Source organism: Somniosus microcephalus, chromosome 2 (genome assembly GCF_052327205.1).
Source record: "Somniosus microcephalus isolate GS21.2 chromosome 2, FLI_Smic_1.0, whole genome shotgun sequence".
Lineage (NCBI taxonomy): Eukaryota > Metazoa > Chordata > Chondrichthyes > Squaliformes > Somniosidae > Somniosus > Somniosus microcephalus.
Window position 1 is genome coordinate 235,721,341 of NC_140988.1, and position 121,896 is coordinate 235,843,236.

The 121,896-nt window shown below is 46.8% G+C and overlaps 2 protein-coding genes across 3 annotated transcripts in view; both read right to left on the reverse strand.

The window, feature by feature from the left end:
* The window catches only part of LOC147123288 (phosducin-like protein 2), an 84,112-nt gene extending 71,444 nt beyond the window's left edge, over positions 1–12,668 (reverse strand). For both annotated transcript variants that reach the window (XM_086004274.1, XM_086004270.1), the window contains exons 1-2: positions 12,589–12,668; positions 12,413–12,439 (exon numbers count right to left, since the gene is read on the reverse strand). In XM_086004274.1, the coding sequence (XP_085860400.1) occupies positions 12,413–12,418 (6 nt within the window). In that variant the 5' untranslated portion in view covers positions 12,419–12,439; positions 12,589–12,668. The remainder of the gene's footprint in view (positions 1–12,412; positions 12,440–12,588) is intronic.
* Positions 12,669–36,201: 23,533 nt separating this feature from the next.
* nmu (neuromedin U) lies at positions 36,202–121,481 on the reverse strand. Its single transcript, XM_086004288.1, has 10 exons — positions 121,265–121,481; positions 112,272–112,330; positions 110,978–111,025; positions 110,827–110,883; positions 68,219–68,248; positions 68,064–68,114; positions 54,611–54,685; positions 48,688–48,741; positions 48,157–48,195; positions 36,202–36,593 (listed from the first exon to the last, which is right to left on the reverse strand). Exons 1-9 carry the CDS (start codon positions 121,419–121,421, stop codon positions 48,160–48,162), a joined length of 567 nt encoding a protein of 188 aa, XP_085860414.1. The 5' UTR covers positions 121,422–121,481; the 3' UTR covers positions 36,202–36,593; positions 48,157–48,159.
* Between the last annotated feature and the right edge of the window lie 415 nt (positions 121,482–121,896).

The following is a 121,896-nucleotide window of genomic DNA, read 5'->3' on the forward strand; positions in this document are numbered from 1 at the left end:
AACACTTCAATGCAGCACTGAGGAAGTGCTACAGTGTTGTAAGTGTGATCTTTTGGATGAGCTGTTCAACCAAGATGCCATGAAGATTTGAAGAAGAGCAGGAGAGGTGCCCAAACCAACATTTATTCCTGAAACAACGCCAGAACAAAGGAACTGATCATTTATCTCATTTGCTATTTGTCAGATCTGGCTATGCAAATTGGCTGCTCCAATCGCCTGCATAACAACAATGACTACACTTTTCAAAATTGTTGCCAGTTTATCCTTGGCCCCCTCCTATTTCTCATCTACGTGTTGCCCCTTGGTGACATCATCCGAAAACACAGCGTCAGTTTCCACATGTACGCTGACGACACCCAGCTTCACCTCACTACTTCTTCTCTCGACCGCTCCACGGTCTCTAAATTGTCAGACTGCTTGTCCGACATCCATTACTGGATGAGCAGAAATTTTCTCGAATTAAATATTGGGGAAGACCGAAGCCATTGTTTTCGGTCCCCGCCACAAACTCCGTTCCCTCGCCACTGACTCCATCCCTCTCCCTAACATTTGTCTGAGGCTAAACCACACTGTTCGCAATCTTGGTGTCATATTTGACCCTGAAATGAGCTTCCAACCACGTATCTACAGCATAACAAAGACCGCCTATTTCCACCTCCATAACATCGCCCATCTCCGCCCTTGCCCCCAGCTCATCTGCTGCTGAAACCCTCATCCATGCCTTTGTTACCTCTAAACTTGACTATTCCAACACACTCCTGGCTGGCCTCCCACATTCTACCCTACGTAAACTTGAGGTCATCCAAAATTCAGCTGCCTGTGTCCTAACTCGAACCAAGTCCCGTTCGCCCATCTCCCCTGTGCTCGCTGACCTACATTGGCTCCCGGTTAAGCAACGCCTCGATTTCAAAATTCTCATCCTTGTTTTCAAATCCCTCCATGGCCTCATCCCTTCATATCTCTCCAATCTCCTTCAGCCCCACAACCCCCCGAGATATCTGCGCTCCTCTAATTCTGCCCTCTTGAGAATCCCTGATTATAATTGCTCAACCATTGGTGGCCATGCCTTCTGTTGCCTAGGCCCTAAGCTCTGGAATTCCCTGCCTAAACCGCTCCACCTCGCTACCTCTCTTTCCTCTTTTAAGACGCTCCTTAAAACCTACCTCTTTGACCAAGCTTTTGGTCACCTGCCCTAATTTCTCCTTAGTTGGATCGTGTCAAATTTTTTGTCTTATAATACTCCTGTGCAGCGCCTTGGGACGTTTACTACGTTAAAGGTGCTATATAAATACAAGATGTTGTTGTTGTTGTTTAGGGTAACTATTCCAGCCCTTCACCGGGTGGCATAGAAACCTACTGCTTTGAACCCTATAGCTGTGGTCAAAAGTGATTAAATGGCGGTGAAGTCCTGAGGATATGAAAGGTACTCTAAATTTAAGTATTTTCTTTCTATAATATAAGGGAACAGACCTGAACTGTAGAGGGCTCAGAAATGTCAGGCCTTTAACTTTCTTGGTGGACTTGACACCCTTGATATTCTTGCAAATAAGAGCATGGACGGTGTTGTGTATGTACCTTTAAGAGAATAACTGGTCTCAGACTGCAGTACCGGCAGTGACCACCCCTGTATAAAAGGCGCTAGTGAGCCTCTGTTGTTTTCAGTTTCACTATTGACTTCCATCAGTAAAGACGTGTTTTGTTCAACTCCTGCTGTCCGTGTCTCAATCATTCACGGACGTAGTACTGGCGACGAGGATGGGGTACGAACCTACCTACAGTCTGCACCACCTCCTGGGATCCATTCCTACAGCGAAGTGAGCAGAGGTCGAGGCCAGAAAGAAAAGGAATCGATAGAGAAATCGAAGAGATGACCAAGAGCTGTGTAGGATGCCAGAAGGTCCAAAATGCCCCACCACAAGCTCCTCTGCATCCATGGGAGTGGCCCTCATCTCCATGGCAAAGGGTACACATTGATTTTGCTGGTCCCTTCATGGACTCGATGTTTTTAATTGCGGTGGATGCACATTCAAAGTGGCCAGAGGTAATAAAAATGTCCTCAACCACCACGGAAAAAACTATCACAGTTTTACGAACCATATTCGCCAGGAATGGGCTGCCTGAACAGATTTGCTCTGACAATGGACCACAGTTTGTGTCTGAAGAGTTCCGGAGGTTCTTAAAGAACAATGGTGTTAAGCATTACACATCTGCCCCATATCATCCAGCCACTAATGGATTGGCCGAGAGGTTTGCCCAAAAATTCAAGAAAGCTATCAAGGCAACGTGTAATGAAGATATACCCCTACAACACAAGGTGGACAACTTCTTGTTTGCCTACCGGAATGCGACACATGCGGTTACCAACCAAACTCCAGCCATGATGTTCTTCAATCGAAGACTACGATGCCGCTTGGATTTGGTTAAGCCAAACGTCCGAAGAGATGTGGAGAACCGGCAGTTTCAGAATATGAATGAAAGGCCGACCAGGAGTTTTAAGATAGGTCAACCAGTTTTGGCCCGGGACTACCGCACAGAGAAATGGCAGCCAGGAACGATTTGTACACGACAAGGACCTCTCATGTATACCGTGGACGTTGGGGAGAGCATTGTAAGACGCCATCCTGACCAGATTCTAGAGTCACTGGAAAACGTCAACTCCACACCACGATCTGATACACCTGATAATGAAATCGACGTTCCAATTGCAGCTACCGCAGAACCGGTAATATTGGAAGCAGATGAACCAAACAACGACATTGATCCTGACTCAACATTGCCAGAAGAACCTGATACCCCAAAGAGGCGTTATCCAGACAGAATCAGGAAGCCTCCTCAAAGACTGAACTTATAATTGCTTAAACTTAACCAATGTATCTAGCAACCGTAATTGTGATTGTAATTAGTTATCATTTAGTTGTTAAATGAATGTTATGTACTGTTCATCTAAAAGGGGAGGAATTGTTGTGTATGTACCTTTAAGAGAATAACTGGTCTCAGACTGCAGTACCGGCAGTGACCACCCCTGTATAAAAGGCGCTAGTGAGCCTCTGTTGTTTTCAGTTTCACTATTGACTTCCATCAGTAAAGACGTGTTTTGTTCAACTCCTGCTGTCCGTGTCTCAATCATTCACGGACGTAATAGATGGAATAGAGGAAGGTAAATCTAAAGGCCTTCATAAAGCTGAGGAGGCTAGTATCATCTTATTGGGCCATATTTTCCGATCGGAGGCTTCCTGCGTGCGGAGGCCTCTGATCTGGAAAAAATCTACGGACTTACCTGAGGGCTCCCGAGGTCCGGACACTTCCGTTCCTGGGCCTCTCCAACTCCAAATGTGCAGGGCCCATGTATCCCAGAGGCGCATGCGGTTTGCCAGCATCCCTGGGATCACGTGGGCCATGGGGAGCCAACAGAAGAAGGGAATCTCCCTTCATACTTTTGACAGATAGACCTGTCAAAAGTATGAATGGAGATCACCCCAAAAACACGGCAAAACATTAAAAAAAAAATTTTAATCACATTTTTAAAATTAGTTGAAATTATAATAAATATTTTAAACAAAAATTTTATTTTTTGAAAAAAATAGTTAAGTTTTTTACGGGGCTAAAAATAAACTTACCTTTTTTAAAGTATTTTTAAATGATAAATGAGTGAAAAATTTTTTTTTTTTACTTTTTTCAAATCTTATGCTGGTAAAAGCAGGCCTTACGCGTAAGATTTCTAAGAGTTTCTGCGGGCAGAGGTTCTCTAGAAAGCGGAACTATCCGCCCGCAGAGGCCCTTCTCCAGGGCAGGCATCCGATCTGTCAAGAGCATTCTTGACAGATCGGAAATGCCGGCTTTCAGCACATTCCTGAAACCGGCATTTCCGATGTCCCTATGGGTGTGTACACGTAGGGATCGGAATATATGCGGCCCATTATGGCTTGTCCTCTCTTCCCATGTGTAGGCATTGGAGGGGGCTTTAAGGCAGCAGGTTAAATGTCACTCTCTAGGGAGACAGTGGTATCTCTGCCCACTCCTTGCAGCCCACTGGTGCTGGGGATGGGCTCAAAGGAACAGACGCCAGGGTGTTCTACAGGATGTAGAAAACCTCCTGCAATGTGCTGCAGATACGAATAGAGGACTCCTCTCATCTCAATTAAGTAATTTGTCCATCATCTCAACCAAATGTGTGGAAATTGTCTCCACATCTTACATGTGTGATCGATGCTCCGTATTCAACTTTCGGATGAGATGTTAAACTCTCTCAGGTGGATGTAAAAGACCCATGCACTATTTCGAGGGAGAGCAGGGGAGTTACTCCCGGTGTCCTGGCCAATATTTATCCCTCAATCAACATCACAAAAACAGATTATCTGGTCATTATCACATTGCTGTTTGTGGGAGCTTGCTGTGTGTAAATTGTCTGCCACAACAACAGTGCTCCCTCTAATGCCTACACATGGGAAGGGAGACAACAGTACAACAGTGACTACACTTCAAAAGTGTTGTGAAAGGCGCTATATAAATGCAAGTCTTTTTTTCTTTTATTCATAGCTCTTTCAAAGACTGGACCTCTGGCCCTGAGGCTTCTCAGCCGAGGGTAGTTGTTTCTCCACCCTCCATGGAAGAATGACACTATCTCTCTCTCCCACTCCACCTCCTCATTCTGGCTAGTTCTCAGTATTTCACCATTCTGACTTAATAGCTACATCCCCCTCAATGAGTGTCTCTGTGCTGGTGTTTGCGCAAGTAAGATGCCATGACACAGTTGATGAGGAAGTGGGAGCAGTTCAAACTGTAGTTCTGACAGCTAATTCCCCAATAGAAGTGCTTGTAATCATCATGGCTGGCTTCTACCTGCAAGCTGCCCCTATGATTTGAAGCAGAGAAGAGCTTGGCAGTTCCTGTTGAAGAAATAGTTGCTGAGTAGTAGAGCATTGCAATACTTTGAGAAAGAACATACAGCTCAGCCTACCTATGATAAGCATATCTCACCTTTTACCAACCTTCAGTTGCTACCTCATCTGAAACCTTGCCCTCTCCCACAGGTTCTCTTACTTGCCCATCCATGATTTGCATTCCCCCACACTTCATGTATGGTCAAGGTTTTCAGATGTTTCGCTCCAGTTGTATTTCTTTGGTGCTGGCTATAGGTTATCTTTTCCATTGGAGGGAGCAAAGACAATTAAATACATGTGAGTGGCATAGACACTTTCCTCTAGACAATAAAGGCATCAAGGGGTATGGGGAGAGAGCGGGAATATGGTATTGAGATAGAGGATCAGCCATGATCATATTGAATGGTGGCGCAGGCTCGAAGGGCCAAATGGCCTACTCCTGCTCCTATTTTTCTATGAGACTGCATGCTTCCCACGATGATGAGACATGGAGGTGCATTGTTCCTTAAATCAATTCTCCTTGAAGACTAGACTTAACCCTTGGGGCAGGCAATGGGAATTGTCAGAGGAAAGAAGCTGCTTGAGTGTTTGCGGATGTTGTCCTTTACAGAAGTGAGTTCCCCATATATGCAAATGCTGAGAGAGAAAGAATATGAGCAGTAAGGAGGGTATAAGCAAGTGTGCCAAGACTTACCTTAGCTACCTTTGTGAGGTCATTGAACATCTGGCACTACATAGAAACATAGAAACTAGGAGCAGGAGTAGGCCATTCGGCCCTTCGAGCCTGCTCCGCCATTCAACGAGATCATGGCTGATCATCCAAACCCTAGCACCCGGTCCCTACACTGACAGCCATCCCACCCAAGCCCTATCCCCGTAACCCCGTAACCCCACGTATTTAATCCCCCCTAACACTAAGGGCCAATTTTTATCATGGCCAATCAACCTAACCCGCAACTCTTTGGACTGTGGGAGGAAACCGGAGCACCCGGAGGAAACCCACGCAAACACGGGGAGAATGTGCAAACTCCACACAGACAGTCACCCGAGGCCGATTTGAACCCGGGTCCCTGGCGCTGTGAGGCAACAGTGCTAACCACTATGCCACCGTGCTACACTGCAGATCTTGGAATGGAGTAGGTCGCACTGATTTCCTCTGTCACCTCACTCCATACAACCTGCACTACCCTCTTATGGGTCTATTTACCCTCAGTGCCCAGCAAGCTTGCGCTTCTAGCCCTGACTTCTAGCTAAAGGGCCACCACGGATCTGTCGTAGAATCTGGGAGCCCTTCCAGTTGCTGCTGTTTGAGCTATTCTTGTAGAAAAGTAATGCTGCCCTTTAACTAACTGCAGCCCTTTAAAAACTCCACTAGAACTGTATTTCCCTCTCTCTTAGCGGTGGTAAACTTATCAGGAGCAATATTACTGATTGAAACCTACCATGCAGAGCCAATGAGGGCCATGTGAAAGGAAACTGCAGCAAGGCCCCAAACAACAGGAGCTGTCGAAGGTCTTTAAATGTTACTTTAAAATGTTTCACCCTCAGTTGTCCTGCTCTCTCTCCCCGTGGCCTCTCCTTTAGCTATCTCTTTAAGTGTTCACCCTGCTGATAAGCCTGACCATGACCCTGGCCCAACTCCTGGTACAGCCTCCTGCTGTTCACCACCACTGCCGTTGATCAAAACCTCAATGTGGCTGGTATTTAATACATTTACAGTTACTCCATGGGGAGCACAAATCAATGGAAGATCACCGAAGAGTCTGATAACTTTCCATAGATCTTTATTTCCTTCAAATCCTTTAATGTTAAATAGATATGTCTCTATTTCCCTAAAATAAGGTAGAGACAAAAAGTAAAACTATTTTTCAACTTCCCTCCAAATTATTCAAAAGTGTTTACTGAGAACAAAATCTTAATTTACATCTTAGCATATTATTGATTTAAATTACAAATTTTACATGCCTTCTCTTCACTTAATATCACAATAATTTAAACTCAAGGGGGGGGAAATTCAGTTGGTTAGCACCTCCAGTTAGTGCCTGGTGGGGGCGCTAACAGGGTGCTGATGCAGTAGTGCTGGGGTGAGTCGAATCCAGCGACACACGCCAAATCCGACCCCCCTATAGCGCCGCCACTATGAGTTACTGCCGGGACCTCAGTGTCAGTTAGATCGTGATGTCAGTGAGCGTGCAACGCTCACTGGGCACCCAATCTGCAAAATTCATTGTTGCCCCCTACCTTAGCACCTCGCCCCGACAGTGATAGGGAGAGGAGGCATCAAGCAGGTGGATGCAGGCTCTAGGGGCGCTACTTAAAGGGATCATATGAGTAATGAGTCGCAGCTGTCATGTTAGTGCTGTTTCATTGCTTCCTTGTCAGTTTGCAACAGTTTAATTCAGTCATTTAAAAGTTGTTTAGTATCAGGAGTGTTGCAGCTACTAACAGTTAGTTACATTTATTCTCACAACATATCAAACTGCTACACTTGATTACATTAATGGGGGCTGTACTGACAGTCAACCTCGCCCTCCAGGATCTACGGTGGAGGGAGCAGAGGCAGCGAGAAAGATTGGAACATGTGGCCAGAGAGAGGAGAAGGCCTTACCCTCCGAGGGTATTCCGAGAGCACTTCTCCTACCTCCAATTAAGTGAGGAGCAGTGTATTAGAAGGCTCCGCTTCACCAAGGAGGTGGTCACAGAACTCTGCTACCTCCTGCAACCAGACCTCGAGCCTCAGATCAGGGTGACCAGGGCTCTCTCAGTGGCAGTCAAGGTCACCGTCGGTCGCCCTCAATTTCTTTGCCAGTGGATCCTTCCAGTCTGCAACAGGAGATATAGCTAACATCTCACAGTTCGCTGCATCCAGGAGGTCACAGAGGCTCTCTACAGTATCAGAAGGGACTACATTTCCTTCCCCATCACCAGAGAGAAGCAGGACGAATGTGCATGTGGCTTTGCCAGGATAGTGAGCTTCGCCATGGTGCAGGGCGCCATTGACTGCACCCATGTGGCTTTGCGGACACCGCATAACAATCCTGAGATCTTCCGTAACCGCAAAAGCTCCCACTCACTTAATGTGCAATTGGTGTGTGACCACAGACAGCAAATCCTCAGTGTGAATGCCTGCTATCCTGGCCGTAACCACGATGCCTTCATCCTGCACTCTTCCAGCCACCACGTCAAGCTTGCTGCTGGCTGGTCGGAGACAAGGGCAATCCGCTCTCCACCTGGCTCATGACTCCCCTCCGCAACCCCAACACTCCTGCCCAACACTCATATAATGAGAGCCATGCCGCCACCAGGAACATCATTGAGCAGACCATCGGGGTGCTCAAGCAACGGTTCCGCTGCCTTGACCGCTCGGGAGGAGCCCTTCAGTATTCGGCTGAGCGGGTGTCCCGTTCCGTTGTGGTCTGCTGCATGCTCCACAACTTGGCCATCACGAGGGCCCATCCATTGCCACCAGGGATTGCAGGACCACCTCAGGAGGAGGAAAAGGAAGATGAGGAGGAACAGCAGCGAGGGAGGATCAGGAGCGAGGGAGGAGGCAGCCACTCAATCGGCCTTCCAGAAGGGCGGTTCGTGCCCGCCTCATCAGACTGTGGTTCCAATAAATTAAACCCCAGATCCCCGTTGCTCATCACATCACCATCATTCCATCCCTGTCGCAGGCCTTATCACAGCACAAAGCTGAAATAATCAAACTAAATTAATAAATTTATCAATAATCAGTGAACACATATTTACAGCAACATTATCACCTATTCACCCTTGTGCAATCCCTTAATGACTCTCGTTACTGTGCCTTTGCCTACTCTCATGTTGGCCCAGTGGCTGCAGCACGGCTGCTAGAAGGCTGCTGAGTGTCCGTGCGGGAGACTTCAGATGGCCTTGCAGGACGCCCTCGACCAGCTCTGGGCCTGGAAGGCTCGGCTGTGGACTGCACCACCTCATCATGGGCGGCAGCAGTCTGGGCTAGCTGGATGACAGGCAGCGACAAGGACAATGGCAGAGTGGCAGTGGTGGGAGCAGTAATGCTGTCATCCTGAGAGAGGACAGCAGCTTCCTGCTCCACTACCCACTGCAACTCCCCCAGGACAGCACCTCAGCATCCCTAGCAATCTGTTGCAGCACAGATTGCTGGCCTGCTGCGACACCATGAAGGCCCCGGTCGGCAGCCGTACACCCAGCCACGATGGCAGCAGTCAGAGCTTGCGTGGCATCAAGCTGAGACTGCATGAGAGCAGTCTGAGATTGGATGCCACCAAGCATAGACTGCATTACAGCACTAAGACGTTGCATCGCTTCCGCCTGTGCTGCAATGGAAGCTGCCAGATCGCCCATCATAAGCGGCATCAGGTTTGGGTCGCCCTGGTCTCTCTGGGAGTCTACCATCCTTTGCAGACTAGAAATGATGGGCTCCATGGTGTGCGCAGAGCTCTGTGCAATGTTGGAGGTGGACTCCTCCATGCTCCTTACCATTGCCAAGAGGCTCTCGAGCACCCTTGCCGTTGCACCCATCATCTCCGTGTGCATGCCCATCACCCTTCTTCTAAAGGCCTCCCCATTGAGGTCCTCATCTGAGTCCTGTGCAGCAGAACTCACGCGCGAACTCGCCCTCCGGGGAGCTGGCTCCCGAGCCACCCTTGGCCTTGCTGCAGCCTGCTCATCCCCGGTGCCTCACCCTGTGCAGATGCCGCTACTATACTAGCCTCTAAAGAACGCATAATGGCAGTATCTGAGCTGGTGCCTACGGGTGAGACATGCAGTAACGCGGTGTCTTCTTCCTCCTCCTCTTCTCCCTCCTCCTCTTCTCCTGCCTCGCTCTCAACGGTACCCTCAGGGACAGGCTGCTCAGGTGCTTGCTCATTATCTGAAAGCATAAAGGCACAAAATTTGGGTTAAAGTGAGGTGAGGGGGCAGGAAGGGAGCAACAGCATGATTAGCTGGGAAGTGAAAAACGCTTGTGGGGTGAGGGGGAAGTGGGATGTGAGAAGAAGGAGTAGGGATGAACATACCGTTGTTGTCCCCAAAGGGGGTCAATGTCGCCGGTGGCCATGGCACCCACCACCTAGTGCCCAATAATCTGCAGCACTGTATTCTCCAGCACAGACAGTGGTTGGGTGTTGGCTTGACCCCTGCCTGTGCACTCCTGCGCCCTCCTGTTGTGAGCCACCTTGGTCTGCAAGAGAAAGGAAAGTGTGTGAGTGAGTGTGGAGCAATGTGTCTGGGTGATGTGCCTGCCATAGTTGAATAGCTGTGATTGTGTGCAAGGTGTGAGATGTGGGTGTGAGTGTTGGTAGGTAGAGATTGTTGGTGGGTGAGTGCTGGGGGTGTGGTGCTTTGGGCAGTGTGTGCAGACTGAGGTTCAGATGGTGGTATGTAGCATTTGTTGAAGCTTTGACTCACCCTGACCACCCAAGTGAGGTCGTTAAATTTCTTCCTGCACTGTGTGTGGGTCCTGGGAATCACAGTGCTGCCCGAGACTTGCTGGGCTACCTCCGGAAGACTTGTGGCGAGGGCCTCCTGCCACCAATCGGGTAGAGCACCGCCCTCCGTCTTTCCACTGCAAACACCAACGCTTCCAATGCATGGTCGCAGAATCTGCAGACTATCTCCCTGGGGCATGGATCTGCCATCATTGCAGCTTCTTGAGTCATCCGGCTCCTTAACCTTGACCTGCTGCTGCCGGCTGAGACAACTGCACAGCCAGCAATGATGAGAATGAGGTTCTGCAGCAACAATGAACCTCACACACAGAATCACACAGAAACCCCACAATGCAGATAGAGGCCATTTCGGCCCATCGAGCCTGCACCGACACATATCCCACCCGATCCCCGTAACCCCTACATCAACACATATCCCACCCTATCCCCGTAACCCCACGTATTTAATCCCCCTAACACTAAGGGTCAATTTATCATAGCCAATCAACCTAACCCGCACATCTTTGGACTGTGGGAGGAAACCGGAGCACCCGGAGGAAACCCACGCAAACACGGGGAGAATGTGCAAACTCCACACAGACAGTCACCCAAGGCCGGATTCGAACCCAGGTCCCTGGCGTTGTGAGGCAACAGTGCTAACCACTATGCCACCGTGCTGCCCTAAAAGACCTCTATTAGGTCACCCCTCTTTTTTTCAAAAGAGAGACCCAGCCTGTTCATCCTTTCCTGATATGTATACCCTTGCATTTCTGGAAAGAGCCTGTGGTAATGATGACTTGTGATTAGACTGCACCTGATGTTGGTCAGCGCTTCAAGTTTAAAGCCACTGAGCTAGGTCATTAGTGCTTGATTTAGCGCGCCAATCCTTTCTTTGTGCAATGAGACTGAATTTTATGTGCAGTCTGAAGCATTAGCGCCTGCCGCTAATTCTCAAACTTTTCAAAAGTTACCGACCTTCCTGGGCTATAATGAATTTCTCCCCCAAGGTATTTTTTGAAAATAAGCATAGGCCTTGATAGTAACCCCCATAACGGGTGGGAGGGGGTCGTGGAAGTTAAAAATCTTTAAAAGGGGAGCGCGTCCCCAACGCGGCATGTATGTGCCTGCCACCATTTTCACGGTTTCGTGGCATGCAAGTGTCCCACCTTGGAGATGCGGGACACTTCAATAACATATTTAAATCAGGCTCCCACACGACAATTGCGAGCCTGATTTAAATTTAAAAGTTGCCGCGCATGTTTCCCAGGGGTAAGGAAACGCAGCAGTAAAAGGAAGGCGAGAACTGCACGCTCAAGAAGGTAAGTGCCTTTACAGCACTACTTGTGGACAGGAGAAGCAAGAGTGCATCCTCGGCCCCTCAAGGAAGCCTTTGGCCTTCTCTCTGCTAATCACAGTCTCTCTCTCTCCCCTGCCGTGATCGCAGACATCCCCTCCCCCAAGCCCCGACCTCTGGCCGTCCCCCCACCCAATTGCTAGGGATCATCCCCAAGGGTCTCCAGCTGTGACTACCTACCGCTGATTTTCCTGCCTGGCAGCTGGCCACCCTGTCAATTTGGCTGGGTGCTGGGCGGGAAACGGAAGAAAAAATTATATTTAGGCAGGACCTCCGCATCCCCGGCCTTGATGTGTTCCCGGCCATTTGCACCCTCCCCCTGCACACTCACTGCCTCCCAATAAATATCGGGGCCTGTGACTTTAAAATGGGGACTGAATTACATCTGCACACCCTGATCTAATTATCTCCCTCTAACTGTTCTTCACCTGAAAACTATATTTGGTCTGATCTTGACGTCCTTGGGGTAATTTTCAACTTACTGCTGGTTTCGTAAAACTGGCGTTGCGGCTCTGGCATCAGTTATAGAAACCGCCAATTCAATGCTACACTCAGGCTCCAATCTGGCTTTGGATGATCCAAATTCATTTCAATTAGGATGCATGCAGAAAGAGGGGATTTTTCATCCCATCAGTCTGAGCTACATTCAAACCTAGTTTGCAGAGATCAAAGGATAGTGTTCTATTGCAGTGCACCTTTCAGTGCTTCTGACTCAATTTTTAGAAAATCTAAATAGTTCTTGTTACCTGCATGGTGCTTTTCCTTTCTTTTTCCTGAAAGATTCATGCACAGTAGAAAATTATTAAAGAACCAGAGGGAAAACTTAAGTATGACAAAACTCTTTTGGCTAGATGCAGAAACACTCTTTAAACAGAATACAATCTATGTCAAAAATACAAAAAACAGAGGAAAACAATAGTACTTGAGACGATTGTAGTTTAGCAGAGCCACAGAACCCTTTTTATCAGATGACAAAGTTATCAAGTAACTGCCTAACAACTGTAAATAAATAAGACACATCACAATGGCACATTCCACTCCCAGAACTCTGCAATCACAACAATCCTAGTTTCAATTTATACTCATTCAGGGACGTCACAATATATTGTGGTGACAGTGTTACAACTATTATGACAAAACAATCCCTCTGATGAATAATTATCTGACAGAAATCACCAAACCAGCAGCAGATGCCATCTTATAGATCATAGAATCTTGGAGCACAGAAAGAGGCCATTCGGCCCATCGTGCCTGTGCTGGCTCTTTGAAAGAGCTATCCAATTAGTCCCACTCCATTGCTCTTTTCCCATAACCCTGCAATTTTTTTCCTTTTCAAGTATATATCTAAATCTCTTTTGAAAGTTACCATTTATTGCTCGCTATACACAGTAGACGCTGTAACCGAGAAATTTAAAAAGAGCAGCTTGGTTCAAAAGAGTACTCGCCTCCTTCCAAAGCACATGCAAATGTGTGGCCTGGTGTCCTTGAGTACCTGACAGCTGGTTAATTTCTCCACTGACTGACTAATCAATCAAGTGACTCCTTAGCAAAAAAATGTTTTCCCGGAAAGTACTGAAGGGAATGTTTGGTCAAGCCAAATATTTGTTGGGCTAATAGTTCTTGGTTACCCATCCCGCTAGATCTGAGGCATTTGTAAGCTTGGATTGGGAGTTCATTTTCAACTGCAGTACAGACTACATGGTCTTAATTCTACTCAGCGGAACTACTTTAAATAATAAAAATGAAACTGCCCTATCCTGGTCGATTTCAAAGTTCCTGAACCATAAACTGGTGCTACAGGGCGAATGTCAGTGTACGGGGCAGACGGAGGCAGATTTTATGACTGCCTGAACTAGCTGCCCCGCTTAATACTAGTGAGTGGTTACTACAGTTTACTTCCCTTTTTAATTCATAGTTGGTTAATTTAAATTACTGGATAATTCAAATGCATATTTTTTTAAATTGCCATAAAACATGAATACTCCATTTATTTGTTGTGTAACATAACACCGGAAAAGACCCCTACAGCTGGTCCCAATGTGTAGGAAATATATTCCATCATATCTCTCAATCAGTATATTACTGAAATGGCAGTGGTACTGAACTAGCAATCCAGGGGTCGTAGTCTAGAAATTCCAGAGGTGCAGTTGCAATGCCAGAAATGGCAGGACGGAACTTCTAGCTGCCATTTTGACCTTTTCAGAAACCAATTCATTTATAGATTCAGAGGAGGGCAGAAAACACAACCTTAGCTTGCCACACCAGGGAATCTTGTGGTGAGGTGGAAACTGATGGAAGCACTTTGACTGGAAGTGGGGGAGAGGGAGAAAATTGATACTGAGAAGTGGAGTTCTAGTACAACAGCAGGATATAAAAACTGTTGCTGCTTAAAGGGAAGCACTGGTGGAAGGAACACACCTGGGAACAGAAAAAAGACCCACTACTCTACTGTCAACAAACAACTAATATCCTGTTCTGTTATACTTTCAAATGCAGGAAAAGATCACCCACAATAATAATAGGAAGTTGCAGGTTAGTGGCAGAGGATCACCAGATAGTCGACTCCTGATGACACAGGAAGAAGCACTGCAGATTCTGCAAAGGCCTTCAGCAGACAACATAGGAGATGGTAAAGTGGGAGGCGTAGTGGCTACTTCAGGTTTATCTGAATCATCAGGAGCTTGGAGTATTGGTGAGGCCTGACAAAGAGTGGAGCTTCTCTGTTTGCCAAATAGGGAAAAGGACAAGGTGACATAAGTGCAAGGATGTTTGTGTCAATGTAAGGGCTGCAAAAGAGGGCCACCTATTTATTTATAGATTGGAGGAAGTGGTGTTGTTTATCAAATGTTGTCTAGTCTGTCTCCGTCCAGATCCTGGAGCCTCCTCTGCTTCTTTTCTCCTGCCGCTGCAGGTCAAGTGGCCATTGAGCTCTCTTTACTGGCCCCCCTTCCTTATCTGGAATCTTCACTGGAAGGGCCTTCAACAGGACATAGTTATTTAGGATACAGCATGCCATAACTGTTCTGGAGACCCTAGTAGGTTTGTACTGCAGTGCTCCAATCTATGGAGGCAGCAGAAGTGTGCCTTCAGAACGGCAGCAGTGCGCTCAACAACAATATGAACTGTGGTATGGGGCTCATTATACCTTTCCACTGCATCAGTGGAGGGCATAGAAATGGGTCATTAGCCAGGGCTAGAGAGGATAACCTTTGTCACTAAGAAGCCAGCCAGATGCTTCTCCTTCTTCCTTCAACAGAACAGGGATATTATAATTTATCAGGCTGATCATCTAATGACAACTTGCTGAAAATTTGGCATTAATATGCAAGATCATATACTTCGAGTTGTATACCACCTGCACATTGAGGAATTGAAAGCCCTTGTGGTTTAAAAAATGTTGACAGTTCAAATGTCGAGTCTGAATTGCGACATGGGCTTTTATCTATAGCACCAGGCACCCCGGGAAAGGCTGCCACATGATAAAAGTTTAAAGTTCTCTAATGACATTCCCAAGGTTATAAATTGGGGTGCCCTGCCGAAAAGTGCATCAGTAACTTGGCTTCAACTTGAGCCATTGGCTCCTGGTTAAGCAACGCCTTGATTTCAAAATTCTCACCCTTGTTTTCAAATCCCTCCATGGCCTTGTCCCTCCCTATCTCTGTAATCTCCTCCAGCCCCACAACCCCCCGAGATATCTGCACTCCTCTAATTCTGGCCTCTTGAGCATCCCTGATTTTAATTACTTAACCATTGGTGGCCGTGCCTTCAACTGCCTCGGCTCTAAGCTGTGGAATTCCCTCCCTAAACCTCTGTGCCTCTCTACCTCTCTTTCCTCCTTTAAGATGCTCCTTAAAATCTACCTCTTTACCATCTGCCCTAATTTCTCCTTATGTGGCTCGGTGTCAAATTTTTTGTCTTTTAACACTCCTGTGAAGCGCCTTGGGGCGTTTTAATATGCTAAAGGTGCTATATAAATACAAGTTGTTGTAGTGTATGTTACCTGTACCACCTTAAGAGGATACCTTAAGGTGATGGACTACTTTCTGATGGCTCCTGTACATTGTAGTACCGGTGGTGACCACACCGGTATATAAACCCTGTGGAGCAAAGTGTATTTCAGTTCAGCCCTGACCCTCAGTTACTAAAGACCTGTTTAAGTATTCTGTAGTCTGTGTCCAGTTATTCAGCATAACTACATTTGAAAGCACAGACTCAACAGTGGCGACGAGTCTGATCATACCTAGCGGCAGTTTTGCATCCAAGGCAGCTTCGTCCTCAGAACGGGCGTCGAAAAGGGGCATCCGCCCTCAACATCCTGCTGAGCACTGCATCGCACGGGAGGCCATCGGGAACCCAGGTTGGTTTGCTGGCCACGAAGTCCACCATCAGCAACAGGCAGTGAGCATCCCTTCTACGACAGCGGCGGGTAAGCCCGATCGAGCGGCACGGAGGGGAAGTCGGCCGAGTTGTCAGTGGGAGAAGGGGAGGGAAAACGAAGAAAAGGGCGGAGAACACGACCGCAGCCGGTGTCAGGGGCCGGACTGCAATCGGGGCAGAGACGCGCAGCAGCCAGAGAAGCGTTGATGTCCACAAGGACCGCGGGAGCGGCGGGGAACAAGAGCAGCAGCGTCGGGGGAAATAAAGGACCGCTGGGAGGCGAGAACGGCAACAGCGTGGTAATCGGCATTTTTAGTCGGCGGGGGAAGAAGACAAGCGCGGGAAAAGCCGCCAAGCGCGGGAAGCCGCCATTTTGAAAAATAAAATAAAATAATAATCATAATCCGAAGGAAAGGAAACGCAACAAGGATGCCAAAAACGGGTAACATCACTGCTTTTGATAGCGATGTGGAAGATTGGGCCACTTATGTGGAACGCGTTGAAGTTTACTGTACAGCGAATGAGGTACCGGTGGATAAGAAAGCACTAACCCTATTAAACTCGATGGGTGCGAAGACATACGGGTTATTAAGGCACCTTGTAACACCACATAAACCGGTAGGAAAGAGTTTCGCGGATATTGTTACTATCCTGCAAGAGCATTTAAACCCCACGCCGCTGCTGATAGCGGAACGATTTAAATTTTACAAAATAATTCAACTTAAAGAGGAAAGCAACGCTGAATTCTTAATCGAACTGCACAAGTTATCAAAGTACTGTCAGTTTGGTACAGGACTAGCAGACGCTCTGAGAGATAAGTTTGTGTGTGGGCTACTAAGGGAAGGAACCTAGAAGCGACTGCTAGAGGAAAAGGATCTTACGCTGGACAAAGCTTTCAGCATTGCAGCATCGCACGAGGCAGCAGCACGAGGCACTGCAGAAATGCAGCAAAGGCCATTGGAATTCAGCACCAATGAAATGGCATTGGGCGCAGTAAAGTGCTATTGTTGCGGAAGGACAACGCATGACCAGAACCAGTGCTGGTTCAAAGATAAAGAATGCAGGCAATGTGACAAACTTGGTCACATAGCGAGAGTATGCCGGTCAGGAAAGAAGACCAGCAGCAAAAAGTCGCCGCAGGAGAAGTACAAAAAAGTACACAAGGTGACAGAGAACAGTTCGGATGAACAGAAGACGGATTCAGACTCCAGCAGTAAGGAACTGGGTTGTCTAAAAATACATAATGTGGGTAACACAGCAGACCACCAAACTATCTGGGTCATGCTTCGGATAGCAGGAGTCCAAGTGAAGATGGAATTGGACACTGGATCGGCATTGACGGTCATGAATAAGCAAGATTACAAAAGGTTATTCTCACACATTCCCCTGAGGGATACGGAGATTGTATTGAAAACATACACGGGGCAAAGAGTATACCCCATTGGAAAGATAAAGGTAAATGTGGTCTACAATGGTAAAGAAAGTCAGGAAATGGACTTGTATGTGTTACCTGAGGGAGGTCCGCCACTACTGGGATGGGAATGGATCCGGAGAATAAATGTGGACTGGCATTCCTTACAAGCACTAACTGTAGATTCCTGTAAAGAGGGCGACGTCAAACCTAAACGACTGTCCAAAATATTGGACGATGCTAAGGAGGTGTTCCAACAGGGACTGGGAACACTGAAAGGAATTACGGCAAACATCAAGGTTGAAGAACATGCAAACCCAAAATTTTTCAAAGCCAGTACCTTATGCGATACGACCTGCTGTGGAAGCAGAGCTGGAAGGGCTAGAACGTTCAGGAGTACTGTCAAAGGTGGACTGGAGTGAATGGGCCACACCCATTGTTCCCGTCATGAAGCGTTCATTGAGCAACAAGCCGGGGGAACCTGGGAAGGTTCGCATCTGTGGTGATTTCAAGATCACTGTTAATCCGGTTCTTCACACGGTGCAATATCTGCTACCGCGGATTGAGGATATCTTCGCTTCACTGTCTGGCGGGAAACACTTCACCAAGATAGACCTGGCGCAGGCGTACCTACAGATGGAAGTTGATGAAGCGTCACGCCAGTATCTCACGATCAACACACATAAGGGCTTATATCGGTATAATAGACGGGTTTTTGGAGTGGCATCGGCTCCAGCGATTTGGCAAAGGGCCATGGAGCAGGTATTGCAGGGAATTCCAGGCACACAATGCTACCTGGACGACATTCTGATTACAGGAGATGATGATAAGGAACACCTCGCGAATTTGAAGCAGGTGCTCACCAGATTGAAAGAATATGAACTCAGAGTTAATCGCCAGAAATGTGAGTTCTTTCAGAAGCGAATCTCGTACTCCGGCCACGTCATTGACCAGGAGGGGCTTCATAAGTCACCTGACAAGATTGAAGCTGTTGTGAAAGCTCCCGCTCCGGAAAATGTATCCCAGTTGAGGTCATTCCTTGGGTTGATTAACTATTACCACAAATTTCTTCCAAATTTATCCACGGTGTTACACCCGCTGAACACTCTTTTGCAAATGGGAGTACCATGGAAGTGGAGTGAGGACTGTAAGCGGGCTTTTCAAAAACGCAAGGCACTGATCACCTCTAAGGAAGTGTTGGCTCACTTTAACCCAACGCTGCCTATTCGCTTAGCTTGTGATGCTTCTCCATATGGTATCGGGGCAGTGCTCTCACATAAGTTGCCAAATGGCTTGGAAAGGCCAGTCGCGTTCGCATCCAGATCATTGACCTCCGCAGAGCGCAACTATGCTCAGATGGATAGGGAGGCTCTCAGCCTCGTGTGGGGAGTTAAGAAATTTAACCATTACCTGCAAGGCCAAAAGTTTACGCTGCTGACAGATCACCAGCCGTTGGTTTCCATTTTTAACCCTAAGAAGGGTGTTCCGGTTATGACGGCGCAGAGGCTTCAGAGATGGTCCCTTTTCCTAGGGGCACATCAATATGATATCGAATTCAAAGGTACAAAGCAACATGGTAATGCTGATGGGCTGTCGCGCCTGCCACTACCTACAGCGGAAGAGGCACCGGCAGTTGACCCTGTCGAGATATTTCACTCGACCATCATCGAATGCTTACCAGTCACCAATGCGAGTATTGAGAGAGAGACCCGAAACGACCCGACACTGTCTCGGGTCTACGATTTGACAGTGAAGGGATGGCCAGCACATGGCGAACCACTGTTACCTGCATTCTCAGCCAGACGAGAACAGCTGTCCGTCTGTCAAGGAACATTGATGTATGGAACAAGGGTGATTATTCCTCCTAAATTAAGGGAGAGAGTTCTGAAGGAACTGCATGAAGGTCATCTGGGGGGAGTCAAGATGAAAAGCCTTGCTAGGGCTTATGTGTGGTGGCCAGGTATCGACAAACAAATAGAGGATCTGACTAAAAGCTGCTCAGGGTGCCAAAAAGTTCAAAACGCACCTCCAATTGCACCGCTGCATCCATGGGAATGGCCTTCAACCCCATGGCAACGTGTGCATATCGACTTTGCAGGTCCATTCATGGATTCCATGTTTTTGATAGCGGTAGACGCACATTCTAAATGGCCAGAAGTGACTAAGATGTCGACCACTACCTCTGAAAAGACGATCGCAGTTCTAAGAACCATATTTGCAAGGAATGTGTTGCCGGAACAAATATGTTCAGACAACGGACCACAGTTCGTGTCAGAAGAATTCCAGAAATTCATGAAAAAGAATGGGGTGAAACACTATACATCTGCCCCATATCATCCGGCTACCAATGGGTTGGCCGAGAGATTTGTACAAACGTTCAAAAAGGCGATAAAGGCCATGAGCGAAGACCATATTCCACTACAACACAAGGTGGACAATTTCCTGATGGCATATCGAAATGCCACGCATGCAGTGACAAATCAAAGCCCTGCCATAATGTTCTATAACAGGAGGTTGCGGTCCCGGTTGGATTTGTTAAAACCCAATGTGCGTAGGGAAGTCGAAAACAAGCAATTCCAGCACGTAAATAACAAGGCCACTCGGAGTTTCGAAATAGGACAACCAGTGTTGGCCAGGGACTATAGGAATGATAAATGGCAATCTGGAACAATTCGTGCCCGACAAGGACCCTTGATGTACACGGTAGACGTTGGTGAGAATGTAATACGACGTCATGCTGACCAACTTGTGGAATCGAGAACAAGGGTCGACCCCATGTCTACGGCAGAGACACCAGTTGAAGAAGTTATTGAGCCTGTAGCATCTACCTCAGACTCGAACGTACATGATGATGTTCAATCCATAGGAGATCAAATGGATGAGTCACCCCAGCAACGAGAACCAGAGACCCCTGAAAAGCGTTATCCGGCCCGGATCAAGAGGCCTCCTCAGAGACTGAATCTTTGAACAGTTTGTGTGAAAGTTGTATATATGTTATCCATGTTATGTTTAAATTGGGGTGTACACTGTTAAGCTAAAAGGGGAGGAATTGTAGTGTATGTAACCTGTACCACCTTAAGAGGATACCTTAAGGTGATGGACTACTTTCTGATGGCTCCTGTACATTGTAGTACCGGTGGTGACCACACCGGTATATAAACCCTGTGGAGCAATGTGTATTTCAGTTCAGCCCTGACCCTCAGTTACTAAAGACCTGTTTAAGTATTCTGTAGTCTGTGTCCAGTTATTCAGCATAACTACATTTGAAAGCACAGACTCAACAGTTGTTGTTGTTGTAATGTTGCAGAAGTCAGCGATTTCAGCCTGAAAGAACCTTGTGGCATAGTAATTAGGGCTATGGTGACCTTCAACTGGATGGAGAAAGCAGTGCGTATTTGAGAGGATGGCTGTAGGTCTCATTGCAACAGGACTGCTGAAGGCACAGCCACCAATGGTTGAGCAATTAAAATCAGGGATGCTCAAGAGGCTAGAATTAGAGGAGTGCCGATATCATCCTGCAATGACTCCTTGTCCATAAGCAGGTCTCTTCTGGTGTATACTCAATGGAGCAGCATGGTCTGTAGAGGCTGGTGGAAGGGTATCACCTAGTTAGTCTACTTCTGCTTTGGTGCAGCATTATCCTGTGTGCCTCTCTCATTCGATCTTCATCCTATAGCTGTTCTCTCTTCATCATGGCCATCATTGTGAAATTGAATTCACTGGCCTGGAATTTGCGGTCAGCGGCGAAGGGAAGGTGTTCACCGTTGGCCCCGAAGTAAGCTTTGCACAGCGATCTCATGATCTCTATATGAAGAAGTTCGGGTTTTCCGACGTTCAGTTCAAATCAACAGAGTATAGTGGGAATCCCCTTGTGTGAGCTGCTGTGACATCAACAAGCTGTCTAAACAGCCAATCAAAACGTAGAATTCTCACAGACAGCGAACAAGGAAGTGGGTAAGCTCTTAAAATTCTAACTTCTTTGTTTTGCTCTCTCTAACATTTTAAAGATTGGGGATCTCACATGGGGAAAAGGCAAACTTGAAATAAAATTGAACAAACATAAAAAAAATTAAAGTTTTTTTAAAGTTCCTTAGTTTAATTTTTATTAAAATTGATAAATTTCACACTACACAAAATTAAAATTAGTTTTTCAGGCCCATAAACTTTGTTCAGCAGTCAATACACTGTTAAATGTTTCCACTTGTGGGGAAGAGCATAACTAGAGGCCATCAATGTAAGATAGTCACCAAGAAGTCCAATAGGGAATTCAGAAGAAACGTCTTTACCCAAAGAGTGGTGAGAATGTGGAACTTGCTACCACAGGGAGTGGTTGCAGCGAATAGTATAGATGTATTTAAGGGGAGGCTAGAAAAGCATATGAGGGAGAAGGGAATAGAGGGTTATGCTGATAGAGTTAGATGAGAAAAGACTGGAGGAGGCTTGAGTGGAGCATAAACGCCGGCATGGACTGGTTGGGCCGAATGGCCTGTTTCTGTGCCGTATATCCTATGTATATAATCCTATGTAAAACCCCAGTTACACCTAATCCCTTTGGGTCTAACCTTTAGTGGAGAATTTAACAATGCAATTACTGCGGAAGAGCCAAAGTTTTCATCAGTTTCCCTGATTTGAGTGATTACACAGATTGCTGGCTCAGTGGGGTGGGCGGGGGGGGGGGGGCGCGGGGTTGGGCATATCGCAGTCTTTGTTGGAGCAGTGAATGACAGACTGCAACTTCAGGATTTCCACCTGTGCATGCGCCAAATCCCAAAATTGTGGTCAGTTTCAAAGGCGGAATGATGGCGAACACTTCCTGTTCGTCGTCATCCGGACCACAAATTCTGGGCCAATAAATATGGTAATAAATGTAGGCTAGCACCATAAAAAAATGACAATGAAATCACCTGGACTGTCATAAAAAAAAACAACTAACTCACTAATTTTCCTATGTTACAACAGTGACTACACTTCAAAAGTACTTAATTGGTTGTAAAGCGCTTTGGGATGTCCTGAGGTCATGAAAGGCACTATATAATTGCAAGTTCTTTCTTTTAATGTCCTGCAGGGAAGGGAAGGGAATGTAGCTGTCTGGCCTATACTACATAGTTGATGCTTAATGCCACCAGAAGTAGCCTAGCACACCGCACATGTGAAATGAATTGCTACAAAGCAAGAAGGCCCACCACCACCTTCTCAGGGCAACTAAGGATAGGCAATAAATTCAGCTTTGTCAACATTTCCTTCATCCTAAAAAACCCTCTATCAAAATTTGCTTATGCAGCACCCTCATGCATTTGCTGATACAATCATTCTTTACTACCTCCCTTGACAGTCCATTTCATACATTCATCATCTTCTGGATAACATAGTTATCTAAACTATCTTTTTACTCTCCCTCTTCTAAGCTTAAGACTATGCCTTCTTGTTGTAGAACTTGTGACAGTGTTAAACATACTGGCATTTATTTTGTTTATTCCTTTTAGGATCTTGAATACTTCTATAACATCATTCCTCAGCCTTCTTTTCTCCAAATATAAACATTCCCAGCTTCAACAGCCTCTCCTCATAACTCAAGTGCCGAAACACAGATATCAATTTAGTTGTCGCACTCTCCAATGCTTGGATATCTTTCTTATAATATGGCAATCAGAATTGTACACATTCTCCAGATTGGGCCAGACTAATCCTCTGAACAAACTCAGAATTCCTTTGACTGTACAGTCCAAGATCCTATTTGCATCTCTACTGCTGCTGCACTCTATATTGGCACCTCCAGGGATTGACCACCATAACCCCCAAATCTCTCTCCTGTTTTATGTTCTGTAGTGTTATACCATTTACCTTATATTACTACTGTTTACTAACTTAGAAGTTTCCTATGGCAAGTAGTTGGGCGAGTAATGCATGCCACAGACTGTCTCCTCTTAATCTATTGCAGCTATACTGTTGTTCCATGTAAAGGGCACAGTCAACTTAACAGCTCTTCATTGCTTACTGTGCATGGCCACACAATAGCAGGGCACACATTCAAATTGTAACTTACTACTTTCAATGTTGTTACACTTTTTAAAAACCCTTCACACCAATAATGAGAGGGAAAGAGCTGGATTTTGCCATGGGGGCGGGCTGGGGGCGTGTCAGGTGGTCATCGTGTCAGGATCCTGACTCCAATGTGAAGTGGGACAAAAGTGCGATTTTGCCCTAATTGGGCAGTTGATTTCCAGCGCGTGGAAACCCCTGGCCCAATGAGCCTTTTCATACAGAAAGTCGCCTCCGATGACGTCATCAATGCTACTGGATTTAAGGCCTGCAAGCAGCCTTGCTTCTTTTTCAGCCTTTAAACTTTATGCCCATTGTTCTGAGCGCTTCCTTCACCAACTATGTCCACCAGTAGACCAAAGTGTGCTCCAAGATTCGATGAGGCCTCCCCCCAAACTCTTGTGGAGGGAGCAAGAGCAAATAAGGAGGTGCTCTTCCCTTCCTCAGGGAGGAGAAAGCCTCCCCAGCAGACTAAAGCTGTGTGGCTGCAAGTGGCCTAAGAGGTAAATGCAATTTCTATGTGCAGCAGAACCTGGCTGCAGTGCAGGAAGAGGTTTCATGACCCTCTCCGCACAGGAAAAGTGAGTATGACTTTCCCATCAGCCTCAATCTGCTCCCCATCACCTCTCATCACCAGCACTCTGCTTTGCCAACATCTTCCTCCACATCCCACTTGACCCTTACATCCCTGCACCCTTACCCATTCACTCTCTCTCTATGGTCACATTCACTTAACTATTCGACCATGCAGCCCTCACACTCCCTATCACTGTGACTGTGATGCAATGACAACTTACAACACACAGGGAGGGCATTTGTCTCCTTCTAAGCATCTATGCTATGGATTCTCTACACTCACTCCTTCATTCTCATTCAAACTCCACTTGTGTCCCTCATTGCAGGGAAAGAGAGCCCACAATAAGAGGGATAGAGTGAGAACAGGAGGAGGGCCACCCTCTGTAGCCCAGCTCACCACTTCAGAGGAGACGGCCCTGGAGATCGCCGCAGTGGCGGACGATTCGCAAGTGGGGGACGGACAGACGAGCGCATCACAGCAAGCTGGTGACAATAGTTTAGCATCTCTCTCATTGACATTGCAAGACTGATAATGATTCTGATGCTCTAACAGATTGACTTATGATCATCTGCACAATTCAATGTGCATGCTACCTTTCCCTCACATCTCTAACTCTTTCCTTTACTCCCCCACAGGACCGTCGAGAGCCCCCGTCCCCACTGTCCAGGAGGAACAGCCTGAGCCTCAAGACTCCTCAGAGGAAGCTGCAACCTCTGAGGGCACAGCGTCTGCAGAATTCAGCGCACCCAGCACAGCGCAGACACTCACACCTCGGTAGGACCTTCGTGAGATAGAGTAGTGTTGTCACCTGGTGTATCACAGATCACAAGTGAGCATCAGCAGATGGTGGAGACAGGGACCAGCAGTGGAGAGTCCTCGTCGGAGGGCTCAGGACTCTGCCAGCTTGGCTCAGCTGCATGTTGACCCTATGCCCCCGGGTCCATCCAGAAGGAGAGTGGTGCTGGAACTCCAGGAATAGGTGCAGGAGTGTCTGGCAGGTTTTGTCTCCAGGGTTGCTGCAAGTGTGGAGCGAATGGAGGAGTCCATCGCGAACATGAGCAGAGCTTTGTGGAGGCATTGGCGCATGAACGCATCACCATGGAAAGGATGGCAACCTCCGTGGAAAGGATGGCTACCTCCGTGGCAAGGCTGGCTACCGTAGAGGAGAGGATGGCTACGGTAGAGGAGAGGATGGCTATGGCCATGGAGGAGCTTAGTCACCAGGGTATTGAAAACATGGTTGTAATGAAATGTGTTTGTCTTGCCTGTATTCGTTTTGCACTCATGTATATTACCCTCCCCCACACTGTGTATAGTTTCACTTCCTCTTTCCTGACTAACCTGGAAGGTTCCAGGTCTTAGCTCTTGGCTCCGCCCCTGACTTCTCTTACATAAAGATCCCAGGATCTGTATGACTCATTCCTGTGAGCCAGTCAGTGTGTTGAGATGTTAGCTCTGATCTTAGTGATTAAAAGCCAACTTGTTTAAGTTAATAACTTCTAGTTTTGTGGTTATTGAAGGCACATCAATTTTAATCACTAAAGAATACTAGGATGGATCGACTCCTAAAACCAGAGCGTCTGGACTTGGATCCACATTCTGCTGAAGCATCAAATCAATTTGGACACTGGCTCAAATGCTTCGAACTCTTCGCGAGGGCCTCATCCGCTAGCGAGGTAGATAAACTGAGTCTACTGACTACTCGCGTTAGTCATCGGATTTATTCGTTCATCCGGGACGCCACCTCTTATACGGAGGCCATCACTATCCTGAAGGCCCAATACCAGAAGCCAGTAAACGAAGTGTACGCCAGACATCTGCTGGCTACTCGCAGGCAGCGACCTGAGGAATCAATGGACGATTTCTTACAGGGCCTAAAGGACTTGGTCCGGGACTGTAACTGCAAGGCCGTGACGGCCAACGTGTACTCTGACGAATTGGTCCGCGATTCCTTCATCACGGGCCTCAAATTGAATTATATCCAGCAGAGACTGCTGGAGAAGGAGGTCCTGGACTTAAAAAAGGCAGTGGCCACTGCGCGATCGCTGGACGTGGCCCAGAAAAACTCTGACTCTTATTCTTCCGGCCATGCGGCCCTCACCGCCTCGTGCGCGCTGAGCGGGCTGCCATCTTGGAATCAGCCATCTTCCCCATCCAGGTCTCAGACCAGCTCTACGCCGCCGGAGTCCCCACACAGAAGTTCACCCAGGAGTCCTACTACAGCGGCAATATCTCGAGGCCCGAAATGCTACTTCTGCGGCCAGGCCAAGCACCCGAGACAACGATGCCCAGCAAAGGACGCTACATGCTTCAAATGTAAGAAAAAGGGGCATTTTAGCAAAGTCTGCAGGGGGAATCTGATTTCCAACTCCGTCACCGCCTCGTGCGTGCCGTGTGGGCCGCCATCTTGGGATCCGCCATCTTTTCCCGACTCAACGGCCGCCCAGGGCCCAACAGTGGCTTCGATCACGGTGGATCAATCCAGGCCACACCCGTTGACAAAATCCATGATGGACATACAGGTAAACGGGAATTTAACGAAATGTTTAATTGACTGTGGGAGTACCGAGAGTTTTATCCACCCTAGCCTGGTACGGTGGCACTCATTAACGGTAACCCCTACACGGAGCAGAATTGCTATGGCTGCTAAGCCCCACACTTCGGACATTTTGGGCTACTGTGTGGTAACACTGACTGTAAAAGGCACGGACTACAAGGATTTTAAACTCCTCGTGATGCCAGAACTCTGTGTTAATGTAATCTTGGGCCTGGACTTCCAGTGCCACCACGAAAGTGTCACGCTAGCATATGGCGGGTCCCAGCCACCACTCACAGTCTGTGGCCTATCAACCTTAAAAATCAGCCCGCCCTCTTTATTCGCTAATCTCGCTCCGAACTGTAGGCCCATAGCGACCAAAAGTAGACGGTACAGTCTGGAAGACAGACACTTTATCAAGGCGGAAATGGACAGACTCCTGCGGGAAGGCATTATTGAATGCAGTACCAGTCCGTGGCGTGCCCAAGTAGTCATAGTTAAAAATAGCGAAAAGAAACGGATGGTAATTGACTACAGCCGGACTGTTAATATTTATACCCAGCTGGACGCCTACCCTTTACCCCGCATATCAGAAATGGTCAACCAGATTGCGCAATACCGAGTCTTCTCGACTATCGACCTCAAATCCACGTATCACCAGCTCCCCATTAGAACGGCGGACCGCCCATACACTGCCTTTGAGGCGAACGGACGCCTCTACCATTTTCTCAGAGTGCCCTTCGGGGTAACAAATGGGGTCTCGGTCTTCCAACGTGAGATGGACCACATGGTTGACGAGAATAAACTACAAGCTACCTACCCCTATCTGGACAATGTCACTATCTGTGGGCACAACCAGCAAGACCACGATCTAAATCTTGCGAGATTTTTAAAAACTGCCCTAAAGCTGAATCTAACCTACAACGAAGACAAATGTGTCTTCAACACAACCCGTCTCTGTATCCTCGGCTGTGTGGTGGAAGATGGGGTAATTGGACCGGACCCTGACCGATTACGTCCCCTAAAGGAACTGCCCCTGCCACACAATCCCAAAGCTTTAAAAAGGTGCCTGGGATTTTTTTCATATTATGCCCAATGGGTGCCCAATTACTCTGATAAGGCCCGACCCCTCATTAAATCGACGTCCTTCCCACTATCAGCTGAAGCTCGGGAGGCTTTCACCAGTATCAAACAGGACATTGAAAGGGCTGCACTGTGTGCAGTGGACAAAAGCATTCCCTTTCAAGTCGAAAGCGATGCGTCAGACTTTGCCTTAGCTGCGACCCTCAATCAGGCTGGGAGACCTGTGGCCTTCTTCTCCCGAACCCTTCAGGGACCTGAAATCAGGCACTCTTCTGTCGACAAGGAGGCACAGGCTATAGTGGAGGCAGTGCGGCACTGGAGACACTACCTAGCCGGCAAACGTTTCACCCTGCTCACCGACCAGCGGTTGGTGGCTTTCATGTTTAATAACAAAGGGGGAAAATCAAGAATGACAAAATACTCAGGTGGAGGATCGAACTATCCACGTTCGACTATGATATTATGTACAGGCCGGGAGCCCTTAATGAACCCCCAGACGCCCTATCGTGGGGAATGTGTGCCAGCATTCATACGGACAAATTACAGGGTCTCCACAACGACCTCTGTCACCCAGGGGCCACCCGACTATACCATTTTATAAAGTCCCGCAATCTGCCCCACTCCATCGAGGAGGTCAGGGCAATGACCAGAGCCTGCCGCATCTGTGCGGAATGCAAGCCTCGTTTCTACAGGCCTGACCGTGCACACCTTATCAAAGCCACACGGCCATTCGAGCGCCTAAGTCTGGACTTCAAGGGACCCCTTCCCTCTGCCGACCGTAACGTATACTTCCTCAATATCATCGATGAATATTCCCGCTTCCCCTTCGCCATTCCCTGCCCAGACATGACCAGTGCCACGGTCATCAAGTGTCTCTGTAATCTATTCTGCATGTTTGGCATGCCGAACTACATACACAGCGATAGGGGGACGTCATTTATGAGTGACGAACTGCGCCAGTTCTTGCTCTCAAAGGGGATAGCCACTAGCAGAACCACTAGCTACAACCCCCAGGGTGATGGGCAAGTGGAAAGGGAGAATGCTACTGTTTGGAAGGCTGTCACGTTAGCCTTAAAGTCAAAAGGCCTTCCGACCTCCCGCTGGCAGGAAGTCCTCCCAGACGTGCTCCACTCCATAAGGTCTCTGTTATGTACAGCCACTAACGCTACCCCTCACGAAAAGATGTTCGTTTTCCCCCAGAAATCCACCTCGGGTATATCTCTACCCGCGTGGCTGATGTCTCCAGGGACAGTACTATTGCGGAAGCACGTGAGAGGCCATAAAACGGACCCCCTTGTGGAAAAGGTACAGCTCCTCCATGCAAACCCTCAGTACACCTATATCGAATACTCTGACGGGCGAGAGGACACTGTTTCCATAAAAGACCTCGCTCCCTCGGGGAGCGGAGAGAACGATGAGAGACTACCCGAGGAAGACCTACACCAAAAAGAGACAGGACGCCCAGAGGTATCAATACCCAACTTTAACCTGGAGGACACTGCAGATAACCTGGAAGACACTGCGGAGGCCCGGACAGCGGAGGAACCAGAATCCACTCTCCTAGAGGCACCCCAACCGGCTTTGCGCCGATCACTGAGAACCGCAAAACCTCCTGACAGACTCACTTATACCAACTTTTAAGAAACATCACCCCGATGGACTAAATCTAAAGAAGGGGTGAATGTAATGAAATCTGTTTGTCTTGCCTGTATTCGTTTTGCACTCATGTATATTACCCTCACCCACACGGTGTATAGTTTCACTTCCTCTTTCCTGACTAACCTGGAAGGTTCCAGATCTTGGCTCTTGGCTCCGCCCCTGACTTCTCTTACATAAAGATCCCAGGATCTGTATGACTCATTCCTGTGAGCCAGTCAGTGTGTTGAGATGTTAGCTCTGATCTTAGTGATTAAAAGCCAACTTGTTTAAGTTAATAACTTCTAGTTTTGTGGTTATTGAAGGCACATCAATTTTAATCACTAAAGAATACTAGGATGGATCGACTCCTAAAACCAGAGCGTCTGGACTTGGATCCACATTCTGCTGAAGCATCAAATCAATTTGGACACTGGCTCAAATGCTTCGAACTCTTCGCGAGGGCCTCATCCGCTAGCGAGGTAGATAAACTGAGTCTACTGACTACTCGCGTTAGTCATCGGATTTATTCGTTCATCCGGGACGCCACCTCTTATACGGAGGCCATCACTATCCTGAAGGCCCAATACCAGAAGCCAGTAAACGAAGTGTACGCCAGACATCTGCTGGCTACTCGCAGGCAGCGACCTGAGGAATCAATGGACGATTTCTTACAGGGCCTAAAGGACTTGGTCCGGGACTGTAACTGCAAGGCCGTGACGGCCAACGTGTACTCTGACGAATTGGTCCGCGATTCCTTCATCACGGGCCTCAAATTGAATTATATCCAGCAGAGACTGCTGGAGAAGGAGGTCCTGGACTTAAAAAAGGCAGTGGCCACTGCGCGATCGCTGGACGTGGCCCAGAAAAACTCTGACTCTTATTCTTCCGGCCATGCGGCCCTCACCGCCTCGTGCGCGCTGAGCGGGCTGCCATCTTGGAATCAGCCATCTTCCCCATCCAGGTCTCAGACCAGCTCTACGCCGCCGGAGTCCCCACACAGAAGTTCACCCAGGAGTCCTACTACAGCGGCAATATCTCGAGGCCCGAAATGCTACTTCTGCGGCCAGGCCAAGCACCCGAGACAACGATGCCCAGCAAAGGACGCTACATGCTTCAAATGTAAGAAAAAGGGGCATTTTAGCAAAGTCTGCAGGGGGAATCTGATTTCCAACTCCGTCACCACCTCGTGCGTGCCGTGTGGGCCGCCATCTTGGGATCCGCCATCTTTTCCCGACTCAACGGCCGCCCAGGGCCCAACAGTGGCTTCGATCACGGTGGATCAATCCAGGCCACACCCGTTGACAAAATCCATGATGGACATACAGGTAAACGGGAATTTAACGAAATGTTTAATTGACTGTGGGAGTACCGAGAGTTTTATCCACCCTAGCCTGGTATGGTGGCACTCATTAACGGTAACCCCTACACGGAGCAGAATTGCTATGGCTGCTAAGCCCCACACTTCGGACATTTTGGGCTACTGTGTGGTAACACTGACTGTAAAAGGCACGGACTACAAGGATTTTAAACTCCTCGTGATGCCAGAACTCTGTGTTAATGTAATCTTGGGCCTGGACTTCCAGTGCCACCACGAAAGTGTCACGCTAGCATATGGCGGGTCCCAGCCACCACTCACAGTCTGTGGCCTATCAACCTTAAAAATCAGCCCGCCCTCTTTATTCGCTAATCTCGCTCCGAACTGTAGGCCCATAGCGACCAAAAGTAGACGGTACAGTCTGGAAGACAGACACTTTATCAAGGCGGAAATGGACAGACTCCTGCGGGAAGGCATTATTGAATGCAGTACCAGTCCGTGGCGTGCCCAAGTAGTCATAGTTAAAAATAGCGAAAAGAAACGGATGGTAATTGACTACAGCCGGACTGTTAATATTTATACCCAGCTGGACGCCTACCCTTTACCCCGCATATCAGAAATGGTCAACCAGATTGCGCAATACCGAGTCTTCTCGACTATCGACCTCAAATCCACGTATCACCAGCTCCCCATTAGAACGGCGGACCGCCCATACACTGCCTTTGAGGCGAACGGACGCCTCTACCATTTTCTCAGAGTGCCCTTCGGGGTAACAAATGGGGTCTCGGTCTTCCAACGTGAGATGGACCACATGGTTGACGAGAATAAACTACAAGCTACCTACCCCTATCTGGACAATGTCACTATCTGTGGGCACAACCAGCAAGACCACGATCTAAATCTTGCGAGATTTTTAAAAACTGCCCTAAAGCTGAATCTAACCTACAACGAAGACAAATGTGTCTTCAACACAACCCGTCTCTGTATCCTCGGCTGTGTGGTGGAAGATGGGGTAATTGGACCGGACCCTGACCGATTACGTCCCCTAAAGGAACTGCCCCTGCCACACAATCCCAAAGCTTTAAAAAGGTGCCTGGGATTTTTTTCATATTATGCCCAATGGGTGCCCAATTACTCTGATAAGGCCCGACCCCTCATTAAATCGACGTCCTTCCCACTATCAGCTGAAGCTCAGGAGGCTTTCACCAGTATCAAACAGGACATTGAAAGGGCTGCACTGTGTGCAGTGGACAAAAGCATTCCCTTTCAAGTCGAAAGCGATGCGTCAGACTTTGCCTTAGCTGCGACCCTCAATCAGGCTGGGAGACCTGTGGCCTTCTTCTCCCGAACCCTTCAGGGACCTGAAATCAGGCACTCTTCTGTCGACAAGGAGGCACAGGCTATAGTGGAGGCAGTGCGGCACTGGAGACACTACCTAGCCGGCAAACGTTTCACCCTGCTCACCGACCAGCGGTTGGTGGCTTTCATGTTTAATAACAAAGGGGGAAAATCAAGAATGACAAAATACTCAGGTGGAGGATCGAACTATCCACGTTCGACTATGATATTATGTACAGGCCGGGAGCCCTTAATGAACCCCCAGACGCCCTATCGTGGGGAATGTGCGCCAGCATTCATACGGACAAATTACAGGGTCTCCACAACGACCTCTGTCACCCAGGGGCCACCCGACTATACCATTTTATAAAGTCCCGCAATCTGCCCCACTCCATCGAGGAGGTCAGGGCAATGACCAGAGCCTGCCGCATCTGTGCGGAATGCAAGCCTCGTTTCTACAGGCCTGACCGTGCACACCTTATCAAAGCCACACGGCCATTCGAGCGCCTAAGTCTGGACTTCAAGGGACCCCTTCCCTCTGCCGACCGTAACGTATACTTCCTCAATATCATCGATGAATATTCCCGCTTCCCCTTCGCCATTCCCTGCCCAGACATGACCAGTGCCACGGTCATCAAGTGTCTCTGTAATCTATTCTGCATGTTTGGCATGCCGAACTACATACACAGCGATAGGGGGACGTCATTTATGAGTGACGAACTGCGCCAGTTCTTGCTCTCAAAGGGGATAGCCACTAGCAGAACCACTAGCTACAACCCCCAGGGTGATGGGCAAGTGGAAAGGGAGAATGCTACTGTTTGGAAGGCTGTCACGTTAGCCTTAAAGTCAAAAGGCCTTCCGACCTCCCGCTGGCAGGAAGTCCTCCCAGACGTGCTCCACTCCATAAGGTCTCTGTTATGTACAGCCACTAACGCTACCCCTCACGAAAAGATGTTCGTTTTCCCCCAGAAATCCACCTCGGGTATATCTCTACCCGCGTGGCTGATGTCTCCAGGGACAGTACTATTGCGGAAGCACGTGAGAGGCCATAAAACGGACCCCCTTGTGGAAAAGGTACAGCTCCTCCATGCAAACCCTCAGTACGCCTATATCGAATACTCTGACGGGCGAGAGGACACTGTTTCCATAAAAGACCTCGCTCCCTCGGGGAGCGGAGAGAACGATGAGAGACTACCCGAGGAAGACCTACACCAAAAAGAGACAGGACGCCCAGTGGTATCAATACCCAACTTTAACCTGGAGGACACTGCAGATAACCTGGAAGACACTGCGGAGGCCCGGACAGCGGAGGAACCAGAATCCACTCTCCTAGAGGCACCCCAACCGGCTTTGCGCCGATCACTGAGAACCGCAAAACCTCCTGACAGACTCACTTATACCAACTTTTAAGAAACATCACCCCGATGGACTAAATCTAAAGAAGGGGTGAATGTAATGAAATCTGTTTGTCTTGCCTGTATTCGTTTTGCACTCATGTATATTACCCTCACCCACACGGTGTATAGTTTCACTTCCTCTTTCCTGACTAACCTGGAAGGTTCCAGATCTTGGCTCTTGGCTCCGCCCCTGACTTCTCTTACATAAAGATCCCAGGATCTGTATGACTCATTCCTGTGAGCCAGTCAGTGTGTTGAGATGTTAGCTCTGATCTTAGTGATTAAAAGCCAACTTGTTTAAGTTAATAACTTCTAGTTTTGTGGTTATTGAAGGCACATCAATGGTCATTGTTCAGAATAGATTGACATCTCTTGAGGAGCGATGGTCAGCTATTGAGCATAGCAACCAAACCTTCATGGAAGTCCACTGGAGTAGGACTTCCAGTGCAGAAACGGGTCCTCATGGCCCCCCTGAAGTGCAGTAAGGTGCTGTCAAGCCACTTGCTAGCTCTGAATGGGGCTGACCCATGAGAGGGATGTTGGTGGCAGACAACAAGGAAGTGGGGGCTCCTCTCCAAGCGCTCACATGACCATGCCACTGCAAAGCCCTCGGTCAGAGCCCCACCAGAGTCCTCACTCAACTGAGATGGGCGTCTCAGCCCCTGCACAGCTGCAGGTTCGCAACCCCAGAGGACGACCGCCAAAGGTGTCGAGACAGGAGCAGCAAGAAAGTGAGCAAGGGGCCTCCACATCTGCTGAAGCCACAGGGGAAGCACCACGTAGGAGCACGCATAAGAGGAAGATAAAGCACAAGTAGTCACAAGGGTAGTCACTTGGGTGTTCTGTTGTATTGATTTTTGTCAAGCCATCCTTGAATTGTTATGATAAACAGATTTGATGGCAAACTGTTGAAGTTGTGGCCTGTGTCATTTCGCAAATGGTACTTCCACATTGAGGACTTAGGGCGACTTGCAATTGTCAGTAAGGTGGTCAGAGTGATAGGAATCCGGAGGTTCTTGTCCATTGTCGATGCTCTGATAAGAAGGTGTTTGATTGTGCAGGCTAAGCAAATCTGGCCAACATGAGTGCGTCCCTTGCATCCCAAGCAACAATGTGATCGCGCGCTGGTGCCTTTTGGCCTATGCAGCTTGAGGTGGGTGAGCAGCAGCTTGGCGCTCCTGTTGTTGCTCCTGCTGTTGGTGGTGCTGTTGTTCAGGGTTCTGCTGCTGCCGCGGCTGGTCTTCGTCTGAATCTGATGTCCAGGAGGAAAGGAAATAAATGGTTCCCATGCTTCTGGCATATACCTCAGTTGAGGAAGCGCCCAGTCAAGGTGGTGGAGGGGTTTTCCAGGAGGTCACACTGGAGATGGGTGTCAGGCTCCAAACTTCCACAACAATGAGTAGGCCTGCTAAAAGTTTCCCCAGACTTGAGACAACAAAGTTCTGCCACCTGCAAATGATCATTGGTGAAAACTCCTTTTTAATGGTAGAGCTGCAGCTGTTAGTAAGCAATCCAATTGTGAGGCCGCCAGGTTTCACTGGCGTGTTCCAGAGGAGACATGCAGGATGGGGGAAATGTGTTAAATTCAGAAAGGCCTCTCAAAATGGGATAATAGAGGCAATTAACTGTTTGTAAAGAGCCTTAAGAGCCTATCCTGCCTCTTGGAAACGGGGTCGGAAACCACGAATGTGGAAAAATTGCTCAGAGGCAGGATGGAGGCGCCATTTTTTCTGATTTTGACCACTCACACGCCTCCAAACCTGCCTCCTCGGGCCTGGTAAAATCGAGCCCAAAGTGTTTGTGCCACTTGATTTGAATACATGCAGACAGGCGGCTCCATTAAAGGGACAGCTCAGGCATTTCACTCAATCTGCAGTGTGTGAGCACCTGGCACAAAATTCTGCAGCAACTTTTTCTTGGTTAGCGTCTGTATCCTGTTCTGACATTGATTACCGATATTCTCCTCCTCCTCCACGATTAGGTCGTTTAGTATTGAAAAGGTATTTAGTGTAATGCAAATGACAATGATGTTGGAGACCCTGGAGAGGTGGAGGTGGGGGGTGGGGGGTGATGTTGGTGAACTGGGCTGCAAAAATACAGTGGTTTGCTTAATTTCTTAGTTTCCTGCTTTCTGGAGCTGGATTAATGCTGTTGGCCGGTACTTGAGCAGTTAAGTGGCTGGTAAAGTACTTGACAGGCAAAGAATGAGGATTATTTGCAGGCCAATCTTGATTGGCTAGGTCTCTGCATGTAAAACCTTCTGAACAAGCCCACCCGGTCAAATATTGATGCAACTAGCATTTGTCTTTGCTGGATTTTAAAATAAGCAAAAAGTGGTGAGATTAACAGTGCAATTTCAACAACGGAAACACTTTCCAATCTGTTTAGGGATATCAGTAATTGGCAGCAACCCAGAACCTGCAATAACATTGCCTTTCAACCATAAGACATAGGGGGATGAATTTCTGTGGATTGTGGGGGTGGAGTGATTCACGTTCACTGCCATAACTTAGATTCCAGCAAGCCTTCTTACAATTGTTTGAGGAACAATGTATCTAGGGACTGTTATTAGGGAGATGGTGAAAGAGATCTGAAACCTCTTGTGGAGCACCTGGAACTTCAATGCAGTTTTGGCATCTGATGCCATTGCGGCACAAGAGCCACAGATGGACAAACGAGAGAATCACCCCAATAATTTTGCAGTGTACATAATAGTATGATTATGGCAGAATAGAATTAATACCCTGCACAAATTTGGCAGTACTTTTAAAGCATGTGTCAATTAAAAGAGGGAATGTTCTAAAACAAAAGCAAACACAGAACCTTTACTAAGAATTTTAATTTAACTTGTACATTTGGTGACACCATCATAAACAGAGAGGGTGAGAAGGGAATCTAGTAACATGCATCGTATTACATCAGAGTTTAGCCTTAAAGTGATATTTACACACTAACCATAGATGTGCCTTACTTTGCTAAAATACATTGAAACATTTCACAAGTTTACCTTAAATTTTAATGGTGTAATTCATTTGGAAAACAGCAATTTGCAACAAAGTGTATTAAGTTAGCATGCACATTATAGATGTTTAAAAGACATAATTAAACAATTAAACAGGCCAATTATAGAAAGGCGTAGGCATAGCTGCTCGAACATTGCTCTCTAGAAATCATTTTCAACATGTGCGTCAACCATCTCTATAGATGTCCATGTTCCTGCAAAATTAAATGATTGTAGAAGTTACACAGTAAATATTCTCTTTAGCTAGCCTGAGGTACGGTTGCAAACTACTTAAACCATATATATTCACTACAACACAGCACTGAATTTAAAATGGCAGCCCACTGGTATAGCACATTGCTTTACCGTGAATTCCCATATAGCCAGCCCTCAAACTCAGGCAAATCATATAGGAGAATGGGGGAGGGGGGGAGGGATATCAAGCACAGGCCTGTTGCTTCTCTATAAGAAGAAAACAAATCATGCTGGGCTGTTCTTGCAAAATCAGAGAAGCACTGAAGAGGTGTAGGAGAATCCTCTCCCTTTCATCCTGTTACCCAGGGAATGTGCTTGGCTCAGAGAAATCAACTGTTAGCAGGCATGCGAGAGCGACTCTCTCCCTCTAATGTTCCCTTCCTCAATGTAGAGAAGAACCTAGTCTACGTCTGGTACATCCGCCTGGGCAATTTCCAGGGCAAAATATGTTGAACTGCCAACATAACCTTCCACTAATACTGTAGTTCATGGGGTACCAATCTGACTCACCGGATTTCCCATCACTATCCTCTGAAATTGTTTACATCAGTTCATTCACATTCCTAACTAGGTTGGAAGATGAAGCACTTGAACACACATTATAGATCATATAATTGAATTGGCTGAACACCTCTAAGTTTGTAGATGACACCAAAACAGAAGCAGAGCAAATTTCTTTTTAAATGCAACCTGTTTCATTAACATAGGTCTTTCAGGTACCAGGCCCAATAGGTAGCAGATACAATTCATTGTAGATAAATGTAAAATAATTGTTATGGGAGCAAGGAACTTAAAGAGAGTTATGGATTAAATGGAATAATGATACACTATGCTAATCAAGAGATACACCTGGGATTATATGGTGGCTAAATCTATGAAACCATCAGCCCAATGCTTATCTGCTATAAACAAGGTAAGTGAGGTATTGGGTTGCATTCAAGGTTAGAGTACCAATCAAAGAGATTTGCGGGTCAATTTTTCTGCCCCCAGCCATGCCTGGACTCTAATAATGTCAATCTAACTTGACATGAACCCACCCATATTTGCCATTAACCTAGTCTCCGAGAACCCCAGCCTTGTGCCTGGAAAAGGGTGCAGAAATGTAGCCACTGCCGCAGGCCTGCCAGTTTTGAGTCCCTCTGGTTGCTTTCCAAAAACAGCAGCCAGAAGGCCTGCAGTGCAAGTCCCTATCCTGCTGTCCCTGAAAGCAAAAGCACTTACCTTTTATGGTCCTCTGAGCTTTCTGCCTGTCCCTATACAATGATCCAAACAGAAAGGGGCTGGGCACAGAGCACACATCTTCTGGTACCCTTGAAAAATGGGTATGCTTTTGGCTTCAGAGGATGTAAGTGAATTGAGAGGGCTGGTGCTGCCCACTCCCACTTCATTTAAATGTCTATCTTATGCTTATGTCTGCTGTAAGCAACAAGCACTCCAAACCCCTTGGGGGCAACCATGAAAATTACTGAGTCACATAAAGGGAGCAGAGACCCAGCATCATGCTTCTTTGTCCCTTTTTCCTCTCTTTTGTACATGGGAAGTGAGCATTTTCAGGCGCATAGGGCAGGAACATAGGTTCTATTTGCTGTATAAGGCATTAGTCAGACAAAAAATACTCACCATGGAAGTAAATTCCTCAGCCTTACAATTCTCTATGCAAAGAGGTTTCTCCTGTCCACTGTTCTAAATGCTCAATATATTACTCAAATCAGGCAGCTGCATAAAATGGAGTGGTATAAAGGTGAGAAGCCAGGGCAGAGAGACAAAATTAGTAGAATGAGCGAGGTATATGTGGAAAGAAATACAATAGCAAGGATAGGAAAATAAGCGAGAAACAGCAGTGAGGAGAATAAAAAACAAAGTCAGAGGAGTAAAATAAGCTGTGCAGAGGTCACGTTTAAGGATATGAAAGCATAATAGATTAGGGGCAGTTTGAAATGTGAGAATTTTGAAAAGAGAATGTGCGATAGTGTAAAACGGGTGATCGCGAATCGGCAGACCATTTTAAATCTCTTCCGATTTTTATTTCCACTTATTTCCATCGAAGCCAATGGAAATAAAAATCAGGAGAGATATAAAATGGGCTTCAAGATTTACTATCACCCAATTTACACAATGAGCCTGAATCTGCGGTCGGAGGTTTCCCGCGGGGAAATGCTTCCGATCTGCAAATAAAATCCGCGCCTACCTTCTGCCTCGTGATCCACGGAGACTCGCACTCCTGGGCCTCTACGCCTAGACATGTGTAGATGCCCACGTATCCCAGGGGTGCAGGCGGTTCGCAAGCATCCCTGTGATCACCTGGACCGCCCCAACCAATGAAAGAAGGGGGATCCCCATTCATGCTTATGGGGATTCCATATGTAGCAGAGCCTGGTCTCCAATTGTCTTGGATCCCCTTGCCATTGGACCAAGACCTTGCTCTGTCAAGCCCGTGTGGTAGCTGGTGAGCAACGGCCACCCCACGTTAAAAGAATTCACACACAGGCATCTTCCACCCTTTAAAATGAAGTTTGGGACCTGGAACGTCAGGACCCTCATGGACAACCCCAGTATCGACAGACCGGAACACCGTACTGCTATCGTTGCCCAGGAGCTCAGATGTTTTGACATAGACATCGCCGCCCTAAGCGAGACCCAGCGGGCAGGGGAAGGCCAGCTCAAGGAGCAAGGCGGTGGTTACACCTTCTTCTGGAAAGGCAAACCTGAAGAAGAACGCCGCCTCCATGGGGTAGGGTTCGCCATAAAAAATGAGCTAGTTGAATGTCTCAGAGACTCCCCTTGTGGAATAAACGAACGCCTCATGATTCTACAGCTCACCCTAGCCTGGAACCAGTGCGCTACGATCATCAGTGCATACGCCCCAACACTGGAAGCCACAGACGAGACCAAAGAGGAATTCTACTCCAGCTTCGAACAATCCCTGCCCCGAGTCCCAACAGGCGACAAGCTGATCCTCCTTGCCCACTTTAACGCCAGAGTTGGAAAGGCCACAGACCTCTGGGGAGGTGTGATCAGCAGAGAGGGGGTAGGGAAAGCCAGCTCCAACGGTACCCTCCTCCTGACGAAATGCTTAGAACATGGCCTTGTCATAACCAACACCTTGCTCCGTCAGAGAGACAAGTACAAGGCTTCATGGCAACACCCTCGCTCCAAGCACTGGCATCTGCTGGACTACGCCATCGTCTGAGCGAGGGACCACAAGGACGTCCGCATCACCCACGTCATGACAGGAGCTGACGACTGCTGGACAGACCACTGCCTAATCCGTTCTGTCATCTCCATCAACGTAGCCCCAAAACAGCGGCGGCAACAGAAGCAATGCCACGGGAAAATCAATGCTGGAGCACTCAAAGACCATGCTAAGAAAGCCCTATTCAGCCTGCACCTCACAACCAACCTGACGACTCCCAGTGATTCAGAGACACAGAGTGTCCACAGCGCCTGGCCTGCACTCAAGGCCTCCATAATCAGCACCTGTGAAGAGACGCTCGGTCACTCGACCAGGAAACACCAAGACTGGTTCGACGAGAATGACCAGGAGATCCAGGAGCTAATAAGCCGCAAGCACAACGCATTCCTGATCTGGAAACAGCAACACAACTCGAGAGCAAGAAAGCAGCTCTACAGACTCCTGAAGGCTGAGGCCCAACAAAAAACTCGTGACCTAAAGTACAGATGGTGGGTGGAGAAAGCGCAGGAGATCCAGCAGCTAGCCAACAACCACGATGTGCGTGGATTCTTTAGTGCAGTCAAGCCCACCTACGGCCCAAGCACCCAAGGTCCTACCCCACTGCGGGCCAAAAATGGAGAGGTACTCATTAAGGACAGAGAGGCAGTCAGTGCCCGCTGGAAGGAGCACTTCGAAGATCTCCTTAACCGAGACTCTGTCTTCGACATGAGTGTCGTCAACTTCAACCCGTAGCATGCTACCCGCCACCAGCTCAGCACAACCCCAGCCCAGCATGAGGTTGAAAAGGCCATCCGACAACTGAAGAGCAACAAGGCCTCAGGAGCAGATGGAATCCCTGCTGGCGCTAAAACATGGCGGAGAAGCACTATTGGTGCGAATACATGAACTAATTTCACTTATTTGGAATGAGGAGAGCATGCCAGGGGAACTCCCAGATGCCGTAATTGTGACCATCTTCAAGAAAGGTGTCAAGTCTGATTGCTGTAATTACAGAGGAGTCTCCCTGCTGTCTGCCACAGGAAAAGTCATCACAAGAATCCTCCTCAATCGCCTTCTCCCAGTGGCTGAAGAGCTCTTCCCAGAGTCACAATGCGGATTTTGCCCACTAAGTGGCACAATGGACATGATCTTCACTGCACGTCAACTACAAGAGAAATGCAGGGAACAGTACCAACCACTGTACATGGCCTTCTTTGACCTCACAAAGGCCTTCGACACCGTCAACCATGAGGGATTATGGAGTGTCCTCCGCAAATTCGGCTGCCCTCAAAAGTTTGTCACCATTCTCCATCTGCTTCACGACAACATGCAAGCCATGATCCTGACCAACGGATCCATCACAGACCCAATTCACGTACAGACTGGGGTCAAGCAAGACTGTGTCATCGCACCAACACTCTTCTTGATCTTCCAGGCTGCAATGCTCCATCTCACCCTCAGTAAGCTCCCCGCTGGAGTGGAGCTAATCTACAGAACAAACAGGAAACTGTTTAACCTCCATCACCTCCAGTCCAAATCCAAGGTCATCCCATCCTCTGTCATCGAATTACAGTATGCAGACGATGCTTGCGTCTGCGCACACTCTGAGGCCGAACTCCAAACCATTGTCAACACCTTCACCGAAGCATACGAGAGCATGGGCCTTACACTAAACATCTGTAAGACAAAGGTCCTCTACCAACCTGCCCCCGCCACACAGTACTGCTCCCCGATTATCAAAATCCATGACGAGGCCTTGGACAACGTGGACCACTTTCCATACCTAGGGAGCCTACTGTCAACAAGGGCAGACATCAATGACGAAGTCCAACACCACCTTCAGTGTGCCAGTTCAGTCTTTGGTCACCTGAGGAAGAGAGTGTTTGAAGACCAGGACCTCAAACCCAGCACCAAGCTCATGGTCTACAGAGCAGTAGTGATACCCGCCCTGCTGTATGCTTCAGAGACATGGACCATGTTCAGCAGGCACCTCAAAGCACTGGAGAAGTACCATCAATGCTGCCTCCGCAAGATCCTGCAAATACATTGGTAGGATAGGCGCACCAACGTCAGTGTTCTCGCTCAGGCCAACATCCCCAGCATCGAAGCTTTGACCACGCTCGATCAGCTCCGATGGACGGGCCCGATACGAGACACCCAAAACAAGCACTCTACTTGGAGTTCTGATATGGCAAGAGAGCCCCAGGTGGGCAGAGGAAATGGTTCAAGGACACCCTGAAAGCCTCCTTGAAAAAGTGCAACATCCCCACCAACACCTGGGAATCCCTGGCCCAAGACCACACAAAGTGGAGGAGAAGCATCCGGGCGGCAGCGGAGCTAACTTAAAACCGTGGTGGTAGCAGCAGGTAGGCTTACCAATCTCAGAGCAGGAGAAAGAGAAGAAAAAAGTAATCGAAGTGTGATGTCACCAGAAAGCGGGTAAGTGATTGGTTGGTGAGTATTTCTCTCTTTCTCCTTTTTTCCAAACTTAAACTCTGTGGTTTATAGTTTCTAAGCTCTCTGTGGTGTAGCGGGGACTGTTGGTAAACAAGGGCCCTTGAGTATATAATTTAATTATAGTGTAATTGGTGGTATTGATTTGATTTAATTTAACTTAAATTAATTAAAGGATAAGTCATGGCAGCACAGCTCGGCCCCATAGTATGCTCCTCCTGTGCTATGTGGGAAATCAGGGACACTTCCTGTGTCCCTGATGACCATGTGTGCAGGAAGTGTATCCAGCTGCAGCTACTGGCAGACCGCATTGCAGCACTGGAGCTGCGAATGGATACATACTGGAGCATTTGCAATGCTGAGGACGTCATGGATAGCACGTTTAATCAGTTGGTCACACCATAGGTAAAGGTTGCACAGGCAGAAAGGGAATGGGTGACCACCAGGCAGAGTAGTAGGCGCAGGCAGGCAGTGTAGGAGTCCCCTGTGGTCATCCCCCTCTCAAACAGATATACCGCTTTGGATATTGTTGAGGGGGATGGCTTATCAGGGGTGGTTCTGCTGTACAGGACAGGAGGAAAAAGAGGGGTAGAGCTATAGTAATAGGGGATTCTATTATAAGGGGAATAGATAGGCGTTTCTGCGGCCACAAACAAAACTCCAGGATGGTGTGTTGCCTCCCTGGTGCAAGTGTCAAGAATGTCTCAGAGCGGCTGCAGAACATTTTGGAAGGGGAGGGTAAACAGCCAGTTGTCATGGTGCATATAGGTACCAACGATATAGGTAATAAGCGGGATGAGGTCCTAAATGCTGAATATAGGGAGTTAGGAGGTAAATTAAAAAATAGGACCTGAAAGGTAGTAATCTCAGGATTGCTACCAGTGCCACGTGCTAGTCAGAGTAGAAATAGAAGGATATTTCAGATGAATACATGGCTAGAGGAATGGTGCAAGGGGGAGGGATTCAAATTCCTGGGACATTGGAACCAGTTCTGGGGGAGGTGGGCCCAGTACAAACCGGACGGTTTGCACCTGGGCAGGACCGGGACCGATGTCTTAGGGGGAGTGTTTGCTAGTGCTCTGGGGGAGGGTTTAAACTAAAATGGCAGGGGGTTGGGAACCTGAGCAGGGAGACAGAGGAAAGGGAAAGAAGGATAGAAGCAAAAGACAGGAAGGAGAAAAACAACAGTGGCAGTCAGAGAAATCAAGGGTTTAAATCAAACATGGCCACAGTAAATAATAATTCTAAAAAGTCTAAGGCCTAGAAATTGGGTTGGTGCACCAAAGTGGCGCAAAAGCCGGCGGAGCGCAGGATTTAGCGCAGCGATCGGAGTGATACCGATCGCCAGAAATTCAGTTTCAGTGCCGCTCGAGGGACACGGGGCGAGGCTCAAGGCGCTCCGCGTCCCTCTTAGGGTGCTGAAACTGATTATCGCAGTGCAACGTGCCGCAGTGCCACATGCTGCAGCACGGCACGCTGCGGTACTGCAGGCCTTCCTCCCACTGTTAAGGGGGAGGTGCCTGCAACAGCGCGATCGGCGATCCGCGATCGCGAGTGCCGGCAAATGAGCCCGGCACCAAGGAGAAGTGCCGGGCTCTCGGGAAACAGCCACGGGGCGGGGGGTTAGGAGGCCGGGGACGGAGGTGCTGGCAGGCGGCCGCCAAAAAAGCGGCCGCCCCGCACCTCCACCTTAACTTGCACCGCTGCCGGCACAGTAAGGCCCCGTGAACCGGGCGCGGGTAGCGAGCGGCGCAACTGCGGCGTTCGCTACCAAATATCGCGAACGGGGCATGAATGGGGCACTGCGCACACCGATGACGTCATCGGTGGCAGCGCAGCGCAAATGCCTAATGCCACCATTAGCGCCCCTACTGAATATCGCCGCAGACACAGCCAGTGGTGCTACAGCCACTGACTGCCTCTTTAGGCGCTAACAGGTGGCGCTACTCACCCAATTTCTCCCCTAAGAGCGTTCAAAAAACAAGCCTGAAGGCTTTGTGTCTTAATGGGAGGAGCATTCATAATAAGGTGGATGAATTAGCTGCGCAAATAGAGGTATATGGATATGATATGATTGGGATTACAAAAACATGGCTCCAGGGTGACCAAGGCTGGGAACTCAACATCCAGGGGTATTCAATATTCAGGAAAGATAGGCAAAAAGGAAAAGGAGGTGGGGTAGCATTGCTGGTTAAAGAGGGGATTAACACAATTGTAAGGAAGGATATTAGCTCTGATGATGTGGAGCCTGTATGGGTAGAACTGAGAAATACCAAGCGGCAGAAAACATTAGTGGGAGTGGTATATAGACCCCCAAACAGTAATGCGGAGGTTGGGGATAGCATTAAAAGGGAAATTAGAGCAGCGTGCAATAAGGGCACAGCAGTTATCATGGGTGACTTCAATCTACATATATATTGGGCTAACCAAATTAGTAACAATACTGTGGAGGAGGAATTCCTGGAGTGTATATGGGATGGTTTCCTGGGCCAATATGTCGAGGAACCAACTAGAGATCAGGCCATCTTAGACTGGGTATTATGTAATGATGAAGGATTAATTAGCAATCTTGTTGTGCGAGGCCCCTTGGGTCGGAGCAATCATAATATGATAGAATTCTTCATTAAGATGGAGAGTGAAGTAGTTGACTCAGAGACTAGGGTCCTGAATTTAAATTAAGGAAACTACGATGGTATGAGGCACGAGTTGGGTAGGATTGATTGGGGAAGTCACTCAAAGGGTTGACGGTGGATAGGCAATGGTAAACATTCAAAGATCGCATGGATGAACTGCAGAATTTGTTCATCCCAGTTTGGCATAAAAATAAAACAAAAAAGGTGACTCAACCGTGGCTAACAAGGGAAATTAGGGATAGCATAAGATCCAAGGAGAGGGCATATAAATTGGCCAGAAAAAGCAGTAAACCTGAGGATTGGGAGCAGTTTAGGATTCAACAAAGGAGGACAAAGGGATTAATTAAGAGGGGGAAAATAGAATATGAGAGTAAGCATGCCGGGAACAAAAAAACTGACTGTAAAAGCTTTTATAGATATGTGAAGAGAAAAAGATTGGTGAAGTCAAGCGTAGGATCCTTGCAGTCATAATCAGGGGAATTTATAATGGGGAACAAAGAAATGGCAGACCAACTAAATACATACTTTGGTTCTGTCTTCACAAAGGAGGACACAAATAACCTCCCAGTGATGTCGGGGAACATAGGGTCTAATGAGAGGGAGGAACTGAAAGAAATCAGTATTTGTAGGGAAATGATGTTGGGAAATTGACGGGATTGAAGGCCGATAAATCCCCAGGGCCTGATAATCTACATCCTAGGGTACTTAAGGAAGTGGCCCTAGAAATAGTAGATGCATTGCTGGTCATCTTCCAAAATTCAATAGTCTCTGGAACAGTACCCATGGATTGGAGGGTAGCTAATGTTACCCCACTATTCAAAAAAGGTGGTAGAGAGAAAACGGGGAATTATAGACCGGTAAGCCTGACATCGGTAGTGGGGAAAATGCTAGAGTCTATTATAAAAGATATAATAGCAGAGCACTTGGAAAACAGTGACAGGATCAGACAAAGTCAACATGGATTTACAAAAGGTAAATCGTGCTTGACTAATCTACTGGAATTTTTTGAGGCTGTAACTGGTAAAATAGATAAGGGAGAACCAGTGGATGTGGTGTATTTGAACTTTCAGAAGGCTTTGGATAAGGTCCCGCATAAGAAATTAGCGTGTAAAGTTAAGGCACATGGGATTGGGGGCAAGGTATTGACATGGATAGAGAACTGGTTGGCAGACAGAAGGAAAAGAGTTGGAATAAACGGGTCTTTTTCCGAGTGGCAGGCAGTGACTAGTGGGGTACCGCAGGGATCGGTCCTAGGACCCCAGCTATTCACAATATATATAAATGATCTAGATGAGGGAACTAGATGTAATATCTTCAAGTTTGCAGATGACACAAAGCTGGGTGGGCGTGTGTGCTGTGAGAAGGATGCCGAGAAACTCCAGTATGATTTGGACAGGTTGGGTGATTGGGCAGAAGCATGGCAGATGCAATATAACGTGGATAAATGCGAGGTTATCCACTTTGGTGTCAAAAACAGGAAGGCAGATTATTATCTGAATGGCAATAGATTGGGAGAAGGGGAAGTGCAACGAGACCTGGGTGTCCTTGTGCACCAGTCACTGAAGGTAAGCATGCAGGTGCAGCAGGCGGTTAAGAAGGCAAATGGTATGTTGGCCTTCGTAGCGAGAGGGTTTGAGTACAGGAACAAGGATGTCTTGCTGCAGTTGTACAGGGCTTTGGTGAGACCACATCTTGAGTATTGTGTGCAGTTTTGGTCGCCTTATCTGAGGAAGCATGTTCTTGCCACGGAGGGAGTGCAGTGAAGATTCACCAGGCTGATACCTGGGATGGCAGGAATGATATATGAGGAGAGATTGGGTCGATAGGGCTTGTACTCGCTGGAATTTAGAAGAATGAGAGGTGATCTCATTGAAACTTATAAAATTCTAACAGGACTAGACAGACTAGATGCAGGAAGGATGTTCCCAATGGATGGGGAGTCCAGAATCAGGGGTCACAGTCTAAGGATAAGGGGTAAGCCATTTAGGGCAGAGATGAGGAGGAATTTCTTCACCCAGAGAGTGGTGAACCTGTGGAATTCTCTACCACAGAAGGCAGTAGAGGCCAATTCATTAAATATATTCAAGAAGGAGTTAGATATATTTCTTAAGGCTAAAGGGATCAAGGGATATGGAGAGAAGGCAGGGACAGGGTACTGAATTTGGATGATCAGCCATGATCTCATTGAATGGCGGAGCAGGCTCGAGGGGCCGAATGGCCTACTCCTACTCCTATCTTCTATGTTTCTATGTTTCTATGGAAGGTGCCGAACACCTCGAGTCTCTTCGCCGGGAACAAGCGGAAGCCAAGTGCAAACAGCGCACATCAACCCAAGCACCCCACCCACCCGCCCCTTCAACCACCGTCTGCCCCACCTGTATGGAATCCCCATAAGCACGAATGGAGATGACATAAAAAAGACATTTACATACCAAATAAATTGTTAAAAATTACATATTTAAAATTAATTAAAACACAATTGAATTAAACATTTAACACAAACATTTTATTTTTTGTAAAATAAATTTAAATGTTTTAACGGGGCTAAAAATAACCTTAACCTATTATACAGGTGTTTTAATGTTTACATAAAATTATTTTTATATTCATTTAAACTCTTACGCTAGTAAAAGGAGGCCTTACGCTAGACGTAAGAATTTCACGGGCATTCGCTGGGCAGTAGTCGGGCAAATAACCCAACTCTTCGCCCATGGATATCCATTTCCCGGAGGTGACTATGATCTGTCAAGATGATCGCAAGTTCCGGGTTTTCATGCATGAGCTTCGCACGTGAAAACCCGGAACTTGCGGGCCCTTACAGGCACCAGTAGGCACCGGAAAATACGGGTCAATAGCACAAAGCCAAAATTACCCCCATTGAGTCATTGTCAGCAGGTCAGCAGGAGAGATGGGAATATTTTCTAACATTGTGTGCAATGTACCAGTGACTGCCAGTCAGGTGCAGCTCAACAGCAGCAGCTATCCTATGTTAATACAGGTAAAAGACTCTGTGAAATCCATAAACATAAAATAAAAATACATCATTTACAATCAGAAAACAAAGCAAGCAGTATAAACAAAATACATGTCTAGATAACTGAATTATGGAAAACTACTCACTGATCTTCACTGCAAAATGACAAGGAGAGCAACAGAGAATAACTAGATGATTACAAAGCAACTGTGTCTGATAGTGAAGCTTTATCACTTTATGACTGCCATCTGAATACTTGAGATTAGATTATTGATTTGTAAAAAAAATACCTGTTAGCGAAAACTAGAGGATCTTCTTCCATTTCGTGGCTATTAAAAGGATATAAAACAAAAATAAATTATCTACAACAAATTGAGCTTGTGAAGATACACCACAGTGCCTGAGACTCCTAGTCAACTGCTGGTTGAAGACAGGGTCAGACTTGGCTGTAATAGCCTGCATGTTAAAGAACCCACTAACACTTACTGTCCGCGCTCAATTCTTGGTGAGTCACATCAATAAGGAGCAATTTAATACCAGAATTATCAAAAAAAGACCTATTATACATATAACTTGATCTCAGCCTATATTATTGAACCAAATTGTTTTTTACATTGATAGCTCAGATGAATCAACAAATTTCTGGCGCTCTGTCGTAGCCCTGTCTCTAACCCATGCCCCTTCGAGTGCGGCTCCCCACTGGGAATACTTAATTTATTCAAATGACATTCCTGCGATTACATTTATCTAAATTATGGTGCAAATACTTAGAGATGTGCAGAATTGTTATATAAGTGTAAGTTTCCAAATTTTGAACATACCCTAAAAAGAAAATAGCCTCTACTTTGAATTCCACCAGGTCCTTTAAATTCTTCCTAAAGCAATAACAAAAAAAATCTTATTAAGCCACAACATGAACAAAATGATTATTCCCTGTCAGTTCTGCTATATTGTATGCAACAGTTAAAATGGCACTGCTTCTGTATTATCATTTCCCTATTTTATTCTCCTGAGAGATGTGTGACAGTAATACACTTTTGCAATGATGATGATTAGGACTTTTCTCTTGTCGGTTGCTACTGGTGACAAATAGATTTCTTTAGCACATGGTCTGTTTCCTAATTCTAGTGGTAACTGCCAGATCAGAATATTAAAATGAGGCAAATTACTGCAAGTTGATAAGAAACCCCCCGGACATCTGACAGTTAAGTGGGAACTGAATTGCAACAAAGGAAATTTCTGAGGTCAAGATCGTAGCAATGTCTCCATTGCCAATTTTGGGTCTGGACTAGATATTCTCTTGACTTCAGTGTCATCGACACCCCATTAAGTGGACTCCATGTCCTCTATAGTCAGGAGTTTACCTTTTGCATCTAGTCATATGATAGCGTGACCTGGGAGAAGGTCACCTAAAGGGAGTTTCCACCACACTTGCAGTGAAGTTATGGCAGCAGAATGGGAGCAGCTCCAAGGAAATTCCCAGCCAATGAAACCCTCATTATGTGTAATTACTCAGGAGGTGACATTTATTTTTGAAAGATGCATATTTTAATTTACTTTCACAAAACTAGCAGAACTATCTTCCATTTCTTCTCTGGATACATTGTCAGCAATTTAGGGTTGAATTTTACTTTTTATGAATAACACCTGCAATTAAACTTCACAGATATGAGCAAGACATGAACTCAATATAAATTTTGAAAGTTTCACACTAGGAAATATTCATGAAAGATTGTAAAATTAAAAACCTAAATGCCTAAAGTTTGTAAATGTTTCATATCTGCAGCAGTTTGACTGAAATCTGTCCTAAACAAATACGTCAGCTTGAACTATCTACAAAGTACAGGAAACTTTGAGCTATCCGGAAGTTGAATGTCCGGCAACTTTGATCTAACGGCAGAAATCGGCAGCCGTTTTGGTTAGGTTTTTTTTTCTCCTAGCATTCTTTTCACAGGCAGGCTCTGTAAAGCGTCTTTGTCGCTTCGCAACAGCTTCAGAGACACTTCCAAGCTACTGGGCCGAGTGTTTACAAGCTGTTGCTGAGCAACAGTGTTTGTGGTCAGACACGGCAGGCTCTAGAAAGCGTCTCTGTATCTTAGCAACAGCTTCAGAGACGCTTCCAAGCCACGGGCCGAGTGTTTACAAGCTGTTGCTGAGCAACAGTGTTTGTGGTCAGATACTGCGATGAAAAGCTCCGATCTGATAACATTGACGCTGGTCTATCCGGAGCTTTTTAAAAAACGGCAGTAGCTCGGTCCCATGGGTGCCGGATAGCACAAAGTTTCCTGTACTTTCAAAATGAAAATCTTAATGCAGTATTATTGTGCTCACTATGGTTAAGTGAGCCAGCACTTTAATGGACTGTGACAAATTTAATAGTGGTACCTGTAGGGGGCAAACATCCATTTCAAAGTGCACTAGTACATTATTCTGTAATGTCTCAAACTGCAGAAGAAGATGTTATGAAGGGATAATTACTAGTCCTAGCCCTTTTTGGGCTACCCCGGATCAGGCGTATTCCCCCAAAGTTCACCTTCAACTAAAGTTAGAGGTAGCCGAATCCTATAAGACGCTTAATTGGGTCTAAAGGTCCAGACTATCTCTCCCTAAAGGAAAGGAATGACTTGAAGATGTTACCGCCCTCCAGATAGCACTTTTAATAAGTTTAACTAGACTGTAACCTTCTGGATATTATGAGGGTCCAGAAAACTCCCCCAGAATTCTGCAACTCTTCACCAAAAAAGGGTACAGAGATTGAGTTCACAAGTTTGACACAGAAGTACTATGTGAGACAATTCTAAAAATATATAGATTTATTAAAGAACCGACATGTAGTTAACAGCTGGTGATTCAATCGCAATGTTAACAGTTCCAAAAACAAATAGCTTACAATTCTTATTCTCAGAGATCCTTATTCTCAAATCTTAACTTCGTTACATTTTTACATTTCTTACTTATTTCTAATCCAGGATATCCACCAAAATCAAATAAAAGTACCTTTTTGATCCCCGAGACTCAAACAGTTAAAAACTTACAGAGCCTGCCTCTAAAGAGTGAAAATCGCTTTGCCCCTTTCAGCGACTTCTTACTTCCTATTTGAAAGTTCTATATTTTATACCCTTTTTTCAGTGGTATATCCTTTGAAGTTTTCTGCTGATGTAAGCTAATTATCTCTAGTCATCTTTCTGTTGACTTCTTTCTATTCTTACTGTCAATTCAGCTGTTAGCTTGCAGAATTCTGTCTGCTGTGTAGGTGTTCAAAACTTATCATAAAAAATGGTTATAACAGATGTATCTATTTGATGCCATTTTTACGAAGGTCTTCTATTCAATTCTTAAATCACCTTAGCTGGTTGTAAGCAGACTTCGCATCTCCTATGTGTTCCAGGTTCAATACAAAAACCATGTGATTGCTTGGTGCATCTATTGATGTCATATTTATGAAGGCATATGGCTCTGTGTTCTGTTTCCCGACATGTTGGTTTATGACACCTTAACATTATACCATTGTGCTCTTTCATGTGCATGTTTACAAAGTGTTGGTTTAAAACAATTTACCTGGGTAATGGTATTGTGTTCTTCCCAAGGCTCAGACTTTCTGGAAGCTCCAACCCTTTGCTTCAATAGGGCCATTGTTTCAATGTCAACAACCAATTCCCATTTCAAAAGCCTGTATTCTGTTTACAGCTTTGTGTTAAAAACTCATCTTATCTCAAAAGCCTGTATTTACAGCTTTGTGTTGTTGAGGCTCTTAAATTTTTAAAACCAATATGTCGTGTTTTAATAAAGTCAGAATTCTGTTCATAGGATGGTGTATTTTTCTGAATAATATGGCTCATTCCTTTACAGTTAGACTCTGTCTATATATACAAAGGAATTGAAGGAATTGATTAATCAGCCCATCCTTAATTCCTCACTACAGTAAAAGCAGTTATTAAAACTTATTTAACTGTCACATCTCGCTAAGTTACAAAGTCTCACCTGTTGCAACAGAAAGAAAGACAGAAGAAAAGAACAAACTTGTATTATAGAGTGCTTTATACATCTTCTATGTTTCTATGTTTCAGGACATCCTAAAGTGCTTCATAGAGAGAAAGCAATATCAACATTACAGATTCCTTTAGCTCACAGATTTATCTAAGTGATATCTCAACATAGAGGGATGTGTAGAAGCTTCATTTTAACTCAAGTAATTTTTTAGAATTTGGATATTTGTCCCTGTCGACAGTAAAGGTTGGACTCCCCGATTGGCTGCTCTCGGCAAGGTGTGATGCTCGCAGGGAATATTAGTCGGGAAACTGTGGGCACACACATCCTCTTATTTTCCATCAGCGGCAGCTCAGTAAGTAGCACTCTTGCCTCTGAGTCAGAAGGATGCAGGTTCAAGTTCCACTCCAGAGACTTGAGCACAAAAAACTAGGCTGGCACTCCAATGTAGAGTGAGGTGCCGTCTTTCAGATGAGACATTAAACTGAGGCCCTGTCTGCTCTCAGGTGGACATAAAAGATCCTATGGCACTATTTCGAAGGAGTTATCCTCGGTGTCCTGGCCAATATTTATCCCTCACTCAACGTAACAAAAACAGATTATCTGGTCATTATCACATTGCTGTTTGTGGGAGCTTGCTGTGCGCATATTGGCTGCCACGTTTCCTACATTGCAACAGTGATTACACTTCAAAAGTACTTCATTGGCTGTAAAGCGCTTTGGGACATGCCATGGTCATGACAAGCGCTATATAAGTGCAAGACTTTTTAAAAATCTATTTAAATTGAGAGACAAAAAATCAGAGCCAGCAGGCCTGACATTTCCAACCAACTTCCTACTGAGATAGCCGTATCAGCCATAACACTCCATCTCACAAAGGTTTGGTGTTATCAAGGCATTTATCTCTGAAAGAACTGCCTTCATGTGCATGTAACAGTTGGAGTTTAGCTATAGCCCAGTGTAGGGTTCTCAAAATTCCCACATTCCCCAAAAGTTATGGATAAAGGGACCCTGTGTGGACAAGTTCTTTAAAAAGGGTACCCAAAAGAAAATGGCTTCTGAAACCTCGTGACCAAGGCTTGCAGGAATTTAAAAGCAAGGCCCTGCAGAAGGCAGGCCCATTCAAAATCCTGAAACTAAACCTAACATGCATGGATCTGTGAAAGACTTTGCCATTTTCTAAAGCCAGACAGCTAGGTAAACACAGAATATGCATTCTTCACCTTGGAACAGATCAAGTCAGGATGGACCTAATCTTGAGGCCATCAACTTCTTGCATAAATAATCGGTAACAGCTCACAGGTAGCTGCAAAGCCAGGAAGGACAATTACATTTTCATAAATAACAAACAGCCAGGATATTGAAGCCATTAAACAAGGAGACAACTGCCCCAGAAGTCGTTAAAGTAAATGACTGTAATCATTTTAGACGAACCCGCCAAAAGTTAGACAAAGAACTGACCTGATTTGGCGCGCAGATAAGGGGTGAAGAACCGGGTATAATTGTAGGCCCACCGGCAGCTCTCGCTCTTTTGCCTCTTGCCTCTTGCCTCTCGCTCTCTTGCCTCATGCCCTTGCCTCTCCAGACACCGAGGACACCCATTACAACACCGGGGGCCAAACACGGGGAGGAGAACAGAACCGAATCAAGCACGCACAGGACACACAGGCCGCAACCGCAAACAGACGAGACGAGATGAACGGTAAAACTGATAGGCAGAGAAGGGCAGCAAAAAAGAAGCATTGGGGACGAGCGGGCATACACCCCGGCCTAGTTATAAGCTGGCGTTTGAAGCTTGGGTAGAAAAATCAATTGACAATATAAACTGCCGACCGAGCCCCAACCGCAACAAAACCGTCGGTGACCAAACCACCACCAGAAGAACAACCATTCCTGCAAGGTGAAGTACCCAACAAAAGACTTTACTCTAATAAAGGAAAAGGAGGGTACTTCGCACAGACGACTCCATCGCCGCGCCCTGTGACCACGTGACGATGGCAGGCCCAAAGGATAACAAGAGCAAACCCCAAAACCCACAACCAGCTTAATCGACAGGTTTCGAACCGTAAAAGGAACCCCATTGGTGAGCATGAATTCCTGGCCCCTCGTAGCTTAATCTAGTTAGGTATTGGGGGTGGGATAAGGATAAGGGGATTTTAATGTGTTTGTTCCCTCGATGTGCCGTGTGTTCCCCATTCCCAAATAAGTGTAATTTTATATGCCTGTAATTATTCCAGTAATTCTCAGTATTGTGTTTTATTGTGCCTTTAATAAAAATTGTGGTTTTCTTGCACCAAACCACTTGTCTACTCTATTTTCTGTATCGCCGCCTGTACCTAAGTCTGGTGTCTAGAACCCAGGGGTGTGGGAGCGATTCGAGCCGCTCAGAGACAGTCAGGGGCAGAGCTGACTGGGCACACGCCACCCCCTACACCAGGAATCATGTTTAGAAAGAGACAAGGAAGAAAGATTGAAGAATGGTCATGATCTTGAAGTTAGAAAATGCTGAACAGTGTTTAAGCATAAAGTCCGAAAAGTTATTATTGAAGCCCTTGCACCCTAACGCTGTAGGGCAAGTGTTAGTTTGTCTGAATTGTCCAAATTAGAATTTGCCTGACATTGATTTCATGCTTTGTTATCAACCCCCTGGTCAATTCAACCTGTTCATGGGCCCAAGCGGCCATCTCCCCTTGTAGAAATAAACAAAGGTTAATTGTCACAAGACAGTGCTGGCAGGATTACTAAAGAGTTACGTACATCACCTCTGCCTTTCTTCATTCTTCTTTCATGAAGCTCAGGGACAAGCTGCAGTAAAGGATGCAGGACAGAGGACTGAGAGGACATGAACAAGGACATATGAGGAACAATGATCAACTGATCATGTGACACAACAGTACATTCTCAAAGAAAACTATGTAGACATAAATGTGGGACAAAACAGAATAAGCAGGCTGAAATGATTTTTGCTGAAAAGTCACATAACTTGCATGAAAATCTTTTAAGTGCCTGTGGGTTCTAAATCTGTTGCCAATAAACAATATAGATTTTTTTTTAAATAACATATAAAACAGCTGAGAATGTAATACTTAAATCCTTAATACCTCCTTCAAGATATTTTTCAAAAGAATAAAATGCCAAGCCTCATGTCATCTGTTTAAAAATCAAGTTTTGTTGTTTCATTAGGGTTTTTACAAATTCGCAAGATTATATATAAGGTTTTATACAATTACATGGTAAATCAAAACAGCTGGTATGATTAGCACATGTTGAGTTAGTAGAAAAATCGGCATGTTTAATTTAAACAAATTGTTTTCATTCATTGTAACAGCAGAATTTATAAATGATGAAGAAAAAATGACAAATCTATAGGGACATATCGAGAAATCAATGATTTAGTTAATCCAGAAACATAGCTGTGATGCTTAGAGGCTATGAAGATCCATCAGCTGCTCTGCATTTGTAATCAATGATGTATACATTTCCTTAGTGTTTCATTTTTTTTTGAACTGCACTTGGGGAAATTTGTACCTTTGAACGTCAATACAGATATTTTATGGCTTAATTACTGTTCATTATCAATTCAATGCGCGGTGAATTAGGCCCGCTTCTCTGCTACCATCAAGTGAAACTCTGCCAGGAGTGGAGCACTGCAACATTTACCATTATACCTTTTGTTATAAGGGCATTGGAGTTGTGTGCTAGTTTTGCTAGACCCAATGTCCTTTTGAAATAGCAAAGAACTTGAACTCAGCAAATCCATTCAAACTCTCATGATGCATTTATACCACAATAATAGTGTCAGTGCAAAGTGGTTTTGTTTAAAATGTTTATAATATAAATTTAGAGTTTGACCTGAAGTGAAGCACAATGAGACTACCTCCTCCAGTGAATCTTACTCCACTCTTCTTAAATAGTTGAGTCGGGCCCTAACTCTTGATTTATGCTACAACTTCAGCACTGGTGTGAAGCAAAACCACTTTGCACCAACATTACTGTCATAGGGTAAATGTGCTTGAATTGGCCAAGACCCACGGCAGACCTCGGTTTGAGACCTGAATAAATTCAGAGTTTATATACACTCTGGTCACTAAGTGGGCTCACATGATTGATTTATATGCTTAAAAAGATGGTTGCTGCCTCCTACAAGTAGATTTTTTTTTAATCTTCACTTATCTTTGGCTTATCCCTGCACCCTGTTGGGGTGAAAGGGTAATGGAGGATAGGAACAGCATAAGCAACACTTCTCATTACCTAGATGGCACCAAATGTTATCTTTCACCCTCCCCATATATGTTAGTTTGCAAACCCAGCAGAAACATAGCTGTCAAATTCAAAAGTGAATTCCAACAAATCTGGTAGCCTTTTTAATACAACTTGCCTAAGGGCCCCTCGTTTCTTCCTTGAACGGAGGCCCAACCAGTTCCCATCCACCACCACCCTCCTCCGCCTGGCTGAACTTGTTCGTTTTGAACAACTTCTCTTTTGACTCCTCTCACTTCCTCCAAATAAAAGGTGTTGCTATGGGAACCTGTATAGGTCCTGGCTATGCCTGCTTTTTTGTGGGATACATGGAACATTGTTTGTTCCAGTCCTGCTCAGGTCCCTTTCCTCACACCTTTTTCCAATACATTAATGATTGTATCGATCCCGCTTCCTGCTCTCACCCCAAACTGGAAAATGTCATCAACATTGCTTCCAATTTCCATCCTTATCTTGGTCCATCTCCAACTCTTCCCTTCCCTTCCTCGACTTTTCTATCTCCATTTCTGGGGATAGGCTGTCAACCAATGGCTACTATAAACCCACTGACTCCCACAGCTACGTTGATTACACTTCCTCCCACCCCGCTTCCTGTAAGGAATTTATTCCATACTTCCAGTTTCTCCGTCTCTGCCACATCAGTTCTGTCGATGCCACCTTCCACACCAGTGCTTCTGATATGTCTTCCTTTTTCCTCAACTGAAGATTCCCCTCCACCACAGTTGACAAGACCCTCGATCGACCCATTTCCCGCACTTCTGCTCTCACCCCTTCCCCTTCCTCCCAGAACCATGATAGGGATCCCCTTGCCCTCACCTTCCACCCCACCATCCTTCACCATTTCCGCCATCTACAGTGTGATGCCACTAACAAACACATCTTCCCCTGCACTCCCCTTTCAGCATTGCAAAGGGACCATTCCCTTCGTGACACCCCAGTCCACTCCTCTATCACCCCCTCCCCTTCCCACGGCACCTATCCATGCAAGTGCAGGAGATGCAACACCTGCCCTTTTACCTCCTCCCTTCCCACTGTCCAGGGCCCCAAACACTCCTTCCAGGTGAAACAGTGATTTACTTGTACTTAAATAACATAAGATAACATAAGAAGTAGGAGCAGGAATAGGTCATACGGCCCCTCGGGCCTGCTCCGCCATTCAATAGGATCATGGCTGATCTGAACCTAGACTCACGTCCACTTCCCTGCCCACTCCCCGTAACCCCTAATTCCCTTATCAGCTAGGAAACTGTCTATCTCCGTTTAAAATTTATTTAATGTCGCAGCTTCTCAGCTCTCTGAGGTAGCAAATTCCATAGATTTACTACCCTCTGAGTGAAGAAGTTTCTCCTCATCTCAGTTTTGAAAGGGCAGCCCCTTATTCTAAGATTACACCCCCTAGTTCTAGTCTCACCCATCAGTGGAAACATCCTCACCGCATCCACTCGATCAAGCCCCCTCACAATCTTATATGTATCGATAAGATCGCCTCTCATTCTTCTGAATTCCAATGAGTAGAGGCCTAACCTACTCAACCTTTCCTCATAAGTCAATCCCCTCATCTCCGGAATCAACCGAGTGAACCTTCTCTGAACTGCCTTGAGAGCAAGTATATCTTTTCTTAAATATGGAAACCAAAGCTGTACGCAGTATTCCAGGTGTGGCCTCACCAGTACCCTGTATAACTGAAGCAAGACGTCCCTGCTTTTATACTCCATCCCCCTTGCAATAAAAGCCAAGATTCCATTGGCCTTCCTGATCACCTGCTGTACCTGCATACTAACCTTCTGTGTTTCATGCACCAGGACCCCCAGATCCCTTTGTACTGTAGCACTTTGCAGTTTCTCTCCATTTAGATAATAACTTGCTCTTTGATTTTTTCTGCCAAAGTGCATAACCTCACACTTTCCAACATTATATTCCATCTGCCAAATTTCTCCCCACTCACTTAGCTTGTCTATGTCCTTTTGCAGGTTTTTTATATCCTCCTCACTCACTGCTTTCCCTCCCATCTTTGTATCGTCGGCAAACTTGGATACGTTGCACTCGGTCCCTTCCTCCAAATCGTTAATATAGATTGTAAAGAGTTGGGGTTCCAGCACTGACCCCTGCGGAACACCACTAGTCACTGATTGCAATTTAGTATACTGTATTCGCTGCTCACGATTTGGAGACCAAACGCAGATTAGCTTTCCTGAACACCTCCATTCAGTCCACAAGCGTGATCCCGAGCTTCCGGTTGCTTAACATTTTAATTCACCGTCCCACTCCCACTCTGACCTTTCTGACCTCGGCCTCCTACACTGTTCCAATGAAGCTCAACGGAAGTTTGAGGAACAGCACCTCATCTTTCAATGAGGCACTTTACAGCCTTCAAGCTGTACAACTCAACATCGAGTTCAACAATTTCATATCATAACCACTGCTCCCATTTTTTTCCGAAAGCTGGTAATGATTTTGCTATTCACAGGAAACTTTGTGCTATCCGGCACCCACGGGACCGAGCTGCTGCCGTTGCCTGAAAACTGCCGTACTCTCCAGAGTTAATGTTGAGAGATACGGAGATTCTTATCTCCGTATTTGACAACAAACGCTGAAGCTGTTGCTATAGCTATAGACCTTGCACAGCTTGACTGTTCAAACAAAGCAAAAAAAACAAACAAAAAGAATAAAAAACGGCTGCTGATTTTTGCCGGTGGCTCCAGATTGCCGGATAGCTCACCTCCGGATAGCACAAAGTTTCCTGCATTTAATCTCTCCTACCTTCCACCCTATCACAGACCTCCCTTTTTTCTTTCCTCCCCTCCCCAACTTTCCCTGCACCTGTACTTGCTTAAAACCTGTTACCTCTGTAACGTTTTACAGTTCTGACGAAGGGTCACAGACCTGAAACATTAACTCAGTTTCTCTCTCCACAGACGCTGCCTGGCCTGCTGAGTATTTCCGGTGTGTTCTGTTTATATAGTAGAGAATTAACTCAAGCTGCAATGTACCACAATTACTTAAGTGCTAAATTAAAGTTTAATTTCTCACCAAAAATTATGTTAACAATGCTGTTATTTTTTTTTAAATTTAGAATTTTTGTGCTAGGAATTGATATTTCACAGCTTAGGCTTCTGTTTAACAAGTAGGATAATGGTGATGTTATTATAAGGCTGTTAGCACCTTTGCTTCTCAGTTAATCAGGCTGTTTAGACGTCATCAAGAGCCACTGATGTTCCCCAGGACTATCCATCAAATGTACACACATTTACATCATTGAACATTTTTGTAGAACTATGTCAATTTTAATGGCTCTCCATAAATATGTTTATGTTAATGTTACGAAAACCAATATGACACTGGTAAAGCCGTTAAAATCCTTGGAAGAAACCTCGTTAGCATACTTCAGCTGATGCTGCCATCGTGTAAACTTATTTGACAATTTGCTTTTGCCACAATTTATAACCAAGTATTTGTGCAAAAGTCAAAGCATCATGGTTTGATGAATTATCTAGCTCTGCTGAAAGATTTTTTTTCAAATCACAGAGGCATTAATATACAGTTCCAGATTCAATAATGTTTAGCATTGCCATGTAAATCGTCTAAAGAGAGCCAGCAACTGGTGTTACTACATTAGTATCACTGTAATTATTAGTGCTGGCACTCTGTACACAAATGCATGCATTTAATATTCTGATGCATGCTGATCTCTGATACACACATTGGGAAATCTTGAAAATGAACTGCATTATAAGTACTATTTTTGGTCTTGTTAAACACAGGGAGCTGCAGCGTTAATTATACTGACAATTACTATTCATTCCTTATTCCGTTTTTAACATTTTGAATAAAAATGGATATAATTATTTAAGAAATTGTCACTATTTCCTTAAAAAAAATTAATTGAAATTATCTAATTTTGTTAGTTCCAGTTAACTGGTAGTAAAAATTCATAGAAAAAATGAGGTTCCTTGTAAAAGAAACTTGAAGAAGGTGGATCTTCTGTGGTGTTGTTCACAGCAAGTCGAATGATATGCTGACAGGAGCACCACATCACAAAACGTTAATCCAGATAATCTACAAGTTCCATGATGGCATGTTAGTCAGAGTCATGGAAGATGGTGAAGTTTACAACCCCCTTCCCTGTCTCCAATGGAGTCAAACAGGGTTGTGTTTTAGCTTGTGATTGGGTGAGTACTTATACTACTCTATAGTTTGACAGTTAAGGTTCATAGTTTATAAAGTTTAGAAGGTCTTAATTTTGTGGTTATAGTTTCTAAGGTCACTGTTGTGCAGCAGGGAGTGCTAGGAAACAAGGGCCCTTGAGTATATTATTTAATTGTAGTATAATTGGTGGTATTGATTTAATTTAAATAAATTAAAGGGTAAGTCATGGCAGCAAAACTCGGCCCCATGGCATGCTCCTCCTGCACTATGTGGGAAATCAGGGACACTTCCTGTGTCCCTGACGACCATGTGTGCAGGAAGTGTATCCAGCTGCAGCTACTGGCAGACCGCATTGCGGCACTGGAGCTGCGAATGGATACATACTGGAGCATTCGCGATGCTGAGGACATCATGGATATCATGTTTAATCAGTTGGTCACACTGCAGGTAAAGGCTGCACAGGCAGGAAGGGAATGGGTGACTGCCAGGCAGAGTAGTAGGCACAGGCAGGTAGTGCAGGGGTCCCCTGTGGCCATCCCCCTCTCAAACAGATATACCGCTTTGGATATTGTTGGGGAGGATGGCTTATCGGGGGAACGCAGCAGCATCCAACTTCCTGGCACCATGGGTGGTTCTACTGCATGGGACGGGGGGGAAAAGAGCGGGAGAGCTATAGTGATAGGGGATTCTATTGTAAGGGGAATAGATAGGCATTTCTGCGGCCGCAAACGAGACTCCAGGATGGTATGTTGCCTCCCTGGTGCAAGGGTCAAGGATGTTTCGGAACAGCTGCATGGAATTCTGGAGGGGAAGGGTGAACAGCCAGTTGTCGTGGTGTATATAAGTACCAACGACATAGGTAAAAAATGGGATGAGGTCCTAAAAGCTGAATATAGGGAGTTAGGAGGTAAATTAAAAAATAGGACCTCAAAGGCAGTAATCTCAGGATTGCTGCCAGTGCCACATGCTAGTCAGAGTAGAAATAGAAGGATATTTCAGATGAATATGTGGCTAGAGGAATGGTGCAAGGGGGAGGGGTTCAAATTCCTGGGGCATTGGAACTGGTACTGGGGGAGGTGGGACTAGCACAAACTGGATGGTTTGCACCTGGGCAGGACCGGGACCGATGTCCTGGGGGAGTGTTTGCTAGTGCTGTTGGGGAGGGTTTAAACTAAAATGACAGGGGGTTGAGAACCCGTGCAGGGAGACAGAGGAAAGGGAAGCAAGGATAGAAGCAACAGACAGGAAGGAGAAAAGCAAAAATGGAAGTCAGAGAAATCAAGGGTGTAAATCAAACATGGCCGCAGTAAACAATAATTCTAAAAGGTCTAAGAGTGTTAAAAAAACAAGCCTGAAGGCTTTGTGTCTTAATGCGAGGAGCATTCGTAATAAGGTAGATGAATTAGCTGCGCAAATAGATGTAAACGGATATGATATAATTGGGATTACGGAGACATGGCTCCAGGGTGACCAAGGCTGGGAATTGAACATCCAGGGGTATTCAATATTCAGGAAGGATAGGCAAAAAGGAAAAGGCAGTGGGGTAGCATTGCTGGTAAAAGAGGAGATTAACACAATAGTAAGGAAGGATATTAGCTCTGATGATGTGGAATCTGTATGGGTAGAGATGAGAAATACATTAGTGGGAGTTATATACAGACCACCAAACCGTAATGCTGAGGTTGGGGATGGCATTAAACGGGAAATTAGAGAGGCGTACAATAAGGACACGGCAGTTATCATGGGTGACTTTAATCTACATATAGATTGGTCTAACCAAATTAGTAACAATGCTGTGGAAGAGGAATTCCTAGAGTGTATATGGGATGGTTTCCTGGACCAAAATGTAGAGGAACCAACTAGAGATCAGGTCATCTTAGACTGGGTATTATGTAATGAGAAAGGATTAATTAGCAATCTTGTTGTGCGAGGCCCCTTGGGGAGGAGTGATCATAATATGATAGAATTCTTGATTAAGATGGAGAGTGAAGGAGTTGATTCAGAGACTTGGGTACTGAATTTAATTTAAATAAAGGAAACTACGATGGTATGAGGCGCGAGTTGGCTAGGATGGATTGGGGAATGTTACTTAAAGGGTTGACGGTGAAAAGGCAATGGCAAACATTTAAAGATCGCATGGATGAACTACAGAATTTGTTCATCCCTGTTTGGCATAAAAATAAAACAAAAAAGGTGACTCAACATTGGCTAACAAGGGAAATTAGGGATAGCATAAGATCCAAGGAGAGGACATATACATTGGCCAGAAAAAGCAGCAAACCTGAGGATTGGGAGAAGTTTAGGATTCAGCAAAGGAGGACAAAGGGATTAATTAAGAGGGGGAAAATAGAGTATGAGAGTAAGCTTGCAGGGAACATAAAAACTGACTGTAAAAGCTTCTATAGATATGTGAAGAGAAAAAGATTGGTAAAGTCAAGCGTAGGTCCCTTGCAGTCAGAATCAGGGGAATTTATAATGGGGAACAAAGACATGGCAGACCAATTAAATAAATACTTTGGTTCTGTCTTCACAAAGGAGGACACAAATATACTCCCAGGGGAACATAGGCTTAGAAATTTGGTGGGCTGTGCCACCAGTTAGCACCCAAAGAGGGCACTTAGTGGGTTTAGTGCCACTGGCCACGCCTCCCATGAAATTTAGTGGGGCGCTAATGGCGGCATTAGCCTGTAGCGCTGCGCCGCCACCGATGACGTCATCGGTGTACACAGCGCCCCGCTACTGCCCTGATCGCGATAGTTGGTCGCGCCCCCGCTGTAATGCCGGTCGCAATTTGCGACTGGTTCAGGGGTACCTACCTGCAGCAGTAGTGGGGCTAATTAAAGGGGAGGTGTGGGGTGGCCATTTTTTTTGCTGGCCGCCTGCCAGCACCTCCTCGCGTCACCGTCCCCTGCCTCCTGAGCCCCCCCCCCCGGGCAGTGCCGGCTGTGTCCCAAGAGCCCGGCACTTCTCCTCGGTGCCGGGCTCTTTTGCCGGCACTCGCGATCTCCGATCGCACTGGTGCAGGCCCCTCCCCTTTAAGAAGGGGAGGAAGGCCTGCAGTACCGCAGCGCGCCGTGCCGCAGCGTGTGGTGCTGCGGCATGTTGCGCTGCGATATTCAGTTGCAGCGCCCCAAGGGGGATGCGGGGTGCCTCGAGCTGCGCCCCGCTTCCGTTTGGGGTGCTGAAACTGAATATTGGGCTGGCGCAAGTGGCTCCGTCTGGAGCGGTAATTCCGGCGCCCAGGCGAGCTTGGCGCCCCAAGGCGCCACCGAATTTCTAGGCCATAGGTTTAATGAGAGGGAGGAACTGAATGAAATCAGTGTTTCTGGGAAAAGGTGTTAGGGAAATTGATGGGATTGAAGGCTGATAAATCCCCAGGGCCTGATAATCTACATCCTAGGGTACTTAAGGAAGTGGCCCTAGAAATAGTAGATGCATTGCTGGTCATGTTCCAAAATTTTATAGACTCTGGAACAGTTCCCATAGATTGGAGGGTAGCCAATGTAACCCCACTTTTTAAAAAAGGTGGTAGAGAAAAAAACGGGGAATTATAGACCGGTAAGCCTGACATCGGTAGTGGGGAAAATGCTAGAGTCCATTATAAAAGATGTAATAGCAGAGCACTTGGAAAACAGTGACAGCATCGGACAAAGTCAACATGGATTTACAAAAGGTAAACCATGCTTGACTAATCTACTGGAATTTTTTGAGGATGTAACTGGTAGAATAGATAAGGGAGAACCAGTGGATGTGGTGTATTTGGACTTTCAGAAGGCTTTCGATAAGATCCCGCATAAGAGATTAGCGTGCAAAGTTAAAGCACATGGGATTGGGGGTAAGGTACTGACTTGGATGGAAAACTGGTTGGCAGACAGGAATCAAAGAGTTGGAATAAACGGGTCTTTTTCCGAGTGGAAGGCAGTGACTAGTGGGGTACCGCAGGGATCGGTGCTAGGACCCCAGTTATTCACAATATATATTAATGATCTAGACGAGGGAACTAGATGTAATATCTCCATGTTTGCAGATGACACAAAACTGGGTGGGCGTGTGTGCTGTGAGGAGGATGCTGTGAAACTCCAGTATGGTTTGGACAGGTTGGGTGATTGGGCAGATGCATGGTAGATGCAGTATAATGTGGATAAATGCGAGGTTATCCACTTTGGTGGCAAAAACAGGAAGGCAGATTATTATCTGAACGGCAATAGATTGGGAAAAGGTGAAGTGCAATGAGACCTGGGTGTCCTTGTGCACCAGTCGCTGAAGGTAAGCATGCAGGTGCAGCAGGCGGTTAAGAAGGCAAATGGTTTGCTGGCCTTCATAGCGAGAGGATTCGAGTACAGGAGCAAGGATGTCTTGCTGCAGTTGTACAGGGCCTTGGTGAGACCACACCTTGGCCTAGAAATTCACTAGCCGTAGCGCCGCTTTTGAGGCGCTAGAGGGACTAGCGCCAGAGTTATGGCCAGTTTAAAAATTCCCTGGGGCCCTAAATCGGCGTTGCACCGGTAGCGCTGCGCTGGCACCGATGACGTCATCGGTGTGCGCAGCGTCCCGGTTGCCGTGGTAACCCGCCCGAACTCCGAAATTGAGTTGCGGCCGCCTCGCCCGTGGCAGCCGCAAGCAACGTTCTGGCAGAGGTGCCTTACTCCAGTTTGCGCCGGCGCATTAAAGGCCCCGCGGCGGCCGGTCACTTTCCCGCCGGCCGCCTGCCCGCAGCTCCCTCCCCGGACTTCTCCCCCCCCCCCCCCGGAACAGATGCAAGCCCGGCACTTGTCCGAGGTGCCGGGCTCATTTTTAAGCTGATTTGCGCGGGCCGCGGCCGGGTGCAGGCAGCTCCTCCTTAACGGGAGGAGGAGGCCTGCACGTCCCCAGCCTGCCGCACCGCATCGGGTGCCGCAGCGCCAGAATTGCGGCGCGAAACGGCAGTTAGCGCCGATGTACCGCCGCAAAGACCCTTCAGTAGCGTCGGCACTAACTTCCGGCGCTAAAGCCCTGGCTAAGCCAAAACCCAATTTCTAGGCCTTTGAGTATTGTGTGTAGTTTTGGTCGCCTTATCTGGGATGGCAGGAATGACGTTTGAAGAGAGATTGGGTCGATTAGGCTTATATTCGCTAGAGTTTAGAAGAATGAGAGGGGATCTCATTGAAACTTATAAAATTCTAACAGGACTAGACAGACTAGATGCAGGAAGGCTGTTCCCGATGGTGGGGGTGTCCAGAATCAGGGGTCACTGTCTAAGGATAAGGGCTAAGCCATTTAGTACTGAGATGAGGAGAAATTTCTTCACTCAGAGAGTGGTGAACCTATGGAATTCTCTACCATAGAAGACAATTGAGGCCAATTCATTAAATATATTCAAGAAGGAGTTAGATATATTTCTTAAGGCTAAGGGAAATCAAGGGTTATGGGTAAAAAGCAGGGACTGGGTACTGAATTTGGATGATCGCATTGAATGGTGGAGCAGGCTCGAGGGGCCGAATGGCCTACTCCTGCTCCTATCTTCTATGTTTCTATGTTTCTCCCACCTTGTTTAGTACCTTGTTTACTTCTATGCTTACTTATGCCATCAGAAACTTGGATAAAGGAGGGTATATTTGCTGCAGGACAGATGGCAAATTGTACAATTTCCACTGCCTACAGTCCAAAACTGAGACCTCAGTAGAACTTGTTTGGGGTCTCTTGTTTGCTGAGGACTGTGCCCTTGTTGCCCACACAGAAGAGGGCCTCCACGTCATCCTGGAACATTTCTTGGATGCTTGTAAGAAATTTGGCCTCACTGTCAGTCTAAAGAAGATGGAAGATATACAGAAGCCTGCCCATGGAAACTGTTATGTGCCACCCAATATTACCATTGCTGTCTGCAGTGGGTAGCTTCACTTACCTAGGAAGCACCATGTCACATGATGCATTCCTTGATGATGAGGTGAACCATAAATTGTTTGTAACCAGTAGTGCTTTTGGAAAGCACCGTGTGAGCTTATGGAATAAAAGGGGTATTAAACTGGTAACAAAGCCTAAGGTCAACAAGGCATTAGTTATAACATCCTTACTGTATGTGTGTGATAGCTGGACCATTCACAGTCGCTATATTAGAAAACTCAACCATTTCCATGTAGATTGCCTCAGAAAGATCATGCAAATTCAATGGTAGCACAAGATTCTGTGAGGTCCTCAGACAAGTAAGTATGCCAGGCATAGAGGCGATCATAGTAAAGGTGCAGTTAAGGTGGGCGGTTCACCTAGTCCAAATACCTGATACTAGATTATACAAGTTATTCTACGGTGAGCTGAAGCTTGGTAAATGCTCTCATGGTGGTCAGTTCAAAGGACACAAGATTTTCCTAAAGACCAAACTAAAAAAATTGTCAAAAGATGATTCACGATGGCATGATAAAGCTTGTGGCAAGTCGTATCCAGCTAGCCGAAGAGAGCCCAAAGGAAATCACCGAAGGAAGATCAACCCTCAGGTCAATCTGACATCTGGGGAGGAATTTTAACCTAAAAATAACAGGTGGGTTGAGGGCATGGGGGTAGTTAAAGTGTTAAAAATCGGAATCCCGACATGAATCTGCCTTCCGGTTTTAACGAGGGCGGGCAGCCAATCCACTGCCAGGAGGTGGGCCATCTATTTAAGTACAGTAAGGCTGGAAGCCTAAATAACAACAGAAAATTCTGGAAAAACTCAGCAGGCCAGGCAACATCCGTGGAGAGAAATTAGAGTCGACGTTTCGGGTGAACCCTTTTTCAAAACTCACGGCTGGAAGCCTCTTCTTTAACCTCCATTTTGTGTTTAACTGTAGCTGATCGGGTTTTGCACACCTCGTAAAACTCGCCAGCGACAGCAAGGTGAGGACTGCTGCATCCAGGAGGTAAGTGTCTTTACACCTACCATCATCAACAATAATGGACAAACCATCATCACCGTGCAATAGACATGCTATGATTAAACACAAGTGCATCTTAGCAAGGATTTTGCAAAGGTGCCATTGTGTTTAAGGAAGCATGTCTCTTTAATGCTACAAAGTCTAATTGCAGTAAATATGGACATCCTGGGGTCATTTAGAGATTAGCAGATGCTTGTAAATTCCTGGCTCCAAGTCAGAAGAATCAAATGTAATATGACTAGCATTCTGTTCCTTTTATATTTCTGACATTTACACTTAAATCTTTTACATATATATATATATATCTATAGACAGAGAGAAAGACATAGATATAAAGTAAATCTATTGATAGAAGGGTTATTCTTTAGTTTCTGCCACATGTATTTACTCAGCATTATGAAAGATTAATCAAAAATTGAAATCACTTATATAACTTAGCCTTTGTTTTCTTTCATGAGTTTATAATTTACTTGGTAACTACGGAATCACTGTACATTAATATGTGTTACCACAAGATTATTGCCTGAATAAAAATAATAAATAAAAACCTCAGGGTTTGTATCAATATAATTAGTTTCTGATGTTTAAATTATATGTGTTGCCACATTCAATATTCAGATATGTGATGAAGTAATTAAAAGCTGGCATCTTCTGAGGCTGCAAAATGCTGAGTTAATGTTCTTTTCTCTGAAATTATAGCTAGAAAACTATATCAAATCCTCTGTTACTGATGCAGCAAACAAAGCTATAATTACGTGGTGTACATAACTTCTACAATAAATAGAGAAATAACAAACATTAAGCCTCTGTGGTATGGTTTAATGTTCACTAATTTGGAAGTTAATGTCTGGAATGGAACCAGAGGATAGCTTTTAACATAATTTTCCAGACAATTTAAAAATATTCTCCATGTCACTCACCATAAAATCAGAGTTGCCCGAGTCATGGATCTTAGAATAATGAAATAAGAACTGTACAAAAAATGGAAAAGTATTTTACTACAACATACATCAATTGCTTAAGACGCCTCACATATTCTCACTGTGTTTCATAATCTGCAAGATACACTGCTTACCCTTTTGGTTTGGCCCTTGTCTTCTGACTCCTGTAAAAAGATTGCCCAGTATTAATGTTGGGTCTCTATTTATATTTAAGTATCCACCGTAGTGAGCAAAACAGTACAAGCTGATACAAAATATCCAATTGGAGAACATTCCTTCAATCATTAAAATTATAGGTGAAAAGTTCTGAGAAATAAAAAGTGGCAGCAAATTCTATTTTTTATTTTTTTTAAACAAATTTGGCCAATTTTTGTACTTATAAGGTGAAGGATGTCAGCGCTGGAAAATTGAATTATTTTTCCACTCCTTCACCATATCATGATCTAGAAGCAAAGTAAAGCAGCTCCAGAAATGTGACTTAAACCAAACCTCAGAAAAACACCATTATTACACAAATGTCTTCATTGCTCATACCAGCATCCTTATGGTCTCTTGTGAGATTGCCATTGTGTACCAAATTATGGGCAGTTTTGTGCAGTGGGCAAAACACACACTAGGCTCGGAACCACTGAAGCTTGTTCCACATAGGATGCTGCCAGCTGTAGAGGAGAGGAGACTTTCATCCCATCAGCCCAGCTAGATTTACACCCCTGACCTAGAGGCAAAAGGCCAGTGCGCTAACCAACCGTACCACCCAATCGGAAAGCAATGATATTTCATTGGTCAGCCTTAAAATGCATAGAACTATGGAATCAGAGGACTGGGATGAGATCTTTGGGGTAATGTGCTGAGTTTGTGCTGTTGGTGGGGCATCCCACCTGCCAGCCGCACACATAGGGAAACTGTAGCAGCACTGCAACAGATTTTCCATCCATTAATGAAAGGGACATCAAGAGCAGGCCAGCGATTTCCTGATGTGTGAGGCCAGTGAGTGATGCTCCCCACCAGTAGCACGAACACAGAAAATTGGCCCATTTATCTCTGTAATTCAATACATTAGTGATCAATTAAGAAAAATGTATTTTGTTCACTAAATACAATGATCAGAAAAAATATTTTAGCTGTATGGCTGGAAAATTGGAGCTGTTTGCGCCGGCCCTTAAGGCCGGTTTGGAAGAAAAGATGGCGGCCGCCTCGCTTCCGGCGGGTCCCACAATGGCCACCAGTTTGGGCAGGTCGGCAGCACTGCTGTTGCCTGCATCGCTGCAGAAATGGAAAGGCAGATTTGCTTTTTGTGGTATATGTTAGATCCATGGTTCAGTGGATAAATAATCACACGGATGCTGTACATTAACAAATAACAGGTCTTTACTGGAGGAGGGTAATCTCTAGACTGGGGTACAGAGGCACGCGCAAAGCTTATATACCAGTGTGGTCACTGCTGGTACTACAGTATACAGGAGCTGTAAAACGTAGTTCTGACTTAAAGGCACATACACTACAATTCCTCCCTTTTTAGATTAATAATACCCCCTTAATATTAAAATAACAATTACATTTTTATATGTACATTAAATAACAAAAGTCCATTTATAGATTCAGTCTTTGGGGCGGCTTCCTGACCCTTTCGGGATAGCGCCTTTTCAGAGGTTCTTGTTCTTGGTGCAGAGGCGATTCTGACCCCTTTTCATCGGGTAGTTCATCGGGTTCCACGGCTACTGGGTCTGAAGTAGATGCTACCGGTATGTCGGGTTCATCCCCAGGTACTCGAGGCATGGGGTTGACGCATTCCTGTGACGCTAAGATCTGATCGACGTGGCGTCTCACAATGTTCTCCCCGACATCCACTGTGTACATTAATGGCCCCTGCCTTGTACATATCATTCCGGGTTGCCACTTCTCTGTTCGATAGTCACGGGCCAAGACTGGTTGCCCTACATTGAAGCTCCTTGTCGGCTTCTCGTTGATGTGCTGGAATTGTTTGCCCTCAACATTTCTTCGCACATTTGGTCTGAGCAAGTCCAGACGAGATCTCAACCTTCGATTAAAGAACATCATGGCCGGGGTCTGGTTGGTAACTGCATGTGTCGCGTTTCGGTAGGCTAATAAGAAATTGTCCATCTTATGCTGTAGTGGAATTTCCTCATCGCACATGGCCTTTATCACCTTCTTAAAGGTTTGTACGAACCTCTCAGCCAATCCATTGGTGGCTGGATGATACGGGGCGGATGTGTAATGCCTTACCCCATTCCTTTTCATGAATTTTTGGAACTCGTCGGACACAAACTGTGGTCCATTATCAGAGCAGATCTGCTCTGGCAAACCATTTCTGGCAAATATGGTCCGTAGGACTGCAATCGTTTTCTCTGTAGCGGTTGAAGGCATCTTTATCACCTCAGGCCACTTTAAATGAGCATCCACTGCTATTAAGAACATTGAGTCCATGAATGGACCAGCGAAATCAATGTGCACCCATTGCCATGGAGAAGAGGCCCACTCCCATGGGTGTAGAGGGGCATGTGGTGGTGCATTTTGGACCTTCTGGCATCCTAAGCAGCTCTTAGTTAGGTCTTCGATTTGTTGATCGATTCCCGGCCACCACACATAAGCCCTAGCAAGGCTTTTCATTTTCACTCCCCCTCGATGACCTTCATGTAGCTCATTTAGCACTCTCTCCCTTAACTTGGGTGGAATCACCACTCTGGATCCACACATCACTGTCCCCTGGCATACTGACAGCTGTTCTCTTCTGGATGGGAATGCTGGCAACAGTGAGTTGCCATGTGTTGGCCATCCCCTCACCGTCAATTCATATACCCGTGACAGCGTCGGATCATTGCGGGTCTCCTTCTCTATATCCGCGTTTGTTACTGGCAATCGTTCAATTATCGACAAATAAAATATCTCGATAGGGTCCACTGCTGGTGCTTCCTCCACAGTAGGCAGTGGCAGGCGCGATAGCCCATCAGCGTTCCCATGCTGTTTTGTGCCTTTATATTCTATTTCATATTGATTCGCCCCTAGAAACAGGGACCATCTTTGTAACCGCTGTGCATTCATTACTGGCACGCCCTTCTTAGGATTAAAGATGGAGACAAGTGGTTGGTGGTCAGTCAGCAAGGTGAACTTCTGCCCATGCAGATAGTGGTTGAATTTTTTTACTCCCCATACTAGGCTGAGGGCCTCCCTGTCAATCTGGGCATAGTTGCGCTCGGCTGAGGTTAGTGACCGAGACGCAAAGGCTACTGGCCTCTCCAACCCGTCTGGGAATTTGTGCGACAGCACCGCTCCATTGCCGTAGGGTGATGCATCACATGCCAAACGAATTGGTAGTGCTGGGTTGAAATGGGCCAACACCTCTTTTGATGTGATCAATTCTTTACACTTCTGGAAAGCTCGTCTGCGTTCATCATCCCACTTCCATGGTACCCCTGTTTGCAGTAGGGTGTTCAGCGGGTGTAATACCATAGACAAATTTGGTAAGAACTTATGGTAGTAGTTTACCAGCCCGAGGAACGACCTCAGTTGTGACACATTTTCCGGTGCTTGAGCCTTGACTACTGCCTCAATCTTGTCAGGGGACTTATGTAACCCCTCTTCATCGATGACGTGGCCGCAATACGAGATCTGTTTCTAGAAAAACTCGCACTTGTGGTGATTAGCTCGTAGCCCATACTCCTTTAATCTGGCAAGCACCTTCTCCAAGTTAGCGAGGTGATCACCGTCATTTTCGCCCGTGACCAAGATGTCGTCCAAATAACACTGGGTCCCTGGAATCCCTTGCACGACCTGATCCATCGCCCTTTGCCAGATAGCCGGAGCCGAGGCTACTCCAAACACCAGCCGGTTGTATTGGTAGAGACCTTTATGAGTGTTGATCGTAAGGTAATGTTTCGAAGCTTCTTCTACCTCCATTTGCAAGTACGCCTGTGCTAGATCAATTTTGGTGAAGCGTTTACCACCAGATAGCGAGGCGAAAATGTCCTCAATTCGTGGAAGCGGATATTGCACCGTGTGAAGGACTGGGTTCACTGTCACCTTAAAATCCCCACAGATGCGGACCTTCTTTGGTTCCCCAGGCATATTACTCAACGACCTCTTCATTACAAGAACGATGGGTGTAGCCCACTCGCTCCAGTCCACTTTGGACAGTACTCCTGAACGTTCCAACCCTTCCAGCTCTGCTTCAACCACTGGTCTGATCGCATAAGGCACTGGTCTGGCCTTCCGAAACTTTGGGCTTGCATTTTCCTCTATTTTAATTGTTGCTGTTATTCCTTTTAGTGCTCCTAGTCCCTCCTGGAACACTTCTTTTGCGTCAGTTAGCATTTTTGACAGTCGTTCAGGTGTGACGTCGTCATCCTTTTTGGCCTCAACCTTCAGTGCCTGTATGGAATGCCAATTTAATTGTATCTTCCGGATCCATTCACGTCCTAGCAGTGGTGGTCCTCCATTTGGCAATACATATATATCCATTTTAGGTATTTCCTGGCCTTTATATGTCACTTTCACCCTTATTTTTCCTTTGGGGTAGACTTTTTGTCCCGTATACGTCTTCAAGACAATCTCTGTAGCTTTCAAGGGTATGTGTGAAAATAGCCGCTTGTAGTCTCTTTGATTTATGACTGCTAGAGCTGACCCTGTGTCCAATTCCATTTCCACTTGGACTCCGTCTATCTTGAGTGTAACCCAGATAGTCTGGTGATCCTCCATTTCGGTTACATTATGTAGTTTCAGACAACCCAGCTCCTTGCTTCCGGAGTCTGTGTCACTTTTCTGTTCGTCTGAACCACTGTCCATCACCTGGTGTACCTTTTTGTACTTCTCCTGTAGAGATTTCTTACTGTTGGTTTTCTTCCCAGACCTGCAGACTCTTGCTATGTGTCCTGCTTTCCCACACTGTCTGCACACTTGGTCCTTGAACCAACAATCTTTCTGGTCATGTGTTGTTCTGCCGCAGTGATAGCACTTCCCTGTTCCATAGGTCATTTCGTTGGTGCCATATTCTTGCGGTCTCCGTTGTATCTCTGCAGCGCCCCTTGCGGCTGCTTCGTGTGATACTGGCATACTTAAAGCTTTGTCCAGCCTAAGGTCCTTTTCTGATAGAAGCCGTTTCTGGGTTCCTTCACTTTGTAGCCCACACACAAACTTGTCCCTTAACGTGTCTGCTAGTCCCGCTCCAAACTGGCAGTATTTCGATAGCTTGCGCAGTTCCGTTAGGTACTCAGCATTGCTTTCGTCTTTGTGTTGGTTCCTTTTATGGAACTTAAATCATTCTGCTATCAGCAGCGGTGTGGGGTTTAAGTGGTCCTGTAGGATTTCTACTATGCTTTCAAAATTCTTGTTTACCGGCTTCTCTGGGGTTATTAGATTTCGCAGTAAGCCATAAGTTTTTGCACCCATGGAATTTAACAGAACCAGTGCTTTATTAGCATCTGGCACTTCATTCGCCCTGCAGTACACCTCAATACGTTCCACATATGTCGCCCAATCTTCGACTTCATTATCGAACGTAGAGATACTGCCACTCTTCGGCATCCTTGGTTGTGCGTTAACTATCACCAATGGCGCCTCCCGCGCCTCCCCTTCTTCTCCGCTGGCACAAAATGGCGTCTGCCGCTCTTTCCTTCCTTCCCGCGCTCGCCCTTCTTCTCCGCTGCGGCTTCGCAAAATGGCATCTCCCGCGCTCTTCCTTCTTCTCCGCGGCTCAATGACGCCTCCCGTGCACTCCCTGCTTCTCCGCGGCTCAATGGCATCTCCCACGCTCTCCCTGCTTCTCCGCAGTTCAATGGCGTCTCCCCTTGCTTCGCCCCGCGGGCCCTGATCAGCCCATGATCCCTGGCTGTGCTCTGCGCGTTCTTCTCTTGATATTTGTCGACGCCGCTCAGTCTAGAACCCGGCTGTTTCTTACCCTCTCTCTCCGGTTTGCAGTATTTTTCCTCGACGCCGCTCGGTGTTCAACCCGGCTGCGCCCTGCACTCGTCACCCTCTTTCTTACCTCGTTGACGCTGCTCGGCTCTCTCTCTGCCATCGGTCGGCTCCAGCCGCCGCTGCTCGGGAAGGGTCTGCTCTGGACCTGTCGTTGGTCTCTTACTGCTTGTTGTGGCTGGGGAACCAAGCCCGGCTCTCCACAGCCTCCCCAACGAAGTTCGATCTCTGCCTGACTGCTGGGCGGTTGCTCGCGGTCGACGCCCGTGTTCCTGGACTCGACTATTTTTAATTTTTTATGTTGCAGGTAGATTCGAATCGACACTCGTCGCCACTGTTTGATCCGTGGTTCAGTGGATAAGTAATCAAATAAATGCTGTACATTAACAAATAACAGGTCTTTACTGGAGGAGGGTAATCTCTAGACTGGGGTACAGAGGCATGCGCAAAGCTTATATACCGGTGTGGTCACTGCCGGTACTACAGTATACAGGAGCTGTAAAAAGTAGTTCTGACTTAAAGGCACATACACTACAGTATATATCAATGATTTGGACTTGAATGTAGGAAGTATGATTAAGAAGTTTGCAGATGATACAAAAATTGGCCATGTGGTTGATAATGAAGAAGAAAGCTGCAGACTGCAAGAAGATATCAATGGACTGGTCAGGTGGGCAGAACAGTGGTAAATGGAATTCAATCTGGATAAAGTGAGTTAATGCATTTGGGGAGGTCTAACAAGGCAAGGGAATACACTATAAATGGTAGGACACTGAGAAGTGCAGAAGATCAGAGGGACCTTGGAGTGCATGTCCACAGATCCCTGAAGGTAGCAGGACAGGTAGATAAGGTGGTTAAGAAGGCATACGGGATACTTGCCTTCATTAGCCAAGGCATAGAATATAACAGCAGGGAGGTTATGCTTGAACTGTATAAAATAGTTAGGCCGCAGCTGGAATACTGCGTGCAGTTCTGGTCACCACATTACAGGAAGGATGTGATTGCACTGGAGGGGTTGCAGAGGAGATTTACAAGGATGTTGCCTGGGCTGGGGAATTTTAGCTATGAGGAAAGATTGGATCGGCTGGGGTTGCTTTCTTTGGAACAGAGGAGGCTGAGGGGGAGACCTAATTGAGGTGTATAAAATTATGAGGGGCCTAGATAGAGTGGATAGGAAGGACCTATTTCCCTTAGCAGAGGGGTCAATAACCAGGGGGCATAGACTTAAAGTAATTGGTCAGAAGTTAAGAGGGGATTTGAGGAGAATCTTTTTCAGCCAGAGGGTGGTGGGGGTCTGGAACTCACTGCCTGAAAGGGTGGTAGAAGCAAAGAGCCTCCTCATGTTTAAAAAGTCCTCGGATATGCACTTGAAGTGCCATAGCCTACAAGGCTACGGATCAAGTGCTGGAAAGTGGGATTAGGGTGGATAGCTCTTTGTCGGCAGGCACGGACAAGATGGGCTGATTGGCCTCCTTCTGTGATGTAAATTTCAATGATTCTATGTGACGTCAATGAGTGTGCAGCAACAAACAACAACAACAACTTGCCTTTAACATAGTAAAACGTCCAAAAGCGCTTCACAGGAGTGTTATAAGACAAAAAATTTTGACACCGAGCCACATAAGAGGAAATTAGGGCAGCAATGAGGTAGGTTTTAAGGAGTGTTTTAAAGGAGGAAAGAGAGGTAGAGAGGTTTAGGGAGAGAATTCCAGAGCTTACGGCCTAGGCAACTGGAGGCACGGCCACCAATGGTTGAGTGATAAAAATCAGGGATGCTCAAGAGGGCAGAATTAGAGGAGCGCAGCTATCTCGGGGGGTTGTGGGGGCTAGAGGAGATTACAGAGATAAGGAGGGGCAAGGCCATGAAGGGATTTGAGAAAAAGGATGAGAATTTTAAAATTGAGGCGTTGCTTAACTGGGAGCCAATGTAGGTCAGTGAGCACAGGGGTGATGGGTTAATGGGACTTGGTGTGAGTTAGGACACGGGCAGCCAAGTTTTTGTTGACCTCAAGTTTACGTAGGGTAGAACCAGCCAGGAGTGCGCTGGAATAATCACGTCTAGCGGTAACAAAGGCATGCATGAGGGTTTCAGTAGCAGATGAGCTGAGGCAGTGGCGGAGACAGGCAATGTTACGGAGGTGGAAATAGGCGATCTTAGTTATGGTGCAGAAATGTGGTCACAAGCTCATTTCAGGGCCAAATATGACACCAAGGTTGCGAACAGTGTGGTTCAGCCTCAGAGAGATGCTAGGGAGAGGGATGGAGTCAGTGGCTAGGGAACAGTGTTTGTGGCGGGGTCCGAAGACAATGGCTTCGGTCTTCCCAATATTTAATTGGAGGAAATTTCTGCTCATCCAGTACTGGATGTTGGACAAGCAGTCTGACAATTTAGAGACCATGGAGGGATCGAGAAAAGGGGTGGTGAGGTAGAGCTGGGTGTTGTCAGCGTACATGTGGAAACTGATGCTGTGTTTTCGGATGATGTTGCCAAGGGGCAGCACGTAGTTGAGAAATAGGAGGGGGCCAAGGATAGATCTTTAGGGCTCACCAGAGGTAACAATACGGGAGCGGGAAGAGAAGCCATTGTAGTTGATTCTCTAGCTATGATTAGGTAGATAAGAATGGAACCAGGCGAGCGCAGTCCCACCTAGCTGGATGACAGTAGAGAGGCGTTGGAGGTGGATGGAGTGGTCAACTGTGCCGCAATGGTACCGCTGCCTTGCCCTCCAGTACTTGGCGGAGTGGGTGTCCCATTTTGTGGTGGTCTGCTGCATACTTCACAACATGGCCATCATGAGGGCACAGCCCTTGTCTCCACAGGTTTTGGGACCATGTCAGGAGGAGGAGGATGGGGAGGAAGAGGAAGAGGTGGAGGAAGAGGAGGAGGGAGGAGGAGGAGGAAGAGTAGGAGGAGGGGTGAAGGCAGGCAGCAGATCCCCGTTCTGGGTGGGCTCTTCATGAGCACCTCATCAGACTCCGATTCCAATGAATGAAACCCCAGATCCTCATTGCTCACCACTTCCCCATCTTACAATCCCTCTGACATGGAACATCACAGCGTCCTCCTGGGCACAAAGCTGAAATGAGAGCCACCACAAAACAAATATTCCAAACATAATTTATAAGTTTATCAAATCCAAATCAAAACAACAATGTCAACTAATCATCCTTGTGCATTCCCTTAGTGTCTGTCTTTTGTCTTCCTTTTCCTACTCTAGTGCTCCTATGACACACACCTCCAGTGGCTGCAGCATGGCTGGTGGAAGGCTGCAGACTTTCAGTGGGGGAGACTGCAGATGGCCTTGGAGGACGACCTCGAGCAGGTTTGGGCCTAGAAGGCCCGGCTGTAGACTGCACCACCTTGGCATGGGCAGCAGCTGCCTGGGCTAGCTGGATGACAGGCAGCAATGAGGGCACTGACATGGTGGCAGCGATAGGAGTATGAATGCTGTCAGCCTGTTATCATCTTGCTCCACAGAGAACCAGTCCCTCCTCCAGGGTGGCACCTCAGCATTTCTAGCCACCTGTTGAGGAACAGATTGCTGGAGTGCAGTGAGACCCTGCAAGCCCCTTTTCACACTCATAAACCCAGCCACTGCAGCACTGAGACGTTGGATCACTTCTGCCTATGCTACAATGGAAGCTGCGATATCGCCCATCACATGCAGCATCATTGGTGGGTCCACAAGTTCTCTTATGGAGTCGCCCATTGTTCTGGACCAATGAACATTTTATGTGTGCAGATAGCACCCTCTGGTGGTGGTTATTGTGTTAACAGTTTGTATGCTGGAAAGGTAATCTGATCTTTCTTCCTGTGTGAGGTCATTTGACCTTTGTTCCTTTCTTCCTGTGAGAGGTCATTTGACCTTCCTACCTTTCTTCCTGTTGACCCCAGGAAGCAGTTTTGCTAGGAAGAACCTGACTTGAGTAATGGAGAATCTGCCATGAGAGGCTCCATTCACAATCCAATGTAATCTGATTTCATATGTTAGGCCAAGCGCAATATCTTTTCACAAATTTGTTCAAGTAAAGCTTCAAAACAGCAACCGGCTTCAGAAGAATTATTTTTGAATAAGTGTTTAACTTGCTGGATAACGAGATAGGAGCACGTCTAGCGCGGCCAGTACACCCATCATTTCCATCCTGGAAACCATGGGCTCCAGGCTCCGTGCAAAGCCCCATGCAATATTGGAGCGGGACTCCGCCATGCTCCTTGACAATGACAAAAAGCTCTTTGGCAGGCTTGCCATTGCACCAAGCATTTCTGTGTGCATGCCCATCATCTTTCTTCTGAAGGCCGCCCCATCGAGGTCATCATCTGAGTCCTGTGCAGCAGAAATTGCGCAAGAACTCGCTCTCTGGGGAGTTGGTACCCGAACTACCATTTCCCCCTGGCCTGGCTGCAGTCCACTCATGCCCGGTGACTCACCGTGTGCAGATCCCATCTCTATACTACCCACTAAGGTCCGCACAATGCCATTTTCTGAGCTGGTGCTTGCGAGTGTCAGGTGCATTGACAATGCCTCTTATTCTCTTCACCCTTCTCCTCCATCACTTCGGGGACTGTCTGTGCTGGTGGGACTTCTTTGGTATCTGGAAGGAGAAAGGCACAAGGTTCGAGTTGTGGTGAGGTGAAGGGGGGAAAGCAAGATTTCCATGCATATACCATCAGCAGCTTGTAAGTGAGAAGAGATTGTGAAATGAGGGGGAAGTGGGATGTGAGAATAAGGATTAGGTATGAACAAGCAGTCATCAGCAGCAATGCTTTCAACTTCTCTGCTTGCCACAGACTCTGTGACAGCCCCTCCAATGATCACCAGCACTGCTTCCTCCAGCTCTATCAGGGTCTACAGACGGGCTTCCCCTCCACCCATCTGCTGTTGCTGGCTGCAGTTATGAGTGACCTTTGCCTGCAAGGGAAAGGGAAGTGTGTCAGTTAGTGTGTTTGGGTGATGTGCCTGCCATGGTTGAATAACTGGCAGTGTGTGCAAGGTGTGAGATGTGGGTGTGTGTCTTGTAGCAGTGGCAAGTGTGTGAGGGTGAAGTGAAGCTATGATTGTGAGGTATGAGCAAAGTTCTGACCGTGCAGGCCGCTCACCGGCTTTTCAATGGAAGAAACCTTGCATGTGTGGAAATTTGAAAGGGATTGTGCACCCAAAAAAAAATGTTAGAGTGAACATTGGATATGAGTGGTGATTGCTAGAGATTGTTGGTAGGTGAGTCATGGGGGTATGGTGCATTGAGCAGTGTGTGAGGCTAATGGTGCAAAAGTTGGGATACGGCATTTGAAGATGCATTCACTCGCCTTGACCACTCGTGTGAGGTCATTAAACTTTTTATGGCACTGGATCCAGGTCCTGGAGGCAACACTCATCGCACTGACGGCTTCAGCGATCTCCTCCCACATCCTTCTGGTGTTCTGCCTTGAAAGCCTTTGTCTTTAAATGGCATCAACGAGCTAAAGCCCCAAACTCAGCCTTTAAATTGCATGACTCAATGGCCTAGAAATTCGGTGGAGCCCCAAACGGGGCGGCAAGCTTGCCTGGGCGCCGGAATTACCATTGCAGTCGGAGCCGTTGCGCCCGCTGGAAATTCAGCTTGAGCGCCCCAAGAGGGACGCGGGGTGCTGCTTGAGGCGCCCCGCGTCCCTCTTGGAGCGCTGAAACTGAATATCGCAGCGCAACGTGCCACAGCGCCACACGCTGCCACACGCTGCGGCACGGCGTGCTGCGGTACTGCAGGCCTTCCTCCCCTTCTTAAGGGGGAGGGGCCTGCACCAGCACGATGACCGATTGCGAGTGCCGGCAAAAGAGCCCAGCACCGAGGAGAAATGCTGGGCTCTTGGGACACAGCCGGTACTGCCCGGGGGGTGGGATCAGGAGGCCGGGGACGGAGGTACTGGCAGGCGGCCACCGAAAAAAATGGCCGCCCCGCACCTCCACCTTAATTTGCGCCACTACCGCCACAGGTAGGCCCCATGAACCGGGCGCGATTTGCGAACGGCGTTATAGAGGCGGGCGCTACCAAATATCGCAATCGGGGCGGTAGCGGGGCGCTGCACACACCGATGACATCATCGGTGGCGGCGCAGCGCTACAGGCTAACGCCGCCATTAGTGCCCCGCTAAATATCGTGGGAGGAGCGGCCAGTGGCGCTAAAGCCACTGAGTGCCCTCTTTAGGCGCTAACTGGTGGCGCAGCCCACTGAATTTCTAGGCCAATGTGCTTTGTGTTTCATTTTGGGATTGGTCAACTCTGAATTCAATTCTTCTTAAGTAATGACAATTCTGGAGAGAAAGAAAGAAGAAAGATTTGCATTTATATAGTGCCTTTCATGACCACCGGACATCCCAACGCGATTTACAGCCAATGAAGTACTTTTTGAAGTGTAGTCACTGTTGTAATGTAGGAGAGAGGTGAGAAGCAGCTCACATCATCGACTAGATTGTTAGAGATTCCCCTACACTGCATTATAGATTGACAAGACAACAGACTAGAAATTAATGTTTGTGATAATAGGGTACAAAGTCTTAATGCATTTGTGCAACAGTCCTCTGCTTTCTTAAATAGCTTAATGCCTATGTTAAAATAGCAGAGGAATGTCATGTTTTGGGGTCTTTTGCTCAAATATTGAATACAGGAGATTACAGTAGAAATCAGAACATATCTAATCCCCCTCAAATATGGAAAATATTAAAACAACATGATGCTTCACTAATGCTTTTAGTAACAGAATGAAACAAGCAACTCAGGAGACCCCATACAAGGCAAAGCAGGAATTTCTAATTATGGTCAGGACCCAGTGTACCCAAGTTGTTCCTCCAGACTCCTGCCAGAGTAATGGTGGGAGCCTGGCAGAAGGGCCAAGGGAATTCGGCCCCAGTATATTTACCAGTCACAGGCAGCACTATGCTTGCAGGGCAAAATGAGTCAGTAATCAAATAGGTGGTACGGTGGCCCACAGCCAGTAGGCTGCCCCGAGGCGCTCATTTTTAGGAATTTATGTCCCTGTCCATTATCCTGGCTTATGTAAGGTAGGAATTTTAGAAGTGCTGAAAGTTGGTGCATTTTTGATAGATTTCCCCATGTTAATGCTCAGCTTGTGTAGGGGGCAAACACTGCCTCCTCCTTGAGATCTGCTGAGTTACAACTAATTAACTTTATTTTCTGTATTCTAGCGTGACTATCTCTGGGATTTCCATTTGTATAAGTTGTATCACCTGATTTTAGGTGTTACAGTAGCTTCAGAAGCTAATGCGATCAGTACCCAGGCAAAGAAAGATTTGCATTTATATAGTTTCATTCACAACCTCAGTGCATCCAAAAGCACTTTACAGCCAGCCAATGAAGTTCTTTTGAAGTGTAGTCAGTGCAGTAATTTAGGAAATGTGGCAGCCAATTTGAGCACAGCAAGCTCCCACAAACAGCAATGTGATTTTTTAAAAATTCGTTCCTGGGATGTGGGCATCACTGGCAAGGCCAGCATTTATTGCCCATCCCTAATTGCCCTTGAGAAGGTGGTGGTGAGCCGCATTCTTGAACCGCTGTAAGCCCTTGTGGCAAAGGTACTCCCACAGTGCTGTTTGGGAGGGTGTTCCAGGATTTTGACCCAGCGACGATGAAGGAACGGCGATATATTTCCAAGTCAGGATGATGTGTAGCTTGGAGGGGAACTTGCAAGTGATGGTGCTCCCATGCGCCTGCTGCCCTTGTCCTTCTAGAGGTCGTGGGTTTGGAAGGTGCTACCGAAGAAGCCTTAGCGAGTTGCTGCAGTGCATCTTGTAAATGGTACATATTGCAGCAACGGTACGCTGGTGGTGGAGGGAGTGAATGTTTAATGTGGTGCCAATCAAGCGGGCTGCTTTGTCCTGGATGGTGTTGAGCTTCTTGAGTGTTGTTGGAGCTGCACTCATCCAGGCAACTGGAGAGTATTCCATCACATTCCTGACTTGTGCCTTGTAGATGGTGGAAAGGCACAAGTCAGGAGTAGAGGTGAGACACTCACCGCAGAATACTTAGCTTCTGACCTGCTCTTGTAGCCACACTATTTATGTGGCTGGTCTAGTTAAGTTTCTGATCAATGGTGACCCCCAGGATGTTGATGGTGGGGGATTCAGCGATGGTTATGCCATTGAATGTCAAGGGCGGTCTTTAGACTCTCCCTTGTTGGAGATAGTCATTGCCTGGCACTTGTGTGGTGCGAATGTTACTTGCCACTTATCAGCCAGATGACCAGATAATCTGTTTTTTCAGTGATGTTGATTTTTAGGGATAAATATTGGCCAGGACTCCGGGGATAACTCCCCTACTCTTCTTCGAAATAGACGTCCACCTGAGAGAGCAGACAGGGTCTCGGATTAAAATCTCATCCGAAAGAAAGCACCTCTGACAGTGCAGCACTCCCTCAGTTCTGCCCTGGAGTGTCAGCCGAAATTTTTGTGTTCAAGTCTCTGAAGTGGGACTTGAACCCACAACCTTCCGACTCAGAGGCGAGGGCGCTACCAACTGAGACACAGCTGACACTTTGATCAGCCTATGTCATAAAGGGAAAGTTAGTAGCAACTATCTGGATGATTACACATTCCTCAGAGAATGAGACAGCACTATCATCATAAAATAAAGAACATGCAGCTTGCTTCAGTTTCATTAGAAGATCATAGCAACATAAATTAAGTACACTGTTGTAGCTAAGAAGGTAACTTTAGGAAACATAATAATTCAGCAAGTGTGATATATGAGTTCATAGAAGTTTCTCATTATTAATCTATTAGTGCAAGGTAGAAAATATAGAAAATTGCCTCATACTGGTTCTTGCCGTGCTTATGAGTGGCCTAAATCATTGTTATTTACTCAGTTTTGACAGGCATGAAAACAATAACTGCCTTAGACTTGTAACTGCAACTCCTTCCACAGATCATATACAATTTGCCCTATAATGGACTCTGCCCTAACAACTTGATCTCCTCAAGGAAAATTCTGTATAAATACTCCCTTGTTCCCAAAATATTAGCAAGCAAAATTCCAGAATATTTATCTATCCTTACATTTCCACTATTTAACCTAAGCTGTTGCTATTTCCAAATAAAGCACATACCAATCTCAAAGCACATACATGCACAATATTAAATTAAAAGTGCCATAAAAACAAATTAAAGTTTTAAAATTAATATATGATCTTATTACATCATGATGGATGTACAAAGCTATTTATTATTTACTTTATGCTCGAAATGATGCAGTCATGAGTTAAAGGGAAACTTATTTAAAAATTAAAATTGTCTGTATACAATGGGGGAAATACTTAGCTTATGAACACCCAATTTGTGCCCATAAAATGGGCATTAGGCTTCCGAATTTTGCGTTGCGACCTGTCGTGCACGATCTGGACTGGATGTGCATCATAGTGGCTTAAGCGATCTCTAGTCAGAAGACCAGCTATTTTGAAGCAATTCTCACAATAGCAGGAGATCACCTAGGCCCTTTTTTGGCCAGAAATCTGTGGAAGAGGTTAGTGAGGCAAGTCTGGAGGTATGGACCCACCATCCAGCCGGCATCTTCCATTTATTATTATCCTTTTGCACGCTCATTGTCTTGAAATCCTCCCCATGTTAGGCTACACTCACTAAGCAGCTGTATGGCACACACACTGTCTCGTGATCTTACCTATTGTTGAAAGCCTTGTCTTGAGAATGCATTGTAAATCTTTTTCCTTTTCTCCTCCAATAGATTCTTTCCAAGATGAGACTGCACCAAATGGTACCGCAGAACCTAACACATTGCAGTAGGTTGTATGAAGCAGTCCACTCTCCCCTAGCACCATTCTGGATACTAGCACCTCATCAGAATTTAGGCACTGTCTGAGTAAGGCGCACTGGGTAAATCACAAGTCACAAGTGAGGAGGAAGAAGCAAAGGGCAGGCATGGTGATGAGGCAGGAAGGGGCAACAACAGTCCTTGTGCCTCATTTAGCTTCCCTAACACCAGATGGACACGCAGAAGAAAAGAGCCCAAGGCCCTGCTCCCAGCTTCTTTTCAATCAGAAGATGGAAGAGGGGCAGCACCAAGGAAATGGAGTCCACAAAACGGTATCATCTCACCCTGTCAACATTTTCTTTACAGGTACTGGACGCCATCCTTGGGATTGGAGGCCTGCCAGCTGCAGTATTTGGGCAGCACCCAGAATGCCACAGCTAGTGACCATCACCAGGTCTCAGGCCTGCAGCAGTTTTGAATCCCGCTTTGTTTCCAACACTTCAGGTGCATTTCATCTGACTGGCACCCTGGTGCATGGGGAAAGAAAGTTGTCCCTTCTGTCTTTGAAAAACTGAAAGAAACAAAATTGAATTGCCCCATCGGAAGGCAATAATTAAGGATAATTCAGGATCGGGTGAATACAAACAAATTTTCAAGAAGGAACACTGGAAAGTAGTAAGAGAGATTGTACAGCAAGCATAGGGCAATTGCAAGTTTGGAAGCAGGCAATGTTAGGACTGTGGGAGGGATTGTAATGTATGTACCTTTAAGGGGAGAACTACTTTTTACAGCTCCTGTATACTGTAGTACCGGCAGTGACCACACCTGTATATAAGCCCTGTGTAGTGATCTGTACAGTAGTCCTAGAGTAACCCTCATTCAGTAAACACCTGTTGAATTGTTCCCTGCAGTCTGGTTGTCTAATTATTGAAGGACACAACATCAAAATACACGGGTCTAACATTGGCGACGAGCAGATTCAAACCTACCTGCAACTCTGCATCACCTCCCAGGGATTCGCTCCTGGAGAACAGTGGAAGAAGGCCGAGTCCAGAAGCACGGGCGTTGACCACGGGAAACCCCCCAGTCATCCAGCAGAGATTTGAGCATCACAGGGGAGGCTGTCGAGAGCCAGGCTTGGCTTTCCAGTCACGGTGGTCCAGCGAAACGGGCTGGCAACAGGTACTGCGCAGACCCTTCCCAGACAGCGGCAGCTAGAGCCGACCGATGGCAGAGAAAAAGGCCGAGCAGCGTCAATGGGGGAGAGAGAGAGGGTAGAGCGCACAGGGCGCAGCCGGTGTTCAGGACCGAGCGGCATCAATGGGGGAGAGAGGTGAGAGAGAGCAGAGCGCAGCCGGTGTTCAAGAGCCTAGCAGCGTCAATGGGGGAGAGAGGCGCGCAGGAAAACGCGCAGAGCGCAGCCGGTGTTCAAGGGCCAAGCAGCGTCAGCGGGGAAGAAAGGAAAGCGCGGGAGACGCCATTTAAGCCGCAGCGGGGATGAAAGGAAAGTGCGGGAGATGCCATTTTAAGCCAGTCTAACCACACCCAAAAATGCCGAAGAGTGGCAGTATCACAGCGTTCGACAATGAAGTCGAAGATTGGACGACATATTTCGAACACATAGAAGTATACTGCAAGGCGAATGAAGTGCCAGGTGACAAGAAAGCGCTGGTATTGTTGAATTCAATGGGTGCAAAAACGTATGGCTTACTACGAAACCTAGTAACCCCAGAAAAGCCAGTAGAAAAGGATTTTGAAAACATAGTGTCAATCCTACAGGACCACTTAAACCCCATACCGCTGCTGACAGCAGAAAGATTTAAGTTTTACAAAAGGAACCAGCATAAAGATGAAAGTAATGCTGAGTATTTAACAGAACTGCGCAAGCTATCGAAACACTGCCAGTTTGGAACGGGACTAGCAGATATTTTAAGGGATAAGTTTGTGTGTGGGCTTCAAAGTGAAGAAACCCAGAAACGGCTTCTATCAGAAAAGGATCTCTTACGCTGGACAAGGCTTTCAGCATTGCAGTATCACACAAAGCAGCAGCACGGGGCACGGCAGAGATACAACGGAGACCGCAAGAATATGGCACAAATGAAATGTCATACGGAACAGTGAAGTGCTATCGCTGCGGCAGAACAACACATGACCATAAGGATTGCTGGTTCAAGGACAAAGTGTGCAGACAGTGTGGAAAAGTAGGACACATAGCAAGAGTTTGCAGGTCGGGAAAGAAAACCAGCAGCAAGAAATCTCCACAGAAGTACAAGAAGGTACATAAGGTGACGGAGAGTAGTTCAGACGAACAGAAAAGTGATACAGACTCCGGAAGCAAGGAGCTGGGTTGTCTGAAACTACATAATGTGATCAAAACGGAGGATCACCAAACTATCTGGGTCACGCTCAAAATAGCAGGAGTCCAAGTGAAAATGGAATTGGACACAGGATCAGCCCTAACAGTCATAAACCGAAGGGACTACAAGCGGCTATTCTCACATATACCCTTGAGAGATACAAAGATAGTCTTGAAGACGTACACAGGGCAAAAAGTCTACCCCAAAGGAAAAATAAGGGTGAACGTTATATATAACGGCAAGGAAACACCAAAAATGGACGTATATGTATTGCCAGATGGAGGACCACCACTACTAGGACGTGAATGGATCCGGAAGATACAGCTAGATTGGCATTCCATACAAGCACTGACTGTAGATGCCAAAAATGATGACGACGTCACACCTGGACGACTGTCAAAAATGCTAACTGACGCACAAGAAGTGTTCCAGCAGGGACTCGGAATACTAAAAGGCATAACAGCGATGATCAAAATAGAGGAAAATGCAAGGCCAAAGTTTTTTAAGGCCAGACCGGTACCTTATGCGATCCGCCCAGCTGTCGAAGCAGAGCTGGAAGGTTTGGAACATTCAGGAGTACTGTCCAAAGTGGACTGGAGCGAGTGGGCTACACCCATCGTTCCTGTAATGAAGAGGTCATTGAGTAATAGGCCTGGGGAACCAAAGAAGGTTCGCATCTGTGGGGACTTTAAGGTGACAGTGAACCCAGTCCTTCACACTGTACAATATCCGCTTCCGCGGATTGAAGATATTTTCGCCTCGCTATCGGGAGGGAAACGCTTCACTAAGATTGATCTGGCCCAGGCATACCTGCAAATGGAGGTAGAAGAAACCTCAAAACAGTACCTCACGATCAACACTCATAAAGGTCTCTACCAATACAACCGGCTGGTGTTCGGGGTAGCATCAGCTCCGGCTATTTGGCAAAGGGCAATGGAACAAGTCCTGCAAGGGATTCCAGGGACCCAGTGTTATTTGGACGACATCCTGGTCACGGGCGAAAATGACAGTGACCACCTCACCAACCTGGAGCAGGTGCTCACTAGATTGAAGGAATATGGGCTCCGAGCTAATCGCCACAAATGCGTGTTTTTCCAGAAGCAGATCTCGTATTGTGGCCACGTTATTGATAAAGAGGGGTTACATAAGTCCCCTGAAAAGATTGAGGCAGTAGTCAAGGCTCCAGCACCGGAAAATGTGTCACAACTGAGGTCGTTCCTCAGGCTGGTGAACTACTACCATAAGTTCTTGCCGAATTTGTCTACCGTACTACACCCACTGAACACCCTACTGCAAACGGGGGTACCATGGAAGTGGAGTGACGAATGTAAACGAGCTTTCCAGAAGAGCAAAGCATTGATCACATCAAAAGAGGTGTTGGCTCATTTCAACCCAGCACTACCAATTCGGTTGGCGTGTGATGCATCACCCTATGGCATTGGAGCGGTGCTGTCGCACAAATTCCCGGATGGCTCGGAGAGGCCAGCAGCCTTTGCGTCTCGGTCACTAACCTCAGCCGAGCGTAACTACGCCCAGATTGACAGGGAGGCCCTCAGACTAGTGTGGGGAGTGAAAAAGTTCAATCACTATCTGCACGGGCAGAAGTTCACCTTGCTGACTGACCACCAACCACTTGTCTCCATCTTTAATCCAAAGAAGGGCGTTCCGGTGATGACTGCGCAACGGCTACAAATATGGTCCCTTTTTCTAGGGGCGCACCAATGTGAAATCGAGTATAAGGGCACGAAACAGCATGGAAACGCTGATGAGCTATCACACCTGCCACTGCCTACTGCGGAGGAAGCACCAGCAGTGGATCCTGTCGAAATATTTCATTCGACTATAATTGAATGCTTGCCAGTATAGAGAAGGAGACCCGAAATGGCCTGACACTGTCTTGGGTATATGATTTGACGGTGGAGGGATGGCCAGCAAATGGCGACTCACTGTTGCCAGCATTCTCATCCAGAAGAGAACAGCTGTCAGTATGCCAGGGGACAGTGATGTGTGGATCCCGAGTGGTAATTCCACCCAAGTTAAGGGAGAGAGTGCTCAATGAGCTTCACGAAGGTCATCTGGGAGAGGTAAAAATGAAAAGCTTTGCTAGGGCTTATGTGTGGTGGCCGGGGATCGATCAGCAAATCGAGGACTTCACAAAGAGCTGCTCAGGATGCCAGAAGGTCCAAAATGCACCACCACATGCCCCTCTACACCCATGGGAGTGGCCCTCGTCTCCATGGGAACGGGTGCATATTGATTTTGCTGGTCCATTCATGGACTCAATGTTTTTAATAGCCGTGGATGCGCACTCAAAATGGCCTGAGGTGATCAAAATGTCCTCCACCACCACGGAGAAAACTATTGCAGTCCTACGGACCATTTTTGCCAGGAACGGCTTGCCAGAGCAGATTTGCTCTGATAACGGACCACAGTTTGTGTCCGAAGAGTTTTGAAGATTTATGAAAAGGAATGGGGTAAGGCATTACACATCCGCCCCATATCATCCAGCCACAAATGGATTGGCTGAGAGGTTCGTACAAACCTTTAAAAAAGCAGTAAGGGCCGTGTGCGATGACGACATTCCACTGCAGCATAAGGTGGACAATTTCCTGTTAGCCTACAGAAATGCGACACATGCAGTCACCAACCAGGCCCCGGCCATGATGTTCTTTAACCGAAGGTTGAGATCTCGTCTGGAGTTGCTCAGACCAAATGTACGAAGAGATGTTGAGAATAAGCAATTCCAGCACATCAATGAGAAGCCGACAAGGAGCTTCAATGTAGGGCAACCAGTCTTGGCCCGCGACTACCGAACAGAGAAATGGCAACCAGGAACGATATGCACACAGCAGGGGCCACTAATGTACACAGTGGATGTTGGGGAGAACATTGTGAGACGCCATGCTGACCAGATCCTAGAGTCACAGGAACGAGTCAACCCCATGTCTCGCCCATACATACCTGGTGATGAACCCGACGTACAGGTAGCATCTACCCCAGAAACAGTAGCATCGGAAGCGGATGAACCAACCGACGACAGGGGGCCAGAATCGCCTCCGCACCAAGAGCAAGACACTCGGGAAAGGCGCTATCCAGAACGGATCAGGAAGCCTCCCCAAAGACTGAATTTATAAATAGACTATTTTCAGCAAATGTTGCATGTTAAAAGTGTTAATTGTAATTAGTTTGATATTTAATTGTTAAATGAGTGTTATGGACTGTTAATCTAAAAGGGGAGGAATTGTAATGTATGTACCTTTAAGGGGAGAACTACTTTTTACAGCTCCTGCATACTGTAGTACTGGCAGTGACCACACCTGTATATAAACCCTGAGTAGTGATCTGTATAGTTAGTTCTAGAGTAACCCTCATTCAGTAAACACCTGTTGAATCGTTCGCTGCAGTCTGGTTGTCTAATTATTGAAGGACACAACATCAAGATACACGGATCTAACAGGGATAACATCATTATAACAGATTTCATTGGAATCCAAAGGACAAAGAATGTGACATACATTACGGGGATAAAACCTGAAGCCAGTTATAATGGTAAAACTGTATGGAGCTAACATAGAATTTACAGCACAGAACCAGGTCATTCGGCCAGTGGTTATGCTCTACATGATGTTCCTCATACGCTATTTACTTCATTTCACCCTATCAACATATACTTCTATTTCTTTCTCCCTCATGTACTTATCCAGCGTTCCTTTAAATGCATCTGTGCTATTCGTCTCAACCATTCCATGTGGTAGCAAGTTCCACATTCTAACCATTCTCTGAGTGAAGAAGCTTCCCCTGAATTCCTTATTGGATTTATTCGTGACTATCTTATATTTATGGCCCATAGTTTTGGATTCTCCCATATGTAGAAACATCTTCTTTACCTCTACCCCATCTAACCCCTTCGTAATTTTAAGGATCTCTATCAGTTCACCTCTCAGTCTTCTCTTTTCTAGAGAAAAGAGTCCCAGCCTGAACAATCTTTCCTGATAGTTGTGCTCTCTCATTTCTGGTATCAACCTTGTAAATCTTTTTGCACTTCCTCCAGTGCTTCTCTATCCTTTTTTGTAATATGGAGACCAGAATTTTGCACAGTACTCTAAATGCGGTCTAACCAGGGTTCTATATAAGTTTAATATAATTAGCCTGCTTTTGAATTCTATTCCTCTAGAAATGAACCCTCGTGCTTTGTTTGTACTTGTTAAGGCTTTGTTAACCTGTGTTGCTACTTTTAATGATTTGTGAATCAATATCCTTAGATCCCTTTGCGCCTCTACTCCATTTACATTCTTATTTTCCAAGGAGTAGGTGGCCTTCTTATTCCTTCGACCAAAATGCACCACCTCACACATACCTGTATTGAAATTCATTTGCAATTTACACGTCCCTTCTGCAAGTTACTTAACATCAACTTGTATTTTGTCGCAGTCTTCCTCAGTATTAACTATACCATTCAATTTGGTGTCATCCACAAATTTTGATATTGTACTTCCAATTCCCGAGTCCAAATCTTTTATGTAAATAGTGAACAACAGTGGTTCCAGCACCAATCTACGTGGAACACTGTATTGTTTTCTATATGGGTTCAATGACGACACATTGATGAAAGAGTATGGCCTAGAAATTCAGTTGCTTGCGCCACCAGTTTGCGCCCAAAGAGGCCACTCAGAGGCTTTAGCGCCACTGGCCGCAACCACCGCGATATTTAGCGGGGCGCTAATGGCGGCATTAGCCTGTAGCGCTGCGCCGCCACCGATGATGTCATAGGTGTGCACAACGCCCCGCTACCGCCCCGAACGCCATATTAGGTCGCGGCCGCCTCTTCCGCGCCGGCCGCAAATAGCGACTGGTACACAGGGGCCTGAGGTGGAGGTGCGGCCGGCCGCTTTTTCGGCGGCCGCCTGCCCGCACCTCCGTCCCCGGCCTCCTACACCGCCCCCCCCCCGCAGCATTGCCGTCTGTTTCCCAAGAGCCCGGCACTTCTCCTTGGTGCCGGGCTCATTTGCCGGCACTCGCGAGCGTGGATCGCGCTGTTGCAGGCACCTCCCCCTTAACAGTGGGAGGAAGGCCTGCAGTACCGCAGCATGCCGTGCCACAGCAGGTGGTGCTGCGGCACTTTGCGCGCCGATATTCAGTTTCAGCGCCCCAAGCGGGGCGCGGGAAGCCTTGTATAGCGGCCAGCTTCTATTTGGGGCGCAGAAACTGAATATCCCGATGGCGCAAGTGGCTCCACGCGCAGGGGTTAATTCCAGCGCCCAGGCGAGCTTGGCGCCCCAAAGTGAATTTTTAGCCCTATGTCTTTTAATCTAAAGTGTGTTCAAGTAAGTTAACTGCTTTACAGCAGACACCATCTTAGAGATCCATCCAAAATGAAACTACTCTGCCTCTCTGACATGCCCTCTGCTGGTAAGGCATAAATAATCAAACAGGCAAATATGCTGGTAAGGCATAATAATCAAACAGGCAAATACCATCACTATTTGCTGATATCATTACATCTCCCTTTCTGAAAACAAAAGTATTTTACTTTTATCTAACAACATGTTTTCTTTGTATTACTCTGCATTTTAACTGTAACACTTAATGAACTTACATTATCATTATCATTATCAAGGTTTTTTAACCTTGTTTTGTGTGTTCACATGAAATATGTAAATACACTAGAACTTGAAGAGAGAATAAGATAACATTACTTCCTTCTATAACAAGAGTCCTTAAACTTGCTCAATGAGTCTCTCAGGAGGCTTCACGTGTCTTGAGGATTTTCTGATTGATTGTCCTTGAATCTGAGTTGTTGCCTCAGATGATGGGTTCTCAGCTGTGTGATCAGGTTGTTCAACAGTATCAGTCTTTTGACTTGCTGTGGCTGGTCCCATGAGAAGATCCCGACGATTTCTTCGCAGAACAGCACCCTCATCTGTCTGAATGGTGTATGATCTTTGTTGGACTTCACTCAGGACAGTTCCCTTCTGAGTCCATATGTTTGTTTTGTCTTTGAACCTTACTTGGTCACCAGTGTGGAGTTCAGGTAGGTTTTGTGTTCCTCTGTCATAGTAGTACTTTTGCTTTTCTTTCTGTTGTTCTTTGAACTTCCTCACTTTCTCCCCCTCTTTTGTTTTCAGGAGGTTCTCCGGGATGGGTAGGTTTGACCTTAGCAGACGTCCCATAAGGAGTTGGGCTGGTGACATACCACACTCGAGCGGCATTGTGCGGTATACAAGCATGCTCTGGTAGAAGTCAGTTCCACTCTCTTTTGCCTTGTACATCAGTCTTTTCACTGTCTGGACCGATTTTTCCACTAGTCCATTGGACTGTGGAAAGTGAGGACTTGACGTTGTGTGGACAAAGTCCCACTCTTTGGCAAAGTGTCGGAAACTTGCATTGTAAAACTGGGGTCCGTCGTCTGTGAAGACCTCGCTTGCCACGCCATGTCTGGAGAATATGGCTTTCATACATGTTATCACAGCATCTGCAGTGGTGGTGTACAGTCTACAAACCTCTGGATACAGGGAGTAATAGTCTGTGACTACAAGATAGTCCTTCCCTTGACATACGAATAGGTCAGCGCCTACCTTCTGGTAAGGTCTGTCTGGTGCTGGGTGTGGCTTTAGTGGTTCTACAGGATTGCTTGCTTGATATTTCTGGCATATTGTGCAGTTTGACACCTCATTTGTCACATCTTGGTTGATTCGTGGCCAGTACATCACCTCTCGTGCTCTTTTCTTACACTTTTCGATTCCCAGATGTCCTCCATGGATCCTTTTTAGCATCTCTTTTCTCAGACTCTTTGGGATAACTATTTTACTTCCTTTGTAGATGATGTCTTCGACCACTGATAGTTCCGCCCTACAGTTCCAGTACTCTGCCATGTCAGGTGAGCAGTCTTGCTTCATGTTGGGCCATCTATCCAAGATGCTTTTCCTCAGTCGTCTCAGTGTTTCATCTTTGTTTGTCTCTGTCTTTATGAGCTCCATTTTTGCATCTGCTATGGGCAGTGCACTTGTGATCATGTCCACGTAGGCATTCACGTCTTCATCCATTTTGGTGTTTGCGGGCTCTCTTGGGTCAACAGCTCTGGACAACGTGTCTGCTGTATACATCAGCTTACCCGGGGTGTACGCAACATTCAGTGTATAGCGTTGCAGCCTGATCATCATTCTTTGTATTCTAAGCGGACAGCCATTTAGTGGCTTTTGGAACAATGCAATCAAGGGCTTATGGTCAGTCTCTACACTGATTGCTTGTCCTGACACAAACTGGTGAAATCTTTCACAGGCGTATGTGATGCTGAGCAGCTCCTTTTCTATTTGAGCATATCGTATCTCCGCGTCTGTCATTGAGCGCGATGCATATGCAATAGGTTGCCAGTCATCATATGTTTGCAGAAGAACGGCACCGAGCCCACTCTGTGATGCATCTGATGATATCTTGATGGGTCTCGCTGGGTCATAAAACCTCAGAACTGGTTCCTCTGTGAGCAGTTTCTTTAGATTGCTCCATGACTTCTCATGCTCATGATTCCATTCCCATTCTATGTTCTTTTCAGTTAGTCGTCTCAGTGGCGCCATCTTTTCTGAGAGGTTGGATATGAATTTACCCATGTAGTTGATCATTCCATTAAACCTCTGCACGTCCTTTTTGCATTGTGGCTTTGGCATATTCTCAATGGCGGACACCTTTCTGGGATCTGGTCTGATGCCCTCACTGCTAAGGATATCTCCCACGAATGTCAGTTCTGTCACCCCGAGCTGGCATTTCTCTCTATTCAGCTTCAGGTTTGTTTTCCTTGTTGCTTCCAGCACTTTTTTCAGTCTCTCGTCATGCTCAGTTCTCGTGGTTCCCCATACTATGATGTCATCCATTGAGGTATCAACTCCCTCCAGGCGCTCATAGATCATATGGATAGTTTTGTGATACACTTCAGGAGCTGAGGCAATGCCAAATGGTAACCTTAGGAATCTGTATCTGCCAAATGGACTGTTGAATGTACACAGTCTTGAACTTGCCTCGTCCAGTTTCATCTGCCAAAATCCTGATGATGCATCTAACTTGCTGAAATACTTTGCATTTGCAAACTGTGACATGATTTCCTCACGTGTAGGAAGCTTGAAGTGCTCTCTTTTTATTGCTCTGTTTAGATCTCTTGGATCCAGGCAAATTCTGAGCTTTCCATTCTTTTTGTCCACAACGACGAGGGAACTCACCCACTCAGTTGGCTCATCTATCTTCTGAATCACGTTCAGGCTTTCCATCCTGTCCAACTCTGCCTTCAGTTGCTTTTGAAGAGCAAACGGAATTTTTCTGCATGGATGTATGACCGTTGGCATACTTTTATCTACTCTGATCGTGTGTTCTCCTGGAAGGCAGCCTAGACCCTGAAATAGGTCGTTGTACTCTTTCATGAGTTCATCATAGACTGTCTCTCCTTCGCTTTCCACAACGAGGACTCTCTTTACCAGGTTCAGTCTCTCACAGGCTATTAAGCCTAGTATGGCCTGCACATCCTTTGGCACCACGATGAATGCTAGCGTGTGCTCTCTGTCCTTGTGTGTCACTTTGACAATGCATTTTCCTTTCACTGGTATATCAGTACCTGAGTATCCTATCACTTTCACTTTTGTTCCATGTATCTTTGGTTTGGGTCTAATTTTCTTAAAATCAGTCTCTGATATCACATTAACTTGTGCTCCAGTATCCAATTTAAATGGAATGTGTATGTCATTCACTTTTAGTGTCAACATCCAGTCTCTTTTTTCCTTTTTGTTTTCAGACACAACATCCACATAGACCTCCTCTATCTCACTTTCATCTACTGCATGGACCTTGCTTTGTTGCGCTTGGTTCTTACAGCAACGGGCATAATGGTTGTTTTTGTTGCAACTATTGCATGTTTTACCATATGCTGGACACTTTTTTGGTGGATGCTGTGTACCGCATCGACTACATGACTTTCGATTGCCCCTTTCATTTTTGTTCGCTGGCCACGCCTCTTTTTTCACATTGGCGCTCTTTTTGTTAAACGGTTTGTGTCCGTTCTTTCTCACTGCATCCACGTTGCAGCTACTGTCACTGAACAGCTCCTTTGCCTGCAACTTCACAGTCTCTGTAGCCCTACACAGTGCTATGGCTTTTCCCAGGTCTAGGTTTTGCTCTCCTAGCAGTCTTTCCCTTAGACCATTATCTGGAATACCACACACCAGTCTGTCTTTTATCAGCGAGTCTGTCAGTCCCCCAAATTCACACATTTTGCTTCTGTTTCTCAGTTCAGTCACATACTGATCAATAGTCTCTCCCGTTTTCTGTACACATGTGAAAAATCTGTGCCTCTCAAACATCACGTTATGTTTAGGTATGCAGTAGGCCTCAAACTGTTCCATTATTTTATCTATCTTCATTTTGTCTCCATCAGCAGCGAATGTGAAGTTATTATACACCGCCAGCGCTTCATCACCCACGACATGTAAGAACACTGACGCTTTCATTTGATCACTTTTCTCGTCAGCTCCGATTGCTGCTAAATACAACTCCAAACGTTGTTTGAACCTCCTCCAACTTTCAGCCACATTACCTGTAAACTGAAGCTTCACCGGTGGGTGTAAACCTTCCATTTTTCACTTCGTTAGCTATTCTCCAAAGGTAAGTAACGATGTTCTCTTTTGGCTTGCTAATATGTGAAGAGCTGATTTCGCTGGGTAGCTTACTTGCCACGACTCCGTTCACTGTCTCGTCGAGTTGCTAACTTCAGATTTTTCCTCTTCATCTCTTTCAATCCCTCTTCTGACACCATGTATTGTTTTGTACGTGGGTTCAATGACGACACATTGATGAAAGAGTATTGCCTAGAAATTCATTACAGCCACTTTTGGGGTGGTAAAGTCGGGCGGCCGCTAAAGTTTGCGCCTGGCGCAAATTCGAGGCCACTTCTCCGATATTCATTAGCTTCGCCCTAAGAGTTTGCTCGAGCGCTAAAACTGGCGATGCACGCCTCCCTTTAGGCGCTAAGCCGGAGGTGCTGAGCGAGAGCGCCGAGGCCGGGCGCAGCGCAGGTGCGGCCATTTCTTGATTGACAGCAGACACCCTGGCGCCGGCCAGCTCTTAAGGGGGAAGGGTCGACTTGGTCTGCTGCCACGCCCTGGATAGTGGAGCCCTGCAGCTAGGCCTGAACACTGCTGCTGGACCCAAATAGCGCCTGAAACCATGGAGAAGGCCCGTGAACGAGCGCAGCGCTTCTCAGAGCTTGACCTGAGGGTGCTGGTTGGTGTTGTGGAGAAGAGACGCCATATTTTGTTTCCGGACAATGGCAGGAAGCCGCCGGCCCGCGTCTACCGGAGAGCCTGGAGGCATGTCGCCACCAAGGTGACATCCAACAGCGAGGTCCCCAGGAGCGGTGTCCAATGCCACAAAAAGCTAAATGACCTCGCCAGGATTGTCAGGGTGAGTACCCTTTCCAGTGTCCTCCTCATCCTTGCATGTGCACCTCACATTATGGGCAAAGGGACCTGAAAGCCCTAATGGCCAGCCCGCATGCAGCAGCTATGGGACACTCATGAACATCAATTGCACATTGTGCACTTAACACACTGGCCAGGCTATTCGACCATGGGAGGCAGTGCACACAAGATCAGGGCTACACACTGGCCAGGCTATTCGACCATGGGAGGCAGTGCACACAAGATCAGGGCTACACACTGTACTTAGAGGCCGTCCTTTCTCTTGCAGGCCAAGCTGGCCAATAATAAGAGGAGCCGGACTGCGACCGGGGGAGGCGGACCCCAGATCCAGCCGCTCACCGAGCTGCAACATCGCATGGAGCGCATCATGGGTGCCCGGGTGATTGGCGCCGTTGCATCTGGAGATGCCGACCCTGTTCTGGGCACCAATGGTAAGGACATCACCTTTTGGACCTCTCTCGTCCCACTTGCGCATCAGATCTACATCCTTTGCCACTGTCCGACCAATGCGCTGAATGCCACCACTCATGTATCCCTCGCTGACGCCCTCTCCTCACTCTAAAGCTACTCTTGTGCCTTCCTGCTTTCAGATGGTGAGGAGGAGGTCCCTGAAGTTGCCAGTGACAGCCCCTCAGAAGAGGAGGAGGAGGAGGAGCAAGAGGAAGGCGGCCCATCAGGGGAACCCTCAGCCGTGGCAACCCATGCCAATGTAGGGGACACGTCTTCCCTGGAGGGGAGCGCGGGGGAAGTGTCGGAGGGGAGGGTAGCTCCTGGGACCAGCGGCCTGCAGAAACGCGGGAGGGGGGTGGAAGCTCAGCGGCCTTCTCCCCAGAGTGGGGAAGGGTCGGAGGGGAGTCCAATTGCTGGGCCCAGCGGCGTCCAGCAACGCAGGAAGGGTCGGCCAGCTCGGCGGCCTTCTCCCCAGAGGGAGAGTCCGGCCTCCAGTCCGGAGACGGCCAACGCTGAGGAGATGCGCCGCCTCGAGGACTTGTCTGCGGACTCGGAGCGCCGGCACATGGAGCTCATGGGGGTAGTGGCACGGTTGCCTGAGGCCATCGAGTCCCTGTCTCGGAGTGTGACCGAGTTCGGGGCCTCACAGGCCACCAGTCGGGCGGAATTTGGGGCAGCTCAGGCAGCGAGTGGCCAGGTGATCAGTGGTGCCGTGCAGTCACTGGGTGCTCTGATGCGGTCACTGAACAGGTCAACACGGGCACTCACTGCTGCCACACTCGCTGTGTCAGCCAGGCATCGCCAGGGCACCCGGCGCGCTGCAGCAGCACAGCGGTCTGTCCCTCGGCAGATTGGTGCGCATGCTGCAGTGCTGGCCCGGCCGAGTGCCAGTGTCTCAGGCGACCAGCGAGCGCCTGCCATCCGCCAGCTTGCCCCCATTCCTCCAGCCGCCACTGCCACTCCCCCAGTGGAGCTGCCAGGAGCTGCTGCAGCGACTGATGCTGGCCAGCCACAGCTGCAGCATTCACCAGCTGGCCCCTCGACGGACAGACCTCGTCTAGGCCGACCCCCAAGGGCATCTGCCGTCACGACATGTGCCCCTCAGGAGCCTGCCCCCAGCCTTGCAGCAGCCAATGGCCTCACTTTGAGGAGGAGCAGCAGGGCGTGCAGGGGCTGCCAAAGTTTGCAGAAGGCATCGCCCTCGTGGGCCACTAAGTAGAGGGTGTGTCCAAATGTTGTGTTTTCTGGAATGTGTGTTTTGTGAAGGCCGAGGATGAAGGCCATTTTTGTTTACATCTTTTGTTAATGCTCCCCAGGTTGTGGGAGTGAGTCATGTGTGTGAGTGTTTTTTGGGGGTTTCGTCTGTTTTTGGTTTTCATGTGGGAAGGGCCCTGAGTTTGTACAATAAACCATTTTATTTATTCACATTGTCCATGTTTGATCTTTGAAGTGTTTGTTGCCTTAACCGGCTGATGGTTTGCGGAGCGGCTGCAATCATGTTCTTTCATTGGCACAAGCCATTCCCTGACAGGGGGCCTAGAAGTGACGGTTAATAAGCCGCCGACGGGCGGCCCTTGGACCTTCTGCCTCCCTCCTGGGCTGGTACTCCTCGTCCTCCTCCTCCTCCTGCTCCTCCTCCTGAGGTGGTGGTCCAACGTGAGGTGGCAGTGCCTGAGTCCTGCGGATAGCCAGGTTGTGCAGCATGCAGCAAACGACGACGAATTGGGAGACTCGCTCCTGCGAATACTGGAGGGCTCCCCCGGAGCGATCCAGACAGCGGAACCATTGCTTGAGGACGCCGATTGTTTATTCTATGATGTTCCTAGTCGCTTGATGGCTCTCGTTGTATGCCTCTTCAGCAGGGGTCGTGGGCGCGCGGAGCGGGGTCATGAGCCAGGTACACAAAGGATAGCCTTTGTCCCCGATAAGCCATCCTCTTGGGTGAGGCTGTGCCTGGAACATGTCAGCCACAGTTGTCTGTCGCAGGATAAAGGCATCGTGGCTGCTGCCTGGAAAGCTGGCATAGACAGCTAGGATGCGCTGCCTGTGGTCACACACCAGCTGTACGTTGAGGGAATGGTAGCCCTTCCGGTTGCGGTAATCCTCGGCATGCTCCAGAGGTGCCCGCAAAGCCACATGCGTGCAGTCAATGGCGCCCTGCACCATGGGGAACCCCGCTATTCTTGCAAATCCCACTGCACGCTGCTGCTGCTTCTCCAGGGTCATGGGGAAGGAGATGAATTGACGTCTCCTTCTGAAAAGGGCATTGGTCACCTGGTGGATGCAGCAATGCACGGCGAACTGGGAGATGTTAGCGATGTCCCCAGCAGCGGATTGGAAGGAGCCGGTGGCATAGAAGTTGAGAGCCACCGTCACCTTCACTGCCACCGACAGAGACGTCCTGCGCATCAGCTGTGGATGCAGATCTCTGTGCAGCAGCTGGCAGATGTCTGCAACCGCCTCCCTTCTGAATCGCAGCCTCCTAACACACTGCGCGGCAGACATGGTCAGATAGGAGGACTGCTGGCGGTATACCCTGGGTGGGTAAGGCCTCACTTGGCGACGCCTGTTGCCCCCTCTGCGTCTAGCCAGGGCTGCCACTCTCTCACGGCGTCTGTAAGCCCTTCCGGCATAAGGCTGAAACTCAGCGTTGGCACCCAATGCAGCCCCCATTATATGCTGGCAAACACTGAGATCTCAATGAAGGCAAAGATAATTGCTAAGCTCTGGCCTGAGCCAAAAATACCTGTCCTAGTGTTGGACCAAAGCAGTAAGCTCTCCTCCTTGGTCTCTCTCCAAAAAACCGTTGCACAAGAGTGAATGCTGCAAAATGGCTGGCCTTTATTGTGCAGGGTAAGTGCCCTTTAATTTGCGCTCCCCGCGGCCCGCCTCGGTTGTGTACCGTTCCACTTCACAGTCGTTAGGGCCGCCCGGCGCACAATGGGGCGGCGCGAGTGAAGTTCCGGTTCCGGGCGCACAAAGGGCGTTGCACGACGAAATGACGTCATGATCTGCGCGCGCAGCAGGGCGCGCGCTAAGACATTGCGCCGGCGCTAAATGTCTACTGAAGTTGGGGCGAGGCGCAGATCGCGCTGCGCCCGGGCGCTAAGCGCCTAGCGCTCGAGATCTACTCCTCCTAAGGCGCTAACGGCTGGCGCGCCCAACTGAATTTCTAGGCCTATGTCTTTTAATCTAAAGTGTGTTCAAGTAAGTTAACTGCTTTACAGGAGACACCATCTTAGAGATCCATCCAAAATGAAACTACTCTGCCTCTCTGACATGCCCTCTGCTGGTAAGGCATAAATAATCAAACAGGCAAATATGCTGGTAAGGCATAATAATCAAACAGGCAAATACCATCACTATTTGCTGATATCATTACAGAACACCACTTTCTACCTTCCACCAGTCTGATCAACTACCCTTAACCCCTTCTCTCAGTTTTAAAAGAGATTCTATGGCGAGAGATTCTTTTACCAAGATTAGAAAGTTTAGAGCTAGAGGTGAAAATGGAATCACCATTTTCTTATGAGTGCTTGCAACTGTACCATCAGGACAAAAGAGAGATGGGAAGCAGATGTCACAGAACTCATGACAAACAGCATTGACATGTAACCAGCACAAAGAGCTGCTGGAGGACCAGTTGATTTAAAAAAATATAAAGTTGCATTTAACAGGTCTAATTATTAATTAACAGCAATTATGAGCAGAAATAAAGTTACCTGGGTTGCCTCAAATTGAACAAGACTAATTTAATAATAATTAGCATTTTAACTCAACCAACAGATGCGATACGATATTTGAAAATCTTTTGCCCATGTTAGCCAAAATGGTTAATGGTTCCTTCTCCTCAGGAACTGACCCCCACCCCTTAAAATCTGCCGGGATGGTTTCCTGGATCAATATGTCGAGGAACCAACCAGAGATCAGGACATCTTAGACTGGGTATTATGTAATGAGAAAGGATTAATTAGCAATCTTGTTGTACAAGGCCCCTTGGGTCGGAGAGATCATAATATGATCGAATTCTTCATTAAGATGAAGAATGAAGTAGTTGACTCAGAGACAAGGGTCCTGAATTTAAATAAAGGAAACTACGATGGTCTGAGGAGCGAGTTGGGTAGGATTGATTGGGGAATGGCACTCAAAGGGTTGACAGTGGATTGGCAATGGCAAACATTCAAAGACCGAATGGATGAGCTACAGAAATTGTTCATCCCAGTTTGGCATAAAAATAAAACAAAAAAGGTGACTCAACCGTGGCTAACAAGGGAAATTAGGGATAGCATAAGATCCAAGGAGAGGACATATAAATTGGCTAGAAAAAGCAATAATCCTGAGGATTAGCAGCAGTTTAGGAGTCAACAAAGGAGGACAAAGGGATTAATTAAGAAAGGGAAAATAGAATATGAAAGTAAGCTATCAGGGAACATAAAAACTGACTGTAAAAGCTTTTATAGATATGTGAAGAGAAAAAGATTGGTGAAGTCAAGCGTAGGTCCCTTACAGTCAGAATCAGGGGAATTTATAATGGGAAACAAGGAAATGGCAGACCAACTAAATACATACTTTGGTTCTGTCTTCACAAAGGAGGACACAAATAACCTCCCAGAGATGCCGGGGAACATAGGGTCTGATGAAAGGGAGGAACTGAAAGAAATCAGTATCTGTAGGGAAATGGTGTTAGGAAAATTGATGGGACTGAAGGCTGATAAATCCCCAGGGCCTGATGGTCTACATCCCAGGGTACTTAAGGAAGTGGCCCTAGAGATAGTAGATGCATTGCTGGTCATCTTCCAGAACTCGATAGACTCTGGAACGGTACCCATTGATTGGAGGGTAGCTAATGTTACCCCACTATTCAAAAAAGGTAGTAGAGAAAAAGCGGGGAATTATAGACCGGTAAGCCTGACATCGGTAGTGGGGAAAATGCTCGAGTCTATTATAAAAGATGTACTAGCAGAGCACTTGGAAAGCAGTGACAGGATCGGACAAAGTCAACATGGATTTACAAAAGGTAAATCATGCTTGACTAATCTACTGGAATTTTTTGAGGATGTAACTGGTAAAATAGATAAGGGAGAACCAGTGGATGTGGTGTATTTGGGCTTTCAGAAGGCTTTCGATAAGGTCCCACATAAGAGATTAGCGTGCAAAATTAAGGCACATGGGATTGGGGGCAAGGTATTGACTTGGATAGAGAACTGGTTGGCGGACAGAAAGCAAAGAGTTGGAATAAATGGGTCGTTTTCCGAGTGGCAGGCAGTGACTAGTGGGGTACCGCAAGGATCGGTCCTAGGACCTCAGCTGTTCACAATATATATTAATGATCTGGACGAGGGAATTGGATGTAATATCTCCAAATTTGCAGACGACACAAAGCTGGGTGGGAGGGTAAGCTGTGAGGAGGATGTCGTGAAACTCCAGTACGATTTGGACAGGTTGGGTGATTGGACAGAAACATGGCAAATGCACTATAATGTGGATAAATGTGAGGTTATCCACTTTGGTGGCAAAAACAAGAAGGCAGATTATTATTTGAATGGCAATAGATTGGGAGAAGGGGAAGTGCAAAGAGACCTGGGTGTTCTTGTGCACCAGTCGCTGAAGGTAAGCATGCAGGTGCAGCAGGCGGTTAAGAAGGCAAATGGTATGTTGGCCTTCGTAGCAAGAGGGTTCGAGTACAGGAACAAGGATGTCTTGCTACAGTTGTACAGGGCCTTGGTGAGACCGCACCTTGAGCATTGTGTGCAGTTTTGGTCACCTTACCTGAGGAAGGACGTTCTTGCCATGGAGGGAGTGCAGCGAAGATTCACCAGGCTGATAGCTGGGATGGCAGGAATGACGTATGAGGAGAGATTGTGTCGATTGGGCTTATACTCACTGGAGTTTAGAAGATTGAGAGGGGATCTCATCGAAACCTGTAAAATTCTGTCAGGTCTGGACAGACTAGATGTAGGAAGGATGTTTCGGATGGCCGGGGAGTCCAGAACCAGGGGTCATAGTCTAAGGATAAGGGGTAAGCCATTTAGGACTGAAATGAGGAGGAATTTCTTCACCCAGAGAGTGGTGAACCTGTGGAATTCTCTGCCACAGAGGGCGGTGGAGGCCAGTTCATTAAATATATTCAAGAAAGAGTTGGATATATTTCTTGAGGCTAAAGGGATCAAGGGATATGGGGAGAAAGCAGGGACAGGGTACTGAATTTGGATGATCAGCCATGATCTCATTGAATGGCGGAGCAGGCTCGAAGAGCCAAATGGCCTACTCCTGCTCCTATCTTCTATGTTTCTATGTTTCTCTCCCCAAAAAACCACGCTTGACCCTCTTTCCTTGCAAACTACTGCCCCATCTTCAACCTCCCTTTCCTCTCTAAAGTCCTTGAACATGTTGGGCTGGATTTTAATTCAGGGGCGGGCTGGGGTCGTGTAACCCGCATTTCGTGTTGTCCACACGAATCTAAATCAATGTGTGAGATTGATGCAATTTTAACTTAATTGGCCAATTGAGTTTCAGCGTGTGTGAACCCATGGCAAATGAGTTTTTCCCGTCTGAAAGTCGCCTCCGATGACATCATCATTGCTGCAACATTTAAGGTCTGCAACAAGCCTTGCTTCTTCTGCAGACTGCCAACCTTTTGGCCTTTCATGCTACAGGGATCTGGAGGCAGAATGGCCAGTGAAAGACCTAGGTCTGCTCCAAGATTTGATGACGTTGCCCTGCAGGCTTTAGTTGAGGGAGCAAGAGCTCATAAAGAGGTGCTCTTCCCTTCTTCTGGGAGGAAGAAGCCTCCCCAGCAGACCAAGGCTGTGTGACTGCAAGTGGCAGAGGAGGTGAACTCCTTATCAGTAACCCGCAGAACCTGGATACAGTGCAGGAAGAGGTTTCATGACCTTCTGTGCACTGGAAAAGTGAGTATGAATTTCCCATCACCCTCAATCTGTCCCCATTGCCTTTCCTCACCAGCACTCAGCTTTAGCAGTCTCTTCCTCCACATCCCATTTGACACTGATATCCATGCACCCTTACCCATTCCCTCTCTCTCTATGGTCACATTCACCTAACTATTCGACTATGCAGCCCTCACAATCCCTATCACTGTGATGCTATGAAAACAACTGACAACACACAGGGAGGGCCCTTGGTCTTGCCACCTCACTCCATCTTTGTCTCCTTCTAAGTATCTATGCTATGGAATCTACACTCACTCCTTCACTCTCACTCAACCTCCACTTGTCTCCCTCATTGCAGGAAAAGAGAGCTCACAATAAGCGAGAAAGAGTGAGGACAGGAGGAGGGTCACCCTCTGTAGCCTACCTCACCCCCTGGGAGGAGGCGTTCCTGGAGATCATAGGAGTGGAGGACGATGCGCAAGTGGGGGACGGACAGAGGGATGCATCACAGCAAGCTGGTGACAGAGTAGTTTTCCATCTCTCTCATTGACATTGCATGAGTCACTGATAATGATTCTGAAGCTCTAACAGATGGACTAATGATCATCTGCAATATGCAATGTGCATGTAACCTTGGCATCACATCTCTGACTCTTTCCTTTACTCCCCCACAGGACCATCGCAAGCACCCGTCCCCACTAGCCAGGAGGAACAGCATGAACCTCAAGACTCCTCAGAGGAAGCTGCAACCTCTGAGGGCACAGCGTCAGCAGAATTCAGTGCACCCAGCACCAGTGCAGACACTCACACCTTGGTGGGAATTTCGGAACATAGAGTAGTGTTGTCACCTGGTGTATCACAGCTCACAAGTGAGCATCAGCAGATTGCAGAGACAGGGACAGCAGTGGAGAGTCCTAGACGGAGGGCACAGGACTCTGCCAGCTTGGCTCAGCTGCATGTCGACCCTCTGCCTCTGGGTCCATCCATAAGATCAGCGGTGCTGGAACTCCAGGAACAGATGCAGGAGTCTTGGCAGGTTTTGTCTCCAGGGTCGCTGCGAGTGTAGAGCAAATGGAGGAGTCCATAGCGAACATGAGCAGAGCCTTTGTGGAGTCATTGGCGCATGAACGCATCACCATGGAAAGGATGGCAACCTCCATGGAGGTGATAAGTCACCAGAATGCAGAAAACATGGTAAGTGTTCAGAATAGAATGACATCTCTGGAGGAGCGATGGTCATCTATTGAACAGAGAAATCAGACCTTCATAGAAGTCCTTCTGAGTAGGACTGCCAGTGCAGATACGGGTCCCCATGGCCCCCCTGATGTGCAGCAAGGTGCTCTCAAGCCACTTGCAAGTGCCGAGGGGGACCTGACCCATGAGAGCGAAGTTAGTGGCAGACATCAAGGAAGTGGGGGCTCCTCTCCAAGCGCTCACACTTCCATGCCACTGCAGAGCTCTCGGTCAGAGCCCCACCAGAGTCCATACCCAACTGAGATCGGCGTCTCAACCCCTGCACAGCCACAGGAGCAGCAGACTGTTGACGAGCCCTCACAGGTTCGCCACCCCAGAGGACGCCCGCCAAAGGTGTCGAGACAGGAGCAGCAGGAAAGTGAACAAGGGTCCTCCACATCTGCTGAAGCCATAGGGGAAGCGCCACATAGGAGCACTCATAAGAGAAGGATACTGCACAAATAGTCACAAGGGTAGTCACTTGGGTGAAATTTGATGTTTTCTGTGAAAAAGCCATCAGATGAATAATGTAAATAAAAAATCTGATGGCTACTGCTGTAGTTGTGGCATGTATCATTTCGCGAATGGGACTTTCACATTGAGTGCTTAGGATTACTTGCAATTGTCAGTATGGTGGTCAGAGTGCTAGGAATCCGCTGGTTCTTGGCCATTGTCGATGCTCAGGTAAGGAGCTGCGAGACAAAAGTGCTTGATTGGCTAGGCTAAGCAAATCTGGCCAAGATGTGTGCGTGCCTTGCATCCCGGGCAGCTATGTGGTCGCGCACTGGCACCTTCTGGCCTGTGCAGCTTCAGGTGGGTGAGCAGTAGCTTGGTGCTCCTGCTGTTGCTGCTGCTGTTGGTGCTGCTGTTGTTCATGGTTCTGCTGCTGCCACGGCTGGTCTTTGTCCTCATCTGATGTCCAGAAGGAAAGGAAATAAATGGTTCCCATGCTTCTGGTATATGCCTCAGTTGAGGAAGTGCTCAGTCAAGGTGGCGAGCGGGGTTTCCCAGGAGGTCACACTGGAGATGGGTGTCAGGCTCCAAACTTCCACAGCTGTGGTTATGCCTTCTAAAAGTTCCCCTAGACCTGAGACTACAAAGTCCTGCCACCTGCAAATGATGGCTGATCAAATCTCCTCTTTAATGGTTGACCTGCAGCTGATAGTCAGCAGTCCAATTGTGCTCCCGTCAGGTTTCACCGTCATGTTTCAGAACAGGTGTGTTTCACATGGGAAAAGGGTTAAAATCGCAAAGGCCTTTCAAAATGGCATTATAGAGGCCATTTAGTGCTTGTTAAGGGCCTTAACGGCCTATCCCGCCTCTTGGAGGCGGGACGGAGACGGGACAATTAGACACGAATTATTTAAAATTGCTTGGAGGCGGGATGGAGGCGAGATTCAGCCCGCACGCCAGTTTTTGCAATTTTAACCCCCCACACGCCTCCAATCCCGCCTCCACGGCCCAATGAAAATCCTGCCCGTTGCCTCCCAAATCTGTGCCCATCTTTCTGCAAATCCATGTTTGAATCCCTCCAATCAGGTTTCCGTCCCTGCCACAGTACTGAAACGGCCCTTATCAAAGTCACAAATTACATCCTATATGACTGTGACCATGGTAAACTATCCTTCCTCATCCTTCTTAACCTGTCTGCAACATTTGACATGGTTGACAACACCATCCTCCTCCAACGTTTCTCCTCCGTTGTCCAGCTGGGTGGGACTACCCTCACCTGGTTCCATTCTTATCTATCCAGTCATAACCAGAGAATCACTTGCAAGGGCTTTGCTTCCCGCTCTCGCACCATTATTTCTGGAGTCCCCCAAGGATCTATCCTTGGCCCCCTTGTATTTCTCATCTACATCGGCGAAATCATCTGAAAACATGTCAGGTTCCGCATTGTTGCAGACGACGTCCAGCTATACCTCACCACCACCTGTCTCGACCCCCCACTGTCTCTGATTTGTCACACGGCATGCCCGACATTCAGTACTGGATGAGCAGAAATTTCCTCCAACTAAAGACCAAAGCCATTGTCTTTATTCCCTAGCCATCGACTCCATCCCTCTCCCTGGCAACTGCTGAGGCTTAACCAAACTGTTCACAACCTTGGTGTGGTATATGACCCCAAGATGAACTACCAACCACATATCCACTCCATCACCAAGAGCACCTACTTCCACCTCCACAACATTGCCTGACTCTGCCCTTGCCTCAACTTAGCTGCTGCTGAAACCCTCATCCAATCCTTTGTTACCTCGAGACTTGACTACTCCAACGCTCTCCTGGCTGACTTCCCATCGTCCACCCTCCATAAACTTCAGCTCATCCAAAACTCTGCTACCCGTATCCTTGCTCGCACCAAGTCCCGTTCACTCATCACCCCTGTGCTCGCTGACCTACATTGTCTGGCAATGCCTCCATGGCCTCGCCCCTCCCTATCTTTGTAATTTCCTCCAGCCCAACAACTCTCCAAAATCTCTGCGCTCCTCCAATTCTGGCCTCTTACACATTCCCGATTTTAATCGCTCCACCAATGACGGCTGTGCCTTCAGCTGCCTAGGCCCTCAGCTCTGATCGGTGCCGGCGCAGCGCAACCGGTCTAACGCCGATGGCAGGGCCCCACTGAATTTACAAACCGGCCATAACTCCGGCGCTAGGCCCTCTAGCGCCTCAAATGGGGTGCTAACCCTACTGAATTTTCAGCCCAGCGTCTAATGAGAGGGAGGAACTGAAAGAAATCAGTATCTGTAGGGAAATGGTGTTAGGAAAATTGATGGGACTGAAGGCCGATAAATCCCCAGGGCCTGATGGTCTACATCCCAGGGTACTTAAGGAAGTGGCCCTAGAGATAGTAGATGCATTGCTGGTCATCTTCCAGAACTCGATAGACTCTGGAACAGTACCCATGGATTGGAGGGTAGCTAATGTTACCCCACTATTCAAAAAAGGTGGTAGAGAAAAAGCGGGGAATTATAGACCGGTAAGCCTGACATTGGTAGTGGGGAAAATGCTAGAGTCTATTATAAAAGATGTAATAGCAGAGCACTTGGAAAGCAGTGACAGGATCGGACAAAGTCAACATGGATTTACAAAAGGTAAATCATGCTTGACTAATCAACTGGAATTTTTTGAGGATGTAACTGGTAAAATAGATAAGGGAGAACCAGTGGATGTGGTGTATTTGGACTTTCAGAAGGCTTTCAATAAGGTCCCACATAAGAGATTAGCGTGCAAAATTAAGGCACATGGGATTGGGGGCAAGGTATTGACTTGGATAGACAACTGGTTGGCGGACAGAAAGCAAAGAGTTGGAATAAACGGGTCGTTTTCCGAGTGGCAGGCAGTGACTAGTGGGGTACCGCAAGGATCGGTCCTAGGACCTCAGCTGTTCACAATATATATTAATGATCTGGACGAGGGAATTGGATGTAATATCTCCAAATTTGCAGATGACACAAAGCTAGGTGGGAGGGTAAGCTGTGAGGAGGATGTCGTGAAACTCCAGTACGATTTGGACAGGTTGGGTGATTGGGAAGAAACATGGCAAATGCACTATAATGTGGATAAATGTGAGGTTATCCACTTTGGTGGCAAAAACAGGAAGGCAGATTATTATTTGAATGGCAATAGATTGGGAGAAGGGGAAGTGCAAAGAGACCTGGGTGTTATTGTGCACCAGTCGCTGAAGGTAAGCATGCAGGTGCAGCAGGCGGTTAAGAAGGCAAATGGTATGTTGGCCTTCGTAGCAAGAGGGTTCGAGTACAAGAACAAGGATGTCTTGCTGCAGTTGTACAGGGCCTTGGTGAGACCACACCTTGAGTATTGTGTGCAGTTTTGGTCACCTTACCTGAGGAAGGACGTTCTTGCCATGGAGGGAGTGCAGCGAAGATTCACCAGGCTGATACCTGGGATGGCAGGAATGACGTATGAAGAGAGATTGGGTCGATTGGGCTTATACTCACTGGAGTTTAGAAGATTGAGAGGGGATCTCATCGAAACCTATAAAATTCTGTCAGGTCTGGACAGACTAGATGCAGAAAGGATGTTTCTGATGGCTGGGGAGTCCAGAACCAGGGGTCATAGTCAAAGGATAAGGGGTAAGCCATTTAGGACAGAAATAAGGAGGAATTTCTTCACCCAGAGAGTGGTGAACCTGTGGAATTCTCTGCCACAGAGGGCGGTGGAGGCCAGTTCATTAAATATATTCAAGAAAGAGTTGGATATGTTTCTTGAGGCTAAAGGGCTCAAGGGATATGGGGAGAAGGCAGGGACAGGGTACTGAATTTGGATGATCAGCCATGATCTCATTGAATGGCGGAGCAGGCTCGAAGGGCCGAATGGCCTACTCCTGCTCCTATCTTCTATGTTTCTATGTTTACCTCTTTGACTAAACTTTTGATCATCTGTCCTAATATCTCCTTATGTGGCTTGGTGTCAAATTTTGTTTGATAACACTCCTGTGAAGTGCCTTGGGATATTTTACTACATTAAAAGTGCTATATAAATGCAAGTTGTTGTTGTTGTTGGCTTTACCTGGGCCAGCTGCTGCCTCTACTCTTTTCATTTGTCTATCTGTGCCAGTGAAGTAACTGATGTTATTCTGCCAGGCATGAAAGGCTGTATACCTCACTCTGCCATTCCATCAGATCTGGTACTGCACCTTGGTTCAATCATGACTGTCATTTGCCTGTCTCTCCCAAAACATCTGCCTATCACACTCATTCTCTCGAGTCAATTGTGAGAAAAATACTATGGGGCCAATAATGTTAGGATCAGTGGCCATTTCACTGAAGCTCATTGGGCTCCATATAGGCCTGAGGCCTCAGTGTGCCCAGTGCATCACAGTGTTGCCGTGTGTTTCAAAGTGTTCACAAGGTTCATTAAGGCCATATATTTTGTTGTAATCAAGCCTGATTCCCATAATGGAGTTGGAGCCCCTGAGCAGCACACCATCACTCAGCGCCCATTATAAACAGGCACTGCAACAGAGGTCCTGTGGAAAACCTGTTATTTAAAAAAAGATTCTTTACTATGTGACTCTGACCTTCCACTAGTTTACCTGCTGCTCAACTTTTGGGTCTCAAAAATCCCATTTTTCCCTGGAGCAATGGTTCATCCTCCCCACCCACTCTTCCCCCCACAGGAGGACTAGTTGGTAAATCTAATATCCATCTAATTTTTTTATGTTTTCATTTCATGAAATATCTACTGCTCGATATTCATCCTCTGCCAGCGATTCAGAAGCAATGCACTGGGAACAACATTTAAATATTATAATGAGCTAATCTTGCATTTTAGTGCAAGGCCAGCTAATTTGTGGGCGGCTGTATACAGCAACCATTGTTGCCCCCACCTCCCCCCATGTTTTTTAAAATTTTAAATGGAAAAGAATGAGAACAATCTGGGGGTGAAATCAGAAACACTTTCTAGAGAACACAACATTTTAAAACTAAAAATAGTATTTGTCAAGATCTGCAGATATTTGGCGCTGGTCTTTGTGAGAAGGAGGGACAATTATATCGATCTATTTTTCTAGTTGGCCATCTAATGGGTTTCTTTGTACTTGTTTTAAATTTATAGCTCCAGTAGCTGTAATAGCAAATGTGCAGTGGGTTCAAATTCCTAACATTTCATTGCGTGAAATTCCTGCTGCATTGATGTAAAGAAAGAAATACCTGAGGTCGCTGCCGAATTGTCAAGGCCAAGCACAGTTGTTCTAGTGTACTGGATGGCTGGTAAAGCAAGACATAAACTTTTCAGAAACTGTTTCTTTAATCTTTTACAAGCTTACAAACAGCATAATTAGCCCTACACATTGGCTCTCACCTGCGGCTGAGGATCTGCAGAAAGAAAGGAAGAGCACAGGTCATCTATCTGAAAGAGACAATTGTGATATTAGCATCTAAGGTGAAGAATGCCTCCCTTAGAACAGCGTATCTGTAGGTTTGGTTGAACTCAGATCAACAATTTTCTAAAAGTACTAGAACACCTAAAGGATATCGACAATGAATTTCTAAAGGAGAAATGGAATGAAGTCACTCTGTGTAATGTTAAGAGTATGAAATTCCTACATACAATATCATAAAAAATACTTTAACTCAGTTATTTTTGAAACAGTATGGACTAAATTAGCCTCAACATGAAGTTTTACAGAAATATTTTGGTCAATGAAAATGAAAGAGGTCCAAAGAGATATAAAGAAACATTAAAATGGAAAAGACTAAACTGGATAGATTTTATTTAAAAAAATGTAAAGGTGCAAAAGAGCTCTGGCTGTGATTTTCAAACTTCTAAAGGATGTAAGTGGCATATTATCTGTACACACATCTGTATTTTTTCTGATGTTTTTTCCTCGTGCAATAATGTAGATGGTCAGTGGGATGCCTGTATCATCTACAAACCTGGATAAGTAATTTTAATGCTAGTAAATGTAAAATATGTGGGAGGATATATATAAAGTGCAATGCTTGGATTTGCATTAAGTGTTGCATTTCTTGAGATACCTCAGGACATTCAGTGTATAGTAACTGGATTTATTAAAATGTAAAACTGTAATGTCATTTTTTGAAAAGATATTGTGATTAATTAAAGTTTATTAACATAAGAAACCATTTACAAATCACTGTGAAAATACATGTACAGCAATTGCAGTTATCTAGATCTCAATATGAATGAACTGGAACGGGAATAATAATATGCCAAAAATTTTCAACGATACTCATAAAACTTCTCTTTCGTTGGACACCAAATGTGACATAGCTTCCCCAGGAAGTAAGCCTTCATGTTCTACATTTCTGTGGTAAGATCACTATTAAAACAAAAGAAGTACTTTATGTAGTGATTCAGTTTGTGAAGATTACAGGAGGGCTGCGTTGTTCATTGTGAGAGAGCTGTAAACAAATGCATTACAGAGATGATTCTGCGATCTAGCACTTCCAGCAGGAAGCAGGAAATGATTCCCAGAAAATCGTGGCCTCCATGCCAGCAATTTTCCCAAGACACGCTTTCTGCAGTGTGCCTCATTATACGTGGGTTTTTCCTTGATTTGTCTTTTTATAAACAAAAAAGAACTGGGCTCAGTGAGGTTTATTTTATTCAAATTCAATTTGGCTACAATTACCTCACTCCACAGATGTAACTCTTGTTCTGCTGAAAACCTTTGGGGTGATGCAGGAACACCTGTAAAATAAATTAGACATGAGATTGTGTACACCAGCATTTAGGAAATCAAAATTATATATTTGTCAAGCATTTCTAACAAAGGTATTCTGATTTTTCTAGCAGAGATCGATAATTCCTATACACTCTTGCTTTCCAAATGAAGCATCATTGCTGTCATTACCAATGGTGTGGTATTAGTTTCAGGAAATAGGTAAGCAAGACAAACTGGAACCACTAGAATGCTTTTTTCAGTTAAACACTAATAACTTTGGGTTTGCTTTACTGTAAATTATGTAAAAAGAATCTTCAGGAAACATTACAAGTTGTGGTCAGGACATTCAATCCTCTCAGTGTGCTAACATTTGACTTCTATGACCTAGATATTATAATGTAATAATGAAGAATAGTGTTGCTACAAAGGAATTTATGTCATGCTGAGGACACTAATTTCAAAATTGGCATTATTACTAATGCATGGTTGCTTCAGAATCTTTTGACTCAGTATATTCTCCACAGCCACTCTTTTTAAGGTAATAAGAGTTGCCCTTTCTGTCATCTGACGTGAAGCATTCTGTTGCCACATAGTGCTCCATCTAAACCACCTGGCAGTGAAGTGGTGAAAATCGCCCAAACAGGAGAGTCAAGTTCAAATATCAAACTAGGCTGTAGATTAAATTCATCATTCCTTCAATTGGAAATCAATTGTTAGCATTACCGCCCAGGCGCTGATTATTTCTTTATGTACTAGGTAGTAATCTTTGGAATTCTCTACCCTAGAGGGCTGTGGAGGCTCAGTCATTGGATATATTCAAAACAGAAGGCGATAGATTTCTGACTAGTAAAGGCATCAAGGGATATGGCGATAGGACCGGTGAATGGAGTTGAGGCAGAAGATCAGCCATGATCTCATTGAATGGCGGAGCAGGCTCGAAGGGCTGAGTGGCCTACTGCTCCTATTTCTTATGTTCTTATGTTCAACCAAATTGTCACAAAAATATGAATTATGAAAAATAGTCTTATATTTTTCAATGTTAGAAATCAAAACTGAAAGACAGATTTTAGTTAGGATGTATATAGGAAATATAATCCATTTCTCTGAAGATTTAATAATGAGATTCCACAAAGATTAAAAAAATAACCTTTTACTGGAACAAATTGATAAATTGGCCCTCTTCAAAACTTCTGGTACATCTAAGTTTAATAAAGTGTGTCATTTACATGTTCCTTTAAGTGCAATAATCAATTAAGAATCTTTTTAATGTTAGAAAAAATTATCAATAATTATTAAAATAGGATAAAATTAAAAGAGCTCTTTGTTGTGCTAAATAATTATAATAAAAATTAATAATTGCAATATATTTTATTAACCATAAGTACCAAATATTAATTATTGGCCTCATAATAATCATCAGAAAATTTCTTAAGTATTTGAGGTATTGGAGTAAATAATTAAGCCTGGCTTCTACCTTCAATGTTAATTTATGCAACAAAATAATGGCCAGGAATTTCCTCAGAGCTGCTCTCGCTACACCGCTGTAACTTCACTGGAAGTGCAGCATAAACAGAGTTGCTGACGCAATTCTGGTGAAGCTATGGTGGCGGAGTGGGAGCAGCTTGGAGGAAATTCCCGGTGACAAGTCTAATCTTATATCGCCACACAATTTTACTCCTTTCATATAGGTGTTTGATGATGTACTTAAAAAAGTTTTTTTTTAAGTACCCCTTTCACTGTTTTAAAGGGGAACAGCTTTTGTCATCATGGACTGCAACGATTTTATATGAAAACAGTGATGCTTTTGTGATGCATTGTGACATTAATTATGCTATTGTTTACCAAAAAAAAAGATTTGCTAAACACTTTGGTATAAATGTGGTATCTCTTTAACAAAAGCTAATTTGACAAATTTTTACTGAATTTTGGGGTGTATATTAAACTAAAATGCTATTTTTCTATAATTGACATTTTTGCTCTCAAACTTATTTTTAGCAGATTTTCAATTCAATTTAATTTCAAAAAACTAATAAATTTAAAACAGTGGTTCACTTTTATAGAATATAGCAATAAAAGCACAGATGTGAATATAAGAGCTTGTCTCTATTTGTTGTGTGCCCTTTAAAAACAGGCCATCAAAGGTCTCTAATGATATCATAAAATATTAAATATCTGAAATAACTTGTAAATGAAAGAGTAAAATATAATTAATACATGTGTACAATAATAGTTGAAAATTGTAGTTCTGTTTTTCCACTTTATTGGTCACTTTATCTACATTTCTACTTTTGCCTTGACAATAAGTACAATGAAACAGCAATATATTGTGACATATTTATACATCTAAAAGCACTTTAACACAATAATGTCAACATTTGAATTTCATTGTTCCATACAGAAGGGCTTCTGTACATTTGGCTTCTGTACATCACAGCTCACATTTAAACATCACTATTTAATTATCGTTATCCAAAATGGTTTTACCATTTTTACTAAGATGGAGAAATTCGGTACCTTAACGCCTCCTGTTAGCACCTCTGGGGTGTGCTAACGGCTTTGCGACCGGGCACGGCGATAGTACCGACGTCCACAAAATTGACGTGGAGGTTTGCGGCGGCAGTAACCACTAGTGCCACGATCTCCTGCGCCCAGAGATCGTGACGTCATTGCCGTGTGCATCGCCCCGGTAGTGCCCCAGAGCTGAACTTCGGTTTCACCCCCTACAGCATCGCCGGGCGAAAACATCGACAGCTGCAGGAGGCGTTGTTCGGGAGACCGGGAGCTTTGGAGGCGCAAATGAAAGGGGATGTTGGCGCGGGTAGGGGAAAAATTATAACAACGTTGCAATTGATTTTTTTCGATCCCTCCTGGGCCGCAATCGATCAGCCCAGCACTCTGCTGCAGTGCATGGGGCTGGGGCCGGATCGCGCCTGCTGTCGGCGACCAGCTAACTGGTCCCAATGCAGAGCCTGCAGCGATGGCCCTTCCCTTTAAGGGAATTGTGCAGCGCTGCCTGCGTCCTTTAGTGCTCCAGGCAGGAAGTGGCTCGCTTGATTTAGGGCTCCACTTCCTTCCTGGAGCGCAAACACCGAATTTTACAAAAGCTGGGAATCATTAGCACCTGGCGCTAAGTTTCCCAGCTTTCAAAAGTTAGCGTCCCAAACGGGGCGATACTGAATTTCTCCCCCTAAGCATGTGAGCAGAGGTAAATAACTTTACTGCCTCAACAAACAAATTTTGAGTTTCTAGTTTTAAACAAAGCTCTATTTCAGATAATTTTTTTACATCCCTATTGTCTCTACATGCATAATCCTCAAATTCACTTTCGAGCAGCAAGGGACACACCATTAAGGATGGCTGCCTATATTTTCGCCCATTTTACATATGACAAAACAAGACTTTGGCCTAGAAATTCAGTCTGGACACTTTTGGGGCGCTAAAGTCGGGCGTTCGCTAAAGTTAGCGCCCGCCGGAAAGTGTAGGCCACATCGCCGTAATTCAGTAGAGTTGGCCAAGAGTTTGGCCGAGCGCTGAAACTGGCGTTGCAATGCTCTCTTCAGGCGCTAAGCCGGCGATGCGGCCTGATAACGCCGAGGCCGTGCGCAGCGCAGGTGCGGTCATGTTTTGATTGACAGCAGACACCCTGACGCCGGCCAGCTCTTAAAGGGGGAAGGGTCGACTTTGACTGCTGCCACGCCCTGCATACTGGAGCCCTGCAGCTAGGCCTCAACACTGCTGGTGGGCCAAAATAGCGCCTGGAGCCATGGAGAGGGCCCGTGAACGAGCGCAGCGCTTCTCAGAGCATGCTCTGAGGGTGCTGATTAATGGTGTCGAAAACAAAAGAGAGATCTTGTGCCCGGACAGTGGCAAGAAGGCTCCCAGGAGCCAGTACAGGAAAGCCTGGAGGAAAATCGCCCGCAGGGTGTCATCCACCTGCGATGTCCCCAGGAGTGCGGACCAATGCCGCAAGAAGTACAACGACCTCACTCGGATGGTCAGGGTGAGTACCCTTTCCAGTGTCCTCCTCATCCTTGCATGTGCACCTCACATTATGGGCAAAGGGACCTCAAAGGACTAATGGGCAGCCCTCCTCCCGCAGCAATGGCACTGGCATGATCATCAATAGCACTTTCTGCACTTACCACACTGGCCAAGCTATTCGACCATGGGAGGCAGTGCACACAGCAACAGGCACCACACTGGCCAAGCTATTCGACCATGGGAGGCAGTGCACACAGCAACAGGGCACCACACTGGCCAAGCTATTCGACCATGGGAGGCAGTGCACACAGCAACAGGGCACCACACTGGCCAAGCTATTCGACCATGGGAGGCAGTGCACACAGCAACAGGGCACCACACTGTACTTAGGGGCCGTCCTTTCTCTTGCAGGCCAAGCTGGCGCGGAATTTGAGGAGCCAGTCTGCCACCGGGGGAGGCCGTCCCCAGTACCAGCCGCTCAGTGAGCTGGAGGAGAGCGTGGCTCGACTCATGCGTGCCCGGGTGACTGGCCCTATTGCGATCGGAGATGCGGACCCTGTACTGGGACCCACTGGTAAGGACATGACCGGTTGGACCTCTGTCGTTGCCCTTGCGCTTCAGATCTACATCCTTTCGCACTGACCGACAAATGCGCATAATGCCACCACTCAGGCCTCCCTCGCTGACGCCCTGTCCTCACTCTAAAGCTACTCTTGTGCCTTCCTGCTTTCAGCTGGTGAGGAGGAGGTGGTCCCTGAAGCTCAGAGTGCCAGGCCCTTGGAGGAGGAGGACAATGAGGACCAGGAGGAAGGCGGCACATCGGGGGAACCCTCATCCGCGCCAGGGGATGGCAATGGAGGGGAGATGTCTGGCCTGCAGGAGAGCCAGGGGGAAGTGTTGCAGGGGAGGGCAGATCCTGGGTCCAGTGGGCTCGAGGCACGCGGGAAGGGTCGGCCAGCTCGGCGGCCTTCTCCCCAGAGGGAGAGTCCGCCCTCCAGTCCGGAGACGGTCCTCGCCCAGGAGGTGTGCCTCCTCGATGAGATGTCGGCGGCGTCTGAGCGGCGCCACCAAGAGTTCATGGGGGTTGTGCAACAGATGCCTCAGGCCATTGAGTCCCTGGCTCATAGTGTGGTCGCTTTTGGGGAATCACAGGCCAGGGGGGTCGAACAGCTCACGGCAGCGCACGACAGGGGTGTCCAGCAACTCGCGGCAGCCCAGGACGCGACTCGCGAGATGAGTGGTGCCGTCCAGACACTGGCAGAGCTGATGCGGGCACATACCAGGGCAGTTCGGGCACTCACTTCTGCCACACTCGCTGTGGCGCGGAAGCATCGCTAGGGCACCCGCCGCCATGCTGCAGCACAGCGGTCTGGCCTCCACCAGATTGCTGCGCTTGCTGCACTGCCAGCCCGGCTGAGTGCCAGTGTCTCTGGCGAGCAGCGCGCGCCTGCCATCAGCCAGCTTGCCCCCATTGGTGCAGCCGACACTGCCACTCCCCCAGCCAAGGTGCGATGAGCTGCTGCTGAGACTGATGCTGGCCAGCCACAGCTGCAGCAGTCAGCAGCCGGCCCCTCCCGGGCCGGGCCTCGTCTAGGCCGACCCCCAAGGGCATCTGCCGACACGCATTGTGGCCCTCATGAGCCTTCCCCCAGCCTTGCCACACGCGCAGGGCCCAGGTTGAGGCGGAGCAGCAGGTCGGGCAGGGGCCAGAGAAGCCTGTCTAAGGACTCGCCCTCTCGGCACACCCATTAGAGTGTGGTGATAGCGGTTTTTTTTATATTGGGGGGCTTGTGTTCTGGGGGGGCATTATTTTGGTAAGGCCGAGGATCAAGGCATTTTTTGTTTTTAGGGGGGTGTTTGTGTTGTGGAGGGGGGGGCTTATTTTTGTAAGGCTGATGATGAAGGCCATTTGGATGGGCAAGTTTTGTTAGTCCCCCCCAGGTTTTGGGAGTGACAGATGTTTTTGACTGTTTTTTGGGGGTCTTGTCTGTTTTTCTGTTTCATGTGGGAAGGGCCCTGAGTTTGTGAAATAAAGCTTTTTATTTATTCAGCATGTCCACGTCTCAGGTTTCAAGTGGTTGTTGCGTTAACCGGCTGAGGGCTTGCGGTGTGGCTGCCTTCAGGTGCGTTCATTGCCACAGCCCATTCCCTGACAGGGGGCCTAGAAGTGTCGATCAATAAGCCCCCGGCGGACGGCCCTTGGACCTTGTGGCTCCCTCCTGGGCTGGTACTCCTCCTCCTCCTCCTCCTCCTCATGGTCCTCCTGCTCGTCCTCCTGAGGTGGTGGTGCAATGTCAGGTGGCAGTGCCTGAGTCCTGCGGATAGCCAGGTTGTGCAGCATGCAGCACACGACGACGAACTGGGAGACTCTATCCGGCGAATACTGTAGAGATCCGCCGGAACGATCCAGGCAGCGGAACCGTTGCTTGAGGACGCCTATCGTTTGCTCTATGATGTTCCTTGTGGCTTGATGGCTTTCGTTGTATGCCTCCTCCGCTGGGGTCCTGGGCGCGCGGAGCGGGGTCATGAGCCATGTACACAAAGGGTAGCCCTTGTCCCCGATAAGCCATCCCCTTGGTGGAGGCTGTGCCTCGAACATGTCAGCCACAGTAGTCTGGCGCAGGATAAATGCATCGTGGCTGCTTCCTGGGAAGCGGGCATTGACAGCTAGGATGCACTGCCTATGGTCACACACCAGCTGTACATTTAGGGAATAGTAGCCCTTCCGGTTGCGGTAATCCTCGGCATTGTGGATAGGTGCCCGCATAGCCACATGCGTGCAGTCAATGGCGCCCTGCACCATGGGGAAGCGTGCGATCCTGGCAAATCCGACTGCACGCTGCTCCTGCCTCTGTCGGGTCATGGGGAAGGAGATGAATTGGTGTCTCCTCGCGAAAAGTGCATCGGTGACCTGCCGGATGCAGCAATGCATGGCGAACTGGGAGATGTTCGCTATGTCCCCAGCAGCGGCTTGGAAGGAGCCGCTTGCATATAAGTTCAGAGCCACCGTGACCTTCACTTTCACCGAGAGAGACGTCCTGCACATCAGCTGTGGACGCAGATCTCTGTGAAGCAGCTGGCAGATCTCTGCAACCACCTCCCTTCTGAAGCGCCGCCTCTTAACACAATGCGCCGCAGTCATGGTGAGATAGGACACCTGCTGCCGGTATTGCCTGAGTGGGTAAGGCCTACGTTGTCGACGCCTGATGGCCCCTCTGCGTCTAGGCATGGCTGGCCCTCTCTCACAGCGTCTGCGAGCCCTTCGCACACAATGCTGCAACTGAGGGTTGGACCCCCATACAGCCCCCATAATAAAGTTGAAAACAGTGAAATCAAATGAATCAAGTGTCAAAGCACTGGCCAGAAGCCAAAAATACCTATCCTATGTTGTCCCAAATCAGTAAGCTCTGTCCCTTGGTCTCTGTCCAGAAATCCAAAGCAGTAAAGTCATTGCAGCAAAATGGCTGGGCTTTATAGGTTAGTGTAAGTGCCCTTTAATTAGCGCTCCCCGAGGCCCACAGGGCCTCTGTTGCGTTCCACTTCACAGTTCTTAGCAGCGCCACGCCCACATTGGGCGGGCGCCACTGAATTTCTGGTTTGGGGCGCACAAACAGCGTTGCACGACGAAATTACGTCATAAGCTGCGCGCGCAGCTGAGCGGGCGCAAACACTTTGCGCCGGCGCTAAATGTCAACTGAATTTGGGCGTTGGCGCAGATCGGTCTGCGCCCGGGCACTAAGTGCCTAGCGCTGGAAATATACCCCTCTTATGGCGTTACGGGCTGGCGCAACCAACTGAATTTCTAGGCCTTTAAACTTTACTAACGCTCTGTGTCAATGGGTTTGAATAGAGTGAACACTTTTTTTCTGCTAAGTGAACATTCAAACCTCAGACTCACCTTTATGGATTGATCACATTGGGCTTCTGTTACAATAGTAATTCCTTTCCTAGGAGCCAATTACATTAATTCTGTATAGGAGGCGAAGGCCAATCTTAGTATAGGATTTGAAATTTTACCGATATTTAATTGGAATACCATTAAAGGAATAGCATTGCTTCTCCAACGTACTTCCTCCCAAATCTACGGACTGTAAGTGTTGCTGCAGTGCTCTCTTTACTCATCTGATCTTTCTGTGAGCTCCAGGACAGGGTGGGACGAAGGTGACGACTGAATCAGTAAGTGAACTTAATATTTCAGCCTTAATATTTCCCAGAAAAACACACGCATTTTTACTGCTTCTGTTTGAACAGCCAAGCATCATAACATTGTTTTTATCTTTGTTTACCTGTACTTTTCTAATTGTAAAATATTTCCTTTAACAGCCATGGCAACCCAATACAAGACTGACTACAGGCGGATTGTCCACACAGAGCAGGCGGCACCTGGAAATCCTTTAACTCAGGTGGATGAAAGGTTCTCCGTCATGTCCGATACTAACTCATTAATAAAAGTATTGAAAAAGTAGATCAAGAGGTACCTTTGTCCAACCTCTGCAAATGCAGGAACAAAAAAATCACCGTTTTTATCTACAATATGTTGTCTATTCTGCAGACACCCCATAGTGTACAGGTAACCTCAAGAATTCATTGAAGATACGGTACTTTTTTAAAAACAAAAATGCTTCTCCTTGTAACGCAATGTATGTCGAGAAATGCATTCCTTTTTGTTCGCATTAATAATTTTCAAGTTTTCTATAAAACTTACAATGGGCATGAGAAACCGGAGATGAAGGACTATAAACATGTTTGAAATAATTCATCCAGGTGCAAAAAGAGAACCGGTTAAAAAAAAACACAACAGCAAAGACCGGGAAGAAATTCAAAAACAAATAGCCCCCCTGACAATCTGGTGAAATGCGGGCTGAAAGGAATTGAAGAAACACCTTGGATGAATGAAAAAAAGTAGACAGTACTGACAGAAAGGTAATGAAAAAAGAACAAAGGAGATGACGAGACGGAGAGGTTGAAAGTAACAGTACCTTGTGAGAAGCAGCCCAAGGACAGGAGTAACAGTGCTAGTGCGAGGGTGCAGTGAGCGTGCTTCATGCTGATGCTGTGCGGCGCTCTCTCTCCTGCTCGATACTGGCACAGGGAGGAGCTCAGCATTGTCCACACGATCTCAGCTGGGCAACTCATCTACTACCGGGCTGTGTATCTCAGCGATTTACGTTCTTAACCCACCCCTCAGATCCCGCACGTCAGCATCGACAAGACCAAACGTCATGTGTCCGATTCCCGGGAAGCGATGAGATAGACCATGTGCTGTCATTCACTCTAAGCTCAGACTTAAAAAAACAAACCGTTCTATTCTGCATCCTTGTGATCAGGTAACTCACATTTTATGATTTGGTGGTGCACTATAGTCAAAGGTAAAAACAACAGCCTTTTCCTCCAAGCGTTTGCTGCAGGTACATAGGGATAAATTAGGTCCTGGAGATAACTTGTCCAAATTCTGATTGAAGTGTGCAATCACGAAAACATGCAATAAATAGGAAAGGGTTTCCTAAACTTCACCCTATACCTGAGTATGTTCATAGCTCTGAAGGATTCTCACTAATTTCAAGTCCACTCCTTGTGGACAATTCCTCTGAAATCAGAACGTTCTTTTTGA

Bases quoted from the DNA above. Each gene is read 5' to 3' on its own strand.
- nmu (XM_086004288.1), bottom strand. From the start codon at position 121,421: ATGAGTTGCCCAGCTGAGATCGTGTGGACAATGCTGAGCTCCTCCCTG. The intron at 112,331-121,264 runs GTACTGTTACTT...TTTATTTTACAG, and splicing joins CTTGGGCTGCTTCTCACAAG to GTGTTCCTGCATCACCCCAA. The intron at 48,742-54,610 runs GTACGTAACTCT...TTATTGCTTTAG, and splicing joins TGAAGAAAGGCAGAGGTGAT to GAAGAATTTAAAGGACCTGG.